The sequence below is a fragment of the Cupressus sempervirens genome, chromosome 2 (assembly GCF_028749045.1).
Source record: "Cupressus sempervirens isolate cs-2001-9-10 chromosome 2, ASM2874904v1, whole genome shotgun sequence".
Classification (NCBI taxonomy): Eukaryota; Viridiplantae; Streptophyta; class Pinopsida; order Cupressales; family Cupressaceae; genus Cupressus; species Cupressus sempervirens.
In genome coordinates, this window is record NC_143119.1 from 636,769,951 (window position 1) to 636,914,129 (window position 144,179).

Below are 144,179 nucleotides of genomic sequence, written 5' to 3' on the forward strand. Positions count from 1 at the left end.
TTGGTGACCCTTCCACTTCTTGTCACACCAAGTTTCATATTGCAAGTTTTAGTCTTCTATGTTATGTTATTTGTGATGATACTTAGACATTTGTAGCTGGGACAAGACATACTAAGTGGGACAATGCCATGGAGGAGTAGTATTCTTCTTTGATGAAGAATCATACTTGGAATATTTTTCCTCTTCCTAAGGGAAGAAATTTAGTGTGATGCAAATGGTTATGTGGTACTAAGTTTGTTGCTGATGGTTCTTTTGATAAGTACAAGGCACGTCTCGTTGCGAAGGGTTTTTCATAGGGTGAGGGTATTGATTACAATAACACATTTTCCCCTATCATCAAGATGAACTCTATTTTCCTTGTCTTGTCCCTCATAGCCTATTAGGGATGGCCCATTTTTTAGATGGATGTGAAGAGTGTATTCTTGCATGGTGATCTTACTAAGGAGATTTATATGGATTAGCATCAGGGATTTGTGTATGATTCCTCCTTGATTTGTAGACTTCGACACTCATTTTATGGGCTCAAGTAGGCCCCTTGGACTTGGTATGAGAAGATAGACTCCTTTCTTCTTTCTATAGGCTTCACATGCTACCCTTTTGATCCTACTATATACATTTAGTGTCTTGAGGCTGAGGTTTTGCTTTTTGTGCTATATGTTGATGATATTCTCCTTATAGGTCACTCATCCTTTATGTTTCAAGATGTTCTATTTGTATTAGTGGAACAATTTGAGATGACTAATCTTGGTCTATTATACTACTTTCTCGGTCTATAGATTATTCAGTCCTCTGCTAGGATCTTTGTTTGCCAGCAGAAGTATGCTCTTGACATGCTTCAACATTTTGACATACTTGATTACAAGCCCACTCTCACACCTTTTTAGTTGGGTGTTACCTTGTCTACCTCTTACACTTTTCCTTCAATGGATCCTACATTTTATCAATAGTTCATTGGTAGCTTGTTGTACCTAACACATACACATCTTGATCTCTCCTTTGTAGTTGGTCTTGTCTCTCAGTTTTCACATCAGCCTCATGAGATTCATTGGCAAGCTTCCAAGCATATTTTGAGATACATTTAGGGCACACTTATGTATGAAATTCATTACACATTTGGGAATCCTCATATTGTTGGCTTCACTAATTCAGATTGGGCTAGTGATTTTGAGTATCAGAAGTCTACTTCTGGCTTTGTCTTTTGTCTTGGCTCTAGTCTTGTCACCTGGTCATGCAAGAAGTAGCATGCTTGTGCACTTTCATCTATAGAGGTTGAGTATAAAGAAAAAATGAATGATAGTCAAGAGATTTTATGGCTTTGGAAGTTGATGACTAAGTTTGGTTTTCCTCCAGATCATCCCACTATTCTATGGTGTGATAATCAGAGTGCTATTCATATTTCCTACAACCCAGTGGAGCATCAATGCACTAAACACATTCAAATTCATATGCATTTTATCTATTAGAAGATTCAAGATGGTGTTCTCTCTTTGGATTATATTCCCACTAACATGTAGGTTGTTGACATCTTCACCAAACCTTTTGCATCGCCACACTATCTTCAGTTGCAGTCTATTCTTGGGGTTATAGAAGTTGTCCTTGGGGGGTCTTGTTGAGGCCTTCCTTCCTTCATGTTGTTTTTAGCATGTTTGTTCTATCTCATTTTGGAATAGGGTTTTCCCATTGGGTTTTCTCTATTTCTCTAATTTATAGAGATTTCCTTATTTTGGGTACCTGATCGGGCCTTTTTTCTGAGACCCACTTTCCTATTTTCATAGCTATGCTAGGTTAGCTTACCTCTTGAGCTTTTCTTAAGGGGGGTATTAGAGTAATTATTTATTTACACTTATTAATTAGATTACCTTGATTTACTTAATTAAGTTGTCTATTACTCTAGTTTACCTAAGCTATCTCTTAGGTGCATAAAATTATTATTTTTTATTAATTATAATGTGCAACCTAGCTTATTTTCCCTTTTTAGGGTTTCATTCACATTTAAGGTTGAACTCTTGTATTTTTTGTTTCATTATCTTGAAATATCTTTTTGCTCCAACTCTACTAAGATTTCCAAGCTGATCTTTTTCCCTCTTTGGTTTCTTTTCAGCAACAAGTTATTTTGAATGCAAGTGTTCTTGGCAAATTGTGAAGTTGGGTTTTCTCAACTTCTATTGAATTTTACAAGTGGGAAATGTATACTTCTGAGAGGCTGGGGGGGTTGATTCAAAAGTCCTAAAATTTAACCATTAATACTTTTAACATCAATCATTACATGCATTAACATAATGAGTTCAAACACTTGACACCAGATAGGATCATCCAGAAACCCACCAAATGAGAAGGTAAAATAGGGGTGGGGATGACACTTAAATTTTTTTACTACTACAGTAATAAATGTAACTTGTTAAGGTTGCAAAGTTTGACCATGAACCATGGTCTACTCTATGAAAGGCTTGCCTTGTTAAAGGCTTACAAGAGACTATTAAGTCCCACCTTGTTAAAAGATTTCACACCCTGCTAGAAGTGTACCTATTTAAAAGATTTTTGAACATCCACTTGGAATGTCACCCTGTTAAAGGATTTCTCAATGACTATTAAGTCAACCTTAGTCCAATGGATTTCATATTGTTGATACAGTTGTTAGAAAGTATAGTAGAATGTTTGATCTGACAACTTATAATCTTGTATTGTTGAATAAAGATCTTGACTTAGTCCATCTTGATCCTTTCTAATCTAATATGAAAATGTTGTATCATTGATCCTCTGTTCTGCTAACTAAATCTACAATTCTATCCTTCTTCTAAGTCACCTTGAATGCCCTTCTAAACAATTACCCCTTTTCCTCCTATACTTCACTCACATCAATCTTAGTAATCTCTCTCTCTCTCTCTCTCTCTCTCTCTCTCTCTCTCTCTCTCTCTAAATTATGAGGCTTTGTCTTCCTTATAAAGATTTTTGAGACTTAGGGTTAGGTATGAATCTATGGTTGAGATTCATCCTTTTTGTCATTTAACAATTCCAATTTTTTGATTGGTTGCATGTTGATTGCATAGGAAAGAAAATATATTTGATCTTATCTTTTTAAGCTTTGAGATCTATCCATAAGTCGGCATAAAAATGGTTTAGATAGTTGTTTGTGCCATCACAAACAACTAGGTCCATTCTGTGTTACTCAACACTTGATAATGCTAATGCTCGACACTTATTATATTTTTGGCTAGCTTAAAACTTGAACTTTCTTGGCATCTATTGTTCACTTGGTACTTGAATTTTCTTGGCACTATCTATTTGCTTAGCACATGAGTGACTCAACACTCATTACAACTCAACATCTATACATATTGTACTCAGCATATATTACTAGCTTGACATGAACTTAGTAAATATCTTAAGTGTGTTGACACTCAATTGTAAAAACTAATCTGAGATCAACAATCTCCCTCTTTGACATGATTGTCAAAAACACTGAACTATACATAAAAAATCTAATCTCCTCGAGTATAATGTATTTATAGTTTGGCATATATCAAAACTTCAAAATGTTTCAAAATTCTATAATAGACTATATACCTCAAAATTTTGTATCTCCCCCTAAGTTGATTTGCCTTTTCTGTATCCAAAATCTCTTCTCTTTTGAGTGGATTTACCTATTGTTGATACTCTTTTTCTTCAAAAATATTGATACTCTTTATTTATCTGATATACTCTATTTCTTCTCTTTTTTTTTGCTTGTTCCCCCTTTGTTTTCTCTCCCTTTCTCATATTTGTCTCCCCTTTTCATATTTTTTTCCCTTGCATATTTTCTCCTCCTTTTTTCACTTATGTCAAAGGGTCTAAACGCTAATTGTGTATTTAGCTAGAAAAGTCTTGTTGACTTCCATTACAATCTTTAGAGTAGCATCCCAGTTTTCTATTGCAACATCTAAGGATTTGATTTGGATGGTTTTCTCTACTACAAGGTGAACTAGGCCATCTAAAGTTGAAAGATTGGGATCTTTCTTTAACACTATTTCAGCATAGGCTAGTCTTTTTTGGAGTATTTGCATGTGGGGGTAAGGGAAGCTTGAATATTGAGTAGCTTGGCTCTTGTGTTAACCTCTTCTACTATTAATATAGCTAGTTCCTTTTGTGTGTGAAGAATTGTATGGAAATGCTTCTCACTTTGAGTTGGGTTTTGTGACAATTGCATGCCTGATATCTTCAGGTTTCTTTCTAGATTCAGAATCCTCTAGCTCATTTCTTGTGTGAAGAGTTTGGGATCACACAATTTAGTGTATAGTAAGAATATATTCTCAAGTACCTTCTTCACTATTTCAATCTTGGTAGCCAGTTCCAATTGTAAGAGTGTTATCTCACTTGATATCTTCTCATTAACTTTAACTTGAAACTTATTTTTAGACCAATCCATGAGTTTTGCATTAGTGTCCTAGTTTTCATTTGTCACCTATTCTACAATTTCTCTAGTATAGGCTTTGATTCATTGAGTGTTTGCAAGCTGAAGGCATCTAAAAAGATGTCTTTGATCTCATGAAGTGCTTTCTTTTTCTTATGCTCTTTCCTGAGTATTTCTTGTTTCTTCTTTCTCTCTAATGCCTCTTGCATTATGTTGATCTATTATAAGGTCATGGTTGCATAGTCATACTTTGGTATCACTATTTCTTCATCTAAATTTGTCTTACCATAATGAAGTACCTTTGTAACCTTTGATGAGCTCAAGCCTAGTTCTAAAATTTGAAGTGGTATTGCATCAGTGCTCAGCTTTTGAAGGACTCTAGTATGAGTTCTAGTAGTTGGTAAATTTACCAATGTTTGTATGGCTTCTTCGTCCCTCTCCTTTGGGATGTCCTTTTATTCATCTAACCTACCTTGATCAATCACTATTATCTATCCTGCACCTTGAGTTTGTGTGTCAGACATAGATATCTTTGTCTATCCTACTTGATCATTTGTAGGCTCTATAGTCTGAGTTTGTTGTTTTGCCATGACAAATTTTATTGTAGTGTCAACCTTTGTAGATGTTTCAACTGATGTTTGCACTTGAGGTTGTCTACTAGTAGTTGTAGGGGTGGCACAAGGTGGTTCTTGTGTATTCACATTATCCCTAGTTATGTTAGCTATTGCTTTCTATAGTTCATCCAAATTGACCAATACTAGATTGTTACACAATTTATCTTGTAGTGTGGATTGGTCAAGGATCTTCTTTAGATCCTCTATAGTTAATGGATTGATGTTCTGAGTTGAGCTATCAAGAACATCTTTCACTATTATTGTGTCTACAGGTGCATTTCTATCATGTGGAGGGCTTACTGCTAGCAATTGTGTGTCTTTCACACTTTGTTTTGTTTGTTGCTCATCAACTATTATCATTTCATCCTTCTTCTATTGTGCCTCCTCCATAGTAGTTTCTTCCTTTTCTTTGTCACTTTCTTCTTCCTTGTCATCATCCTCTTCTTCTTCATTATTTCTTCCCTCAAAAGGATCCTCCTCTCCTAGTTTGATAGTTGTTAATCCATAAATCAACTTCCACATTTGAGTGGGCTTATTGACAACATCCTCAATGTTGTTTTGAAAAATGCAAAATGCTCTATATTTGGGTACAAATTTTTTACCATGTTTCTTATTTGCTTTAGTAATTTTCCCCTTTGTTAGCTCTAGAATCACTTGAGCTAATGTTGTTTCTCTTATCTATTTTTCAACATTTAGGCAATGATGTCATTTACTCTCAACTATTGCATAAAATTCCTTAGGCATTATATTGTCCAATTCAAGAGGAGTGTTCTTGAATTTTTCCATCATGGCATACACTAATTCTTCTAAAAAATTCTAGTCTTCTCTACCAAGTTTATCAAATTAAATATTTTTCAATCCTGTTAAGTCTTCATTATCCCTAACATTGTCACAAATGTTCTCAAGATCATACTTGGGTGCATGACGTACAACTCTAAACTGGCTTATGTCCTTTGACTCAATCCTCTCATCATCAGTTTCTAGTTGTATAATATATTTTCTTCTTGGTTTCTTCTACATAGGACCCTTTTGTTTAGTAGACTTTTTCTTCTCCTTTACTTGCTCCTTGGCTTTCTAAGTGATCGCCCTTGTACTAGCTCTTATTACTAGAGTTGTAGGGTTTGTAGGGCTTGGTTTTGTAGTTTTCTTTCCTTTAGGCTATGCTACAAGCTATATCTTAGCCTTCCTCTTCTTTGGTTCTATTTTGGCTAGTGCTTCCTCAACTTGCTCTTCCTCAACATCTTCTTCTTTTGTATCTTCACCCATACCTTGGGTTAAAGCAAGTGGTTCTTGACCTTGTTCTTCTTCTTCCTCTTCATCTTCTTCATCATCATCTTCATCTCCAGTACCTTCTCCAAATTTAGCTTTTAGCTTCCTCACCATTTTGTGTTTCTTTTTCAAGGTTGAGGCATTTTTCAACTCCATTTCAACCTTAAACTTTTTAACATCATAATTACCAAAAAAATTTGCAGTCTTATCAATTTGTTTTGTAAGTAGTGCAGTGATAGTAGCTGATGCCTCATCAATATTTATCTCATAATCTAGAGGCCTTAGCCATCTAACTCTAGGTATTGCAACCTAAATGTATGTGTAGTCAATTTCTACCAAAAACCAAATATAATTGTAATGTTTCTCTACTAATGAAATAGGAATTCTCAACCTCTGTTTCATGGACTTCTTGAATTCTTCAAAGTAACTAGTCATTACTAACTCAAAATTGTCACCCATTTGTTCAATGTACTCATTTATTTGTACAACAATTGACCTATTGGTCTTCCATCCTAACTTTCCAAAAGATGGGAACTCATTTTGCACATAGATGAATATAAATACTAATATGGAACCAAATTTACATTGAGCACTTTTAGATTTCCTTATTGCTCCTAGGTTTTCCATTATTTGTTGCATCTAAAGTTCTGCAAGATCATAGGTGTGATCTTTCTTCACAATCTTGTAGCCTACATCTACTTCTATACATGGAACACTCTTCAATCTTCTTGATTGATAGAATTTGTAAGAAATAACCCTAATGGAAAAGTCAAGAAGAGAGTTTGTGATGGTGTTGATGGTCATTCTACATTTGTTCCATTTTGCCCTTATTTTTTTCTCAATCACTTCTTTTGAGTTGCTCCTTAGGGTTTTAGGACGATCTAGGGTTGGGTAACATGTAACCCTATGCAAAATTTTCTTTTTTATTTTGATGGGTCCACCCTCTAGCCATAGGAATCCATCATGTATTCTACTTAGAACAATTTTTATCCACTGTCTTAAAAATAGTGGGGAATTCTAGGGCATGGGTTAACTCCTTTCTCTCCACAATCTTAAATTCTTCTTTTAGTACCCCATTTTCACACAATTTATCATAGGCCTAATGTATTTTAATGTCTCCAATTCCTCCGACCTTGCAATTATAGTATTTTCTCACATCTTGTACCATTACAACCTTGGGCAGAATCATTGACAATGCACTTGAAGGGTCCTATTTATAGGCAATCTCTGGTATGGCCTTTAAATTGGGTTTTTCAACCTCATTACTAATCAACTAAACCTCAAAGGTCTCTTTATCCCTCACATTTCTTGAACTAGAAGCCATATTGTGAACTAGGGTTTTAACAAATTGAAAACTACTTAACTTAGCACTTGAAGAATACCTCTAAGATCAACGAAATGATGCTTGATTTCTATTGTGATCCTTGCAAATGCTTTAAATATGTTTTTAGATCACTTGTTCATTCTGCTTGCTCTTGCTCTAGATTCGTAATGATGAAAAATGGGCAAAAATCATCCTTATGCCCTTCAAAATATTACATTTAATGCATAGTGCATATACAGCTGTAAACTCGGCTCCAATACAATTTCGGTTTAACTCAGCATCTATAGGAATTTCTCTTTGCTTGATAGCTATTAACATTACATTTACTCAGTAGCTAATACTTACTCAGCTCCAACTAGCTTTTGTTGATAACTCGGCACTAACTAGCATTTACTCAGCATTTGAAGAGGACTTGTCACACTCATTATTAATGTGAAAACTTGAAGACTTAATCTTGGGTTTTCCTCATTTTCTTGCATCTTTTATTCATGCAAATTTATCCTTTTGAGCACTAACTTATCTTAGAACTGATGTATGCCAAAGTATTTAAATATTAGTTCCACATACATCTCTTAGCTTATTTTGATGAGGTGTAATCACTTGACCTATTAGGTGAAGTGATCCCTCCATTTGATGTGTTGCTTCCATCTCTCTGCTTCCATGTTTTGTTTATCTCTCCTCTAATGTGTTCAACATCCACTTTGCCTTTTCCTTTGTTGAACTTAGAATTAGGTGCCTTTGACCTTGTTGGACAATGCTTGCTGATATGTCCAGTCTTCAAATACCTAAAGCATGTGGTTTGACTCAACCATCTATTGTAGTTACCATTGAAGTGTGTTATTATGTAGTTCTCAAGGATGTGTCCATACTCTTGACAGTAGTGACAACTTTGCCTAGTATTGTAGTCCCAATTACAGAAGTGTCCATGACTTCTTGCCTTTGCTAATTTGTTTGGTGACCACATGGGCTTGGATCTGCACTCAAAGGCTCTATGTCCATACTTCTAATAGTTGTATCAATGACCTTCAAATCTTGGTCCTTGCATGGTTCTTGTCTTGCATTCATGTGCCTAATGACCTTGTTTATTGCATTTGTGACAATGACACATTCACAATATGTCCTCTTACCACAAAAATGACAAGTGGGTTTGGAGTTATTACCTTTGTCATTCCTTTCTTTAGTAGTCTTGGATGATTCTCCTTCTTTAGTGTTGGTATAGCCTAGTCCTAATGTGTCATTATTAGATCTAGGGATTTTAGTAGTTGCTCAAAGTACTTGATGGCTTCATTTGGCTTGTCGAAGCTTTTAGTTATCTCTCTTTCTCTTCTTAGATCATTTTGTAGTTGTTCATTCTACAACTTCAATGTGGTGATCTCCATGTCTTTGACATTGAACTCATGATGATCATTCATCATCTAGCTTAAGGTATCCAATTACATGTTGGAGATTTTGGCAAGCTTTATTGACTTCTCTTGTAGTCTATTGACTAGGTTTCTCTTGTATTCTTCTATCATGACTTTGTCTTCAATGGTTATCTCTTTTTGTTCTATCACTTCACATAGAATCATGGCTTCTGATTCTTGCTCAATCTTGAGATTTTTGATCTCTTCTACCTGAGCTTTGTTCTTCTCCATTAGATCTACTATTAGTACATCAAACTCATTAGAGTATTCATTTGCAAAGAACTTGGTGGTGTCAATCTCTTTGTATTGTGTGTCATTTTCTACAATGGCAATGTCTTTCCTTCTCTTTGAGGATTTTCTCAATTCTTCTCTAACTTCTTCCACTGAATGTAGAATGAGCTAGATCTCAATTCCTTGGTTCTCTATAATCTTTCCTAGTTTGTAGACCTCCATATTAAGATCTTTTCTCTAAGTTGTAATGCTTCTCCTAATGAGAACTTATCTCTGATACTAATTGTTGGAATTTACAAGTCAGAAATGTATACTTTTGAGGTGGGGAGGGTGAATCAGAAGTCCAAAACATTAACCATTAAAAAATTTAACATCAATCATTAGATGCATTAACATTGTGAAATAACATGTAATGTAAATGAATTCAAGCACGTCACACTAGATATGATCACCAACAAACCCTCTAAATGAGAAGGTAAAACTGGGGTGGGAATGAAACCCACAACATTTTACTACGGCAACAATAAATGTAACTTGTTGAGGTTACAAAGTTTGACCATGAACCATGGTCTACCTTGTGAAAGGCCTACCCTGTTAAAGGCTTACAAGAGACTGTTACGTCCCACTTTGTTAAAGGATTTCACACCCTGCTATAAGTGTACCTGTTTAAGGGATTTTTGAACATCCACTTGGAATGTCACCCTATTAAAGGATTCCTCAATGACTGTTAATTCAACCTTAGTCCAAAGGATTCCATCCTACTAATACAATTGTTAGAAAGTATAGTAGAATGTTTGATCTGACAACTTACAATTTTTTATTGCTGCATTCAGATCTCAACTCAGTCCATCTTGATCCTTTCTAATCTGATATGCAAATTTTGTATCACTTATCCTCTTTTCTGCTAACTGATTTTACAATTCTCTCCTTCTTCTAAGTCACCTTGAATGCCCTTTTAGATAATTACCCCTTTTCCTCCTTCTATACTTCACTCGCATCAATCTTTGTAATCTCTCTCTCTCTCTCTCTCTCTCTCTCTCTCTCTCTCTCTCTCTCTCTCTCTCTCTCTCTCTCTCTCTCTCTCTCAATTATGGGGCTTCATCTTCCTTATAAATATTTTTGTGACATAGGGTTAGGTATGAATCTATGGCTAAGATTCATCTTTTTTGCCACTTAACCATTCCAATTTTCTTATTGGTTGCATGTTGATTGCATAGGAAATCAAATATATTCGATCTTATCTTTTTAAGCTTCAATATCTATCAATAATTTGGCATAAAAATGATATACATAGTTGTATGTGTGATCACAAAAAACTAGATCTATTCTATGTTACTTGACATTTGATACTACTAATACCCGACACCTAGTATATTTCTGGTTGGCATGATACTTGAACTTTCTTAGCATCTATTGTTCACTCAGCATTTGAATTTTCTCAACACTTTCTATTTTCTAAGCACTTGAGTGACTCGGCACTCATTGCAACTCGAAATCTATACATATTGTACTCAGCATATATTACTAGCTTGACATGAACTTAGTAAATATCTTAAGTATGTTGACACTCAATTGTCAAAACCAATTTGAGATCAACAACTTCTACATTTTGGTTGCATTTGTAAAATCTATATTCAAAAGAAAAGTAGACCTTGGTTCATATTTTTAAATTTTTTGTTTAGATGTTAAGCTGTGTGATTCTTCCTAATTATAAGATCATGGACCCTACCATGTCACTAAAAAGAAAATTATGCTCAATATTAGGACCATGTAGGGTCAAAACATAGACAAATCTAATTGAATTTTTTGGTGTACTAAACTTGGTTACATTTTTGCCCACTTCTCTAATTGAGATATCAGGTTTCTAAAATGATAAAATTATAAATAAGTTTTATATTTCAATAGGGTATGCTTGCTTTGTCTTTACTTGTAGATTTTATATATATAATAAAATTAGACCTTGGTTCATATTAGCACATGTTATCTAGGTGTTTAGTTTATGTGATTCCTGATCATCAAAAGATCAAGTAGCCTACAACATAATTGAATATTTTCATATAATTATGTCTCACATTTATTTTTATCTTTTCCAATTGAGATGGTATCAAGTCTCTCTTCTAATTTAGGAAGAAGCAAGAATGGTCTATGTTTTTGGTTTCCATACATCGAAAATGATTCAAATGGATCTCAAACTAAATTTTTTTGATTGGTTATCTTTTAGGATGTGCTTGTTATTGGAAAGACAAATCTAATTGGAAGTTTTTGTTTAATTATTTTTGTTGTAATTATGACTGATACATCTCATCTAGAATATGAAATTGCTTCCATGACATTTAATTTTTGGCACAACCTTCAAACTATTCTGACAAAAAGGTAACTTATGGAAGACATCTTAACTCAAGTGATTGTGGTGTAAGGAACTTTTTCGAAAATACAATTAAAATCCTTCTTGATGTTATGTGCTACTGAGCATTTTTATAATTTGATAAGATATTAAGTTATTATTTATCTTTATAATATTTAATTTATTGAGAGTATCTTTGATGTAGTTTATAAAAACACATCTTTGGTTTAACTTATATTTTGACTAACTTAGCAACATGCATAGGGAATATTATACGTCATTTGGAAATGAAGCTACAATTGAAGCTGAAAAGGAGAGGAGGTTGACAATTTTTTGTCCAACATTTGAGTTATTAGTATCACTAGGAAGTGAACCATAGTTTTAATGTTCTTTCTTTCTTGTCTGTGAGAGAGAATTTTTTGTTAATAATATACAATATATGTATGCACCCTGAAATGGCTGCCTAGACTATGGGCCCCCATTTTGCAATTTATTAATTTACTAAATCAATGCATCACAATATTTTACTAAATCAATTCCAATCATTTTCCTTGATCAAATTGCAATTAATTTAATTATTTCAATATTTCCTAAGGTTTGATCATTTCATCAATAATCTTATTTAATTAAAAGAAAATCTTTCTTTTAATTGAATAACCTTATCTTATTTAATTAAAATAAAACATCCTTTTAAATAAATAAAATAATCTTATTTAATTAAAAGAAAATATGTCTTTTAATTAAATAGTTTTATCTGATTTAATTAAAATCTCTCTTTTTATTAAATAATCTTATCATATTTAATTAAAAGAAAATAACCTTTTGAATAAATAAATCACCACTTAAAGCTCTCTTTTTGATGAAAAAATAAAATTAATCAAATTAATCAAATAAAATCTTATAAAGATTTTTTTTTTTACACGTCTCTAAGTGGTGGGTTTTTTCCTCTTACTTTCTTTTTTAGGGATTTATCCCACATTGCTCTTGTGAGATGTCTCCCACACTTTCCTTTATGAGGAGGCCTCTCCTTCTCATTTGGTAGATGTTAGTTGCTATAGTATTGTTATGTTGCAGGTTTAGAGAGTGACTTTGGAGAAGGAGTTTGACCATTAGGGTTTGAGGCTTAGGGTTTGGACATTGGAGCTTTATTGAAACTTCTCTCTTCTTGTCTTCTTCTCTCATGCATCTATAGATTCCATCATCGTGCTTCATCCTTCCATTTTCATATTAGCTTAGAGTCGTATTTTCTTTCATAGATTGGATTTCCTTTCTTGCATTTCTTTGCATTGTTATCATTTAGATTACCTTGAATCTTCATTTGCATGCATAGTTGATGATCATGGAGACTAGCACTCTTTCTTTTCCCTCTTTGAATCTCTCATTTTGTGGTGTACTTGCATGGGCACAAACTAGGTCAAACTGTGGGCCTCCATTATAAACCCTTGCACTCCATGAATAAAGAGCTATGAATCATTATTTGAGTTCTCATTCTTGAACAATCTTGGATATAATGAGTCATAGAAGTGTTTCAACATATTAGCACACAATGTACAATATACTTTTTTATTTTTGTGTACTTTGGACATTGAGTGGCCTTGAAAAGGATATGTGTATTATTTGTATTTTCATATAATTTTTTGATAAAGAGCTTCTTTGAAATGAAATAAAATTTATCCTCGTAGTTTATCTTTTGAGTAAAGTATCCACATAATTATGGAAAATTGTCCAAAGAAGATCTTGTTGATTTAAAGTGAACCAGATATGGTGAGAAGTTGAGAACGTTATATTTTGTTTATTTTTCTTGTCTTTACTATTTAAACATTGTGACTCTTTTATGGTTGGAGTATTTTGTGGCTGAGAAAAGATATAAGAAATGAGAATTTTAAATGTCTACTAAGGTTTCATGTAGGAGTTTGGCTTTTTTATTTTCCACTAGTGTGATCAACATATGAGTTATATAATTCAAACTCTTGATGGGTTCTCATTAGGCACACATGTTTCTGCACTCGACAAGTAACACACCATGCTAGTTACTTAGCATGTCTATGCTAAGATACACTTTGACTCAGGAGGTTTGTCAAGATAATTCATTTGTTGAAGAAAATCAAACCTCTTTTTTTATGATTATTCTTTCAATTTGTCTTACACAATTTTGATTACAATGAGTTGTTGGGTGATTGCAAGGAATCATTAAATGTGTCCTAACAAGTAACTTATCTAGAGGGATTTCCTTAGGACCCTTTGAAGATTATGTCTACACCTTAATCTTGTTGAAGGTTCTCTCACATGAAATATAGATTTTTCTAATTGATTAAATGTTACAAATTACAATGTGTAATATATACTCACTCTTTTTCTCCATGTTCTAAGTTTGAACCTAGAATTCAATTACAGATTAGAAAATGTGAACTAAAAAGTAGTAAAATAGATAGGGAGCCTATCAAAAACTGATCCACATGTGGATTATAGATCATAATATTTTAAGGGAAGTATCTCTAATACACAATATTTTTAGGTAGGGGAGATTTACAATAAATAAAGGGATGTTACTAGAAATGGTATTGGAGTCAAGAGAAAGGTAATGCATATTTGTAAGAAGACACAACTATGAAGGAATTATTGCATTCAATTGATTTTAAACTAGTAACTATTCTTATTTTTTCAAGAATTCAAATTCATTCGAATGGATCGTTGCAATAGATTGATGTAAATATTTAAAAATCCTTGAAACTTTGAAGTCTCCCTATTTCCCATGCAATTGAACCTAGAAAATTGTTATTGTCCAAAGATCAAATTGTGTGAGGAATGAGAGATTACCAATTGAAGGGGAAATGGAATCCTCTAATTATATCTTTCAGCTCAAGCAATTATACCTATTGCTTGTTGGATATTGGTAACACTAGTCCAATTGAAGAAGTGAACATTAGGGACCCATTTTTGTATGGAATGGAGATGATCCAATATGATGGAAATATTAAAATACATAAGGATTTTCTCATTAGTGATTATGAAAGTAAAAAATTCTATGGAAAGAAGTAGAATAAAAAATAACCTTTACAGGGTTTGTATATTAATTAGCTGGGTGCTATGCTGTTCACCAAGGATTTAAGGGGAAAACTATAAAACATATGAGCATCTTCTCTTATCTAATTACTATCCAATATTGAACAAATCCAATTTGAGGAGTCCTTTTATATGCACCAATCCCCCATGAATTTGTGTACATCATTGTAGATCTAGGATTTTCAATTTTACAAGGCCCACTAGGGCAAGCAAGCTAGTTGGAGTTATTGCATTTCTTCTTTTAAAATTGAAGGAGGATAAGTTTGTAAAATAGTATTTTAAAACCTTCCACATACCCTTGACCAACATCAAAAGTGTAGTTACAATAATTGAAGTTGAGAAGATACAATTTTTTGCACAATTTGTCTTCTCGGAGAGATCGATAAGGGTCTGTTTGGTTTGTGGAAGATGACACAAAATAGCCTTTCCAAAATTTGGATTTTTTTTTTTTTCATTTCTAAAAAATTTGACAAAAAAAGGAATTAGAATGCCAAACTTCTAATTTTGTCTCAAAAACACATTTTTTGACTTCCTACTAGCAAGTAGGAATTAAAAATCAAAACCTGGCTATGTAATATCTTTGAGAGTAGGTTGTGTAATTTTGGGTTGCTTAACTAGCCTAATTTTTATGTATGACTTCTCATGATTTCCAACATCCCCACTTTCAATGTAGTGGTTGTGTTTCTTCTTCGGTCCATTGGACAAAGTGTTAAGCTTAAATGGCCACAAAAAGTTGTTCTTTTTTTGCAAGTAGGGGCCAACAATAACAATCTTGTGGATAAGATCTTCAATATAGATTATGTAATATTTACCTAAAACCTATTCACAAGAAACAAGGTAGAATTAATAAGTACTGGGAAAGCATACTGACTAACACAAAAAGGTGTCATGAACACAAGTAGCTTTTTAATGATAGAGTTATTAGTCAAATGAATCCACTGCTTATCAACCTTTCCATAACCTCTCTTGTAAATTAGCTCTCTTATGGTTTTTAAATTTGGATATCTAGAAGGAATTAAGAAAGAGAATTAAATAATAGTAGACACAAGAATCTATAAAATAAGAAAAAACTGATCTACATAATGGTTATAATTGACCAAGAAAATACCCAAAGGTCACATATGGCTCAACTTGATGCAACATGTTTATTGTTGCTTTGTTTTCTTTTAGAAACATGCCATTGAAGATCTAAAATGAATTACCATAGAAAGTTAATGTCATTGGGATATTGTGTATACATCCAAAAGAGATCACTAACTACTATTTTAGAAACAAAAAGTACAAAAGAGATAGGTCAAGCTAAAAAATGACTAACCTACCTCAAGTGAAAAAGCCACAAAATTTTTCTTGTCTTTAGATGCATATCATTGATATTGAATAAGAAAAGTAAGAAATGCAATAAAAAAATTTAAAAAAAAAACTTAAAAACTTATATTAGAACTTGGGGAAGACTAATAATTTTGTATTCCTCTTTATTTAAAATAGAAGAGATGTAAATATATTATAATAAAATCTGGAAAAAAAAGCATTTTCTCTTTTTTATAAACAAATAGACTACAGAGCTAATAGTCTACCAAATGTATCACTCTATAAAGACCAATAAAGTACAAGATATATAAATAATACAAACTAGCTACTTACCCATAGATATGAATAATGAATAATAGCTTAGCTTCTAGCTCAACATAAAAGCCTCCTTTCATTTTTGCCTCTCTCTTCAACCTGTTAACCTCTCAATCCTAATTTTTCACAAAGTACACAAGAAACTTACTAAGGTACATTCCTCAACCCTAAATGGTATGATGACATATTAATCAAAAGCCCAACAATTTATTAGAGGATCTACATGCTCCTTGGTGACTCATATATTGATATAAAACTTTCTAGAAAGAAAATAATGTATACAATTAACACTAGATGGAATGGTGAAAAATTACTCACAAATCAAGAAATTTATTAACTACTCTATATTGGAATTACAATAAGAAAGGTAAAATCTAAGGAGGGGGGAGGGGAGTGAATCAACTCTTTAAACTTTGACCCATAAAAATATTCACCACACATCCATCTCACATATTCAATAAGTAAACTACAATACCATAAAAAAAAAATACATATAAACCATGCAAATAAGTAAGCATTCACAAATATGTGTCACAAGATATGATTACCCAAAAACCCTACAATGAGAAGGTAAAACTAGGGTGGGGATGACACCAACAAATCTTCATTACTATAGTAATAAAGTGTATCCAATGAAGGTTATAATGTTTGATCATGAAATATGATCTACCTTTTGAAAGGTCCACCCTATTAAAATCTTACAAAGGCTATTAGGTCTCACCCTATTAAAGGATTTCAACACCCTATTAGAAGTGTTCCTAATTAAAGGATTTCAACTCACAATTAAGTAACCACCTTGTTAGAAGATTTCAATAAAACCTATTAGGACTACTATGTTAAGAGATTTAACTAATTCACCTATTAGAAGGTATTGGCAATGATCCTACAATTATCACTCTGATGCTTGATGATAGATCACCTCTATTCTATTATGTACTTGATCCTTCTTGATTAGATGTCTCTCTTTTGTTCACTACTTCCTTCCTCTATTCTCCTTTAACTGATTCTGCAATTCAATTCATATCATATTGCCTTAGTCACCATGAATGTCCTAGTTTGTGCATGCAAAACTCTAATTTTTCATTCATTCATTCCCTTACTTGCACTTACGAAGTTTAGGGTTTTTCCTCCTTAAGAAGACCTAGGTGACTTAGGGTTAGGTATGAATTAATGGTTTTGATTCATCTATATTGCCACTTAAACCTTCCATTTACCTAATTGGGTGCATGTAATACATGGGGATTCCCACTTAAGATTCATCCTTATCAACAAAATATTGTAATTCAATCCTTAAGTCAGATCAAAAATTATTTACATAGTATTTTGTGCTATTACAAACAACTATGACAAAACTATGGTACTCAACATCTGAAGTCCCTAGTGCACAACACATACTATGACTTCAATGATTTCACTTAGCATTTACTGCTTGCTCAATTCTTGAATCACTCGGCACATGTTTTCTACTCGAAAGTTGAGTGACTTGGCACATGAGTGACTTGGAACTTAATGTTTAATTAGTATGCGCTAATTTACATGTTTTACTCAATATATGTTACTTATTTAGCATGAACTAGGTAAATGACTTAAGTGCATAGACACTCACTTGTCAAAACCAATATGAGACTATCAATCTCCCCTTTTGACATAAGTGTTAAAAATACTTGGTCATATATTAATATTCTTATTCTTATGAGCATAACATAGATGACTATTTGGATTTTATACAAAATTCCAAAATATCAAAATTTTGCAATATCACTTATACCTCAAAATAAAATAACTTCCCTTGAGTTGTTTGATATGTTTTGTACTGTACTCTTTATCAAAATCTTTCTTTTGCTAAGTAGATGTGTCTCAACTATTACTCTTTACTGAACTAATACTCTTTACTCTTTCTCTTACTTCCCATTCTTGCTCCTCCTTTCTTTCTCCCCCTTAGCTCTTACTCCTCATTTTTGACATTGATGTCAATGGGTTATGCACTAATAGTGTATTTGTCCAAAAAGGATTTGTGGACCTCAAGTATAATTTTAAGAGCTACATCCCAATTATTACATTCTACCTCCAAAGACTTAATTTGGATGACCAACTTAGTAGAAAGGTGTACTAAGCCATCTAATGTAGAAAGATAGGGGTCTTTCTTCATAAGTGTTTTTGTATAGCCTAGCTCCATGTGTAGAATCTCCATGTGAGGATTCAATGTAGTCTAGATGCTAATCAATTTAGCCCTTATGTTGGCTTCATCTACATGCAATGCTACTAACTAAGTTTGGGATTGTAAAAGAGTGCTAAAGTGTTTCTCACTTTGAGTTGGAGTCATGGGAAATTTTTCATCAAATGACTGCATTTGACTCTCCAAGCTTAGGATGTGATTCCTTCTCTCCTATGTGAATAGTGTAGGCTTATACAATTTGGTGTATAGAGAGGAAATGTTCTCTAGTAGCTTCTTCATACTATTTATCTTAGTTTCCAATGCAACTTGTGTTAGTGCAATTTCACTAGATATCTTCTCATTCACTTTACTTTAAAACTTCTTCTCAAACCATTCTAATAATTTGACATTAGTATGTAGGTTTGTATTAATTACTCTTCCCACAATGTTGGTCAATTGTTCATTCATAGGTTTTGTTTCATTTAGAGTAGGCGGACTAAATACATCAAAGAAAGTGTCTTTGATCTCAATCAAAGCTTTTCTTCTTACCCGGTCCGGCTATAGATAGTAGGGGGCTTCTGCATGCATGCAGAATCAATGCGGCTTCGCCCACCGCCCATAGTACAATTTGAGGGCCTTCGCTACCGATGCACCATGAAAGTGTCTTTGATCTCAATCAAAGCTTTCTTTTTCCTATGCTCCCTCTTGAGCTATTCTTGATGTTTCTTTCTTGCTAGGGAATCTTGTATTATACTTGTCTACTCAATTGTTATTGCTACATAATCAAACATGAGAAATACAATTTCTTCATCTAGGGTAACATATTTTTATGTAATTACCTCTTCTATCTTAGATGAAATAGGACTTGGCACTAAGAATCACAATGGCATAGCATCTATGCTTGGCCTCTAAATAGTTTGATTGGAAGGAGTTTTTGATTTTGGTAATGTCACCAATGCTTGAATTGCTTCTAGGTTGTTTGACTTGGGTGTCAACTTTATCTCTTTAGACTTGTCCTTTTCCACCTCCTTGATTTTAGTAGCACCTTGATCTTGTGCTAGAGGTGTAGGCACATCTACTTAACCTATTTTTCTTTGTATTCCATCATTTACTTGTGTTTCCACCTTGTCTACTCTAATTATCTCAACCGTCTCTTTTTTAGATTCTTGCACATTATCTAAGATTAGAGTACCTTCCATGTGTGTATTGATAGTGCATCATATTGTATCCCTCCTTTGATATAAAATTAAGGGTTGTAAATTTTTTACACTTTTGACTTGAGGAGTGATTGTAGGCATTTCTTGTCTTTTCACTTCCTCCATTTTAGTCATAGTCTCTAACTTTTGAATTTCATCTGCACTTACCAATATAGGGTTGTTACACAATTTGGCCTCTAGTGTAGATTGGATAAGTGTCCTTTTCAAGTCCTCCACTATTAAGGGATTGATGTTCTAATTAGTAGGTTTAGAAACATCCTTTATTGTGGTAGTTTCAGTACTTTCACTTATCACCTATGGAGGGCTGACACTTAGTATTTGTGTATCCTATATACTCTATTATATTTTTTTCTCTTCCTCAACTAGTACTCTATCATCAATATTGATATTAGTGTCTCCCTCAGTTGTTTCTTCTTCATTGTTATCCTTGTTATCATCTTCTACCTCAATAGATTCTTATTCACCTTCTTTGGTTGTGGCTAGTCCATATGTTAGTCTCCACATTTGTTTGGACTTCTTTACAACATCCTCTATGTTGTTCTATAATATTTTAAATGCCTTATATTTAGGTACAAATCTCACAACATATTTCTTTATGGCTTTATACATTTTCTCCTTGATAAGTTCTAGCATAAATTGAGCGAGGTTGTCTCCCTAATTTTCTTCTCTATGTCTAAACAATAGTGTCATTTCTGCTCAACTCTATCATATAACTTCTATCATATAAACTCTTAGGTATGGAGTTAGAAATTTCTAGAGAAGATTTCTTAAAAGTAGCCATCATGGCATATATTTCCTCCTCTACTTGATTCTTCTCTATCTTTCCAAGATTGTCAAATTCAATATGAGAGAAACTTGACAAATCAATATTATTTCTAATGTTCTCACATAAATTATCTAGGTCTAAGGAGGGACTATGACTCACCACTTTGAATTGGCTATTGTCATTAGATTTGGTCTTCTCCTCATCAAATTCATCCTGAGCAACATATTTCCTTCTTGGTCTCTTTTGTGGTCCACCTTATTTCTCTTTAGGCTTGGCTACCTCTTTAGCCTTCTGTGTAGTGATTCTTGTGCTAGCCCTTGTGGTAGGTGCTTTTGGTTTGGTCTGGCTAAGTTTTGCAACCTTCTTTGGTCTTGTTACTACTTGTATCTTTACCTTCATTTTCTTCTTGTTAGTAGGAATAGGTGCTTCCCCATCTTCTTCTCACTTGGCACCTTCTATAGTTCATGTTTCCTCCTCTTTTTGATCCTCTCTCTAACCTTGTGTTAGTTCCAATGGTGCTTGAGCATGTGTGTCTTCTTCTTCTTCTTCTTCCTCTTCTTCCTCTTCCTTAGGTCCTTCACCAAATTTTTATTCTAGTTTCTTCTTCCTAATTACAGAGGAAGTATTTGACTCCATGGTGATTTTTCATTTGGCCAATTCATAGTTTCCAAATGCATTGGCTTCTTTGTCCATTTCTTTTGCAAGTAATGTTGTGATTGATATAGAGGCCTCATCAACATTTATCTCATAACCTAATGGCTTTATCCATCTCACTCTATGGATTTTTTCTTCTACATATGTATGATTAGTGTCAAATACAAAGCAAACATCATCATAATGTTTCTCTACTAGTGAGACTAGAATCCTTAATCTCTTCTTCATAGATTGCTTAAAATTGTCAAAATAACTAGTCATTACTAACTCAAAGTTATCACCCAATTTTTCAATGAATTCTCCTATCTGTGCTCCAATTGATCTATTTGTCTTCCATGCAATCTTTCCAAATGTAGGAAATGTATTATACACATAGAAGAAAATACATACCAAAATAGATCCAAATTTGCACTGAGAACTCTTTGTTTTTCTTATTGCTCCTAGATTTTCAATCAATTGTTGCAACTGCAACTTAGTGTAATCACTTAAAAATGGTCATCTAGACTATTAGCCCCCTTTTCAGAATTTTGGCTAAATTAATTTAATCATTTACCTAGACCAAATTGCTAATAATCAATTTATTTGATTATAACCTATAGTTTGACTATCCTATCCTAAGTTCATTATTTGATTAAAAGAACATGTCCCCTTTTAATTAAATAAAAGACCCCATTCTTCTAACCCACTTAAAGTGCACACATAAAGTCCTCTTTCTATTTTACAATTAAAAGAAAAGGCTTTGTGACTTTTGTCTTATATGACAAGTCAACTTATATTCTATTGATTGACTTGTGTGTGCACATGGATCACTCCTCTTTTTGAATTCCATCGTTGATCATCCACCATCTTCATCTTGATCTCCACCATCTATACATATTTAAAAGGGAGAGAGCTTTCCCCCTCAAAGGATCCATCCTCATTTTGAATATTGTTATGCTGTAGGTTTTCTAATAGGTTTCTTTGGAGCTTTGTGAAGAACTTCTATTTTTTGTCTACATTCTCTCATCCATGGCATCATGGCATTCTAGCTTAGCTTAGCTTTCATTTTTACATGTAGCTTAATCTCACATAACTTAATAATGGTATTGTAACACTCTCATACATGTTTTAGCATAGCTCCACTTTGCATCTCATTCTAGCTTAATTTTCATTTGCATTGCATTCTTGAGGAACTCCTTAGGACATTTGCATTCTTGCATCTTGTCTTTGGAACCTTCCATTGCATGGTTTACTAGCAAGAAGAGTATCTCTAAAGCTCATCTGAGAGCCCTTGAACTTGAAATACACTCTCTTGCACTCTGTGGATAGGGAGCTCTAAGCCGGCATCCAAGTATTCCAAACTCATGGAAACGTTTGGATAGAAGGGTTTAGAGTGTGACACAAATCAAGTGTACATTTTTGGCGCCCACCGTGGGGCTTGAATCAAGTTTCTAGCTCCATTTGCTTTTATTTTTCATCTCTAGTTCTTTTGCAGCAGCATATTGGATCTAATTAAGTGCTTTTGTAGGATTATCACTTTGATTTTAAGGCCAACCCATAAGTAGATTGGTTTGAAGGCCAAAAATCTAGTTGGTTTAAAGATTTGATTGTATCTTTTAAAATGCTTGAATTTTGATTCTTAATTGTTTTCTGTAGGTTGGGTATGTATCCAAAATGTTTTAGTTCGATTTGCAAAGCATTTTGATGTGATTTGCAAAAGTTATGATATTTTCTTTTTTTTTCTTAAAAAGTCATTTCTGGTCGCACATCAGCATTTTTTTAGAAAAACTTATATTTCTAGAAAGGGTTTTCAATTCTAAGGGGTGTTCTTTTTTTGTGTTTTGAATTTTGAGGTCGTATTAAGGATCAAAAACTTGATTTGATAAATTTGGCCTATTTTGACAAAATCGATCTCTAGAGCGCAAATGAAGAGATTTTTTTAAATTTCTTGCATTTTTGGAAAGCTCTCTAATTTTTAATAGGGGTCTCTTCTTTTCATTTTTATTTTTGGATATGAAATCATAGCAAACAAGTCCAATCTTGCTGACTATGTCAAAATCAAAGAGTAAAAATGAGAGAATTTGTGATTAACTTGCACTTTCTTTGCATGCACTTGGTTGGAAGATAAATTGGATTTTTGAAGCAACTCACCACTTTTTATTGCAGATTTTTATGTTATTTCACACTAACTTTTGGTGCTAACAAGTTGTGATTTTAGGTTGCCATCCTTATGAAAAAAAATTAAAACATTGCATAAAAAGAATGCATGTCAAAGCTTCAAATGCGAAAGGGCTACTAATATTGTTTGTAGGGCTGCCCAAAGCATAAAAACCCAAAATTTCTTGCTTTTTTTTTTTCATGTGTGGCATTGACTAATTGTTCATTTTTCATAGGCATTTGGGCTGCCCAAAGCATAAAAACTCAAAACTAGCTAGAGGATGATCAAAAGTATCTCTAAGGTTCATCTGAGAGCCTTCTTATGCTTGAATACTAGCTCCTTGCACTCCGTGGATAGGGAGCTCTAAGCCATCATATAAGCATTTCAACTCATGGAATCGTTTGAATAGAAGGGTTTACAGTGGGACACTTTCGAGTGTACATTTTTGGCGCCCACCGTGGGGCTTGAATCAAGTTTCTAGCTCCATTTTATTTCTTTTCTTATCTCTAGTTTTTTTATAGCAGAATATTGGATCTAATCAAGTGCTTTTGTAAAATTATCACTTTGATTTTAAGGCCAACCCATAAGTAGATTGGTTTGAAGGCCAAAAATCTAGTTGGTTTAAAGATTTGATCATATCTTTTAAACCACTTTGATTTTGATTCTAAAATTTTATCTGTAGGTTGGGTATGTATCCAAAATATTTCAGTCCGATTTTTAGAGTATTTTGATGTGATTTGAAAAAGTTATGATATTTTCTTTTTTTTTCATAAAAAGTTATTTCTGGTCATAAATTAGTGTATTTTTTAGAAAAACTTACATTTTCAAAAAGGTTTTTCAATTCTAATGGGGGTTCTTTCTTTGTATTTTGAATTTTAAGGTCGTATTAAAGATTAAAAACTCAATTTGATAAATTTTGGCCTATTTTTACAAAATCAATCTCTAGAGCGCAAATAAAGAGATTTTTCTAAATTTCTTGCATTTTTGGAAAGCTCTCTGATTTTTAACAGGGGTCTCTTCTTTTCATTTTTATTTTTGGATGTGAAATCATAGCAAACAAGTCCAATCTTGTTGACTAGGTCAAAATCAAAGAGTAAAAATGAGAGCATTTGTGATTAACTTGCACTTCTTTTGCATGCACTTGGTTGGAAGATAAATTGAATTTTTGAGGCAACTCACCAATTTTTATTGCAGATTTTTATGTTATTTCACACTAACTTTTGGTGCTAACAAGTTGTGATTACAGGTTACCATTCTTATGAAAAAAATTGAAACATTGCATAAAAAGAACGCATGTCAAAGCTTCAAATGCGCAAGGGCTACTAACATTGTTTGCAGGGCTACCCAAATCATAAAAACCCAAAATTTCTTGTTTTTTTGTTTTTATGTGTGGCATTGACTAATTGTTCATTTTCCATAGGCACATAAAACTTGTGATTGAAGTCTTTTGATAATAGGAGAGTATGCTCTTCACCCTTGTGGTGAATCAGAAATCTTGACTTGCCATTTGGTTTTAAAAGCAAGGGGTAACTGAATCTTCTTGGCGTGTTTGGGAGAAAATGATTGGAATAGGAGAGTATGCTCTTCACCCTTGTGGTGAACCAGAAATCTTGACTTTCAAAAGTTGATCCACTTTGTGTAGTTAGAATCTTTTAGAGGGCTTGCTCTCGGACAACCTGAGAGGAATGACCCAAGTGGGGACAAGCAGATTATCCAGCTCTTCCAACCCACTATAAACTCAAGTCTATCAAGGACACAAAAATTTGGTAGACGTAGTGTTTATCTTTGCCTAGTGTGATCGCTTATGGGATTTTGACCATAGGGAGATCACTAGGCAAGAATTTTTAAGGTACTCTTGTGGTCGCGAGATCGGTTACTCATCGCAAGGTGAGATGTCCCATAATTGGGAGCAAGAGGAACACTATGAACGGAAGCCCTATCTAAACACCCTAAGTTAGTAACTAGCTTTTTTAGCCATTCAACTTCTTGGTGCAAGGATTGATCCTAGTGGACTACCCGGATCACCCCAAGATTTACATTCACCATATGTGTTCCCTTGGTTATGCTTATAGCATTTCCATGACAAAGCCAATATCTCTTGAGGGCAACCACTTGGTGTGAGGCAAAGGAGCATCAAGCGTGGGCCAAGTTGTTGAGTAATGAACCATGTCCTTTAGGTAGATATTGCTTGATGTGTTCTCGAATGTGCTAGACTTGTGGAAATGTTTGGAACATACACATGATAATAGTTATATGACTTTCTTTTGAGACATCACATATGCTTGTATCATGCAAGGTTGCTTTGTCCCTTGCTTGATTGTTTCAAGACTACTCCATGTGTCACTATCTTGCTTGGAAAGAAATTTCTTTTGAACATCAAACTTTATATGCTATCAACTATTGTCAAACTTTGTCAACCAAGTCAAAACATCAAATGCAAACATTTCCTTGTGTTGCTTGCTAAGGGGAGTCTCGTCATTTGATTTTTATTTTCTATGTCTCTAGTTCTTGAACATGCTTAAAGTGACTCTTTGGTCTTGGTGCTCTTGGTCTTTTTGTCTTCATGGTCTATGCATGCTTGCTAGTTATCCTTTTGCTAAAATGGTTACCTTGATTTCTTGACTGCACTCTTAGGTTGGGAAAGTTGTTCACTTGTCACCCCACTTGCTCTATCTACTTAGCTATTGGCTTCTTTCCTAGCTCTTGACTTGAGTCACTAGTGTCATAAGTAACTTCGACACTTTCTTGACAAGTCACTTTACTCTATCATTACTATATTGGCAAGTGAATAATCTACCTCTCTAGTTTGGACATCAAGTTATCTTGTGTCACCTTATTAGCTTCCTCCAGTCTCCTTCATGCTTTCTTATCTATCTATCACTATGGAATTCAAAGCTTGTGCTACCAAACTTCAACCAAATCTAGATGATCATGATATCCTCCATGTCACTAAAGAGTTTCAAGATCTATATGCACAATACAAAGAACTAGAAGAGACAAATGATCTTTCTTACCTTCATCTCTCTAAGTGCATGATAGAAATGAAGTCTAAACTTGAGAAAAGGTTAGAGGAGAAGGTTTCATCATTACATGAATCTTCCTTAAGGTCTTTACATGCATGTGAGTTACCTTCTTTGAGGTCATCCTCTTCTTCTAGGTCTAGATGCTCTACTTCAAGACATCAATTGTCTTTGCCTACTAGATCTAAAGGCCTTTTTAGAGAGCTAGAAAATGATACATCCTTGGAGCATACGTCAAAATTTCATGATAAACCTATCTTTGACCAAGACAATGATGAAGACATGTATGCACTCTATTCACTTGGGAAGCAACCAAAGGACTCTAGACATACTTTTGAGAGAAATTTTACTCCCTTAGGGAATTCTTATGATGACATTTTGAGAACACTTCTTGGCACCAAGCTCATCATGTTTCCTAAGTCTAGCTCCTATGGAAATCCATTCTTGGATACCTATTGTGCCTATCATCAATCTAATGACCATGCTACTTCTAATTGTATAGAGATGAAACATAAAATCCAAGATCTCATTGATGATGAGATTGTTGATCTTGGAACCTCTAGTGACTCATGTGCTGAGGATACTTCTCTTGAGCAAGATTACATTGATGAACCTATGTCTAGTAGTGGCTCCATTACATCTTCCACTTCTTCCAACACTCATGCATCTCCCAACACTTCAAAGCTTTCCAACATGCCTCTATCAAAAAAGGAACCTAATGCTTTCCACTTTGACTATGTGTATCCTCAAGGGCTACCTCTAAAAGAAACTCAAGCTAACCTTCACTTGGTTGCAAACCTTTTCCATGCTACTAATCCTAAATATCCTCAACCTTCATGCACTACTATGCCTAATCCATGCACTACTCCATTCACTACTCCATTCACTCTTCATTCTCCCTTGTCCTTAGAAGTGGTTCCATGTCAAGAGGACTCTCAAAAAGAAAAAGCTATAAATGTCAAGAAAGATCAAGATCAAGCACCCTTTCATCTCTTTCAATATTTTTCCCCTCCATATCCTATATCTTGTCCACCTCCTAAGTATGATGAAGATACCACTTCCATTATGTCCCTTGAGCTTACTGAAAATTATGAGAAAAGTTCTCTTCATATGCTATCCAAAGCTACTTGTCAAGATCAAAGCATCCCCTCATGTTCTACTTCTCCACATCCACTTCAAAATTGTGCTCCAGCTTCAAGTGCTACTATTAAAAATGGTGTTCCTATCAAAGGTACTCATGAGTCTATTGATGGCTTTGACCATGTTGCTCATTATAAATATGTTGATATCTCTTCCCACTATCCCTTTGCATCTTCTAAATCTATCCTTGGTCCTTATCCATCTAAGCTAAAGCATTCAAACCTTCCATCCATATTGGGGCCTTATGTTCCTCCATCTCCTACATTCACTCCTAGCTCATTCGCTAGCTCTCCTATAATACCTCAAGATCAACAAAGACACTCATCCTTGATGAATTTTCACCCATCTATACATCTAAACTAGTCATATCATCCTTATTCATCCACAAATCCCAAGTCCTTTGGAAGTGAGAATAAACATAAGAATCCATTGAAAAAGAAAGATCACTATGTCCCATCTAATCGACATGTGAATGCTAAGAAGGAGAATTCACAAAAGAGACTACAAAGGTCCACTATTAATAAAGCTAAATCAAAGAAAATATGGGTTCCTAAACCCATTATTGAAGAAATGTGTTTTGAAGTATCCGAAGGAAAATCTAAAGCTATATGGATTCCCAAGTCTCTTTTAAAAGACTTGAATATTGAAAATACTTCAAAGTTGACATTCAAGCTTCCAAAGGCTTCCATTCCATCTTCTTCCAAAAATCTTCCTAAAAATATTCCAAAGCCTTCCACTTGACTTTCTTCCAAATCTCTTCTACCACCTCATACATCTAAACCTCAAGCTACTTCATCCATCATTCCTCCATCATTCTAATACCCTTCAAGGTGTGTGTCAATGTTGATCTTGTACAATATTTCAACTACCCTCATGAAATCCTCTAAAGCTTACACTAACTTTCTATACATGAACTATTATCCTCCATATACTCTTCCTACTACCATTTCTCTTTCATCACCCTATCAACATCTTTGAGCATACCTTTCTATGGTCTTGGCTTATCATGGCTTATCTTTCCTATAGGAGCACTATCTAAATTCAAAAAGCTTGAGCTCTTTCTAAAAATTCAAAAAATAAAAAATAAAAATAAAATGAAAAAAATAAAAATGTGCCTTGGTGAAAACTACTTCTTGTGGCACCTTGGTAGCAAAAGTAAAGAGAAATAAATTTATCCTATGGTGAAAACTACTTCTTGTGGCACCTTAGATAAGTACCATGATGAAAACCTAGCAAACAGGAATCATGCGTAATTCTTCCATCATCCATCTATCCCCTCTTCTCTCTTTGATCTTGACATTGTTGAGCTATCTTTTCATATTGGCTATCTTATCCACGAGATTTTCTATTATGCTCTTCCATTTACTCATAGCCTCTATCTGGAGCTTTAGTCTTATTTCTCTATCCCATTACTATCTTATCTAGTTGACCCCTTGGTCTTGATCATAATAAATGAAACATGGTTCTCATAGGCCTCTTGACATGTCTACTCTCTTGGATTGCATGCTTTCATGCTATCTTCCTCATTGGCTTCCACTACTTATCCTACATGCTATCTTTCTCATTACTTCCATCGCTTATCCAAAATATGCTTCATATGACTATTTCACCTCTTTCCCTAGCTTGGGTACTCTTGAGAAGTCAGTTCTTAAGGATCACTTTCACTTGCTTCATACTCTTTTTTCATCCATCTTTGCTTATCAACTAGCTCATTGCTCCATCATATCCTATACCTTGCTAGACATTGGGGGAAAATGATGTGATCTTGCTTGAGAACTAATAATCTCTAAAACCTTCTAAAAAATCCAAAAAATCATATATGATGCTGAAAAAATCTTAAAAAATTGAAAAAAGTCTTGAAAAAATATGTCAAGTGGTGAAAACCTGAAAACAGGCGCTACTTGAAACCCTTGCACCTATGTCTATCAGTCACAATCACCTACTTCGCTACACATTTCTTGACTTGGAATTGTTTCTTGTCTTTTTCTCGGGGGCATAGTTACTTAGCCTATTGAGGTATTCTTGTGCATTAGGGTTTCTTTGACAACTCACAAAATAGTGTTTCTCAACACTTCCCCCACCTTGACATCAAGTGTTTTTCAACACTTTTCAGATAGTTTACCTATGGTCTCCGATGTCGCAATATTTCTCACTATCATAATCAAGTCTTGAAGAAATGGCCAAGTGACTTGCACACACGCACTTTAACACTTAAACGACTGAGCTATGCTGATCTTTATCTACTTTGTGTGCTGTCTATGATGATTTCTTTGCCATGTGTTCCCTCCCTAATAGTCTTTCAAGGATGTCATTGACTAGAAGACTAGGGGCATGGGACATATTTTCTTGATTTCTGCTTGTGGGTATACTTTTGTTTTTCTATAGTGTTGTAACCATTTATGCTGGTCCTATTCAACACGTTGACTTACAAATGTATCATCCTTGACTGTTTCACAAGACCCCACTTAGGGTTTATCCTAGCGCTTATACCTTGATACAGGTTTAATCTTGTTAAATTAAACTTAGGGAATCTAATCACATTGTTATCTTGACTTACATGTCTATGATGCTTAGATTGGATTTCCACATACCTATCTGATATTGATCATATTTATATCCTCATAGTTATACTAGTGATGGTTGTATGATCTCATGATGTCCCTAATAAATGTTTAATGATGAAATTAAGAGTCTAAATGTTATGCGCTTCTTACTGGTAAACCACTTTGCATATTAGCTTGCATTTTAGGTTCATTTTCTAGCTTAGTCTTGCATTCTTGCATATGGGGAGAGCTCGCTCTCCATCTTTTTGTGGACATATCAGCTAACTCCTTTCATATATTTCTTTATTTTCTTCTTGTTCATGTCTTTTCGCCTTCTTAATCTTTCACTTCATCTCTTTTCTATCTTATCATCACATTATATAAAGTTTTGACCTCTTAAATAATTTCAACATCCTAGATTCATTTTTGGGATCGAAATCCAAATTTGAGTTCATCTTGATGGTCAAAATTATCTTTTAAAATTCTACTTTCTTCTGAGTAGTTAGCTGACCTTTTGAGGTCTAATCTCTGAATCATCATTGGGGCATCTTCATTTCTTCATGTCTTCATCATTTCTATGCTTCATATCTACTTCTATTCACTTTTTCACATCTAAATCCTCTTTCTACTCAATTTGACCTAATTTTTATGATTTATCTTTTGCGGTCAACTTTGGTCAAAATGGGGCATTTTATCAGTTTCTTATAGTCATTCTTGGGTTCTAATCATCTATCTGTCATCTTGGACATTGCTCTATTCTAATTTTCCCATGTCTAGCTACTTTCTACTTCCTCTTGCCTCATTTCGATTTCGATCCCAAGGGGGCAGAAATACTCTATTGCTGATTGTTACAACTATCTATTTCTTAGGAGCATTTGTTTGACCTTATCACTTTCTCTCGATCTATTCACTTTTCTAGATGTTAGAATTCTTTTCAGATCCTAACATCATCTTCCTAATGTTCAGTACTACCGCTATCAGGTTGTGCATTCAGGACTTGCTATGTATTTCTGCATTTCATTCTTTGGAATCAAATATCTATATCTATCATCACTTACTTGGCTTCGATTTTCTTTGACATAATGTGTTCCTAGATCGATCACGCATTAGTCAAAGAGGGGCAAATGTAATCACCTAAAAATGGTCATCTAGACTATTAGCCCCCTTCTCAGCATTTTGGCTAAATTAATTTAATCATTTACCTAGACCAAATTGCTAATAATCAATTTATTTGATTATAACCTATAGTTTGACTATGCTATCCTAAGTTCATTATTTGATTAAAAGAACATGTCCCCTTTTAATTAAATAAAAGACCCCATTCTTCTAACCCACTTAAAGTGCACACATAAGGTCCTCTTTCTATTTTACAATTAAAAGAAAAGGCTTTGTGACTTTTGTCTTATATGACAAGTCAACTTATATTCTATTGGTTGACTTGTGTGTGCACATGGATCACTCCTCTTTTCGAATTCCACCGTTGATCATCCACCATCTTCATCTTGATCTCCACCGTTCGTACATCTTTAAAAGGGAGAGAGCTTTCCCCCTCAAAGGATCCATCCTCATTTTGAATATTGTTATGCTGCAAGTTTTCTAACAGGTTTCTTTGGAGCTTTTTGGAGAACTTCTATTTCTTGTCTACATTCTCTCATCCATGGCATCATGGCATTCTAGCTTAGCTTAGCTTTCATTTTTAAATGTAGCTTAATCTCACATAGCTTAGTAATGGTATTGTAACACTCTCATAAATGTTTTAGCATAGCTCCACTTTGCATCTCATTCTAGCTTAATTTTCATTTGCATTGCATTCTTGAGGAACTCCTTGGGACATTTGCATTCTTGCATCTTGTCTTTGTAACCTTCCATTGCATGGTTTACTAGCAAGAAGAGTATCTCTAAAGCTCATCTGAGAGCCCTTGAACTTGAAATACACTCTCTTGCACTCCGTGGATAGGGAGCTCTAAGCCGACATCCAAGCATTCCAAACTCATGGAAACATTTGGATAGAGGGTTTAGAGTGTGACACAAATCAAGTGTACACTTAGCAAGATCAAAAGTATGATCTTTCTTCACAATTTTGTAGCCCATGTTCACTACAATGCAAGGTACACTATTTAATCTACTTGATTGATACAACTTGTGTGCTATTACCATCACTGCAAAAGCTATTAGGGATCTATGATTGTGTCAATTGTCATTCCCCTTTTGTTCCATATATTTGTTGTGTTCTTTTCAATGACTTTCTTTGACTCATGTCTCATAGTCCTTGGCCAATCTAGGGTTGGATACCCTATTACTGTATGAACAATTTTATTTGTGATTTTAATTGGCCCATCCTCTAACCATACTGAGCTGTCATGAATTCTTCTTAAGAAAATCCTAATCCACTCAATTTTGAAGACATTTGGAAAATCTATGGCACAAGTTAACCCTTTCTTCTTGATAATATTGTATTCTTCCTTCAATACTTCATTTTCACATAGTCTTCAATATTCTTCTCTAATTTCTATGTCACCTATTCTTCCAATCTTGCAAGTATAACAATTCCTAACATCTTGTATCATTAAGACTCATGGTATTATCATAGACAACACATCGAAGGGATCCTATTTATATGCTATATTTGGAATAGCCTTGAAAATTAGTTGTTTAATCTCATTACTAATTAACTCAATATTTAAAAACTATTTTCTCTCTACTCATTTCTCTTTTGAAGAACTAGATGCCATCACATAAATCTAGGCTTTGCAAAATTTGAAACTATGTAGCTCGGCACACAATAAATACCTTACAAACCCTAATGAAATGATGTCAAATAAATATTCAAATCTCTTGCAAATGCTTCATAAAAAATTCTTTGGATCACCTTTAGCTCTTCATCTTCTCCCTTGGATTTAGATGATGTTAAATGAGAAAAAATTGACCGAATAGCTTTTAAAACACTGCAATGAATTCTAAGTGCTTACACAATTGGAAGCTTAGCATCAACTAATGTTTGGCTCAATTAGCATCCACATGTCTTTCCATTCACTTGCCAACCATTATGAGCTCGGTCTTAACTAACCAATTTTGTTAGTTTAACATCCACTAATATTTTACTTGGCAACCATAAGAAACTCTTCATGCTTGGTAGTATCAAGAAAAAGCTGACAAAACTTTAAAGATTTTTGTTTTATTTCTAATAACACTTAGCATTTTATTCATGCATATGTAATATTTTCAGAATTAGATACGTGGAACTGATGTATATATAACTTTTAAATATTAGTCCCACATACCTCTTGATTTCTTAGTTTGATGAGGTGTGGTCACTTGACCCATTGGGTGAAGTGATCCCATCTGCACTTGATGTACTACAATCCCCCTTTCTCTCCCATGTCTTGTTCATCTGATCTCTAACATTTTTAATGTCTACCTTCATTTTCCTTTGTTGAACTCACAACTTATCACCTTTGACCTTGTTGGATAATATTGATTGATGTGACCATTTTTCAAACAACTAAAACATGTGGTTTGACTCAACCACCTTTTCTAGTCAATCCTAAAGTGTGTTCTAATATAGTTCTTAGGAACATGCCCATACTCTTGATAGTAGTGACAACTATACCTTTTGTTATAATCCCAGATATAAAAGTTTTCATTGTTCTTTACCTTTCTCTTCTTGTTTGATGACCAAATGAGTTTATATCTACACTAAAAAGCTCCATGTCCATACTTCTAATAATTATAAAAATATCCTTTGAATCTCTGAGTGTATATGGTCGCAGTTCTACATTCATGTGCTTCATGACCTTATTTGTTGCACTTATGGTAGTGACTCATGTTCTTTTGCTTAAAATTTTGATTTATAGTCTTGCTCTTGCACACATTAACAGTGTGTCCTTTCTTACCACAATTATGAAAAGTATGTTTTGAGTTCTTACCTATGTTAGTTCTTTCTTCAACACTTTTGGATGATTCTCCTTCTTCAATACTTGTGTATTATAGTCCAGATGTATCATTGTTAGATATAGGAGATCCCATTAATTGTTAAAAGTACTTGATAGCTTCATTTGGTTTATTGAAACTCTCAACAAATTCCTTTTCTCATTTTAGGTCATTGTGTTAGATTTCTCTAGAATAACTACAAGGGGGAGGTGAATTAGTTATTCAAGGTCTTGATGTACCAATAAAACTTTTTACTTAGCTTAGTGAACCCATTAAACATTCATGCATCCAAAATAATCACTCAAACTTGTAGGTTATTGATAAATCAACATGTAGCAATAAAACATGAGACATCAAAATACATAACACAATGATTTAACATGGAAACCCAATTTGGGCAAAAAACACCAATAACATGCTACTCCTTTTTCACTCTTTTGAAGTGATGCCTATGAAAGGCCAACCCTATTAAAGGTTACAACACACACTGTTAAATGTGACTCGATTAAGGAATTTCAATCACCCTATTACAAGTGAGACTGGTTAAAGGACTTTAGGCCATTCACTTGGAATGACACCCTATTAAAGGATTTTCTAATGACTATTAAGTCAACCTTAGTCCAAAGAATTTTACCCTAACTGATACAATTGTTAGAGAGTAATAGTAGAGATTTGATGTGATACAACTTACAACTTATCTTGCAAATCTTAGATCACAATTCAATCTATTGGGACTAAAAATTTCATGCTTCATTTTTAGTCACATTTCAGAAATTTTGAGAAAATCAAGTCTATAAGTGCTTTGTGAAGCCTATGTACCCCTCTATTGAGTTAATGCATAAATGGTGTTAAATGTTTCTAACACCCTTCATTTAGCCCATTCACATATTCTGTAATGATAAATTGATATTATGAGCTGTTTGGCGAAGTCCTGTTTTGAGCCAATGTCTAATTTGCATTTTACCCTGTGTCAAACAGCGACAGGAGGCTGTGTTTGTGATTGAATATCTTACACCCAAAAATGTTTTTTGACTCACTGCTTTGGGAGTATTTAGTTTCCATACCTGAGAACCTATGTTTCATATTTTGAGTTGTTTTGAGTCTGTTTGACTAGGTTTTGAATCCCTCAAAGTTGGTAGTTTACTATTTTCACACATTTGCAAATTGTACACATTTCTAGGAAGTCTTGTTTGACGTGTTATAACTTTTGACTAGTTGACCAAAATGCTAAAATTATTTTTGGGTTGCATTGTAGATGTTAGAGACTTGTTATGTTTCAAGTTTTAGCTCTTGACGAATCCATTTGATCAATTTTCAAACGCGATTCCAAATGGAATTTCTATCTTTTTACTAGTGTCAGTATTTGTAGATCAATTAGTAGCCCTGTTCGTGATGTTATATCTCCTAATATCTGATTGGTCAAGTCAAATGGATTGTACCCTTATGTAGTACCCTAAAAATACTCCAAGTGTGTCAATTTTAAGTCTTGACGAATCCATATGCACACTTTTCCAAGTCATTTCCATTTGGAAAAAATGTTTTCTATCAATGCTTTTAATCTGCAAAATCTGAGTAGCCCACTTTGAACGCTTTCCATTTGCATCCTATTATTCTTCATGAGCTCAAATTGCATATCCATAATGTCCTCATGACAAAGAACCAATGTCCCAGTTTTTGTTCCCCCATGTATCCATTTGTCCAGTTTTCAAGGTCAAATCCAAACCCAATTTGTTGTTTTCTGACGTGTTTTCTTGCAGGAAAATCTGAGAAGGCAACTTTGATGGTCAATATCTTTAGACTTTGAATTCTTCATGAGATGAGATTTGATGGGGTAAAAGTATGTGGAACAAAGAATCAGTGTGCCGATTTTTAGAGCCCGATCAGGTGTTCTAGTCAATTTTTAAAACCAGTCAATGGACCTCTTGACACAAAATTGACAGTTTGCAGATCAGTGACAAAATGAGTTTTAAATGTTGTTTCAGTGATGGATTTTGTTTTCAATCAATTTGAGGTGGCCAGTGGATCAATTTGATAATTCAAGTGTTTGAAAGAAAAAAAAATTTAGCCAGACCCACCTCTAGGCCCAACTGAATTCCGTCAAATTGTTAAGGCTTCATGAAGTTTTCAAAGTGACTAAAATGGATTAGAGTGAATGTGATCTTTTGAAGTATGAAATTGAGATCTTCGTAAAAGGATAAGTGATACTTTGAGCATGAAAGAGTTATTGAATGTTATGTAGTTTTCAAAGGTTGAGGATAGCATGCTCATAGATGTTGTTGACCATTCTTCTCAATTGTCACTACCACTTATTATGGAGAGTAACAGGACCATCTCATATGGATCTCAATCCTAGAATTGACAATTCTTCTTTTGAAAAGAGAAAGCACATGTCAACTAATGATTTAGCAACTGAAACATTATACACAAATAAGCTATTAAGTCTGGGACAAATCTTGAAATGCCAAGTGATACTTAAAACAAGAAAGTAAAACTTGGTGATCTTGATGGTGAAATGAAGAAGATCATGCAATGAAAGAGATCCATGCCTAACAAAGGAAAGCCTTGGTAGCATCAGTGCTAAAGACACAAAGAAGAAGCAGCAGTATAAAACTGCAGGGTAGGCCAAAGTTTTCAAGCTACCACGCATCAACAAGAAAGAACATGTTTTAAAGAAAATATTGCACACAACACTCGAGAAAAAAGCCTCATGCATTCTAAAAGAAAACTCATACAAAGAAAGACCCTCCTAGCACGTTAATAATCAAAGAGTCAATGCCAGTAAAACAAAGGTAGAGAATAGCATTAAAAGAGTTGTCTCATGGCCTAAAAAATTCATAGTGGAAGCCACTCCAAATTAAGAACCATTGGCATATTAAAATGGAGCAGAGTAGTAATGCTATAAAGAGAAAAAGAAAAGGGGCTAGTCGGCATCTACAAGGCAGATCTAAGGGTTATTCACGCATAGTAAATAACAAGTTGCTCACTTTTAGAAGACCCTCATATATGTCAAAAGATTATCACACTTTTAAAAGGGGGGCAGGGGAGAATGTAAATGAAGCAGACATCATATAAAATAAAATTTGGAAGTGAACTCACGCAATATACGAGGAGTTGGTAGTCTTTTAAAACACCACAGACAATGCAATGAAAAAGACAAGCTATGGTGTTAAGCAGAGCAATCGGCTGCTAAGAGGCAACGGATTTAAGGACCCCAATCTCATGCATATAAAAATGAGATCTCATGCCAAGCAAGGCAGGGGAGTGGCATGAAAGGAATAAAGACCATGTAAAGGAATGGAAGTCGTTTGAGCAGTAGTCAGTGCCAATTAGAATAGAAGCCACCATAAACATCCATTGCAATGGAAAAGCCGATTATCAAAGGAGAGAAAACGCTGGAGCAAAAGGAGAGCTCCATGCCATGTTGAAGCAGCTCCACACATGAACAAAGGTCCCAGTTAGAATGGGTTCCCACACTAGAAATGGGAGCAGCCTAGGCAATACAAACCCACAACGGTTAAAAATAAAGGCCATGCATTTTAAAAGAAGTAACTCATGCCTTAGAAAAGTTGCAACATTAAATCAATTCATGCATGTTGAAGTAGTTCCACACAATCTCAAAGAAAAGAATTTCAAAGCATATAAGCCACAACATTTTCAAACGCAGCCAAGGCAAAAAGGGAACACAGTAAAGCAAAGGGAGGAAAACAATTTTATCCCACATGCCCTTTGGGTAGGATATTAGAAGGTTTAAATACTTTTCCAAATGGTAGGCATTGTGAAGTAAAGAAAGGAGCCTCCTATAAAGGCGCAACTATGTGCATGGTGTGGGTCTGATAACCTCGACAGGAGGAAACCAATGCTAAATTTTAATAAAAAATGTAAGCGTGAGGATGTGGATCAGGGTGACAAGATACTGACACATGGACAATCCTATGGCTATCACTATGTTGCTGAGGGAAGTTGCTCGCTTGATAACCATAGTGAGGTAGCGAGGGGTGCCGAGATTGTGACAAGTGATAGTTAGCTAGATAACTAGATAGTGATGTGGCAAAAAAGTTGGACCAATCACAAGGTGCCACGTGGTGTAGAATCTGAGACAGGCTATTTCATGGTAGGCAAGTTTTAAGAATGCACCAAATCATGCCACATGGTAGATCTGAGGGTTCTCTTTAACTCACTATGCAAAAGTTGCAGGGAAGATAACATGGCAAAGTAGCGAGAAGATGACACATGACAGATGATGTAGACCATGTAGGCCAATCATAGAGTGACATGTGGCACTTGGTCAACAAAAGTTTGACCCCAAATTCAGAGGGTAAGGGAAAATTTCAAAGGAATTAAAAAATAATTTTTAAATTATTTTCTCAGTGGGCAGTGGGTATGCATGTTCAAAACTTTTTTAAATTCAAAAGGTCATTTTTGTAAAGTCTGAACATTAGAGATTTTTAAATTTTGAATTTTTAAAATCTTAAGTTGCAAGTCTGAGTTTTCAACCAGAGGGGACTATTTTTCAAATGAATATTTTAGGCATTTTTGAGAGGCTAGATATGCCTTATCATATACCGTTGGAACCAAGAGAATCCAAATTTTCCAATTTTGGGGTTGGTTTTTGCACAAAATGCCACTGATTCATTGTACATGAAGTTTTTTATCAGATTCCCTAATTACAACTGTATTCAAGTATGGAAGTTCAGAATTGATTCCTAGCATGATGATGACCCGGGTATGGTTAAAAGGTAGTGGAAATGCAGTTAGGGTCAAATTTGTTCAGATTCATTCAATAAAAGCTCGAATTTTACCTAGCATTTCAGTAAGTAATATGATATTTTGAAGACTCATCAAGGTTTCATCATTTCAATTGAGATATTTAATAGATCAATAACAATAATGATAAAAAACTAGATCAAATCAAGATGGAAGAGAGAAGAAAGAGGTTTTTCAGTTGCTAAGAGAGGGAATCTTGAAGGGACACATGTCGATTGAAGATTCAATCTAAGAATTTCTTCAACCTATATCTTTCTTATTCTTTCTCATTGTAAGGGTTCCAATTTTTGGAGAAAATTGGCGTATTACTGTGATACCAAGGTTTTGGATCCAGTTCTTGATGCATTCCCATGACTATAACCACATTCTTCAGAAAATTTCTCTTGTATGAATAGTAGTAGGATGGTTAATATAGCATGTTCTAATATGTTAGGTTTCTCTGTGTTTTCATTTCATGCATATGGTTGTATTGTTTCAAAGAGATTAATACAAAGAACAACAGGGTTTTATCAGTTTCATCTTGAAACTTGTCTCCTTTCTTAGTAAGCTTCAATGTTTTACGGTCTTTGAACAAAGAGCCTAGGTCATAGTTGTAGTCCCTTAAGGATGTATGATGTTTTATTGTTGCTTATAACTCAAGGGGTTGTGTAAATGCTTCAGTAAAAAAATAGGGTTGCAAGATTGTTGAGAAGGATATCAGGTAAGAATGAGGTTTGGATTGAGCACAAATGTTTATTTACAAGGTAAATAGATAGATAGTATATCTAAATATATACAAAAGTATTAGATATCCATATGCATGCATTTGATTCATGGATTTGGCCAATAGATAAGGCATTGATTGGTTATAGGATCATTAGGTCTTACTGATGCATATCTAAAGGTTTGTTGAAATCAACATCAATAATCAAAAGTATTTTCACCTTTCATGTTGAAGGACTCAAATGTAATGCCCTCACTCAGCTTCTGAGATTCATAAGATCTACATTTAGCTACTATAGGTCAATGTCTTTTCATAAGCCATTAGGAGATATAAGGGGTTTGAATCTGCTTAATAGATTTAGGGATATGTTTTGCATTGGTACGATATCATTTGAATCTGAGGTCTACCCACCTAGGTCTTGCAGAGCCTGAAGTAGAAGAAGGGTCATGCCTTATAGTTGGCCTGTTGTGAGAAATAGCATGTTGAAAATGGGAGTTAGCTGCCCCTAGATATGTGTTTTGTTCTCGTTAGGGTAATTGGAAACTAGTAATGTTTTCAAACACCAACACAATCCTCAATTTTTCTTGGCTTTCAATCTCTACAGTTCTGACAACTTGTTCACTCTTCAAGCTTTTGTCTCCTTAATCCTTTTTCTTGTTATCACAATGCAATCACTTTTGTGGTTACTTGATGAAGAAAAGTCTCTATCTCTATTCTTCCTTGGTCTTCTCTGACCTTCTCAATGTCTCCTCATTGATACCACACTATCTTACTCTTTTCTCCATGACCTGACATTCCTTAAATAGGAAATTAGAATAATTTTTTCACTTTTTTTATATTGTCCAATTTAGGGTTAGGATGGATTAGGTAGGATATAATGTATCTACCCCTTATCTTGTCTCTTCTAGAAACTTCTCCTAGAATCATTTTTAAATCACCTAAAATCAATTAACCTCAAATTCTTTACCACCAACTCATCATCCTTATCTTCCACCTAGTTCACAAAATTCAAGATAACAAACTTATCAACTCAAATTTGGTGAATCTTTGACTTTTATAATAATGCAGTAGCTCAACATTATTAACCTTCTGATGCTCGACACATACTACATTGCTTGACATCTATTATGAGTTTACTCAGCATCAACTATGATTTATTGATGCTTGGCACCTATTGTATTTTTCTCTGCACTAACTGTGTTACTTGGCACACACTAGAATTTTATTTTACTCAAGACCAACTAATTTTTTTCTCAACATGAACTAACTTTTCTTGGCACCTACTATCAACTTTGGTCAAGCTTTACAGATAACCTTTGTATTACTTGTTCTTCTAAAGTTTCTTAGTGTAGCCAACCTTTGTATCTCTAAGCATATTATCAATACATCATTTCACCTTTGTCTTAACTGATCCTTGTACTTCATTACATAACCATAACTCAACCTTTCCTCTAGGTGCTATTGTTACATCTTATTGATTAAATCCTCATCATCAATCACCTAAGTGATAGTACTTGGATCTTATAAGCAATTGTCTTACCAAAAAATAACAGGTTTGACATCAGTAACAAAACACTGATTGAAACATATGTTCTACTTCAACAATCTCCCTTTTTCAACAATGATCTTTTCAATCAGATTTCAAAAATCTCCCTCTTTGGTATTGATGGAAAACCAAACTAATCAACCAAGTCACCTATATGATAAAATATTTTATTTGACCAAACTAACTATGTTAAAATAGTAAGACAATGCCAAAAAGAAATCTTGTGTTCAAAATTGTTCCTTTCATCAACAACTTCCAACTTCTTATGACTCCCTCTAAATTTATTTTCTTATAGCTCCCTCTTTCAAGGTAGATTAGGGTAATCATCTCAATTATCTCCTTTTCTGATACACTTTATCTTTTCTCCCTCTTTGATCTATCATCCTGATTGATTTCTATTATGTTTTCTTGTGTTGTTTTCTCTCTAAGCTTTTGATCTATTTTTCTATTTCTCTATTTCTCTATAGCTTCCTCTCCTTTCTTTTCTTAGTTTTGATCAATTTTTTCTATTTCTCCCTCTTTGAAAACAATGCCAAAGACATAAAAATTTAATATCTTTAACATGTAGATATAGAATTTATAGTAGCTCCAATTTCTCCCTTTGTTACCTTGCTTATGACTGATTTGGAATTTCAGCACTTTGATTACTTTAGGCAATACCTAAAGTAAGATCCTCTACATCAATTTGTGTCTTTTAGCAATCAAACTATTTGATGCAGGGTAGTCTTGCTATTACTTAAACAACCTTTGATAGGGGTATCACCCATAACTTACCTCTAAGGTATTCATATGTATCCTTAGGTAATGGTTTCATGAAGATGTCAACAATTTTTTCCTTTGAATTGACATACTCCATCTTCATCTCTTTGTCTTCAACTAGCTCTCTTACATAAAGATACTTGATTGCAATGTGCTTTCTCTTGGCATGCATCACTAGATTCTTTGATATATTTATGGCACTAGTATTATCACAATAAAGTATCATAGGTTATGTTATCTCTTCCTTCATATCCTTGAGTAGATGCTTAATCCATACAATATTGGTGTAGTTTATAGTAGTTGAAATATATTCAGCTTTAATTGTGGATTGAAAGGTACAACTTTGATTCTTACTAGTTCGTGTAACTAGTCTCTTGCCTAAGAAAAGTGCTCCTCCACTGGTGCTTTTCCTGTCATCTATATTTCCTCCCCAATCAGCATTAGTGTAGGCTCTTAAATTAAACTTTTCATTCTTCTTGTAGTATAGGCCAAAATCTTCTATTCCTTTTAAGTACCTCATTATTCTTTTCACTATCATTAGATGATTTTCTCTTGGATTTGTAGAATATCTTGCAACTATTCCAATAGACAATGCAATATCATGTCTGCTATGTACAACATATTGTAACTTACCAATCATTGACCTGTATAGTGTTTGATTCACTTCAGTTGACTCATCATTCTTTGATAGCTTATGTCCTATTATCATGGGTGTACTTATTGGTTTTGAATCTTATAGTCCAAATGTTTTTAGTATCTCCTTGATGTACTTTGACTAGGTAACAAATATGCCATACCTCAATTGATAAACTTTTAATCCAACAAAGAATTTGATTTCACCAAACATTGATATTTTAAATTCCTATTTCATCTGATTACCAAAATCCTTGCATAGAGCATCTTTCCCTCCAAATATTATATCATCAAAAAAGATATTAGATAACAATATGTCTTTACCTTTTTTTGTCTTGATGTACAAATTTCTATTATCATCAGTTCTCTCAAATCTAATCTTCACAAGATACCTATGAATTCTTTCATACTATGCTATTGGAACTTATTTCAAACCATAAAGTTCTTTGTGTACTTTACATACCATATCCTTGTTGTTGTCATCAAAAAATCCATCTAGTTGTTCTATGTAGACTTCTTCTTCTAGTATGCCATTTAGAAATGCAGACTTAATATCCATCTTGTAGACTTTGAATACTTTGTAGGGAGCATATGTAAGTAGAGTTCTTACTCCTTCCATTCTTATAATAGTGGCAAATGTTTCCCCATAGTCTATTCCTTCTTCTCGGGCATATCCTTTGCAAACTAGTTTGGCTTTGTTTCTTTTGATTTCACCATTTTCATCTAGCTTATACCTAAACACCCACTTGGTACTAATCACATTATTTTCATCTAGTCTTGGAACTAAACTCCAATTTTTGTTCTTCTCTATCTTCTCAATTTCTTCTTCCATGGCTTTGCACCAATCATTATCTTCTAGTGCATCTCTCACTAAATTGGGTTCTTTCTAGCTCAGCAAGCACAATTCATTCCTTAGTCTATTCCTTATCATTGGTCTAGGATCCTTGTTTCCAATGATTTGTTTAGTAGGGTGATGTCTTTTGAAATACTTGGGTAGTCATAGTTCAGCCCTTGTTTCTTCATTTAATCTTTCAGCTTCAGATTGACTATGCATATTTCTATCAAGTATCTCAGCATCTCTATCATGTGTGGTAACTATAGAATTAGAATGTGTAGCTTCTTAATTCTATAACTCAACATCTAAATGTAGCTCAGTTCCTAAATTTAGTTTAGCATTCACTAGCTATGACTTGGTAGTTATTGAAACTTCTTGTTGGTTCTCAACTTGATTGGTAGCTTCTTCTTTATCAGGCATTCCTTTATAGAAGTATACAAATGATTTACATTCTTTTGGTCTTTTGATGGGTTCAACATCATGAACTTCTTTGTATTCTTCAAAATTTACATTTGTACTTTCCACAATTTTGTTAGTGTTAGTATTTAAACACTTATATGCTTTACTTCTTGTGGAGTAGCCAAGGAATATACCTTCATCACTTTTTGCATCAAACTTACCATTTCTATCATCTTTAAGAATATAGCATTTACTCTCAAATACCTTAAAATGTTTCACATTGGTTGAGTGACCATACCATAATTCAAAAGGTGTTGAGTTAGTACCTTTCTTGATTTGTACTTGGTTCAAGGTATAGATAGCTGTACTTACAACTTCTCTCCAGTACTTTAGCGAAACATTCTTCTCCATCATAAGTGTCCTGGCATAGTCCATTATTGATCTATTTCTTCTCTCATCAATTCCATTCTATGGAGGGGTCTTTGGTGTAGAAGTCTATCTTTTGAATACTTTATCATTACAGAACATCTCAAATTCTCTTGATGTGAACACTCCTCCTTTTTCTGATCTTAGACATTTCAGACTTTTACCTATTTCTTTCTCAACTCATGCCCAAAAACACTTAAACATTTGAAAGGCATTAGACTTTTTCTTTAAAAACATGACTGTCATCATCCTAGAGTAATCATCTACAAAAAACATTATATTATTGTCTCCCTTGTAACTTTATACTTCTATAGGTCCACACAAGTCAGTATGAACAATCTCTAATATCTCTTTAGAAGTATAAGTTTTTCTTTTGAAACTTGACTTAGTCATTTTTCCTAGCTAACATTGTTTGCATATCACATTATTAGGCTTTTTCAGCTTGGGAAAACCTCTAACTTTCTTCATGTTGCTAGTACTAATCAAGTTATCAAAGTTGACATGACATAGCATTTTATGCCATAGCCACACATCATCAAATTTCACAATAAGACAAGTAGAATCCTCTATATCAAGGTAAAATAGATTGCTTCTAGTTTGATCTCCTTTTCCTATCAAATTTCCATTTGTGTCATATATCTTGGTAGTTTTGTTTCCAAATTCAACTTTGCAAACTACATTGCTTAGTTGTGACACACTCAACATATTGCAATTCAAACCTTCAACATAGTATGCATTATCACATGAGATTTTTTTTGTGAGCTTAATGGAACCTTTTCCTTTTATTAGACATGGAGCATCATTACAAAATCTAGCACTATTTCCATCATACTAGGTTAAGGTAATAAATTCACTTTTGTCTCGTATCATGTGATGTGAGCATCCACTGTCAATAATCCATTTGTCATTTTTGTTTACACAGGTCACAGTTGGAATTGCCTCATCTTCATCAAACTTTTCCTTCATTGCAACATAGACTACTTCATCATCATGTTCATCATAATCATCTTCTTCAACAATGTAGCAATTTTTGTCTTTGTCTTTGTACTCTTTTCTATCTTCATTTCTTTTGCCTTTGTATTTATCATTTTCTTTGTAGTTTCTCTTTTTTGGACACCTAGCAACAATATGTCCAACTTCATTACAATTAAAAAAAATGATGGGTAGCTTACCTTTGAATATTCCTTTTCCTCTATGGAATCTTCTTGCCAACAGTGCTTTCAGTTGATTGACATCTTCTTATCCTTGAAACTAGATTCAAGACTTTTTGGCTTGTAGTTGTCAAAGTTGGATAACTCAAAAGTAGCGAGTGTACCTACTAGACCTTCAAGGGTTAAATTGTTTCCTAGAATACATCTCAATTCTTGGATTGTACATACTCTAATAGCATACATAGCCAGTAATGTTCTTAAGACTTTTCTTAGAACAATATCATCATCTATCTGACTAGTAGCACCTTTTATTGCACTAAAAACTTTTATTCTAGCAACACATTGAGCAATGTTCTCACCTTCCTCCATTCTCATGTCATCAAATTTACCTCTGAGGCTATATAACTTGGCTCTTTGTACATTTTTATCTCCCCATAGATGTTTTATAGAGCATCCCACATCTTGAATGCAGTGTTACATCCCTTGATGTCACCAAATTTTGCATAGCTAAGGGCAGAGGCAATTCCCAACATTGCTTGATTGTGCTATTTCTTCTTCTTTATATATTTAGTAGTAGGAACTCCAACTGGATCAACATGTTCCATTGTAATTGAGGATTTTACATGATCTCCTATTCCTCCAAGATGTAATTGTATTAGACTTTTCCATGCAGGGAAGTTGTCTCTGTTAAGCTTGGGTACTTCTCTCTTGAACATCTTGATCTTTATGCTTCTAGTACATTCAAACTAATTCAATTAGTAGATGGCTTTGATACCAATTGTTAAAATTCTTTAAAATAATTGAGAGGGGGGTGAATCAGATATTTAGGGTCTAGATCTACCAATAATTATTTTTTCTTAGCTTAGTGAATCCATTAAAAATTCATGCATCCAAGCTAATCACTCAAACTTGTAGGTTACTGATAAATCAAAATGCAACAATAAATCATGAAACATCAACACATATAACACAATGATTTAATGTGGAAACTCAATTTGGGAAAAACCACTAGTAACATGCTACTCCTTTTTCACTCTTCTGAAGTGATGCCCTATGAAAGGCCAACCTTGTTAAAGGTTGCAACACACACTATTAAATGTGACCTGATTAAGGGATTTCAATCACCCTGTTAGAAGTGAGCCTGGTTAAAGGAATTTAGGCCATTCACTTGGAATTCCACCGTGTTAAAGGATCTTCTAATGATTGTTAAGTCAACCTTAGTCCAAAGGATTTTACCCCAACTGATATAATTGTTAGAGAGTAATAGTAGAGCTTTGATTTGATACAACTTACAACTTATCTTGTAAATCTTATCACAATTCGGTCCTCAATTCTACTTGGCTTTCAATCTATGTAGTTCTAATGTTTAGCTTGTTCACTCTTCAAGCTTTTGTCTCCTTAAGCCTTTTGCTTGTTGTGCCAATGCAGTCACTTCTGTGGTCACTTGACAAAGCAGATTCTCTATCTCTGTTCTTCCTTGGTCTTCTCTGACCTTCTCAATGTCTCCTCCTTGACACCACACTCTCTTACTCTTTTCTTCATGACCAAACATTCCTTAAATATTAAATTAGGATATGTTTCCCTCTCTATTTTCTATTGTCCAATTTAGACTTTGGATGGATTAGGTAGGATACAATGTATCTACCCCTTATCTTGTCTCTTCCAAAAAATTCTCCTAGAATCCTTTTGAAATTGCCTAAAATTGGTCAACCTCAAATTTTGTACCACCAGCTCATCATCCTTATCTTCCACCTGGTTCACAAAATTCAAGATAACAAACTTATCAGCTTAGATTTGGAAAATCTTTGAATTTTCTAATAATGCAACAACTCGACATTATTAACCTTTTGATGCTTGACACATACTATGTTGCTTGGCATCTATTGTGAGTTCACTTGGCATCAACTATGATTTATTGATACTCAACACCTATTGTATTTTTTTCAGCACTAACTATGTTACTCGACACACACTAGAATTTGATTTTACTTGACACCAACTGATTTTTTTCTTGACATTAGCTAACTTTTCTCAACACCTATCAACTTTGGTCAAGCTTTGCAGATAACCTTTGTATTACTTGTTCTTCTAAAGTTTCTAAGTGTACCCAACCTTTGTATCTCTAAGTATATTATCAATACATCATTTCACAATTGTCTTACCTGATCCTTGTACTTCATTACTTAACCCTAAATCAACCTTTCCCCTAGGTGCTATTGTTACATTTTAGTGATTAAATCCTCATCATCAATCAACTAAGTGATAGTATTTGGATCTTATAAGAAATTGTCTTACCGAAAAATAGTAGGTTTGACATCAGTGACAAAACAATGATTGAGACATATGTTTTGCTTCAATAATCTCCCTTTTTCAACAATGATCTTTTCAATTAGATTTCAACACATTTCTCAACTACTCATTTTGCAACTTCAGTGTTCTTATCTCAATGTCCTTTGCATTTAGTTCATGGTTTGCATTCATCATTTGACCCAAAGTTTCTAATTGCATGTTAGCAATCTTAGTTACCTCTGATGATTTCTATTCTAGTCTACTGGTCAAAATTCTTTTGTCCTCTTCAATCATGATTTTTTCTTCCACAAGCTTTTTTTTTTTTGTTTGGTCAACTTGCATAGTAATACGGCTTGTGATTCTTGCTCTATCTTAAGATTTCTAATCTCTTCAGCTAGGGTTCAGTTCTTTTCCATTAGATCTACAACTATTGTATCAAATTCAATAGAATTTCCATTTGCAAATAGCTTAGTGGTGTCCATATATTGGTATTGCATGTCATTCTCCTCAATAGCAATTTCCTTCCTTCTTCTCAATGAATTCTTTAGATCTTCTCTTGCTTCATTCCTAATGTAGAATGAGTTGTATTTCAATCCTCTAGTTCTCAATAATTTTTCCCAAATTGTAGACTTCCATTTTTAAGATCTTTCCTCAAAGTTGCAAAGATTCAATTTTAGAGAACTTAACTCTGATACTAGTTGTTCGAATTACAATAGGAAAGGTAAACTCTAGGGGGTGAATCAAAGCTTTAAACCTTGACCCATATGAATATTTACCACACATCCATATCACACATTCAATAAGTAAATTGAAATACTATGCAAATAATATACATCTAAAGCATGTAAACAAGTATGCGTTCACACATATATGACACAAGATATGATTACCTAGAAACCCTCCAATGAGAAGGTAAAAATGGGGTGGGTATGACACCCACAAATCTTCACTATTGTAGTAATAAAGTGTATCCAATGAAAGTTAAAATGTTTGATCATGAAACATGATCTATCCCATGAAAGGTTGTCCTATTAAAAAATTAGAAAGACTGTTAGGTCTCACCTTGTTAAAGGATTTCAACATCCTATTAGAAGTGTGCCTAGTTAAAGGACTTTAGCTCACAATTAAGTAAGCACCTTCTTAGAGGATTTCAATACAGCCTATTAAGAATACTCTGTTAAGAGGTTTAACTGATTCACCTATTAGAATGTCTTAGTAATGGTCCTATGATTAGTACTTTGATTCTTGATGAAAAATAACCTCTATTCTATTGTGTACTTGATCCTTCTTGATCAAATGTATCTATGTTGTTCACTACTTCCTTCCTTTGTTCTCCTTTAACTTATTATACAATTCAATTTAGATCATAATTCCTTGGTCACCATGAATGTCCTTGTTTTCACATGCAAAACTCTCCTTTTTTATTTAGTCATTCCCTTACTTGCACTTATTAAGTTTAGGGTTTTCCCTCCTTAAGAAGACCTAGGTGACTTAGGGTTAGGTATGAATTAGTGACTATGATTCATCCATATTGCTGCTTAAACCTTTCCTTTACCTGATTGTGTGCATGTAATACATAGGGATTCCCACTTAACATTTTTCCTTATCAGCAAAATATCACAGTTCAATCCGTAAGTTAGCTCAAAAATGGTTTACATAGTAGTTTGTGCCATTACAAACAACTATGCCAAAACTATGTTACTCAAAATTTGAAGTACCTAGTGCTCGACACATAGTGTGACTTCAATGCTATCACTCAACATCTGAATGACTTGGCATGTACTATTTTCTCGATTCCTAAATCACTTGACACATACTATTTTCTTGACACTTGAGTGACTTAACACTCACCGTTTACTCAGCATGCTCTAATTTACATGTTGTGCTCAGCATATGTTACTTGTTTGGCATGAACTAAGTAAATGACTTAAGTGTATAGACACTCACTTGTTAAAACCAATTTGAGGTTAATACTTTGTATACTCCTTTAAATATTCCTTACCCCTCTTAAATATTAGTTTGTGGTTGTAGCATTTTTTACTTTTGTAACATCTAACTACCACTTCTTTTCATTCTCCCATTCTTCATTTATTTTCCTCTTCTTGACAACTAACTCAAGCACAAGATTTTCCTCCTCCAAACTCATATTTGAAATGAAAATTTTTACTTTTTTTAAATAATTTGGCTAGCCATCACAATTGGGATGGCATGTTCTGATGGCTAGCCATCACTTGCATAACATAGTTGTCATAAAACTGTTGCAATTACAATAGCTAGTTGTAATGAATCATCATCACTTCCACAACATAGTTGTCAAATGGATGTGATGATAGAGTGGAAGCTTAAGACATCATAATTATGATAGACTACTATCGCAATTGTGACAACATCAACATGAACTCTTTACACTTCCTTCTTCCAAGTTATGATAGCTTTATCTATTATAATTGTGATAGTACAAGTCTGACAAGAGACAATTCTTGGTTTTGTCACTTGGATGATGGATTGGCCTACCATCACAACTTGAGCCCAAATTTTAGTAAGTGAGATGGTGATCAAATACATTTTATTTGATGGATCTAATCATAAACCCTAAGATCTACAATGTTGTTCAAGCAAAAATAGACCAAAATTGCATATTTAAGAAGGTACAAGGGAAAATTTTATATGTGTGCAGAGAATATATGTGTGTGTGAAAGAGTTTTAGAGAGTTTGAGTTGTTGCTGATGTTATTGACTGGTGAATCTAAGCAGAAGGCCAAATTGAGTTGAGAAGAAGTGAAGAGTGATTTCTTGAAGGATTTCCAAGTGAATCAGAGATTGAGATGACAATGGAGGATAGATAGTGAATTAGTTTATGAAAATAATAGATATCTATACATGCAAAGTGAGTTGTACTTAACAGATCAAAACCATGTTGTTACTTTCTAACCATTACAGATAATATTTGAAATCCTTTAATCAAGGTTGACCTAATAGTCATATATACATTCTTTAATAGGGTGACATTCTAATGGAATTTTTAAAAGTATTTTAACAAGGCCACTCCTAACAAGGTCATATTTAATAGTGTGTTTTGTGACCTTTAGTGGGGTTAACTCCTAACAAAGGTCACTTCATACGATTAAAAAATTAGTGACGTTTTGCTGGTGATTTTTACCAAATTGGATTTCCATGTTAAATCCTAGTGTCAAACTTGTGTGAATGTTATTATAATGTTTTACTCATTAATGTTTACATTTTGAAAGGATTGATAGGGTTACTATTATAGCAGCTTTGAAGATTACCCATAAAGAACCCTACAAGCCTTGGACCTTTGAGGAAGTGACATAGATATTTGAAGGAAAAAAAATGCTTTAATTCCCTCATCACACAGAGCTGGCTTTTGAAACTAGCAAAAAGAGGCTTACAAATCTCTATGTCTTTAACTATTGAGCATTTCATTAAGGAGATTGCATATATAGTTTTCATATTTAATGAGGTATGAGGAAACAAATGTGCTTTTCGTTGGGATGAGTGGATGCATTTCTTCATACAAAAAATTGTGGGAGGTGAGAGTTTCATTAATTGGGTAGAGATAATAGTCAAAAGATTGCACCAAGAGATGTTGAGATTAGCCCATTTTACTTCTTTCTTCATGTCATCCTACCTATTCTATATTTTTTCTATTTCAAAAGACTTGGAACAACTTCCCATGAGCCATGGATTGAAGATCCAAATATTTATGAGTGTTACAAATATTTGCAAGCTAAGAAATCCTCTAAAGAATATAGAAGGGTCAATGATGAATTTTATTGATCTCAGATTGGTTTTGAAAATTGAGTGTTGACACAATTAAGTCATTTACTTCATGTTGAATAAGTATTATATTCCAAGCACAACATATATATTATAGAGCACGTCAGGTCCATAGTGAGTGCCAAGCCACTCAGGTGCCAAGTCACTCAAGTGCCAAGCAAACAATGTATGCCAAGTTATTTAGGAGCTGAGTAAAAAGTGCATGCCGAGTGATAAAGATGCTAAGTCAAATAAAAGAGATCAGTGTATGCTAAGCATCATATACTTAAGATGCTGAGTGACACATTTTTTACATAACTATTTGTAAATGCACAAATAACTATGTAAATGATTTTTTGAGCTAATTAAAGATGAATTACAATATTTTGGAGATAAGGACAAATCTTAAGTTGGATTCCCAATGCAATTACATGTAGATAATTAGATAAAGGGAAGGATTAAGCAAAAAAATGGATGAATCATAGTCGTTAATGCATACCTGACCCTAAGTCACCAAAATCTTCTTAAGGAGAACAAGCCCTGAGCTCTCTAGCATATGTAAGGTGTATGAAGGAGCGAAGAGAGTAGTTTGCATGCTAAAATAGAGAATTCATGGTGGCTAAGGAGTTATGATTTGAGATTTCATTATAGAATTAGTTAAAGGAGAATAGAGGAAGGGAAGAGCATACAAAAAAGAGACATTTGATCAAGAAGGATCAAGAATACATCAGTTTAGAGGTGATATGCTATCAATCAATCATGTGCTGACCACAATATCATTGTTGAATCATTTTATTATGTAAATCAGTCAAATCTCTTAATAGAGTAGTCCTAACAGGCTATATTGAAATCTTCTAGCAAGGTGCTTACTTAATTGTGAGTTGTAGTCCTTTAGCAAGGCACACTTCTAATAGGGTGTTGAAATCCTTTAATAGGGTGAGACCTAATAGTCTTTGTAAACCTTTAATAGGGTAGACCTTTCACAGGGTAGATCATGTTTCATGATCAAAAAATCATAACCTTCATTGGATACACTTTACTATTGTAGTAGTGAAGATTTGTGGGTTTCATCCCCACCCCAATTTTACCCTCTCATTGCAGGGTTCCTAGGTAATCATCTTTGGTTTTTTATGTGTGTGAATGTTTACTTGCATACATGTTTTAGATGTACATGCTTTACATGATATTTTAGTTTACTTAGTAAATGTATGAGATGGATGTGTGGTAAAAAAATTTATGGGTCCAAGTTTAAACTACTAATTCACCCCCCAACTATCATATGTTTACCCTTGCTATTGTAATTCTAACAATTGGTATTAGATCCATGTTCTTGAAAAGAGAAGATTTGAAACTTTGAGGAAAGATCTTGGAAATGGAAGTCTATAAGTTGGGAAAGATTATTGAGAATCAAGGAATTGAAATACAACTCATTCTATATCAATTCGATGAAGCAAGAGAAGAACTAAAGACATATTTGAAGAGAAGGAAAGAAATTTCTATTGTAAAGAATGACACACAATATAGTGAGATGGACACTACTAAGCTATTTGCTAATGGAAAATCCAATGAATTTGATGCAGCAGTTGTAGATCTAATGAAAAAGAATAGAGCCCAAGAAGAAGAAATCATAAATCTCAAATTAGAGCAAGAATCACAAGCCATACTACTATGTGAGGTGACTGAATAGAATAAGAAAGCCATGGAAGAAAAAGCAATGATTGAAGAAGATAAAAGAATTTTTGCCAACAGACTGGAAGAGAAATCATCAGAGCTAACCAAGATTTTCAACATGCAATTGGATACTCTAAGTCAAATGATGAATGCCAACTATGAATTGAATTTCAAGGACATTGAGATAACAAAATTAAAGTTATAGAATGAACAACTATAAAATGACCTAAAGAGGGAAAATGAATTTGCTAAAAGTTTCAACAAACAAAATGAAGCCATCAAATACTTCAAGCAATTACTAAGATCCCTTAGATCCAATAATGGTACATCTAGACTGGGATGCACAAAAACTAAAGAAGGAGAGTCATCCAAAAATGTTGAAGAAAGGAACAACAAAGATAAGAATTCCAAACATACTTGTCATTATTGTGGCAAAAAAGGACATGTTGCTAATATGTGTAGGAGCAAGACTATAAATCAGAATGTCAACCAAAAGAGCATGGTTCATTGTTGTAAGTGCAATAAACAAGGTCATTACGCATATGAATGTAGAACCAAGACAATGCACACAAAAATATTTGAAGGATATTGGTACAACTATTAGAAGTATGGAAGTAGAGCTTTTGAATGAAGATTAAAAATCATGTGGTCATCAAACAAGCAAGCAAAGGTAAGAAATAATGACAACTCTTATAACTAGGATTATAATACAAGATATAGTTGTCATTATTGTCAAGAATATGGACATGTTTCTAAAAATTGTATTAAGACACACTTTAGAGTTGACTACAAGAGGTGGTTGAGTCAAACCATATGTTCTAGCTATTTGAATATAGGTCACATCAGTAGATATTACCTAACAAGGTCAAGGGCACCAAGTTGTTGTTGACATATAAGTCAAGTTTGTTATTAGTGAAAACACTTATTTAGATTTTGTATGGCTACCGAGCTCATTGAATAGTTTATAGTGTTTTCCATGTAATTCAATAGCCACCAAGCTCTACAATTGTTACCAAGTCTTCTGGACTAATTTTAGTGGTTACCAAGTGAATTCAGTTAACGTGAAATCTAGAAATTCAACCTGAGCACTTTAGTGGTTACTAAGCATTGCAGTTTCTACTATGTTATTAGTTCACATAATGCAAAGTTAGTGTTTACCACGTGCAGTCATGGTAAACAAGTAATCCAGTTTATGCCAACTTACACAGTATCTATTGAGTCACAAGTGCACACCGAGTTCAAGACTACTTTGAGATGATCAGTATGGATCGAGATTCTACTTCTACCAAGTGCATGACGATGTTGAGTAATGACAGTGCATGTTGAATATCAAAACTTCACCAAGTTAGTCTTCAAAACCCAAGTGTCTTCATTTGAGACAACTTTGTAATATTGGTGTTAGCTTGAACGATGGCTGAGTTTGTAATTATGTAAATTGGATTGGTATATATGTAATGTATTATATCATATCAAAGGGTGTGGAATACATGAAGAAAAGTGTGTAATAATGTGAATGTAAATAGGAAACAAATAAAGAGTGTATTGTAAGGCCACATCAATAAAGGAGCAGCAAAGACATATCCATCACAGAAAGGTGATCAATACTTCAGGGAATCTCTATCATCAATTCAGTTGTAAGTCAGAGCTCTAATATTTCATCCTAATAGGTGAACCAGTCCAAATCCTTTAACAAGGTAGACTTAACACTCTTTTCTAAAATCTCTTTACCGAGTGTATACTTCATTGTGTGTTTGTAAAACCTTTAACAAGGTGGACCTAGTAGTCCTAATTGCTCCTAACAAGGTAGATCATCAAAAGTGATCAATGTAAGCTTTAATCGGCCAACTTTATGCTATAGTATTCAAGTTTTGTGGGTATCATCCCCACCCCAATTTTACTTTCTATTTGGAAGGTTTTTGGGTCACCAAATCATTGTGTTCAATTGCTATGAATGTTTTATGTTTTCAGTTTCTCATGCATACAATTTGATCAAATACGATGAACTAAATGATAATTTGTAGATTGCTATTAAGTGCTAAAATTGACAAAGTTTTAAAGGTTAATGATTCACCCCTTCCCTCGATGTAACCTAGCATAGTCTTGAATATTTCCAACAATTGGTATCAGAGCATTGTGGTTATTAGGAGAAAGTTTGATAGCTTGAGCAAAGATCAAAGGATAATGGTGATATTTAGGCTTGATAAAGCTATTGGCAATGAAAAGCTAGATCTAGAAATGACCATTGCTCAACTCAAGAAAGAAAAGGAGCATCTTTCCCAATCTCTAAAAAGAAGGAAGGAACATGCAAACTACATGAATGATCATCAACACATTGAAGAAAGAATTGAAGACTTTTCCCTTCAAGCAATCCAGATGAAGCGAATGATGCAATCAAAGAACTCCTAGGAAAAAATGGTTCCCTGCAAGAAAAAGTAAGGAAATTGAAAAGAGAACAAGAAATTTAGTCAATAAGATTATGTGAAATCTTGGAATAGAGAAACAAGATAAAAGAATAAATGGATGGAAGGAATAATGAAATTCAAAATCAATCCCTTTAGAAAATAGACCTTATTGATCAACTCTCCAATGCAATTGAAGAAATCATGAGCTTAAGATCTAAAAATGAGAAGATAAGAAATAATCTAAATTCTAAGACACAAATCAATGAAAGATTGAGGAATGATCTAAATTCTGAAAAGAAACTCAATGAAAGGATAATGAGATCCTAAGTAGACATAGATCAATTGAATTAGTTGAATGAGTAGAATCTCTATAGGAGAAAAGGTAAAGCAGGAATTGGATACAAAGAAGAAGTTGAATCCTCCAAACAAGGTGCCCAAAAGAATCAAAAACCTACTTGCAGTCATTGTGGTAAGTTATGTCATACATCAAACAAATGTTGGAGTAATGGAAAAGAAAAATTCAATGGAAAATGCTACAATTGTAGTTAGCATGGTCATAGGGCTAATGAATGCAAAGAGAAACCAAAATTTGAGGGCAAGTGTCATAAATGCAAGAAACAAGGTCACAAAGCATCAAAATGTAGAACCATGTCATTCAATCCAACAAAGAAAATTGTGAGAGAAATATTTGGTTGTGATTACAACACTTGGTGTAGATGTCATTACTATGGTGAATTTGGATGCATTGTCATGAATTCTATTAAACATCACATCAGAAGAAAAGATACCACCATAAGATGTTTCACTTGTACTGAACTTGGTCATCTAGCTAAGAATTGAATGAATATAGGTAGAATTGAAGATAAAAAGAAAGAAAAAGTATATAACATCAAAAATTAGATGAGACAACAATGGATTCCTAAATCCATAGAGGATGCTAGTCCAAGCAATGATGGTCATGTCACTCAAGAAGTGGGTGACTCCACCATTTCTAACTAATTTTTCAAGGAAGAACTAGAACTACATTATCAAGATCACATCCAAATAGTTCCAATTAAAAGTAAGAAAAGATCTAAGTCAGTATTCAAGATACAAAAAGGATTACTAAGGAAGATCAATATTAGTTAATGCCGAGTTATCTACTCTATCAAGCAAAGCAAGGAGCAACAAGGATATCTTTGGTTATTGAGTCATGAAGTCTTCACTAAGAAATCCAAATAGATAGTGGATGATAGCCTATCAAGCACGATGTCAACTTAGCTACCTTTGTACCAAGCATTAATGGTGAAGTTTTAACAAAAAACATGAAATTGAATTCATTTTTATCGTGAAATCTAAGTGCTATAGCAAAAAAGTGAATTACAAAGTGATTAGGTGACTTCAAGCAAATTTTATAGCAAGGTTATCAAGGTTCTCATAGCTTATTGAGTAACCATAGCATCAAGTAGTAGTAGCAAAGCAAGGAAAGGGTTTGAGATGTTGGTTTGAGTAGAGTGGAAAGTTCTAGACTTCAAACTTGTGCCTGCGATTGCAGAAACCCTCAACCCAAGCAGAGCTCAATTGTAGATTCCTCCAAAGGTACTCCTAATCAATGATATTCGTACTCATTTCAAATGTTATTTTCAATAAATTGGAACCGTAGAAATGGATGATTCCCTAGGTGAATTATGTGTTAATAGAATTCTCAAACTTGAGCATAAACATTTGGAAGACAAAGGTTTAACCCACATTCCCCACATGCCTTAAGGTTTTCAAATCAGGTGGATTAGATACATCCTAAGCCAGGTGCATAATGGTTAGTTATGGCTTGAGAAACTAGTTGTGATCACAAAGAAAATGATTCATCACATTACTAGCCTTCCCATGCTTGCCAAGGCTAGAACTACAAAAACCCTAGGTCAGATGGAACTAGAAAAGAAAACCCTAGCTGAGTCAGATGATAGAGGCATGAAAATCAGTAGTGTAATTGAGGAAAAGTTAAAATTCAGGATACATGTGATAGCTCACAAGATATATAATTCAAGCCATCTCAATAGTGTATCATGTGAAGTTGTTGACTTAGCTTACAAAGTTGTGAAGAACAATTTGTCTTATGACTTGGCAGATCTATTGTTGAAGCAATTCAACAAAAACATGAAAAGTATCTGGACTTCCAAGAACAACCCCTACAAATTTAGCTCTCTATTGACTTATTTGTTTTTCTATGTTCAAAAGTTCTTCCCCTCCAAAAGAATGGTAGTATGGAGAAAAGATGTGTCAGTATTGTATCAAATTAATGAATACATTTCTAAAATGGGAGAGAACTATGTTAGTATTATGGACAAATACTTTGATGTTTTCAAGGAGAAAATGAATAGTAGGTTCAAGATACCTAGGAAGCTAGTTTAAGATTACAAAGATGATGTTTGTTTCATGGTAGACAGTAATAGAGTCTACCTTCAAACAGTAAAACCCAGAGTTGTATGGGTAAAACCTCTTCCTTATGAGGTAAATATTGATGAAACAAAGGACATTATTGAAGCCCTAGTCAAGTAGCTTATTGATCCCAAGGCACCATACTTTGGAACATATGATGATGCTAAGGCAAGGATAGAGCTCGAAATAAAGCTCCCTCAGGTAGTTAACAAAGGAAAGAGGAGGATAGCCAAACTAAAAAGGTAAAGATATAGAAGAAGAAAAGGATGAAGAGGAGTCTAAAGAGGAAGAAGAGCCTATGAAGAAGAAAGGCAAGGTGATCATCACCAAGCCACCTAAGCCATCACCTAAGTCATCCACTATAGTTTTTACAAGGATAACAAGGAAGAAGAAAAATAACGAAGGTGGTGATATTATATTTAGTTGACCTCCACCTACATTTTTGGATAGACTTAAGGCATTGAGAAAATGAACTAGTGTAACCAACTTCAAGGCTCTCAAATATTAGATTAGAACTGAGGTAGAGCAGAAATAGATTGAAGACTTGGTCATGGACAAAATGGGCCAATGGAAATATTACTCTGATCAAATGGAATCATAGATTATGGGTGTTGTAGTAGAGAAAATCAAGGTAATATGAGATAAAACCAAACAAATTTTCAAAGATATTTATGCTCAAACCTTAAGACAGTTGGTAGCTACCTTGATAGATGCTAAGGTGAACAAGTCATTGAAGGATAATGAAAACAAGATGACACTAAAATTCAATACTTGTTTAGTTTTGATGAAGGCCATAGAATATGTTGTGAAGAATAAAACAAACACTTGAAGAAATGTGTATCATCTTCATAAGCCAAATGAGCAACCTTTGGAAATAAAAGATGATGATGATGATAGTGACAAGGATACAAAAGATGATGAAGAATCAACACAATTTGTCATAGCTATTTATCAAGAACTCATGAAGGATGATGAAGAAGATAAAGAGAAAGAAGCTACCAAAGAAGAAAAGGAAGATGATTTGGGGATTGACCTAGTTAAGATAGTTGCAGCAGTCATTGCCTCACTTCCTCACTCTCAAGCTAAACCAACAGCCACATCAAGCTCGAAGATAGCTTCTACAAGGTTGATTGTGACAACAATAGATATATCAAATGTCCAATCACTCTTTGCTCCCTCATAACTCAATACATCATTGATAGAAGTGACTACCACTTCATCTACTGAGATGCAACATCCTTCTTTCTTCAACTATCGAGTTAATATCATCAACCATGGTTGCAGTGTCTTCTACAACTTTGTATTCTTCAGCAGTAAGTACTACAATTTTGGATTCTACAATTTTGTCTACTTCAGTTATGGATACTTTAGTTATGACTTCTTCAGTTTTGGATTCTTCAAGCATACCTATTGGTATTCCATCAGTTGGTACTATATCAATTTTCACTGCAAGTACTAGTATTTCAACTATTACTTCCATCCTGGATACAAAGGCATTAAGTACAAGGATAGTTGAACCTAAGGCTCAACTAAGTACTACATTTTTTAGTAAAGGAGAGGAAATAGAGGATGACATAGATTTAGATGAGGAGATAGAAATTCCCAAATGGGATATTCATAATCTATCTATAGACCAAATGCATGAGTTTGGTGAAATTCTTTAGAAAAAGGCAAGGCAACAAAAACTAAGAGAAGAAAGAGACAAAGAATACAAAATTATAGATGATGCAAAGAATATTTTGTTAGAGGAAATAGGTATTGAGGTTGATACTTCTCAACCTATTTTGTTGCAATTAGAAGAGGCAGTCCAAAAGTTTAATGAGGACACTAGTGGTCAAGATAAGTTAATTGATAAAGCATAAAAGAAATTTGATAATAAAGTGCTTGAGCACATTGCTTAGCAAATTTCTATCCATCAAGTTGAGCTTTCCTCAATTTTGATCAATCTTGAAACCTCTTGCACCAATGTGAAATCACTTTTTGGAAAGTTGTATGATGTTACCAAGTTCATAAAGGAGATAAAGAGAAAACTGACAAAGATTGATTAGGATCTGAAGGCTAGTGCACAATAGTTGCAACTTGACTCTAGTTCAAGCTCTTCACATCACATGAAGATCAGATTTTTGTTAGACATGTAGGTAGTGTTGTTGAGAGAAGAAGCAAGGATTTGGTCTACATTGATAGATATTTAGAATATGATGCTTCCTATTATGGATTCAATGAAGAAACATATTGTTTATTCAAAAACCTTGATCCATGACAACAACTTCTCCATTGTAGATCACATGATACAGTTATCTACAGAAGTGCAAGTTCCTCTACATAGATGCAAGATTTTGCAAGATAACTATGATAAAGAATTGGCACTTATTATTAAGGTACATTCTAATTTTCTTTCTCATTTTGGTGTCTCCATGTAGATAATGTTTTGTATAAATCTTTTGGCATTATTTTCAAAAAGGGGTAGAGACACTTGGTATACTATGTATAGAGAGACACTATGTATATTATATGGGGGAGGATCATGCAAAGGGAGAGAGTGTACATAGTAGAGGAAAATTTGCATGTATAGTATACTATATATACTTACAAAGATAAAATTCTCAAAAATAGTATACCCTATTGAGCTAGTATCACATAGTGATGCATATAAGTTTTGGCTGATAAGTATTTTTGTCACTAATGCCAAAGGGGGAGATTGTTGACATATCAGTCAAGTTTTTTATTAGTGATAACAATTTTATATATATATATATATATATATATATATATATATATATATATATATATATATATATATATATATATATATATATATATATATATATATATATATATATATATATATATATATATATATATATATATATATATATATATATATATTTATTTATATTTATATTTTTTTTTTTGTGACAAAAATTCTGACAGGATTAAATTTGATGGCCATCATGGGTTGAAACTAAGAAACTCTTTCATTTCCTCTAAACATGGCCAAACTATGGCAAATTATATATCAAAATTTATGGAAATGTAAACTCAGATTCAATGGCGAGGTGTGTTTTTATCTAGGAGATCATTTCTGCAAGCTCCCCCTAAAACCCTCCTTCAAATGAAACATCCAAAAAATTTGTTTGTCCAATAATTTCACATGCCCAAAATCTACCAATGTCCCATCATAACACAAAACCCAAAACCCTCAGATCTACAATAAATAACCTACAAAATCAATATAGCTTTCCCTTTCTTTTATCCTCTCATGCATTCCCATGGATTCAACCTAGGGTTACAATAATAGAACCATAGCTTTGATACCTCTTGTAAGGAAACTTGCAAGACAAAAATATAACTGTATCCACATAACCCATAAAGATCTAAAATGAATATACAATTAAAATCCACACGCAAGAGAATAAACAACATACCCACAAAAATGTGAAACAAGATATACCTTGGGAAACCCTGATTGAGGAAAAAACCTAGCCTCTAAAAGCATCCATCACCATGTATTATTTGGCAAAATTACCATTACAATACAACCATGAAATCCTTCAAAGCCATAGCCACAACTGAGAAATCCATGTGAATAAGCATGAATCCACACATCCCATGCCATGCTTCCAACCTTCACAAATGCTCCCTTTGCTAACTTGTCAAGCCTTGTCTTGCTTGACTCTTTCCTTTTTTTCCTTTTGTCTTCTCTTCTCACACAAAAACTACCCTTGTGGCTGCTTATATAGTAGCAAGTCTCACAAAACCACCAAGTGGTGTTACATAAACCATGTGCTACCTAACTCTTTGACCTCACATTTAATAGTGGAATTTCAATTCTTTTCTCCAATATTAAATAATTACATGAAATATTATCACAATGTTACAATACAACTCATCAAGTATATCCCATGGAAATCTTTACATGTTACACATCCATCTAGGTGAAACATTACATAATAAAATAATATAATATAATATAACAATATTAGGCAGTGTGTACAACACCCATTATCATAACATCATGTCAATCCAAGGTCTCCATGATCTAGATCCAACGAGACTAATCTTGTGATGATCTCATGCCCATAACTGCTATAGAAAATAGAAATACAATCCTACATAAGAGGATTCATAAATTTGCTCTCAATTTTCTTATTTCAGAAAGTGAGAAGTGAGGAATAAAATTCCTTTTTGGATACTTTTTCCCTTTTTGAGTGAGTAATGGATTAGGGTAAATAACTAGGTCACCTAGTTAAACCCTAAATCAACCCAAACAAAAATAGGTTATTCCAAGTAATTGAAATTAATTTATAGAAAAGCTACCAAGAATTAGATTAAATTAAATAAAGCTCAAAATTCCCTTAAGGTAGAATTCTTTAACAACTTTTGCGACAAATGTGAATCTCTAAATGCATAGACATGCTTACAAGTCTAATCACCTAATGAAAATGGGTCAAGCTTTATTAAATCATTAGAGGGTTTAATTTAAATAATTAAATAGGATGTGGTGACCATACAAGGATGACATTGGTTAAATATGAATAACTAAATCACTAACTCCATGTGCCACTTCCAAGAACATAAGTCCTGCACACTAAAACACACAATCAAGTGCAATTGCATATAATAACATAGCCAAAGAAATAACTGCATTAAATGACCTACTTTAACCATTTATTTAATTATACTAAAATAATCTATTTACATCATTCAGTTTCCTATAAAGCATCACAAGAAAGAATGAAGTAAATAACCATAACATCAAATCCAACATATAAATGTAATTAGAGGATATGTCCAAATACGAAATAACGAGATATCATCATAAAATATTCTATCATCTCAAAAATGGCATCATCATACATATATGATGAACTAAACAACATAGTAATCTAATATTTATGATACTAGAAATCAAAGTATAACACTTGACCATCAGGTCATTGCAAATTTTAAAATAGCATGAGTAACAAGTATCTCTCAAATTAAAATATAACATGGTATAGAATGCAAACACGGGAGGCACTACAAATCTCTAAGTAGATTCAAGAATCACAAGGTTAGATCTTTTTAATGGGAAAGCAATATCTGGGGGAATTGCATTTAAAATGAAACCTTTTAATTCTCTTCATTGGGTCTACTGGTAGTTAAAATTCATTGGAGAGACTTATTAATTTTTTCTATAAAATCCCACATGGGTACATGTGTCTCTTTCTTCATTTGGATCACCTACATTAAAAAAGAATTAGGATAATCTATAGATTTGAATCTTGCTTTGAAGATTGTTCTCATAGTATCCTAAGAGGTTATTGACGTATTAAGTAAGTAGTGAAACAAGTCAGTTGTTGAATCAATCAAGGTTTGGAAAAATAGTATCACCACTACATCCTATGTAGGGACTGCCAAGGCTCCACATGCTATGTTAAATAACATTTAAATGTTCCTAAGGAGGTTTCTCTCCATCTCCACTAAATTTGGGAAAAAATTCTCTTTCTACTTTAGGTAATCTTCCCAAATTTCCTCCTAGCCTCGAAGGGCCTACAAAAGCACCTCAAGGCTGATTTAGGGCCATTCTTGGTAATACAGTATTAAGGGGGCATATATTTGTGGAAGAAGGGATTAGAATCCTAGGAATGCAAAAAGATTGGAAGGAAGTTGATTGAGGGGTGGCTTTTGTTTATGATGATGGACTACTGGTGGTTTTAGTTTTCTTTGTCCTTAAAGAAAGATCTAGCTTGAAGTCAATTTCTACTAGGTATTCGAGTGAAAGCACAAACCTGTGTCACCCTTTTGTAAAGGAAAAGGCTAACAAAAGTATAGTTATTCACCTTCAATGACATAAAATTGGTATTATTATTTTGGATTTTAAAATGAAGTAAACTAACAAAATTTGTAGAAATGGATGAAGGTTAGGATTATAATTTTTAATAATTATTTGGAATAAGAATTGATATATTTTCCTAATTTTTAAAGACAAATTTTTACCTGGTAAAATTTTTTGATAATTGAGGGTCTAGTTCCCACCACAAAACTATAAGGAAATAAATTTATTTCCTTTTGATCTCAGACTATGTTATAGGTAACATATATAGCTAGAACAATCAAAAATAAAATTCAACTTTAGACCTATATTTTCTCTTTTATAATGATTCAAATTTCAGCTCACCTAAAATCAATAGTTGTCATCTCCCACCACATTTTTCAAAACAAATCTATTCTAACCAAGAGAAAAAATATACATTCTAAAAGAGAACTCTCTCCTCTTGAACGTCATATAATTTTAATATTTTTTTGATATGATTTAATATTTTTTCTTTCTCAAAATTGACATATTTTTTAGTGTTAAAATATGTGCTTGTAGAATTTTTTAATTACAATATACTATATCTAATTAAAACACTATAAACTCTATATGAGAATATTCTGGACTCCTAGCTCTATAAAATGGTTTTTATATGTTATTAAAAAAAATCATAAAAAATAGTAAGAGTTATTGAAACGCCACTTTTCTGAAATAATTTTATTTCTTTAGTAATTGGATACAAACTAGTATAAAACATGCATTCAATAGCCATCTCCAATTGGAAAAGTATGAAACCATATATAACTTAGCTAGAATAAATTTATTTAGATCATATGTTTTAACAAAATTGATTTTTTAGATAGAAATACTCAAATTAAGTTGTTCTGATAAGTCAGCCTAAAAGGTGAGACAACTTTATACTTTTACCCATTCAATATCTTTATCTATTAAGCCTAGGAACTTCTTACTCTGAGTATACCTTCTTTTAGCCAAGTTGACCAACTTTTTACCACCTTAGATTACTCTATGGATCTATGCCACCAATTATGTTCATAACTACTACTATTTGAGCCTTAGGAATTCCTCTGATCCTCTCAGCTATCTCATCTTCTCTTTCCAGAACCTATTGAATTTGGAGGTGTTGTTGATTGCTTACTCTATTTGCCCAAGTGCAAGCATTAAGATTTAAGATACGATCTTCCTGTGTGTTCTCAAAAACCTAAATTAGGTTGCAAGAATGACAGTTCATTATGATTAGGGAGGACCATTTTTAAAACATTATATGGCTTAATTGATAACCATAAATTCTAGTTTCCTCCTGGTAGAGTCACCAAACAATTTTGGCAAATATATTTTCCCTTGACAAATCTGAGTTTATTGCTTTCACACCAAAGGAAAGAAGATTATTTGAAATGCCAACTATTGAGTTTCTGTAATAGGAAACTCTCTGGTAATTTTTCTTTTAGGTACAACTACTTTTGTAAAAGATATTCAACAAATTCTCATTACGAGAGACTATGTATCTCATAGGTATTTTTAACCAGAAAATAAAAAGGTAAAACACTCAATTCATCAAAATCAAAAGAATGTGTGATCTAAAAAATCATTCAAACCTTGTAACAATAATAAACTACATGATTTTAATTATTATTAAATCTAAACTATAAATTCATTTATCCTTCCCTCTATTTCTTCATATCAAAATAAGAGTTTATCTATGATAAAATGTGAGCATCTTCATATACAATTTATGTCCACAAGAAAAAAAATCACACACATGAATGGACAATAGTATCCAACATTAAGAAAACAAAAAGTTTATACATATCTTTTACCATATATTTCTTACTTTAATTAAAGCATAGATATCAAATAAAAAAGTTTCCTTTGGCATCTACTGAGAGTTGACCTTAGACTAATATCAAGTGCTTACATATATAGCCATGCACGGCTAAAATTAACCATAGTCAAAATTACTTCACTAGGAGTGAATATTTTTAAGTTAACCTAACTACTTAAACTTCTAAAGCATAACACAAAAGAAAAATAAACTATGGTTCCCAATGCCTATCAAGAATCTCCACATTTCCCAAAGTCCTAGGAATTCTCCACTGAAGTAGAAGCCATTCAGGTAGTTTTTCCAGTTCTCATAGGCAAAAGTAAAAGAAGAGATGATCTATTGATGTGGCAAATTGAGATACAGGATCCTTTGTTTCCATACTTCCTTGTATTTGCAAATTTTCATGGCCTTTGTCTCATGCATTTCCAAATGTTTCTAATTCATTGTTAGTATAGCTTTCACATGAGAAACCTTTGAAAAGTCCTATATTGTCAGTGATTTCACCTCCTTGAGCTCCTAGAACCTTTTCAAAAAATATTTGGCAATTTCTTTGCCAAATCTAACCAAGTTCTCCTCCACATTAGTGCACTATTTGTCAATCCACTTCAAAACCCCCTAAATGATGTCATCCATGATTTTGAGTCCATTGAGAAATTTCTTGATCTCAGAAAGGCCTTGTGTGATAGCTTCATTTCTCCATTCAATGTAATCCTTAATCACATATATATTTTTATCATTAAGTCCCAGTACTGGTCATTCTATAAGGGATTTTTGTAAACCTTATTCTTGGAATTTTCCATCCACAAGACATCTTTGACCCAATTTATTTTTTCTTTCTCATGGGACTCGATGCTTGATTCTATTTTTTTTATCACATTGGTGGTTTGTTTTTGAGCTTCACTCAGAATGCCAACCTATTTGATTGCCTCTACCTTGATAAACTCAACCCTATTCTCAAATAATTTGGTGAATTGCTTGCTTCTCTACAAATGATCTAGGAATTTTTAATTAATTATGGACTTGATGTCTATATTAGTAAGCATTTCATTGAGTGGTATTGGTTTAGGGTGTTGAATAACATTGATATATTCAGCCATTATTTTCATTATTTCTTTCATGTCATGTTTGTCTTTGGCACCTTTCAAAACTCATTCGAAAATCTTCTTGTTGGATACCTCAAAAATATTCTTATCAACTACCCTACTTGCTTTCCCAAGGTATTCTTTTGATATTTAATAGTCTTGAGTAGTCATTCACTATTTTCTTTATCCTTGATAGGTTTGGAAATCTCTACCAACTAGTGCCTTATATTCTTAGTGAACTTGAGCCTAGATTTATTCTTTGACTTTTTTCTCTTGGGTGTCTTTCCTAGGCATTTACTTACTAGGTCATCAATAGAAAAGTAAAAAGGTGATATACTATGTTTCTTGATTATAGAATTTTCTAATCATTTCACTACTATGGGAGTCATCTTTAGTGTTGTGAAGATGATGTTTTTGGAAAGGGAATCCATTGGAGTGTCATCTACTCCACTCAAGGCTTGTTTATTTTCAGCCATACAGGGAATGTTGTAGTCAGGAATCTGATTCATTTCTTGTTTTATTTTTGAAGGATCCAAATCTAGCAATGTCTCACAATCCTTCTTAGGATTACTCTCCTTTGGTTTCTTCTTAGTGTTTGACCAAGTTATCCTTTTGATAGGCTTCATTCTAAGTTGAACTTGAACCTTAGGTTGAGTTGGTTCAACTTCAACGTTTTTATCACCTGCAATAGAATCATTAACAACATGGTTAGTTAGAGTAATCAATATTTTTGAAGACTTATTTTTCTTACTGTGCATATATTGTTTTGATGACTGGGTAACAATTTTATGGGTCTTATTTTTCAAAAACCATTCCTCTATTATTTTGATCACATCAATAGTTCTAGATTGCAAACCATCTTCTTATCTTTTACTCAAATCTAGCTTAGGAATTGGGAAACACTCAATCTATTTTAGATACATGGGTCCAATACATCTTCCTGCTCACCATCTTTGACTCTATTTATGTTTAGGCCAATTTTGAAGGTTACAACTTCCTTTAGAGTCACTCTTGACCACAAACTCTTTTTGACTTCAAATTCATTCAGGAAATTGACCCAATAATATTCCATATGAGGAATGTTCCTAAATGTGGGTTTGACATCCTAATTTCTCTCTCAAACCCTACATAATTAAAATATTTCCTTGGGATGTAGGGCTTTAGATTCAGGTTCTAGAGCTCATTTTTTATTTCCATGGCATCTTTGAGACTTTTACATCTAAAATGACCCAGTTCTATAGGGAATAAAACCCCTATTTCTTTTTTAGTGCTATTCTATGTTTTTTGAACAATAATAAACTTCTTGCATACCTCCAATAGTGTGATGTTGTCTAGGAAATATTAGTGTAACTTAAGAGGATCACCATCAAAATCTTTGAGTCTGATATAGGTAAATTTTGGGAGTTGGATAAAATGATAGTCATAAGTATCAATTACCTTAATAGCTTCCTCAAATACCTGACTATTTTCTCTCCCCTTCAGCTCAAAGATTGATCTCCCTAAAATTTTGTTGGAATTAAAATAGGAAAGGTAAACTTCTAGGGGAGGGTGAATCAATAGTTTAAACTTGGACCCATAAAAACTTTCACCACACCTCCATCTCATACATTTACTAAGTAAACTAAAATATCATGTAAAGCATGTACATCTAAAACATGTAAGAAAGTAGACATTCACACACTTATAACACCAGCTATGATTACCTAGAAACCCTCCAATGAGAAGATGAAAATGGGGTGGGGATGACACCCACAAATCTTCACTACTAAAGTAATAAAGTGTATCCAGTGAAGGTTACAATGTTTTGACCATGAAACATGATCTACCCTATGAAAGTTCTACCCTATTAAAGGCTTACAAAGACTATTAGGTCTCACCTTGTTAGAAGTGTTCCTTTCTAAAGGACTTCAACTCACAATTAAGTAAGCACCTTGTTAGAGGATTACAATACAACTTGTTAGGACTACTCTATTAAGAGATTTGACTGATTCACCTACTAGAATGATTGAAAAATGATCTTTTGGTTAGCACTTGATTTCTTTATAATAGATCACCTCTAAAATAATGTATTCTTGATCCCTTTTTATCAAATGTATCTCTTTTGTATGCTCATTCATTGCTCTATTCTCCTTTACTTGATTCTACAATGCAATCTCAAATAATAACTCCTTAGCCACCATGAATGCTCTATTTTAGCATGAAAACTACTCTCTTTGCTCCTTCATACACCTTACACATGCTATAGAGTTTAGGGTTTGTTCTCCTTAAGAAGACTTTGGTGACTTAGGGTTAGGTATGAATCAATGGCTATAATTCATCCACTTTGCTGCTTAATCCTTCCTTTTTCTAATTAGCTATATGCAATTGCAATGAAAATCCAACTTAAAATTCATCCTTATCTCTGAAATATCATAATTCATCTTTAAGTCAACTCAAAAAATGGTTTACATTTTTGTGTGTTCCTTTACAAACAATTATGTCAAAAATGTGTCACTCAACAATTGAAGTCTCTGATGCTCAGCATACACTGATCTCTATACTGTGACTTAGCATCTGTATCACTCGACATGCACAATTTACTTAGCTCCTAAATCACTTGGCATACACTATCTACTTGGAACTTGAGTGACTTGGCACATGAGTGGCTCAACACTCACTATGGACTTGACATGCTCTATAATATATATGTTGTGCTTGGCATATACTACTTGTTGAGCATGAACTAAGTAAATGACTTAAGTATGTAGGCACTCAATTGTCAAAACCAATATGAGATCAATAATCTCCCCCTTTGACATGAGTGTCAAAAATACTTGATTTTACATTAATATCCTTAATCTTATGAGCATAACATATCTCTAACTTGGCTTATGTACAAAACTTCAAAATTTCAATATTTTGTAACAACTTGTATACCTCAAAATTTTAACTTGCCTTGAGTTGATAGGTCTATTTTGTATCCAAAAATCTATACTTCTATTGAGTAAATATTTCTCAACTGATACTCTTTGACTTCATGTTGTTTTGTGCTTTCTCTGACTTAGCTTAATCTATCTTTTCTCTATCCCTTTTAATTTTACTCTCCCTCTTGTTTATTTTATCTCTATTCCACCCCCTTTGCTTACTCTCCCATTTCTCACTCTCCTTATATCTCCCCCAAAATTCTATCTTTTTGCTCTCCCCCTTTATCTTATTCTCCCCCTTTTTGACACTTATGTTAATGGGATATACACTAATAGTGTGTTTGTCTAGAAAATATTTATGGATATCTAGGATAATCTTGAGAGTGGCATCCCAATTCTCACATTCTACATCCAAAGACTTGATTTGGATGGCCAACTTAGCAACAAGGTGGACTAGGTCATATAATGTTGAAAGATGTGGGTCTTTCATCATGAGAGTTTTAGCATAACCTAGTTCCTTGTGCAAAATTTCCATATGAGGGGTTGATGTTGTTTGGATGCTAATCATCGGTAGTTTTGGACCTGATGAACTAATTTGACTTTCCAAGCTCAAAATGTGACTTCTAGTCTCTTGTGTGAAGAGTGTTGGATTTGCAAAATTTTGTGTACAATGAGAAGATATTCTCAAGTACCTTCTTTAAACTTTCTACTTTAGTTGTCAATGAAACTTGTGTCAATGCTATGTTAGCTGATATCTTTTCATTTACTTTTCTCTAAAACTTCTTTTCTAACCATTCTAACAATTTGGCATTTGTATCTAGGTTTGTAACACTAATTCTTTCCACTATGTTTTCTAGCTATTCAATTAGTGGCTTGGTCTCATCCAGAGTTGGTAGGATGAATACATCTAAAAATATATATTTGATATCCTACAATTACTACTTCTGTATGTGCTCCCTTTTAAGGATTTCTTGATGATTCTTCCTTGCTAGGGCTTCCTGAAGTATGACCATCTGTTATATAGTCATTGTATTGTAATCACACTTTGGTAGAACAATTTCTTCATCAAGGCTCACATATCCATATTGAATTACTTCTTTAGCCTTTGATGAGATTGGACTTGGCACCAAGATCTACAATGGAGTTGCATCTATGCTCAACTTCTAAAGAGTTTGACTTAAAGGTGTGCTAGATATTGATAAGGTTACCAAGGCTTGAATGGATACTTGCTCTTTCACCTTTGGAGTCAACTCAATCTCTTTGGGATTTTCCTTATGTTCCACAATGCCTTATGATGCACCTTGTACTTGTGTTGTGGATGTAGATAAGTCTATCTGACCTATTTGACTTTGTTCTTTAGTAGTGGCTTGTGTTTCCATTGTATCATTTTCAATTATATCAACCTTTTCTTATGTGGCTTCTGGTATGTTTTCCAAAGGTTATACATGAGTGACTTGAGGGGTAATAGAAGGTGATTCTTGTGTTGTCACCTCTTCCCTTGTTTTTTTACTCACTATTTCCTGTAGTTCATCCACACTAACCAATAAAAGATTATCACAAAGCTTTTCCTGTAGTGTGGATTGATCAAGTATCTTCTTGAGATCTTCCTTTCTAAGGGGATTGATTTTCTGAGATGTGACATTAGAAACATCTTTCACTATTATTTTTTTAGTATTCTCACCTATTACATGTTGGGGGATAACATTAGGCAATGGTGTGTCTTCCACACTCTGTTCTTCTTATTGCTCTACTTCAGTTGTTGCCTTATCATTTATGTACATTTTAGTTCCCCCCTCAATAGTGTCATCATTTTTATCATATTCTTCATCATCCTTGACCTCTATGAGTTCTTTCTCACCTTCCTTGACTATAGTCAACACATATATAATCTTCCACATTTGTGTGGACTTCTTACAACATCTTCAATATTGTTTTGCAAAATGCTAAAGACTTTGTATTTAGGTATAAACCTAACTACATATTTTTTTCAAAGACTTATTGATTTGTTCCTTATTGAGTTTAGGCATCACTTGTGCAAGAGATTTCTCTCTAATCTATCTCTCCAAGTTTAGACAATAATGCCATTTCTACTAAACTCTATCATATAAGCAGGCATTAAGTTGGTAATTTCTAGTGGGGTAGTCTTGAATTTTGTCATCATGGAATATATAGCCTCCCCAACTTCATTCTTCTCCACTTTACCAAGATTATTGAAGTCTATATGACATTTTCACAAAGGTTCTCAAGATCTAATAGAGGATTATGACTCACCACTTTGAATTGGTTGTTGTCATCTGATTCAACTTGTGCAACATATTTTCTCCTAGGTTTTTTCTATACTTTTCCTCCCTGCTTTGTAGGTTTTTTGTTTTCTTTATCCTTTTGTATAGTCACATGTGCACTAACCCTTGTAGTAAGTGCATTTGGTTTGGGTTGACTTATCTTTGCTATCTTATTGGCTTTTATCACTGGTTGGGCCTTATCCTTCCTCTTCTTTTTTCTGTTGGAGTAGGTGCTTCCTCAACTTCTTCTCCCTCAACACCTTCAACAATTTTAGTCTCCTCTTCCTTTCGGTATTCTCTTATTCCCTAAGTTAGTGCAAGTGGTGTTTGTGTTTGCAAATCTTCTTCCTCTTTATCCTCTTCTTCCTCTTCTTCATGGTTGGCACCCTCTCCAAATTTTTCTTTTAGCTTCTTCACTAGCTTATCTTTCTTCTTAATAACAAAAGTAATCTTAAGTTCCATTGTGGTTTTGGACTTTTCCATTTCGTAGTTTCAAAATGCTTTTAAATTTTTATATATCTCTTCTGCAAGTAAAGTTTTTATAGCTATAGAGGCCTCATCTACTTTTATTTCATATCCAAGTGGCCTCAACCATCTTACCCTTGGTGTTGAAGCTTGTGAAAAAATATAGACAACATCTACTAGAAAATAGAAATCACCATAATTATTTTCTACTAGAGATACTAGTATTCTAAATCTCTTCTTCATTGACTGCTTGAAGTCTTCAAAGTAGCTTGTCATCACAGATTCAAAATTCTCACCCAATTGTTCTATATACTCACCTATCTGTACTGCTATTGATTTGTTGGTTTTCCATGCAACTATGCCAAATGTAGGAAAAGTGTTTTTCACATAGAAGAATATGCATATCAGAATAGAACCAATTTTACATTGTGCACTCTTTGTCTTCCTTATTGATCCAAGGTTCTTAACTAGTTGTTGTAGTTGTAGTTTTGATAGATCATATGTGTGATCTTTCTTGACAATTTTATATCCCACATCCACTACTATATAGAGCATAGTGTTCAATTTTCTAGATTGATAAATTTGTGTAAAATAACCCTTACAAAAAACTCTATCAATGGATGAATAATTGTGTCAATAGTCATGCCTCTCTTGTTTCATACAACTCCAGTATTCTTCTTAGTCACATCTTTTGAATCACTCCTTAGTGTCTTAGGCCGATTTAGGGTTGGATACCTTGTAAGCTTATGGATTATCCTCTTGGTTATTTTGATAGGTCCATTAGATAGCCATAATGAATTACCATGAATCCTGCTAAGCATTATCCTAATCCATTCAGTCTTGAACACATTCAGAAAATCTAGGGCTTATGTTAACCCTTTCTTCTCTATGATTTTGAATTCTTCCTTTAGTACACCATTATCACAGAGTCTTTCACAAGCTTGTCTAAACTCCATATCACCAGTGCTACCAATTTTATAGTTATAGCATTTCCTAACATCTTGCACCATTAAAAAATTTGGTGGTACCATGGATAATGCATTGGAGGGGTCTTTCTTGTAAGCAATCTCAAGAATAGCCTTGAATATAGCTTTCTTGACCAAATTACTCACTAATTAAATAGTCAAAACCTCCTTACCCTCTAGAATGTTTGAACTAGATGTCATTGTGTGAAACTAGGGTTTACAAAAATATAAACAATGTAACTCGACACTTGAAAATACCTTGCAAGATCTAATGAATCAGTGGTGAATCATTGCACAAACCTTCTACAATTTCTTTGGATGATTTTTTTTATCACCTCTTGCTCTCCTTTCTCTTTCTCAATTTTGAAATGATGAAAAAATGAGTTGAAATCGATCAAATACCATTTGAAACCCTGAAATTAATGTTGAGTGCTTACATAGCTATAAGTTTGACATCAACCAATTTTAGTCTCACTCAACATCCATTATGAGCTCGAAATCAACTAGACAGTCTATTAGCTTGGCATCTTCTAGAATTTTACTTGGCACACATAGGAAATGTTTCATGCTCGGCAATAATATGAAAAAAACTTAAAGATTTTTCTTGAACATCTTGCATCTTTTTTCATTCTTATCTAATCTTTTCAGTACTAAATCCTTTGAAACTAATGAATAATATAACTTTTAAATACTAGCCCCACATACCTCTTGATTTCCTAGTGTGATGAGGTGTGATCACTTGACCCTTTGGGTGAAGTGATCCCTTCTTGATTTAATGTGCTACAATCATCCTTTTTCATCCATGTCTTGTTCATCTCATCTCTAATGTTTTCAACATATGCCTTGCCTTTTCCTTTATCAAACTCACAATTGTTGGAAATATTCAAGACTATGCTAGGTTACTGAGAGGGGAGGGGTGAATCAAAAACCTTTAAAACTTTGTCAATTTCAACACTTAATAGAAATCTACCAATTATCATTTAGTTCATCATATCTAATAAAATTACATGCATGAGAAACTAGAAAACATAAAACATTCATAACACTTGAACACAATGATTTGGTGACCCAGAAACCTTCCAAATAGAAAGTAAAACTAGGGTGGGGATGATACCCACAAAAATTTAATATTATAGAATAAAGTTGGCTAGTTAAGGCTTACATTGATCACTTTTGATGATTTTCCCTGTTAGGAGCAATTAGGACTACTAGGTCCACCTTGTTAAAGGTTTTACAAACACACAATGAAGTATGCTCTTGGTAAAGAGATTTTAGAAAAGACTATTAAGCCTACCTTGTTAAAGGATTTGGATTGGTTCACCTATTAGGATGAAACAGTAGATCTTTGACTTACAACTAAATTGCTAATAGAGATTCATTGAAGTACTGATCACCTTTTTGTGATGGATATGTCTCTACTACTCCTTTACTAATATGGCCTTGCAATACACTCTTTATCTACAACCTATTCACATTCACATTCTTACACACTTTTCTTCATGTATTCCACACCCTTGGATATGATACAATGCATTACACATATACCAATCCAATTTACATAATTACAAAGTTAGCCATCATGCAAGTTGACACCAATATTACAAAGTTGGCCCAAATGAAGACACTCGAGTTCTGAAGACTGACTTGGTGAAGTTTTGATACTCAGTGTCCACTATCATTACTTGGCATCATCATGCACTCAGTACAAGTAGAAGCTCAGTCCATATTGATCACCTCAAAGTAGTCTTGAACTCGATCTACACTGGTGACTCGGTATATAATATGTAACTCAACATAAGTTGGATACTACACTCGATAAACATTGACTTTGCATTAGGTGAACTACTAGCATGGTATAAACTGCAATGCTTGGTAACCACTGAAGTGCTCTTGTTGAATTGCTAGACTTCATGTTAGCTAAATTCACTTGGTAACTATTAAAATTAGTCTAGAAGACTCGGTAACCACTGTAGAGTTTTGTGGCTACTGAATTACATGGAAAACATTGTAGACTATTCAATGAACTTAGTAGCCATACAATATATATATATATATATATATATATATATATATATATATATATATATATATATTGCATGGAAAATGGTAAAAAGAATATATTAGTAAAATGGCCATAACTTTCTCTTAGGATATCAAATTTTAGACTTCTTATAGGTATTGGAAAGATAATTTAGAGAACTACAACTTGGTGTAGGTTTGGTTCTATGATTTTGATATTTTATTAGGTTTTAAGAGCCCAAAAGTCAGATGTTATCTATTTTAAGCAAAAATTAGCTCATAACTTGGACATATGGAGTTGGATTTTGGACTTCAAGTAGTCAACATCAAGATCTTGGAGAGCTCTATACATTGGTTCAGATTTGGTGCAGGTTTGGCATGATTTATTTGGTGATATATTAATCTAAATAGTTTATGGTATATATTGACTATGGTAGCATTATGAGTTTATGACATTGTGTGTTTGGAGATTTAAGATTTGATGTCAGTGTATACCCAGTTCATATTTTAGATTGGTCTCGTGATGATAAAGTTATCAGTATTTTCTTTGAATATGTATGATGACTAGTTGGGTCTACAAGTTGTGTAGTGTTGTAAGTGGTCCATACTTATAGGTTGCATTTATAGCTTAATTATGGGTTGTCTTTTCCCATTGATCTTTCATTATTGGTGCATATTCAAATTGGTGGCTTGGATTTGGGTTGTCTATGCCCTAGGTCACATTATTTACTAATTTTTTCTTCATGTAGAAGGAATGAGATGTTTTTGCCAAGTACAGTCATGGTGGAAGATTGTGGTTGACTATTTTATGTTGTCAGGTTGGACATATTGAGAGTTAGATACTCAGTTCATGGATGTGATCATGGTGCCATGGATTTTGGCATGACATGATTAGATATACAAGTACATTCTTTATTTTCATTGGTTTAGATTCCTGATTTGGTTATGGTGGTATATCTTCTTGGTTGAGGATCATGGTTATTTGATTTCTTTTGAGGCTCTCATGATGTGCACTTTGAGTTCTTTGATGCCTTGGTTTATTCTCATGGATAGAGGATCATTTTTCATCATGGTGTCATGGATAGCTTGGATAGATAGTTTAGTGGGATCTTGCGGTGGTAATGGGGTGATAGTGCAAGATTAGTTCCTGGATTGGTTTCTATCTTCTTAGGTTTGGAGATCTTGGTTTCACTTGGTACTAACACTTTAGTTGTGTGAGTGTAGGCTTAGAAGATATTTATGTAGAAGATGGATTTTATGATGCCATATGTGACTTGGTACCATAGTTGAGTGGGATATTTTTTGCATTTATATATTTATTTAGTTCTTGTAAATCTTGGAGATTTGTCTTAGATCCTATTTTTATAGAACCATCTTTGACATTTGCATGGTGCATTTTTTTATCTTCATGGTGTGTGAAGATGGTTAGATATTGAGGACTCATGGGGTTCTTGGTTATCACCGTGGTGTGTGGAGATGGTTCTTCATGGTATGTTGAGATGGTTTTCTTCATGGTGTGTGGAGCTAGTTTCATCTTGAGGACTAATGAGGTTTTTGGTAAAGGTGTGGTTTATGCTTTCATTTGACATGTTATCCTTGGTGTTAGGATGATTTTAGTATTATTTCATGGTATACTCTTGATATGCATTTAGAGTTTTGAAATTTTATAGTATGTTCATATGGAGCATGGTATCTCTTTTTTGGTTGAGATGGTTTAGATCATGATGTCATGTTTATGTTCCTGAGGCCATGGTTGGAACTTTGACAATGATGTTGGTTTAGTGTCTTGGTATTGAGTACATTGATCATAACCTAGATACTTCATGATATTTCTATGTTGCATTTGGAGTTGACTTGGATTGATTAGTTACATGTGCTCATGGATACATAGAGATAGTGGTGATGTTGATTTCTCTTGGATTAGAGAAGTATTTTTTGGGAAAGTTGATGGTTTTAGCAAGAATTCTGAGGGGCAGTCACATTATATGGACTTGAGAGGATATTTTTCTTAGATGAGCCTTGGTTGGAGACTTTTATATCTTGATGAGCATTCTCATTCCCCACTCTTGGTCTACTCAATAGTTTTCTACTTAAGAGGTATAGCATGTTATTTCTCTCAGGTGCATTATGTTTATGCTTGTCTTTCATGCATATGGATCTTGAGCTATAGTACATGAGTTAGTTCTAGAGGGTTCATTTTAGAGATGGTTTAGCATTTTTTATCTTTATTTTCATATGTTGTTATGCTAATTGAATTTGGGAGATGGTTTTATATTAGGTATATTCCTTGGATCAGGATAGTTTATGAGTTTGATCTTCTTGTGAGAGGCTTACATCCATGATTAGTTATATGATATGGTTTGGGTGTTGTTGAGGCTTCTTGATTTGGAGTTTTATGGAGGAGATCATGCTTGCATAGTTTACATAAAGAGGTGTGTGTAGAAGGACATGATAAAGGTTATTATTTGCATGGTTTCTCTTTGGTCTTGGTTATCTTCTTGGATATTCATTTTTGCTTGCATTGGATTTGAGATTGGTTGGAGATTGTGAGCATTGGTTTGTGCTCATGTATGTCATGTGAGAGATGAAAAGGTTATTCCTTTATCTCTTTCCTCTATTGGTAGTGGAGAGCTTCAAAGACTATTGGAGACTTGTTATGAGATTTTTTCTTGCAATTTATTGGTTAATGTATTGTGGATGACCTTGATACTACATGGATTCACTTCTTTGAGATGTTGTGAGTCGATTGGTTATAGATTTGACATTAGTGGGAGCTTCTTTGTATATATGTGGTAGGTATTGCTCTTGGGGCTTGTGATTGCAGGTTATAGGTTGGATATGTTGATGTGAGATTAACTTGGTATACCTTTGGAGGTATGGATAGTTGGATGAGTTTGGCACTCGCTGTGAGTGCTAGTTTAGCTATGGATATTTTGACAACTATGGATACATGTGATTACCTTTGGATCAAGTTTTTTGTGCTTGGAATTTTAGTTAGTACAAGATTTTATGATCTTCTAATGCAACAGATTGAATGGATTTCTCTTTAGATGGCTTCTATGTATGTTTAGTGGTAGTGGCATAATAGGAGGTAGCTTCATTCATGTTTGAGAAGCAAGATAATTTAATTTTGTTGTAGGTACCAAGATGGAGCACATGGTGTACTTTGATCCACTATGGTGGATGCGTTGGGAGGGATTGTCCCCTTGTTCATTTATATGGCTACAAATTGATCCTATGCAATGTATACAACAAGTGGGAGATTATTGAGATAATAGGTGTTGCATACATTGCATAATATTGTTATATTTTATTATTTTATTTTATTATGTAATATTGCACCTAGATGGACATGCAATAATTTAAGATTCCCATGGGATATACTTGACAGGTTGTATTGTAACCTTATGATAATATTTCATGTAATTATTTAATATTGGGGAAAATAATTAAAATTCTAATATTAAATATGGGGTAAAGGGGTTAGGTAGCACATGGTTTTAGCACACAATTTATGTAATACCACTTGGTGGTTTTGTGAGACTTGCTACTATATAAGAAACCACAAGGGTAGTTGTTGTGTGAGAAGAGAATACAAAAGGAAAAAGGGAAAGAATCGAGTGGGACAAAGCTTGATAAGTTAGCCAAGAGAGTATTTGTGAAGGTTGGAAGCATGGTATGGGATGTGTGGATTCATGCTTGTTCACATAGATTGCTCAATTGTGGCTATGGCTTTGAAGGATTTCATGGTTGTATTGTAATGGTGTTTTTGCTAAATAATACAAGATGATGAATGCTTTTGAGGTTGGGTTTTTCCCTCAATGAGGATTTCCCAAGGTATATCTTGTGTCACATTTTTGTGGGTATGTTATCTATTCTCTTGTATGTGAATTTTAATTGCATATTTATTTGAGATCTTTCTGTGTTATGTGAAAATGGTTATATTCTTTCTTGCAAGTTTCCCTACATGTGATTGTCAGCAACTTCTATGAGATTTTTATTTTATTAGCCCATTTCTATTTGGGTTGATTTTCTGTTTAACTAGGTGACCTGGTTATTTACCCTAATCCATTATTCACTCAAAAAGTGAATAAGTATCCAAAAAGGAATTTTATTCCTCCCTTCCCACATTTTGAAATAAGAAAATTGAGAACAAATTTCCAAATCCTCTTCTATATGATTGTGTTTATGTTAATTGGAGGAACTATGGGCATGGGATTGTCACAAGATTGATCTCACTTGATCTAGCTTAGGGAGACCTTGGATTGTCATGATTTTTAGCAACTTCTGTGGAATTTTTTGTTATTCAGATTCTTATTTTTTCCATTTTGGCTTTCAGGTAGGGCTCTCTTGTTTTCTTGTTTCAGCTCAATTTTTGCTTCCATTTCTAGTAATTGTATGTTAAGAGGTTGAGAATTAGTGTTCCCCTCTATTTATAATTGCTAGCTCTACTCGATTGGTTAGGTATGAGCATTTTCTTGATTTTTGAGATGGGGGTTTAGGGTTTTGCACCGTTATGCAATTAATTTTTGCATATGGTGTTTGAACCTAATTTTTATTGGATTTCTATGACTCATTCATCCCTGGTTTGAATGGGTTTTATTTTTTCTTATTTTTTTCAATGTTGGAATTTTGAGATTTTTTCCTTGATTTGTGTACTACCTAATTTTCTCAAGTTTTCTTGGCATGATGTTGATCATGAATTTGGATTATCTATAGGATGCCAATCTTACCACTGTTGTACTTTTATATTGCATTGGGATGTCTCCTACATCCTTACTCCTAAGCTTATATTCAGTTGAGTATTATTTTTCTTGTGTTCTCATCCAACCCTTATTTTATGATCTTCATGTTGTTAGTGCACCCATAGATAAGCACATGTGCATACATTTTTTGGGTGCTTGTGAGGACTGATCCCCTAGTTGTTATAAGTGGAGTTATGTTTATTGGGGTTGGGTTGGGAATATGCATTGTCTATAGGAACTCATCATGTGATGAGCATAGTATGTATGATAGCACCATGGAGGGGCTTCTCTCATAACCTTGGTGGCTACTTCCTAGGTTGGCATAAAAATTTCTAAAAAAGTGATAGTTAAAAAAATTACTAGGTAATGAATCTAAGATAATAAAAATGTGAGCACCCAAGGTTGACCCAAGGACACTTAAAATGTGAGGACCCAGAGTTGACCCAAGGACAGGGTGTGATGTACTTCCTGGGGGATATTTGATTCCACATGATACTTAGATCGGTCTACATGATGTGAAGCTACTTACCCTCCATCGAGTCCCTACATAGTTGACCCATAGAGTGTCTGACCATGACCTATTATACTTGTGCATTATCTCATGATCTTGGTTTCAATCATCTTTACTATTTGGTGTGAGTGGTAGCCATTGATATTTTCTTTAGGTGTGTTTCTATTTGGATCATTATCTCCATTAGCATAGGAGAGTGGGCCTATGGGATCCACATGGTTGGGAGTTGTAGCAACCAATACCACTAATGGAAACTTGTATATAGAGATGGTCTATTTTTAGTCGTGACCGATGCTTGATGTTTCACTTGGTATATTTGAGTTACCAGAGTATGTTTCCTTGTGATTTATGTTTTAATTGGAATTCTTGGACATCATGTTTAGATGATGTTAGTTCATTGTTGCATTCCTCTAATACAATGTTTTAGCATATGGTTAGATGATGTGACTCACTATCAATTGGAGTATCTATGCTTGTTGGATTGGCATGTTATATCTTCTTGTTCTTATGTTGATATTACGTTGTAGTAGTAACACCCTCATAAGATAGCTCTGACCACCTGGTTTCTAGTTTGGGATGTTATGCTTAGGGGATGGCTAGGGCCCTTGAGGTCTCATGATGCTATTACAGTTGGAAGGATTTGAGTATGAGTTTAGTTGCTTATGTACATTATGATGTTGCTTTTTGCATGTCCCTTCATATGTTGTTACGAATCTGATAGTTAGATTGTTTTTTCTTCCTATTATTATGTTGAAATTTTTTTTAGTGCTCCCCTCAAGATTCATGATAAGGACTTAACTGCCTCCCATGTACAATATGTTGAGTGGTTGTATCAAACATTGACAGATTGATCTTTTGGTGCAATGACAATCCCACTCTAACAAGTGGTATTAGAGCTTGGTCATAGGTTCAAATCCTCAAACCCTCAGGTAATGCTAAGGGGGAGATTATTGAAAATTTGTTCAATTCTCCCCTTGGAATTCATGTAAAGGGCTTAAATACCTCCTATATACTATGAGTTGAGTGGTTGTATTAGTCATTGATGGATCAGTCTTTTGGTGCAACAAAAACCCCACTCTAATAGTTTATTGTCATGTTATTCTTGTGTTTGAGTGTCCATGCCTCAAGTTTGTGGATTTGGTACTCCCTAGTGGAGGTTCTAACTCTTTTCTTTCCCTCTAAATGTTCATCAAAATGTTTCCTTGCATTCTTGGGTGACAGTGTTTCAACATTGGGTGATATTGATAAAATATCATGTTGGTGTTTTAAAACTACAAGTTACAAAAAACCATTACTAGGATTCAGAAAATCAATGAATGCCTAAGGATTTGCTACTTCCTATATTCAATAAAATTTATTTCAGATCTGGACCAACTTCAACAAAGTATAATAGACTTTATATACTTTAGGCTCTGCACAACCAAGGAAAGTGCACCTAGGATTTATATAGCTTATTCTTGATTCCTCTCTTTAATATTCACTCATCAATATTATCCATCTTATAACTATCCCTTTTTAGTAGAAAAAAGGTCAATAATCTTCTTGATTTTGCAATAAATCTCTTGTGTTACAACAACTAACTAAAGACCAGCAATCACAAAAGGGATAGACCAGCAATATAGCTCCTTAGTACAAAAATTAAGCAATTGATTGCAACAATTTGATCACAACTTATTATTAGTGCCTTATTCATTGCTATATAGAGGCACACCTATAAATAGTTGACCTATTTAATTGACTTGCAATTAAATTCATCAATTGTTAGCCCTACACTCCATTCTTATGATATCCCTCTCATATGCCTAGAAAACCTATCAATTTATGGAAGCATTGACTCAATTCCTTGAATTAAAGTAACAATAAATTGACATACAACCTATCCCTGCTTCACTAAATTCTATGATCTTTTCTCATTCAATCCCAAAATAAAAAGTATATACAAATGGATATAGAACTCAGAGACACAGATACTCAAAACTCCCTCTTTGTATTAACATTCTTTGAAAATAATACATCACTGGTGTAAGACTTAGAATATGACTCAAAATATGAAAATTTATATCATTCACTATTCATTATATATGCAGTGTGCAAATTTGAAACAACATACAATTGACACAAAAATTGGACTAATTGAATGTACAATAAATACAAAAAATTATAGATCTCTACTCCACATCTCAGAAATCCTTATATAAGAAGGATTGCAACAAGCTTCAGATGGGAGGGAAAATGTCAAAATTTGATTAAAACTCTCTTTACATATAGGACAAGAATCTAAACATAAATATTGGACTTAACCAAAATTTGAGAAGCTGTTAGTTTTGGTATTTAGGATCAATTCTGAAGTTTGTAATAGGAGCACACCCACAATAGGTGAACTACAAAGATAAAGTGTCTCTAACAAGTAGTCATCCTCCCTCTTGATATTCTTCAAAAATTTTGCATGCTTAATCACTATCTCCAAATGAAAATGCTTTGATCTCTACTACAACCTCCCAAATAGCAATATCTATATCAATGTCTGGCTAGATGGCATATCAAATAGTGTTCAATTCATCTAAGTATTTATTCCATTTAGCATCATTGATTACCTTTATTTTCCTAGAAACTTTGCCAATGTCTAATTTGATACTGAATAAAAGGTCAATCATATCATAGACAAAAGTAACATTTGTCTTATTATTATAGTAAGTAAGAAACCATGGACGCCTCACAATATCCTCAAAAGAGGAAGACCACTCTTTCCAATCCTTTACACTTCCATCAAAATCTAAAATGCTAGGAATAAACTTGGGAGTTCCCATGGAAGTTGTCCTCATTTTTTTTGGATCAATTGCAGTTTGCCTAAGAAAAACTCATTTAATTCCTTTACCCTATTTATCATCTTCCTGATAGGAATGATTACTCCCTTGGGAAACTCTTTCTTTTGAGTTAGCCAAGGGACCAAGCTATCAAAAAAATGTATGTATGTCCCCCATGTTGTGAATAAAGGGGATAACAAAGCCAATGCCTCTGAGCATTGAAACTCAACTCCTTACAAAGAAATATAACTATTGTGTAAATTTTTCAAAGAACCTATATTGTGCATCATTAGGTTCTAAATTTTCCTAATCTCTACCTCCTTTGCACCATCTAATTCATCAATATCTATCTATTGTATTTCTCCCATGTTTTTTGTATCAAATTTTTTTTGGGCTTCTTAGTCTTTTACCTTTGTGATAGGCCTTGCCACATTTCTTAGGATTCTCATCTTGTCATCCAAAGTGGCAGGTCTTTGATCCAAAACATAAGTTCTCTTCAATTCTTCCTCATAATTCCTTCTAGCATCAATGGACACATTGTATGTTTGATCTTTCAACATATCCATCTTGCTCTTCCCCATGAACGATATTGTGTTAATCAAGTTATGAATCTGGTCACTAGATATGATAGTGATATTCTAGAATATAACATTTCCTTGGGGGAATCCCTTATCTCCATCAAGATTTTCTTGTTTCCCTTGGGGACCATACTCCATACTACCATTTTTCTTCTATCAATGTTAAAACTAGATTCCTGTAATTCACCACAATATTTGTCTCTTCAAAAGAGACTAGCTTCTCTTGCCTCCTAATCTATTTGAGCATAAAGGATGAACTGATCTCCCAACTAGGGAAAAAGAGCATGCCACTCCTTTTTACCAATTATCTAGCTTCTTCTATAGTGAGGATCTCATTATTTGGGTCATATTCCTGTAACTTCTACACTAGCTCCATAGTTTTCTCAATAGAGTCTCTTGGTTGTAACTATAACATGAGTATTGGAATTCTTTAGAATAACTAAGAGAGGGAGGGTTAAATAAGTTATCCAAGGTCTAGATGTATAATTAGAACTTTTCACAACTCAGTAAACCCATATCCATAAAACATTTTCATCATGAATGCATCCATTAGATCATGTAATCATTTAAACTTGTAGTTTATTTTCAAATCAACTTTGCAGAAATGTAAGCATGATACATAACAAATTCAATAACACATTTGACACAATGATTTAACATGGAAACCAAACTTGGGGAAAACCACTAGTAACATGCTACTCATTCTCACTCTTCTTAAGTGATGCCCTATGAAATTCCAACCTTGTTAAAGGTTATAATGCACATTGTTAAATGTAACCTAGTTAAAGGATTTCAATCACCCTATTAGGAGTGAGCCTTGTTAGAGGACTTTAGATCACTCACTTTGAATTTCACCTAGTTAAAGGATTTATTACTAATAGTTAGGTCAACCTTAATCCAAAGGATTTACCCTAGACTAGTACAATGATTAGAGAGTAACATTAAGGCTTGATCTAATAACAACTTACAACACACTTTCATATTACAAATCTTTGTTTTAGTTCTCCATTCTACTTGGCTTTCACACACTTTAGCTCTGACAAACTATTCACCCGTCAAGCATCCATAACCTTAACCCTTCTTTCTTTTCTTTCTAATGAAGTCTCTTCTCTTAGGTCACTAAATGAAGCAATATCCTAGACTCCTTGTCTTCATTAGTTTCTCACACATGAAAGCCTTTGCTTCTAACTAGCCATCTCTACAAATAGAAAATTAAGATCTTTTTTCATTCAACCTCCATCATCCATTTTAGGGTTAGGTTGGATTCGGTAGGATTCAATGAATCTACATATCATTTCATTTTATTCCCTTCTAGAAACTTCTTTAATTCTCTTTGAATTTCCCTCAAAATGGTCCATAATGAATTTTGCACCAATAGCTCATCAAGCTTATCTTCTACAAAGTTCACACAATCTAAGAAATCAAACTTGTTGGCTCAAATTCATGATCTTTCTCATAATGCTAACACTCAAGATCAACTTTTTTCTGATGCTCGACACACACTACATTTCTAGGTATCCACTATCAAAAAAATTAGCATGAACTAAAGTTGATTGGTGCTCAACATCAACTAAACTTTACTCAACTTACATTGTATCACTCGAATTACATTGAAATTGACTTTTCTAGGATCCAACTATTTTTTTGCTCAGGTTACACTAACTTTTCTCAACACCTATTGTACAGATTGTTAATCTTCACAAAAATAATTCATTTAACTTGTTCTTCTAAACTTAATAGGTTGTATCCATCCTTTTCAACCTTAAGTAGATTTTCAATGCATTATAATATCATTGTCCTAACTTATCCTTGTACTCATTTTTCATATCGTAAATCAACCTTTCATCTAGGTGCTATTGTTACCTCATTTGATCAAATCCTCTTAATTAATCAAAAAAATGATAGTACTCAAATCATCTAAGCAATTGTCTTACTAGCAAGTAGTAGGTTTCACATTAGTGACAAAAAAATGATTAAAACACATTGTCATATTTGTATCAATTATTTTTCTACAATCTTCATCTTTGGAATTGATGGCAAGCCAAACTTAATCAGTATAACCAACAAAATACCAAAAGGAAAATAATTCCTTGTATTGAAATCTCTCCCTCTATCAACAATTTTCATCTTTAGAATAGGAAACAAAATTTTTTTCTGATCAATAGACAATCAATCAAATCATCCTTATTATATCTCCTTCTTTACCAATAATATCTCCCTCAACAGTCAAGATTTCTCCCTCAGGGGGATTTCTCTCTCCTTTGAATTTCACCTCAATAGAATTTATCCCTTGACAGGATTTCTCTCTCCTTTGAATTTCTCCTCAATAGGATTTCTCCCTCTTTGACAAAATTCTAAAGACTTGTCATCTTAATATGTAGATATGAACTTTTTTTCTTTCTCCCTCTATCACCTAGCTTGTGACTGATTTGTAGCTTCAACTCTTTGATTACTTTAGGTAGCTCCTAAAGTAGGATCCATTGCATCAATGTACAACATATTTCAATAAACTTGTTTGATGCAGGGAACTCCTCATGCTTCTTAGATAGCCTTTGATAGGGGTATCACCCCTAGTTTACCTCTTAGATGCTCATGTGCATCTTTAGGTAATGCTTTTATGAAGATGTCAGCTATTTTCTCTTTTGTGTTAACATATTCCATCTCCACCTCTTTATCTTGAACTAAATCTCTCAAGTAATGATACTTGATTTCAATGTTCTTATTCTTTGTGTGTATCATAGGATTCTTTGATATATTTATAGGACTTGTATTACCATAATAAAGTGTCACAGATCCAGTGATTTCCTCCTTCATGCCTTTGAGTAGTCATTTGATCCATACAATGTTTGTACAATTTACTAGAGTAGCAACATATTCACTGTCAACATTAGAATGAGATAAACAATTATTTTTCTTGGTAGTCCATGTAACTAGCCTTTTTCCTAGGAAAAATACTCCTCCACTGGTGCTCTTTTTGTCATCAATATTTCTAGCCCAATCAGCATCAATGTAGGCTCTCGATTCAAATTTCTCATTTTTCTTATACTATAGACCATAGTCTTCTATTCCTTTTAGATATCTTATTATTCTCTTAATATCCATCAAATGATTCTCCCTAGGACTAGTAGAGAATCATGTAACTATCCCAATAAATAATGCAATATCAGGTCTACTATGTACTACATATTGTAATTTTCCAATCATAGACCTATACAATATTTGATTCACCTCAACTGAATCAGCATTCTTTGGCAACTTATGTCCTATCACCATAGGTATGCTTACTAGCTTTGAATCTTTCAATCCAAAAGTTTTTAGTATCTCCTTTACATATTTTGACTGACTGATGTATGTATCATATTTCATTTGATATACTTACAAACCCACAAAGAACTTGATCTCTCCAAACATAGACTATTGGAAATATTCAAGACTATGCTAAGTTACTGAGAGGGGAGGGGTGAATCAATAACTTTGAAACTTTTATCAAATTCTAATCTTAATTGTAATAATCCAATAACCATTTAATTCAATAAATTTGATCTAATCATATGCATAAGAAACTGAAAACATTCATGAACACAATAATTTGGTGACCCAGAAACCTTCCAAATAGAAAGTAAAATTGAGATGGGGATGATACCCACAAAAATTCAATACTACAGCATAAAGTTAGCCTGTTAAGGCTTACAATGATCACTTCTAATGATCTTCCTTGTTAAGAGCAATTAGGACTGCTAGCTCCACCTTGTTAGAGGATTTGAAAACATACAATAAAGTATGCACTCGATAAAGAGATTTGAAAAATATTGTTAAGACTATCTTGTTAAAGTATTTGAACTGATTCACCTGCTAAAATGAAACAACTAATCTCTAACTTACAACTAATTTGTTGATAGAGATTCTTTAAGGTACTGATCACCTTTATGTGATAGATATGACTTTTTTTCTCCTTTGCTGATATGGCTTTACAACATACTTTGTTGTTGATTCACATTCACATGCATATATTCATCTATTCATTCCTTTTGTTAGCTTCATTCATAGGGTACAAAACTTTACACACACACACACACACACACACACACACACATATCAATCCAATTTTACAAAACTACAAAGTCGGCCAATAGACAAGTTAACACCAATAATAGAAAGTTGGCTCAAATGAAGACACTCAAGTTCTAAAGACTAACTTGGTGAAATTTTGATCCACAATGTCCACTGTCATTACTCGATGTTATCATGCATTTGGTAGAAGTAGAAGCTCAATCCATACCAATCATCTCAAAGTAATCTTGAACTTCATCTACACTGGTGACTCGATAGATACTATGTAACTTGGTAGAAACTGAATTACACATTTACCATACCTAAACTCGATAAACACTGATCATCACATAGCTCAATTAATACTATCTTCACTTCACATGAACTGCTAAGTTAGTTTGAACTATAAAGCTTGGAATTGGGATGTTCAATAGGAACTATAAGGCTTAGTGGCTACTGAATTACATGGAAAACATTGTAGATTGTTCAATAAGCTCGGTAGCCATACATAATCTGAATAAGTGTTGTCACTAATAAAAAACTTGACTTAATGTCAACAATCTTCCCCTTTGGCATTAGTGACAAAAACACTTATCATAAAACTATTTTTGAGATTTTTCAAAATTTGTCTTTGTAAGTATATACAATATACTTTCCTTTTCTTTTGCATGATTCTCCCCCATATAATATACATATTGTTTTTCATATATAAACCTTGTCTCTCCCCCTTTTTTACAATAATGCCAAAGATTTATTCAAGACTTATTTACATAGAGACACCAATATAAGGAAAAAACTCAGAATGTACCTTAAGTATGAGTGTTAAAGTCTTATCCCAATTTTCTTGCAAAACTTTGCATGTACGTAGAGCAACTTGGACTTCTGCAAATAGTTTTATCATGTGATCTGCAATTTTGAATTTTTTGTCACAAATCAATGTTTTTGCATTGTATCCATGATGGGAAGGATCATATTCTAGATGTCTATCAGTGAAGACCATATCCTTTCTTCTTCTCTCAACAATTATGCCTGCATATCTGACAAGAATCTAATTTTCATATGATGTGTAGATCTTGAATTGGGGTCACATTTTATTTATTTTGTGAACTTGGTAACATTACATAATTTTCCAAAAAGTGATGTTACATTTGTGCAAGAGTTTTCAAGATTAGTCAAAATTGAGGAAAGCTCCACTTGCTGAATGGAAATTTGTTGAGCAATGTGCTCAAGCGCTTTGTTTTGAAATTTCTTGTCTTCTTTCTCAATCAATTTGTCTTGACCACTAGAGTCATCATTAAACTTCTCGACTACTTCTTCTAATTGAGACAAAATGTGTTGAGAAGTATCAACTTCAACACCTATTACCTTAGTCAAAATATTCTTAGCACTTTCAATGATTTTATATTATTTGTCTCTTTCCTCTCTTAATTTCTTCTATTTCAATTTCTTTTGGAGGAGTTTACTAGCTATTTGCATTTGATTTGCAGTGGAATTATTAAAATCCCACTTTGGAATCTCAATCTCCTCATATAGATCAATGTCCTCCTCTACCTCTTTTCCACTCAAAAGTCTTATACTTGGTTGAGCCTTAGGTTCAATTGCCTTTGTACATACTATCTTAGAATTCAGAATGGAAACAATACTAGAGATAGCAAGACTAGCAGTAAAAACTGATATAGTACTAATAGATGGAATACTAATTGGTATGCTTACTAAATCCAAAAATCATATACTTATAGAAGTATCCAAAGCTGTAGAAAATAAAACTGTAGAATCTAAAATTGTAGAATTTGAAACTGTACTTACTACTAAAGAACACAAAATTGTAGAATATGTTGTACTCACTACTAATGAACCTAACTCAGGAGCTAGAGAAAAGGGAGGTTGTAGCTCAATAGATGAAGTGGTAGACACTTCCATTGGTGATGTGTGGAGCTATGAAGGAGCAAAGAGTGATTGGACTTTTGATGTATTTGTTGTGGTCACAATCAAACTTGCTGAAGCTATCTTCAAACTTGATGTTGCTACTAATTTTCTGGGAGAATAAGGAAGTGAGGCAATGAGTGTTGCTGCTATCATCATAGGATTAGTCTCCTCTTCATCTTCTTTGACTTCCTTGATGGCTTCTTTCTCTTTATCTTCTTCAACTTCTTCATTGTAAAACTGTATTGTTTCAAAATTTGTTCCTTTTTCCTCATCATCACTATTGTCATCTTTGAATTCTATTGGAAATTCACTCTATTTATGCAAGTGATGAATATTCTTCCACATGCCTATAGCATTCTTGACTACATGCTCTATATCTTTTAACAAGATTAAACAGGTATTGAATCTAAGAGTCATCTTGTCTTCATTTTTCTTCATAGACTCTTTTACCTCAGCATTGGTAAAGCTTAATAACACCTAGCTCAAGATTTTTTTATAGATATTATTTTCTATCTAGATGGTAGAGTCCCATCTTGGCTTCAATCTCTCTAATAGATCATTGGAAATTTGGGAGGCTATCTGATCAGGGGAATACTTCCATTTGCCTATCTTGGTTAGCACCAATTCTTCAATCTGCTTCTTCTCAGCCTCTTTCCTAGTCTCATACTTTAGTGATTTAAAGTTGGTTATGCCCGCACCTTCTTCCATTTGTTTTAGTTTTTCTTGGAAGGTGAGAGGAGGCTTTCTAAACACAACTTCACTACCTTTCTTCCTAGATCTCCTGGTAAACATTGTAGTGGATGGCTTGGGTGGCTTGGTGATGATCACTTTGCCTTTCTTATTTACTAGCTTTTCTTCCTTTTTTGACTCATCTTCATCTTCATCCTCTACATCATTATCATCTTCTCCTTTACCCTTAGTCAACAAGAGAGGTGTGTTGGATTTGAGTTTTGATATTCTCCTCTTGCCTTTGTTAACCGCCTTGGAAGCTTGATTTCAAGCTCTATCCTTGCCTTAGCCTCATCATATGTTCCAAAGTATGGTGCCTTTGGATAAATAGGTTTGTTTATTAAGGCTTCAATTATGTCTTTTTCTTCATCAATGTTCAGCTCATAGGGAAGAGGTTTTACCCATACAAATCTTGGTTTTACTGCCTAAATGTAGACTTTGTCACTATCTGCCATGAAACAAACATCATCTTTGTAATCTTCAACCAATTTCCTAGGAATCCTAAATTTTTTATTCATTTTCTCCTTGAAGACATCAAAGTAGTTGTCCATTATGATGACAAAATTTTTACCCATTTTTGCAATATATTCATTAATCTGATACAAAATTGGAACCTCCTTTCTCCATATGACTGTACCTTTAGAAGGGAAAAAGTTTTGAACATAGAAGAATAAGCATGTCAACAGTGAACCAAATTTACAAGGATTGTTCTTCGATGTCTTTATACTTTCCATGTTTTTGTTAAATTGTTTCAAGAACAAGTCTACAAGATCAAATGACAGATTGTTCTTCATGACTTTGAATGCCAAGTCTACTGCTTCACATGACACACTATTTACATGACTAGAATTATAGATCTTGTGTTCTATCACATGTATGCCAAATTTTAGTTCTATATTTGTTACACAACTAATTTTCATGCCTCTGCTATCCCACTTGGCTAGGATTTTCTTCTGTAACTCCACCTGACCTAGGGTTTTAGTAGCTTTGGCTTTGGAAAGCATGGGAAGACTAGTGATACAATGAATCATCTTCTTAGTGATCAAAACTAGTTGCTCAAGCCATAACTAACCATTGTGAACTTGGCTTAGGATGTATCTAATCCATTTGATTTGTAAACTCTAGGGTAGGTGGGGAATGTGGGTTAAACCCTTAACTTCCAAATGCTTATGCTTAGGTTTAAGAACACCATTTACACATAATTCACCTAGGGCATCATCCATCTCTAGGGTTCCAATTTCTTGAATTTCACACTTAAAATGAGTACAAATATTTTTAATGAGTAGTACTTTAGGAGGGATTTGCAATTGTGCTCCATTTGGATTGAGGGATTCTGTAATTACTGGTACAAGTTTGAAATTTGATGGTTTCCATTTGACTCCTCAAACCAACATTTCTGACCCTTTCTTTGCCTTGTTGGTACTGCTTGATGCTACCATGGCTACTCAGTAGGTGATGGATAACTTTGAAAATTTTTATTGAAAATTTTGCTCAAAATCACTTGATTACACTAACAATTTAAAAATAAATAAAAATTTGATGATAAATGAATTCTATCTTTTGCCCTTTTGATAACATTCCCCAATTAATGCTCCATACAAAATTATCATTATGTATGAAAGTATGAGTTAGTATGTGATAGCCTATCATCCACTATCTATTCAGATCACTCGGTGAATGCTTCATAACTCGATAACCAAACATGTGTGACTAGTTACTCCTAACCTTGCTTGATAGAGTTTGTGACCCAACCTTACTTGGTAGACAAAGTAACTTAGGGATAACTGATATTGATCTTCTTTGATGTCTTTGTATCTTGAATATTGATTTGGATCTTTGCTTCTTTTCAATTTTGGAATTGTTTGGATGTGATCATGATAACACAGTTCATATTCCAACTTAAGAACTTAGTTGGAAATGGTGGAATCACCCACTTCTTGAGTCACATGACCATCATTGCCTGGACTTGCTTCTTCAATGGATTTAGGAATCCATTTCTGTCTCATTTTCTATATGATGTTGTCTTCCTTAGCTTTCTTTTTATCTTCAATTCTACTTACATATTCATGCAATTCCTAGCTAGATGACCAAGTTCTATACAAGTGAAACATCTTATGGTGGTATCTCTTTTCCTTGTGTAATGTTTAACATAGTTCATACCAATGTGTCCATAGTCTCCACACTAATGATATCTACACCAGGTGTTGTAGTCCCACCCAAATATTTCTTTCACAATTTTCCCTACTGGATTGAACATCTTGTTTCTTGCATTTGTGACACTTGCCTTCAAATTTTGGTTTCTCTTTACATTCATTAGCCTTGTGACCATGCTAATTACAATTGTAACATTTACCGTTGAATTTTTCTTTACCATTACTCCAACATTTGTTTGATGTATGACCTATCTTACCATAGTGATTGCAAGTAGGTCTTTGATTTATTTAAGCACCTTGTTGGGAAGATTCACCTTCTTCTTTCTATCTAATTCCTACTTTAATTTTTTGTCTGTAGAGATTCTGATCATTTAGTTGATTCAATTGATTCATGTCTACTTGGGATTTCATCATTCGTTCATTGATTTGTCTTTTTGAATTTAGATCATTCCTTAGTCTTTCATTGATTTTTCTTTGACTCATGATTTCTTCATTTTCATTGGAGATTTGATCTATAAGAACTTCATGTTGAATGGATTGGTTTTGGATCTCATCATTTCTTCCATCCATTTCTTCTTTCATCTTATTCCTTTGTTCCAAGATTTCACATAGCCTTATTGACTGAATTTCTTGTTCTCTTCTGAGCTTTCTTATTTCTTCTTGCAAGGAATGATTTTTCTCTAAGATTTCTTTGATTGCATAATTTGCTTCATCTGAACTATCTGAAGAGAAAAGGTCTTCAATCTTTTCTTCAATGTACTAGTGATCATTCATTTGATTTGCAAGTTCATTTCTTCTTTTCAAGGATTGGGAAAGTTGCTCCTTGGATTTCTTAAGTTGTACAATGGCCATTTCTAGGTCTAGCTTTTCATTGTCAATTTCCTTATCAAGTTTAAATATCTCCATTATCCTTGATCTTTGCTCGAGTTATTAAGCTTTATCCTAAGAACCACAAGTGATCTGATACCAATTGTTGGAAATATTCAAGACTATGCTAAGTTACTGAGAGGGGAGGGGTAAATTAGTAACTTTGAAACTTTTATCAAATTCTGATCTTAATTGTAATAATCCAATAACCATTTAATTCAATAAATCTGATCTAACTACATGCATAAGAAACTGAAAACATTCATGAACACAATAATTTGGTGACCCAAAAACCTTCCAAATAGAAAGTAAAATTGGGGTGGGGATGATACCCACAAAACTTCAATACTATAGCTTAAAGTTGGCCTATTAAGGCTTACAATGATCACTTATGATGATCTACCCTGTTAAGATCAATTAGGATTGCTTGGTCTAGCTTGTTAGAGGATTTGCAAACATACAATGAAGTATGCACTCGGTAACGAGATTTGAAAAAGACTATTAAGTCTACCTTGTTAGAGGATTTCAACTAATTCACCTATTAGAATGAAATAATTGATCTATGACTTACAAATAATTTTTTGATAGAGATTCTTTGAAGTATTGATCACCTTTATGTGATAGATATGACTTTGTTGCTCCTTTGCTGATATGGCCTTACAATATACTTTGTTTTTTGATACGAATTCACATGCATCTATTGATCTATTCATTCCTTCTCTTCTCTTCATTCATATGATACAAAACTTTACACACATGCATGGGTGCACACACACACACATACACACACACATATCAATCCATTTTTACAAAACTAAAAAGTCAACCAATATACAAGTTAACACCAATAATACAAAGTTGACTCAAATGAAGACACTTGGGTTCTGAAGGGTAACTTGGTGAAATTCTGATACATGGCATCCACTATCATTACTCGGCATCATCATGCATTTGGTAGAAGTAGAAGCTTGGTCCATACTAATCATCTCAGAGTGGTCTCAAACTTGGTCTACATTGGTGATTCGGTAGATACTATGTAACTTGGTAGAAACTGAATTACACATTTAGCATACCTGAACTCGATAAATATTGATCATCACATAGCTTGGTTAATACTATCTTCACTTCACATAAACTACTAACTCAGTTTGAACTGCAAAGCTTGGTAACCATTGGGATGTTTGGTAGGAACTGTAAGTCTTGGTGGCTACTAAATTACATGGCAAACATTATAGATTGTTCAATAAGTTCGATAGCCATACATAATCTGAATAAGTGTTGTCACTAATAACCAACTTGACTAAATGTCAACATAGACATCTCAAATTCTTTCTTCATTTCATTTTCAAAAGCTTTACATAAAGTATCTTGACCTCCAAATATGATATCATCAACAAAAAATTCAGATAATAAAATACCTTTTCCTTTCTCTTCCTTCAAGTATCAATTGTTGTTATTGTTAGTACTCTCAAATCCAATCTTCACAAGATAATTATGAAGCCTTTCATACCATTCTCTTGGTGTTTGCTTCAAACCATATAAGCCTTTGTGTAGTATACATACCATATTTTTGTTGTCAACATCCACAAATCCTTCTTGTTGTTCTATATAAACCTCTTCCTCCAATATACCATTTAGAAATGTCAACTTCAAATCCATTTGTTAAACTTTGAAACCTTTGTATGTAGGGTAAGGAAGTAGAGTTCTTACTCCTTCCAATCTTGTAATAGGAGAGAATGTTTCTCCATAGTCTATCTCTTCTTCTTGTGCATAACCTTACAAATTAATCTTGCCTTGTTCCTCTTTACTTCACCATTTTCATCTAACTTATTTCTATACATGCACTTAATGCCAATCACTTTTTTAATTTTTGGTCTAGGAACTAGAGTCCATGTCTTATTTTTCTCCATTTGTTCGATCTCTTCATTCATGGCTTTACTCTAGTCCACATCTTCTAAGGCACATTTCATTGTTTTAGGTTCTTGCATACTCAACAAATATCTATCATTTCTCAAGTTGTTCCATGTCATTAGACAAGCATCTTTATCTCCAATGATTTGTGCAGTAGGGTGATGTCTCTCAACATACTTAGACAATCTTGGCTCTACTCTATTTCCCTCATTTGGTCTCTCAAGTTCTTAATCACTATGTGCATCTTTGTTAGGTAGTTCAACATATCTTTCATATATACTAATCTTAGAATTAAAATGTGCCTCAACTTCATTCTATAACTTAGCACCTAAATGTAGTTTAGTTCCTGAATGAAACTCGACATTCATATTATGTTACTCAGTAGTCATTGATACTTGTTGTTAGTTTGCAACTTGATTTACAACATCTTCTTTAGCAGACATAGCTTCATAAAAGTATACAAATGACTTCTATTCTTCTGGTCCCTTCATGGGTTCAGCCTCATGTACTCCTATATATTCATCAAATTTCAGATTTGCACTTTCCACAACTTTGTTAGTGTTACTATTTAAACACTTATAAGCTTTAATTCTTGTGGATTAACCAAGGAATATACCTTCTTCACTTTTTGCATCTAATTTTCCATTCCTAAATTTTTTTAGAATATAATATTTTCTTCCAAATACCTTAAAATATTTTACACTAGGTGAGTATCCATACCATAGCTCAAAAGGTGTTGAATGAGTACCTTTCTTGACTTGTACATGGTTCAAGGCATAGAAAATTATACCTACAACTTCTCTCTAGTATTTCAAAGAAATATTTTTCTCCATGATGAGTGTCCTAACACGGCCCATTATAGATCTATTCCTCCTTTCAACAATTCTATTTTGTGGAGGGGTCCTAGGAGTAGATGTTTGTCTTTTGATTCCTCTGTCATTAAAACACATCTCAAACTCATTTGATATAAATTCTCCTCCTCTATCAGATCTCAAACATTTCAGACTTTTACCTATTTCCTTCTCAACTCTAAGTACCACTTAAATATTTAGAAAGCATCAAATTTTTGTTTCAGAAAGATAATTGTCATCATTCTAAAATAATCATCAACAAATAACATAATGTACTTATCTCCTTTGTAGCTTTGCACATCAGTTGGTCCACACGAGTCAGTATGAACAATCTCTACTATTCCTTTAGAGGTATGAGTCTTACTCTTAAAACTTTCCTTTTTCATTTTTCCTAACTGATATTGTTTGCAAATTATTTTGTTAGGTTTCTTCAACTTAGGCAAACCTCTGACTTGTAGGAGTTGATGAAATCCAACTCCACAACTCACCAAGATCACCTGCATGCAAATAACCTGTTGAAGGGAAACAAAAGAAGGAAGAGGTTGAGCTTGGAAAAACCCTAAACAGAGTTGAGAGAGAATATTGTAAAACAAAGAAAATTTATTTACAATGAAAATGAGTTGAGAAAATACAATGAGAGAGCCTAAATATAAAGGCCTCATGGAAGGTTGTAGAACAAGATGGAAAGTGGTAGAAGATAAGGTTGAAAACTAAGAATATATCCACAAAAGGTGGAATATCCTCGATCAAGGTGAGAGGATAAGCATGACTAGATAGAAACAAAATTCCATGTTGTCAACAACTCATCAACTACAACTATTAAATAAATGCATTAACTTAAGTAAACTTAAGTAAAATAATAAATAATTAATAAATAATTATTTACTCTAACACCCCCCCTTAAGTGAAACTTAGGGGAATGTCTTAAGCTCACAAAAACTAAGATTAAATGTAGAATGGGTTCCAAAAATGAGACCATGTTAGGTACCCATGTACAATGCAAAGAGATGAAACCTCTAAAAATGGAAAAAGAGAGAAAACCACATGGGAAAAACCCTCCCCTTAAAAGAGGTAAGAATCTAGTGAAGGACTGAAGAAGCCTCCAACTAGTGGTATGTCCCATAATATAGGAACAAGGAGATCATGAAGAGCATCACTGAAGTATGAAGAAGCCACAAAATCTACCATCAAAAAGAAATTTTTGATCTGAAGAACCTACATGGAAGAAGAAGGCACAAACCAAGAGTGTCTATATGGTAGATGATCCATCAAACCAAAATGCATAGGTAGCTAGCCACTATAATTGCCTAGTATATAGGATCAACCACTAAATACATAGCTCACACTATCAAACCATTAAACCATGAAAGCATTAGAACACCAAAATAACAACCTCCTTAATGTAGATGGGGTGAGATGGTAGGCAATTGAGAAGGTGGGCCAATATCCTCTATAGATAGAACCAAGAATGACAAGAGAGGGGAAGAGGTACAAACACCTATAAAGACACAGTCACACTGACACTGCATGGGGCAAAAAAGGAAGAAGGCACAAAAATGACAAACAACTATCCCTCCATGGTGCTTTATAAAAATAGTGCAAGTACAACTATCTGAAAACAATGTTCATGAACCCAAAATGCAAGAGTGGCACTTTATCTCAGTGTGTTTACATAAAAGTTCTTACAAATGATGGCTACAATGATCAAAAAAGGAAAAAAGCTTATACAAAAGATAGTACATCACAAAACAAAAGATCCCATGCCATGAAAATGATCCTCAGACTTAGAACACCCAAGATATCCACCATAGAGAAAAAAGCCAAAAACATGATAAAAAGAGCATGGGGTAGAATCTGAAGGAAATGATAGTATTTCTAAAAAGATGACAAAACCAACTTTACAAAAAAATAACATTTTCAAAAAATGGACATGGGACTCAAAAGAGAAGCTTGCTGGAGTCAAAAATAGAACTTCAGACTTCAATTGCAAAAATGAGAAACAAAACTACATCAAAACCTAAAAATTCCTACACCAATGTCTCTATCTCAAAACCAACTTTTTGGTGCTTCTTTTGGATCAAAAAAATACCTCTGTATGCTCAAGTTATGGCCAAAAAATTGCAAGTAGGTCAAAATGACACTGGAGAGCTTGGCAGGGGTACTGATGCAGGATGACATCATGTTGACATCAAAAAACTACTAGAAAAAATTTGATGGCCTCCAAGCTGTCGCAACAAAAAAAAATAAAAATGTGGCAATGTGCTAACTATACAACTAACATGGCAGGGGCCACATGGAAAATGCCAACATGGCACCCCTAGCCATGTGGCAGCTATAGGAATGAACACGTGTATAGAAGAGGGTCCACATGGCTACTAGTGCAAGCAAGGCCATGGATTGGTGGCAAACAATGGCAGAGTAGAGGAGAAGTTGTAGACATTAGCAGAGCAGAGGTCAGAGCGGAGGAGGTGGGAGGCACCACCAGAAATGGTAGCATGTGGGTCACGACCAGGGCTGAGCATCATGTGGGCAGTGCAGCCAAGCCTTAGCAAGGCAAAAGTGGTGCACAGGTGGCCTCATGGTGGCACGCGAGCACTGCTACGATGGTGCAGCTCAAATTTTTTTTAATTTTTTTCAAAAAGAGCATCGTGTGTTGGTGTAGCTAAGCCTTGGTGAGGCACAGGTCGTGCATAAGTGGCCCCGTGGTGGCACATGAGCACTACTGTGGTGGTGCGGCTCAAAAAAAAAAAAAAATTCAAAAATCATTGGTACGATCGTATAGTAGGCCCTGCAACCATAAAAATTTTGCCTCCCAGAGCTCTTGTTACCAAAATTAGAAAAATTTATATGAATCCTAACTATAAATGACATTCTAGATCCAATTTCAGTGTCTGTTTAGGCCCAAAGTGCTCCAAAAAATGCTCTTCCCTTAGATTGAAGAAAAATGCACAAACAAACTAGGGTTTGTGTCTTTGAATCATGGCTTCAAAAATCCTTTAGCCAAGAAGTAGTTGGGAGGCTCTAATACCATGTAGGAGTTGGTAAAATCCAACTCCATAGCTCACCAAGATCACCTGCATGCAAATAACCTGTCGAAGTGAAACCAAAGAAGGAAGAGGTGGAGCTTGGAAAAAACCTAAACAAACTTGAGAGAGAATATTACAGAATAAAGAAAATGTATTTACAATGAAAATGAGTTGAGAAAATACAATGAGAGATCTTGAATATAAAGGCCTCATGGAAGCTTGTAGAACAAGCTGGAAAGTGGTAGAAAATAAGGTTGACAACTACGCATACATCCAAAAATGGTGGAATATCCTCGATCAGGATGAGAGGATAAGTATGACTAGATAGGAACAAACTCCCATGTTGTCAACAACTCATCAACTACAACTATTAAATAAATGTATTAACCTAAGTAAACTTGAGTAAAAGAATAAATAATTAATAAATAATTATTTACTCTAACATGACTCTTCTCATATTAATGTACTAACCAAGTTATCAAAATTAACATAACATCTTGTGCCATAGCCACACATCATAAAATTCTACAATAGAACAAGTAGCATCCTCTATATCAAAGTATAATATGTTACCTCTTGTTTGATCACCTTTTCCAATTAGTTTTCCATTAGTATGATATATCTTAGCAATCTTGTTCTCAAAATAAACCTTACAACCTAAATTACTTAGTTGTGACACACTCACCAAATTATAGTTAAGTCCTTTAACATAATAAGCATTATCACATAAAAATCTTTTCTATGAGTTTGATAGAACCTTTTCCTTTTATTAGACAAGGTTCATCATTACCAAACCTTATACTATTTTGATCATAATAATTCAATGTAATTAGCTTACTTTAATCTCTAGTCATGTGATGTAAACACCTACTATCAATGATCCATCTATCATTCTTGTTCACAAAAGACACTAGTGCAGTTGTCTCATCCTCATTAGGTTCATCCTTTATTGCAGAATACACCACTTCATCATCATGATCATCAGATCTATCTTTTTTTTCTTCTTTAGTAATGTAGCAAGAATTCTTGCCTTTGTCTTTGTAATCTTAAATATCTTCATCTCTTCTACTTTTATACTTGTCTCCACCTCTGTAGTTCTTCTTCTATGGAGATCTAATAGCAATATGACCAACCTCATTGCAATTGAAACAGATGATAGGTAGCTTACCTTTGAAATTGCCTTTACCTCTATGAAATCTCCTTGCTAGTTGTGCTTCAAGTTTTTCTACATCCTCCTCATTTGTATCACTATTATTGGACACGTATTTTACCTTTTTCTTATTTTTCTCATTAGGTTCCTTCAATGACAACTTGGCTTTGAAAGTAGATTCAACATTGTCAGGTTTGAAATTATCAAAATTAGATAGCTCAAAAGTGGTGAACCTACCTACCAGACATTAAAGAGTTAGATTAGAACTTGGTATACATCTGAGTTCTTGTATTGTAGAAACTCTAATAGCATAAATGGGCATTAGTGTTGTCAAAACTTTACTTAACATAGTATCATATTCTATCGTACCAGTAGATCCCCTTATTGCATTAACAACATCCTTTATTGTCAACTTCTTGCATTCTCATATCATTGAACTTACCTCAAAGAATTTTAGATTTAGCTCTAAGAACATTTGTATTACCTCCATAGATGATATTGTAGAGCATCCCACATTTTCTTTGCATTATCATAACCCTTGATATCATCAAACTTTGCATAACTTAGGGAAGAGACAATCTCCAACATTGTTTGGTTGTGTTCTTTCTTCTTTTTTAAATCTTCAACAGTTAGGACTCCAACAAGATTGACATGCTCAATAGGAATGGTGGATTGTGAATGATCTCTAAGACCTCCTAGGTGTAGCTTCATCATAATTTTCCATGCAGGAAAGTTATCTCTATTGAGCTTGGGTACCTCTCTTTTTGACATCCCGAGCTTGTGGCTTCTAGTTTGGTCCTCTTAAGTAGATGGCTTTGATACCAATTATTGGAATTCTTTAGAATAATTGAGGGGGGTAAATTTTTTATCCAAGGTCCTAATTTACAATTAAAACTTTTAACAACTTAGTGAACCCATATCCATAAAACATTTTCATCATGCATGCATCCATTAGATCATACAATCATGTCAAATCAACATTGAAAAAATGTAACCATGAAGCATAATAGATTCAATAACACACTTGACAGAATAATTTAATGTGGAAACCCAATTTGGGAAAAACCACCAATAACATGCTACTCATTACTCATTCTCACTCTTATGAAGTGATTCCCTATGAAAGAAAAACCTTATTAAAGGTTATAATGCGCAGTGTTAAATGTGACCTGGTTAAAGGATTTCAATCACCTTGTTAGGAGTGACCCTTGTTAGAGGAATTTAGATCATTCAGTTGGAATGTCACCCAATTAAAGGATTTACAAATGATTTTTAGGTAAACCTTAATTCAAAGGATTTATCCTAGATTGGTACCATGATTAGAAAGTAATAGTAAGGCTTGATCTAATAATAACTTACAACACACTTTTAAATTACAAATCTTTGTTTCAGTCCTTTGGCTTTCACACACTTCAGCTCTAACAGCGTGTTCACCCTTCAAGCATCCATACCCTTAAGCCTTCCTTATTTTCTTGCTAATGTAGTCTCTTCTCTTACGTCACTAAATGAAGCAATACCCTTGACTCCTTGTCTTCCTTAGGTTCTCACACATGACATTCTTTGCTTTTGACCAACCATCTCTCTAAATAGAAAATTAAGATATTTTGTTGTTCAACCTACATTGTCCATTTTAGGCTTAGGTTGGATTAGGTGGTTTAATGAATCTACCCATCATTTCATTTTATTCCCTTCTAGAAACTTCTCCTTCAATCCTCTTTGAATTTTCTTCAAAAATGTTCATCTTGAATTTTGTGCCACCAACTCATCAAGCTTTTCTCCCCCACAATTCACACAATCCAAGAAATCAAACTCGTTGGCTCAAATTCATCAAATTCATGATCTTTCTCATAATGCTAACATTCAACATTAAATTTCTTTGATATTTAGCATAGCCTATGTTGCTAGGCATCTATTATCAAAACACTCAGGATGAACTAAAGTTTACTAGTACCTGACATTAATTAAACTTTACTTGGCCTATGCTAAATCACTTGGTTTACACTAAAATTAACTTTTCTCGGCTCCAATTGATGTTTTGCTTGATTTACACTAAATTTTCTCAGCACCTACTATGTAGATTGTTAAGCTTGGCATACATAATTTCATTTAACTTGTTCTTCTTATCTTAATAGGTTGTATCCATCCTTTTCAACCTTAAGTAGATTATCAATGCACTATAATATTGATGTCTTAATTCATCCTTGTACTCCTTGTTTATATAATAACTCAAACTTTCCTCTAGGTGCTATTGTTACCTCATTTGATCAAATCATCTTCATCAATCAATCAAATGATAATACTCATATCATCTAAGTATTTGTATTACCAACAAGTTGCAGGTTTGACATTAGTAACAAAAGAATGGTTGATACACATTATCATATTTGTATCAATTGGTTTTCAACAGTGAGCTTATTCTGCTTGACCTTATATAAGAATGGCATGAATTCATCTGAGTTTATGAATTCATCCTCCATAAACTCCTAAACCTAGATTATTCTTTCATCCAGTATCTAGATATGCAACTAAATTTAATTAGGGATTTTTTCATTTTCCCCAGCCTATTTCAACAGAAAATTATGCCTAATTGTATCAAAAAAATTGGGACCCTCTAGGAAAAATTTGTAATGCCTTCACTCTAACCTTGTCAAGAATTTAAATCATCTTTTTTCTTTTTCTTACTTGAGCCCATGAAGAGCTCTCAAACTCATCCTCCTACTAAGGGGATTGAAGCTCTACTCTGTCTCTTATTTTTCCAGGTAGTTGTGCCTTTATCTAGTCAAAATTATAAAGGAACTTATTATATCTATCCAAGCACCTTTCTTTATGGTACAAACCTTGGAAAGATGGATCTTCTACCTTCATGGCTTCTTCTACTCTCATTATCTCTCTCCATTTGCAAGTTCTATCTCAAAAAACCTCAGTATCCGAGAAATTCATTATACAATCATCCTCCCAATGTGGCTTGCTGTTAGGAAGAGTATATTTTCTCATTCATTTGAGAGCATAACTTGCCAAGTCACTTGGATCATAGGTCCTAGCATAGGCTATAAGAAGCATAAATTCTACAATGCAAGCATCTATTTCTTCTATTGCATTTTTTCCCATCACAAGATCCCCTACCTTTGTATTCCTAGCTATAAAAGAGCCTTTTTTAACAACAAGGCCTAGATATTCTTTTTTCATCATAGATAATTGCCTAAAAAATTCCAATTGACCTAATTTCTTTGGGACATACTTGGGTAACACATGAGGGGACTGAGGACATCAAAAAACCCTAATTAAAGAAAAAATTCCAAAGAGAAAGAGACTAGTTCAATCATGGTTCATTATCCTATCCCCATTTGGGCAAGCAGATGGTCTTATCAACATTATTACTCCCTTGGGTACTCTTTTAGTTATATCTGCTGACATGTTTGAAATACCAAAAAAATCATTATAAAAAGGAAATAACATTAGAATAAGGATAAAACCTTTTCCATAGTTGAGTCCACAGTTGCACGAGTAGATTCTCTCCTTTCTCCTAAATGGCTTCAATAAAGTATGAACTAATATGCCCTATATTCTTATAAAGAATAGTGTGCATCAATAACAAGTAATGAAAAAACTTAAAATTTCCCAATTCTCCCTCCTAAGAAGCCACAATCTCAATATGCATCATGTTAATAATATATTGCATAAATTCATATCCAACATTATGTTTTGAATCCTAGATATCTAGAGTCATGATGTGTATGTATCTAGGGGCATTCATGGTGCTATGTACTCCCACCACTTTTTCAATCTTGAATATGGTATATCTAAAGTATTTGTAGAAGAATTCTAGTGGCATACGATCTCCTAGCTTCTTTGGTAGTTCACCCTTTTCCTTATTTTCCTTGGGGATATGTCTTCTCATGAATCTTATAGTAAAGAAGATCTTCTAGCTCTTGAAAGTTTCATTCATTGTCTCCTTCTCAATTGGTCTAGTCATTAGTCCTCCTAGGTCAAAGACTTCATTGAAGGTCTCCCTATCTAGTTTACACAGGATACTCATATCCATTTTATGGAATCCTTTAGTTGTTGGATTGTATGTTTCGATTAATGCCTTCATTAAATCAACATCTATTATTACTTCTGGCATTATAAGTTTTTCCCATGTTCCTGATCCAAGGGTTGCAGATTGGCAACTTTTCAAACTTGTTGCTGTAGAAATACAAGAAAAGTTCATTTTCATTTGTATTAGGTACAATGGAATCTCTACAAAAAGAGTATGCATCCTTGAATATATGAGAATTCGTGGTTTGAGCATGGGAAGACCCTAGAAGGAAATACAACCATTCTTTTCTGTATAAACTTGTCAACTATGGTTTGGCCTATTTAGTGGCTTGTAAAGATTCTTCTACATCAACCTAGGCTATTATTTTACCTTCTTCTTGTGCCATGATTCTACAATCAATTCCTCAAATAATCTCTATCAATATACACTCAGAAAAATTTGAATGTATCTGCAAACTATAGAACCTTTTGGCAGTCAAACTTCTATCTCTAGATTTTGCAAATATTGTAGCGTAGAAAACCATTATGTCAACTATTAAATAGAGAATGAGCAATAGAGAATAATTTATGTTTCTTTATGTCGACATATATGAGAACTCTCAAATTTTGTAAAAGTGCCAAAATTGACTTATACTGCCAGCCTTTCAAATCATTTGATGTACTTTTTGATAGGACATTGCCCTTTAATCATGATGATACTTTTAATAGTCACTTTCTTGCTTTACAACTCATGCCTGTAACCCAATAAGTGCTTTAAATTTTTATTTTGTGGTCAATTTATGCCTTATCTTTCAAAAGTAGTAACCAAGCAATCATGGCTTCAAAATTTCATCATTGTTTCATAGTCTACTTGATGCTTGGATAATTAACTGTGTGACTGGGCATCTTAAGGAATTTAACCTTATATAGAATTTATAATCATGTGGTCACTCCATCTTATTGACATTAGCACTTACTATTTGCAACCATGTGATTATCTTTAATAGTCACAAAGTTTTAGCTTCACATGCATTTATTTCTCTAACATTTTCTTGTTGCGACCATGTGATCACTTCCTTTTAACAATTTATTAAAGACTTTGTAGGGTCACAGTTCTTGCTACTTTATAACAATCTTACCCTGTGATCAGGTGAGAAAAGGATTCTTTATGTGCTCTTACCCCAATCACTACTTTATGGTTTATCCTAACCAATGTTTGCTTAACATCGTGACAATGTGGCTAGACATGCTTTTCTTTCAATCTGACAATATCCCCTGGCTACAATCTCAATACTTCATATTTACTTTTACTGTGTGCCTAGGAGAACAAGCACCTTTTTGTGCTTTGTAACTATCTTCACCAAGTTATAGATTATCTTTCTTGCTATGACTTAACTTCTATGACTACATGACTGAAGATCACCCTAAACACTTTTACCCTTGTCTCTCTTTCATAGCTAAAATTATTATCTATTTTCTTATCCTTGGGACCATGTGAACGAAGATTTTCTTTACGTATTTTTTATATTTTCACCTAATTGCAATCATCTTAGACTCTATAGCTATTAACTCGTTGACTGTGTGAACATAAGAGTTTGTATAGTCATAACTAAGATTCATTATACCCTTTTCACTTAGGTGACTGCTTGACTGAGGTTGTATTGACTCTTTCACTTAGTCATGGTATAAAAAGCACTTGAGTGCTTAACTACCACAACTCAATGAGCAAAGGAAACCTTGCCACTTGATTGGGTCACACCATAAAATATTATAGGCTAAAGATATGCCTCAACCATGCAATCAGCATGGTCACATGGTCATGCATTTTAGAATTTTAAGAGTTTGCATTAGAATGCAAACACATGCTAAAACTAGATAAAACTACTTGACATTTTCAAAAAATGAAAAAGGGCACAAATTAAGAAACCAAGGGTTTATTAAGACAACTAATTTTTTGAATTTTAAGGAAACCCTAACTACTAGGGATAGCAAAAATCCTATTCCTTAGAAAAAATGCATGATAAGGATCAAGAGGAAAAAACATATCAACATATTGCACGCCTTAAGGAGTTATCTCAAATGATACTAGAAAGCATCACATGACTATTATAAGTTCTATCTTACGATACTAGAAGAGTATCACATGACTGTAGAAAACTCAATTGTATAGTCCTTGAAATTATCGCATGATAACATGGTGACAAATGTCATATGATACTTGACAAGTATTGTATGGATGTATTAAAGTATCACCTAGCTATAGTGAGAAATATTGCATGGCTATAGTGGGTTGGTGAGAAACCTTGCTCAGGTGACCAGTGGGAACTTTTTGACTTGACCAGTACTATTTGAGAAGTGACTTGGCTACCCTTTACAGATTTCTCAAACTCTGGTCTTTGAAATTTTGAATTTGGGACCTTTTAGATTTAAATGTGTTCATGACCTTGGTAGCATTGTTGGTTTGAGTTTTAGTGTTTCTTGGAGATTCATTGGAATCTTGGATTGGTTGGTTAAGTCTTCCATTATGATCTTATGTTAGGTTGCATGTTGATGTTGTTTAATTCCATGATTTAACAAAAATAAAATCAGCTTTCATTTATCCTTGTTCCAAAGATCTTCAGGTAAGGTATAACATCCGGTATCAGAGCCCATGTTGTAACATTGGAATCTCTATGTTATGCTTCCATTACTATATTTTTTTCTATGTGTATATTGTTATCTTATTTTATCTTATGCTGGTGACTCTTATGATTGTCACGTATGATTATGACCTTTACCTTGTTACTTCCTTAGTAATGCCTCCTACATGTAGACCTAGTAGTCAGGGTAATAACAATGAGGAAGAACACCATAAAGAGGAATGTAAGGATGGTAAGAAAGAGAAGGATAACAATGACCAATGTGGCATTAGGGAATTGATGGATTTTCTACAAGATATTATACCTTAGTTGGGACCTCGTGCAGAGGATCACCAACATGACCATACCAAGTAGGAGGGATCTCCCCATGGAGATTCCCATATGTTAGATCATAGAGAAGAAGAGAAATGTGAGTGTGAACATTCTTGAATACCACTTTGTGGTAGAGGGCACCATCAAAGAGGTCAAGATCATTATGGTGAGGACTCCATATGCATGAACATGATAAAATCCATTTAGTAGTCTAAACCACCGTAATATGACAATAAGGGAGGTGGCCTTAGAGCTGAGACTTGATTACTTGATATGGAACATTGCCTTTTCCATGTATCTATATGTAACCAACTTGAGAGACTATTGTGTTGTCATGTATTTGAGAGACCACACATCTATTTGGTGGAACATTGAGGTGCAAAAGCTCTAGATTGGTATAGTAGATCTCACCTAGGAGATGTTTGAGGAGAGATTCAAATACAGGTTCCTATCCCCTCAGTTCAAGGAGGCTTAAATTGATGAGTTCCATAAGATTAAATAATGGAACATATCGGTGGATTAGTACAAGATTTGATTCTTTGAGCTTAGGAAATACTCATGCTATAATCATGATGAGATACTCTTTATTCAACATTTTGTCTAAGGTCTTAAGGACTCCATCATTGGAGAGGTTTGGATGCATCAACCTAGGACACTTATCCTTGCTGCAAAAAAGGAAAGGATTAAAAAGAGAAATGTGGCTAAGGGGTCTGGTGGAAAATCAGGTTCTCAAAGAAATAGTGCAAAAACTTAAGGGTAGGATGTGCATTTTCTTCAGTCCTCTAGAAAGGGCCAAACCCATTCAGCACCCTCGCAGGGTTGTCATGGCCACTAGAAGCCACATAACTGTTAGTAGTGGTATAAGGGTGGACTAATTTTAGGTGCCTTAGGAAAGAAAGGGTATGACTAGAGTGGAGGCCAATAGTCTCAATAGAATCTCCAATCTCAGAGTAGTCAACGAAACTCGAGCAAGGGACATGCACCATAATCTAGTGCTTCTCAGGGTGGACATGGATAGGGCTCAAGTATGAGAGGATCATGTTTCTCATGTGATTAGCTTGGCCATAGAGTAGTGGAATTTCCTTCAAAGACTTTTTTAGGACCTAGTAGAGGTGCAACCAAGTTGGAGCCTACCATGGGAGATGCAGGTGGAACCCATCAAATTTTTATGGCAATTGATAACTGTCAAGATGAGCACCAAGGTATCATAGTTGAGGTTATACATACGTTACATGGTAAATAATCTTCAATATTATTTAATTTCTTTAGATTATTTTATTTTTCCATCTCTTTTTCACTGATGTGGGCTAGTCATAGCATGTCAGGTCAATAGGTGGCAAGCTGAGTTAGCCATAGGATCCAAAGTGGTTATAGACTCCTTGGTCAGTGGTTTTGAATTGGATGTAGGTATGTTTAGCACTATAGTGGATCTTCACATCATAACTCAAGGATCATATGATATTATTTTGGGCATGTATTGATAAGCCACCCATTAGGAAAATATATATTTCTAGTGTAAGTTAGTACAATGTGTCGATGACACAGGTGGCAGGTGAAGCTTTAGGGTTCCAAAGACTAGTCTCACTTCAAATGATCTTAGCTAACTAGCTAAAGTAGAGTGTGCAGAAGGGATGGTAGATGTTTGTAGTCTCTAACAGAAATCTTAAGTAGGCTAAGAGACATGCAATGACAATTGATAATCACCTACTCCTTCATGAGTAGGCACATACATTTCCTAATGAGATACCAAGTATGCCATTGTAGCATGACATTGATTTTTAGATCAATCTCATACTAGGACCAAAGCCTATTTCATTAGCTCCTTATTGCATGACTATTCAAGAGTGGAGTGAGCTTAGATTAAAGTTGAAGAAATTGTTGGCCAAGGTCCATATTCATCCTAGTGTATCCCTATTGGGTGCACTTGTCATCTTTGTGAAGAAGAAATATGGATCATTGCATTTATGCATTGACTACTAACAGTTGAATAAGGTGATGGTGAAGAACTGATATCCTTTTTAGAGGGTAGATGACTTGTTTGATCAGATGAAGGGAGCATGAGTGTTCTCAAAGAGTCATCTTAAGCTAGGATACAATCAACTTCATATTCCTGAACCTGACATTCATCAAATAACATTTTGTACATGTTATGGGCATTATCCTTGTGGGGTGCACCAATCATCTTTGTGAAGAAGAAATATGGATCATTGCATTTATGCATTGACTACTGACAGTTGAATAAGGTGATGGTGAAGAATTGATATCTTTTTTAGAAGGTAGATGACTTTTTTGATCAAATGAAGGGAGCATGAATCTTCTTAAAGATTGATCTTAAGCCAAGATACAATCATCTTAGTATTCATGAGCCTAACATTTGTCAAACAACATTTTGTACATGTTATGTGCATTATGAGTTCATAGTTATACCCTTCGGGTTGACCAATGCACCAACAATGTTCATGATTCTAATGAATGGAGTATTTTTCATGTACTTCTATTAGTGTGTCATTGTATTCTTAGATGACATATTGATCTATTATAAGATTGTAAGGTAACATGAGGTCCATTGATGCCAAGTGTTAGTGCTTGTGAGATCATTAGTTGTATGACAACTTGGGTAAATATGGATTCCTCTAGTAAAAGGTGAAGTATTTAGGGCATATCATCATTGGTGATGTCATTTTGGTGGATCAAGAGAAAATCTAAGCTATCATGGATTGCTCAATACCCACTAATGTTTTTGAGATTCAAAGTTTCATGGGATTAAAAGGTTACTATCATTGATTTGTGAAGGATTTTTCATACATGGCTCATCCCATCACTTCTCTTTAGTAGAAAGGGAAGAAGTATGTTTGGTCAAAAAAGTATGAGGAAACATTTGATGTCCTAAAGGAGTGTTTTCCCAATGTGCCAATCCTTGCAAAGCCTAATCCTATAGGAAATTTTATGATTTCTATTGATGCTTCATTGGAAGGTGTGGATCCAGTGTTGATGCAGGATGGTTGTGTGACTGCATACAAGTCTAGAAAACTCAAGGACAATGAGCTTAACTACCCCACTCATGATTTTGAACTTGTGGTCATGGTGCATGCTCTTGTGTACTAGAGGTATTTCCTTTTGTGACACAGGTTTGAGCTACATAGCAATCATCATAGCTTGTAGTATATGTTTACTTAGCCAAACTTGAATGCACAACATTGCCACTTGATGGAGCTCCTATGTGAGTATGACTTTGATGTTCATACATTAAGGGAAAATAAAATGTCATCATGGATGCCTTGAGTAGGAGGTGACATGAGATAAAAAGTTTGTCATTGGGAGTAGACTTGTGAGACCACATTTTGGAGGCTTCATGTGATGACACATGGTATTAGGGGGTAAGGGCAGAGATTGAGTCCATATGTACCCTTAAGGGGAGTTTTTCAAGTTATTTCTAGAGTTTGATGGATTGTTGCAATACTTGGGGTGTATTTATGTACTAGTATCCAGTGATCTTTGTACCTTGACTTTTACAAAAGTGCATCATACACCATATTTTGCATATATCAGCATCAAGAAGATGTATGCCAATCTTAGACAGTTGTACTTTTGGGTAGGGATGAGGTATGATGTTTTTTATTTTGTTACTCAATGTCTCAAGTGCTAGAGAGTGAAGGCAGAGCATCAACATTTGGTGGGTCTTTTGCAATTGCATACCATTCCAGAGTGGAAATGGGATACCATATCTATTGACTTTATCACAAGGTTTCCTATGTCATCATGATGACATGATTATATCATGGTGATAGTGTATGAGTTCTCCAAGGTAGCACATTTTACACCCATGAGGACATCCTACACAGCTTCTTCTGTAGCACATGTTTTCTTGGAAGATATCATTCGATTGCATGGAATCCCTTGTTGGATTATATCATATAGATGTCTATTATTTACTTCAACACTTTGGATGTCTCTCCAACATGATTTGGGTGCGTAGCTCAATTTTAGTTCAGCTTACACCCAAAGATTGATGGTTAGATAGAGAAAGTGAACTAGGTTCGAGAAGACATGCTCTACATGTATGTGATGGATAGGAAAGTAAAGTGGGAGGATTATTTATACCTTGTTGAGTTTTTATATGACAATGGGTATCATAGTTCTCTTGGCATGTCACCTTTTCAGGCCTTGTATAGTAGACCATGTCATAACCCTTTGAGTTGGGATCACTTAGAGGACCGAGTACATCTAGGTTATTTGAATTAGAGAAATTTTTCTTACTATACAAGATAGGTAGAAAAGTTATGAAGATGCCCATAGGTTGGATCATCACTTTCTAATTGGTGGCAAGGTGTTTATGAGAGTGCACTTGAGGAAGAATACCATCTATTATGGAAAAGTCTCTAAGTTGGTGCCAAGTTTTTTCAAACTATATGAGATCCTTGAGAGGATCGATCTTGTTGCTTATCGACTAGCATTACCACCTGGACTATCATGCATCCATGATGTTTTCCATATTTCTATTTTGAGGCAATATATTCCTAATGTGACCCATGTTCTTGATTGGGATTCTTTGAAAGTGGAGGATGGGAAAATTTCTTTGTAGCCCATTCATATCCTTCAACATCGGAGACTGAATTTGAGAGGTCAGGACATAGAGTAGTTATGGGTCTAGTGGGACCCCAACAATGAGACTTTAGCTACTTGGGAAGATGTTATTGAATACCTACCACTAGTTGACTTTCAAGTCAGATTGTCAAATTCTTTTAGGCTAGTTTTATGACTATATTTTATAATTAGCAGTACTTGGTTACTAGATTGGATTAGATGTTATTTCATATTTAATTTATATATGTGATGAGTTACTTAGTGATTTCATGTTTTCAGGATTATTTGTATGATGATACATGTATGTTCATATAGTGATTTTAGTTATCTCATGATGATATTATAATGTATGATTTATATGTAGTTCTATGACTACTTACCCCATACTTGCATGTGTATGGTGTATGTGTTCAAATGTGTTTATGACCTTGGTAGCATTATTGTTTTTGGTTTTAGTATTGCTTAGAGATTCTTTGGAAGCCTTGATTAGTTGGTTAAGTCTTTCATTGTGATCTTATGATTAGTTGCATGTTGATATTTTATTTCCATGCTTTAAAAAATATTTTCTTTTATTTATCCTCATTCCAAGGATCTCCAAGTGGGGCATCAAAAGAATCCCTATGGAGTTAGAAGATGACTTGATACTAACAAGTAAATGGAAGAAAGATGTATAAATCCATAACTCTCATGCCTCTACTTCCTTAGCCAACAATCCACTGATTCAAAAGATGATGAATGATTTGATAGTTGTCAAAAGACAACTACCTAAGGCTACCACCACTTATCAAGATATCACATGTAGAAATCCAAAGAAAAATACCTATAACTCTAGAAATCAATTTAAACTTCCTCCCACCTAGAAAAGGCTTCAAAATAAATCACCTCCTAGTAAAGACAACGTGTGTAGATTTCATCTTACTAATTATCATGAGGGGGCTACATGTCTAGAGAATGTAAGACACAAATAGTTGGAAGCAGAAATGGAAGCTACAAAAAATTTGATTATTGAAGAAGAGTCCTCCAAAGCACCTAGTGACTCTATAAATTACTATCTGGAATATGAATACGATTCTGATAGAGGTGGTGACATTTTGGTGACTTTGGAAGAACTATCATATTTAGTCTTAACCAGAGGACAAGGCAGCCTAGGAAATCTCATCAAAAACATAAAAGCACTATAGTGGCTCCATGAGTGAAATATGTGAAGGCTTGGATTGGGGAAGGATATAAAGTTACATAGCCCCAAGTTCCTCAAGATCAAATTTGAAAAGGTCTAATACTAATTCACTCTTTGAAATTGTTGAATTCTATAATCATTCTAGAATTCAAATTTCTCCTATTAATTATTTAAATATGAATCCTCAAGAACTTGATAAGTTAATAGATTATGTTTTTGAACCTTTCCTAGGGTTAGCCACCAAAAACACTAATAAATTCTCTTCCCATGAGGAGCTTAAAGAAAAACAACCAAATTATCATGAAGAGTGAATTCAACCTATATATAAATTTAAGTCCTACTAGCCTTCTCAGAGAAAAACATGAAACTTTTTTATTTGTCTCTATTCATCCATGGTTTCAAATTGAGAAATTGCATTATAGAATTTGAAGCCTTTGATAACATAATGCCATCATATGTAGTCAAAGCCCTTGACCTTCCCTTGACAAATGTTTCTGGTAAGTGTTACGTAATGGATTCCAAGCAAGTCCCACTAATAGGCCAAATAAAAGATGCACAAGTATTTGTAGTAGCCTTCCCTAACAAGAGATTAAAGCTCACCATATTAGTAGCAGACATCCCCACTAGTTTTGACATTCTTCTGAGAAGAACCTTCTATAGAGATTTAGGAGGAAAAGTCAAAATGGACTACTCAATAAGATTTCGAATAGGTGTAGTGTTTATCTCTCCTTCTAGTCATAAGTTTTCCTCTTCTTTCAATCTTATATTTGAAAACACAAATAAAATGATAGAGTATGAGGCCTTTCTTTTTGGATTAGAGGAGGTGACAAAAATGGACATTAAATTACTTAAGGTAAGAGGAGATGTTGAGATGATTGTGAAACACATCAGGAAATTGTTCACAGTTAAGAATGAAAGATTAAGACACTATAGAAATCAAGTATGGGATGAATTAGATTGGTTTGATGTATTTTCAATTGAATCCATGCCCAGAGAATTCAATACCAGGGTAAATACTCTAGCAATGTTAACATCCTTATCAATTCCCCACCTAGAGCTTGTAAGTGATAGTTATACCATCAAAATAATACATAGACCAAGTGTACCTGAAAAAAATAATTTATGAATTGTGTTCAAAGATGATTCCCACATCAATGCTTTCTTGCAAAGCCTAGATAAATTTATGAGTAACTATTTTGAAGGTTCACAATCAAAGTGTCATGAATTCTTCCCAGATAACATTGACAATAGTCTGGAAGAAATATTGTGGCTCGAAGGCAATGTTGTACCCAAAGGATTAGTGGAGCTTGAGAAATATTTTGATAGAAAAGATTATTTCATAGGTGAAACCACTATGTCTAATGAAGAATTCTCTAGCAAGTGTGAGAAAGTTAATATCAGGGATGAAAGGATCCCAAATTGGTGAACCTGGGAGTTTTTGCGATGGAGGAGAGAAGGCACATTTTACCAAGCTTCTTAATGAGCATGAAGATTTTTTTTTCTTGTCTTATGAATACTTGAAAACCTTTAGATAAGGAAATTTTAAGCACCATATACCTCTAAAACTTGGAAGATCTCCTTTCAGACAGAAATTAAGAACCTACAATCCAAACGTATATGATTCCATCCTTAGAGAAATCGACAAGATGGTTAAGGCTCACATTATTTTCCCCATTCACCATTCTATGTGGGTGGTTAATATCATACCAGTGAAAAGAAAATGGAGAGATCAATATTTGTGTGGATTTTAGAAATCTCAACAAGGCTAGTTTGAAAGATAATTTTTCCTTACCCGTGATGGATAAAATACTCCAAATAGTCATGGGTTCAAAGATGATGTCTTTCCTTGAAAATTTCTCCGAATATAATTAGATAGGATTTTCTAAGAAAGATTAGCACAAAACATCATTCACTATGGCTTGGGGCACTTTTGCCTATCATAGGATACCATTCGAGATAATAAATGTCGGAGCCACCTTTCAACATGCAACAAATTCAAAATTTGGACATTTAATGAACAAAAAAAAAACATATATGTAGATAATATGATAGTCTTCTCCAACAACTCAAGAAACATTTAAAAGACTTAAAAAGAAGTGCTACAAAGTTTTTGGGAACATGGAGTCTCATTGAATCACAAGAAGTCTATATTTTGCATCATAGAGGGAAAATTTCTTGGTCATATAGTTTCAAAATAAGGGATCAAAATTGATCCAAGGAGAGTAAAGGAAATACAATAGCTATGTCTTCTAGTGAATCATTATGGCATCATATCATTCTTGGGGAAAATAAATATCCTTAGGAAATTTGTCCCATATTTCACCGAAACCATGAGACCTATGGAAAATATTTAGAGTGAAAAGAAAAGTTTTAGATGGGATGAGAAAGTGGTTAAATCATTTGAGGTTGTCCAAGAAGCCATAGCTAAAGCTCACATTTCGATCCACCCTAATTTTAAATGAGATTTTGTAATGTATTGCTATACTTCCAAACACACTATGTTAGGAGTTTTACTAAAAAAAATGAAAGAGATGAAGAGATCCCAATATCATTCATGGTAGTTCCTCTTAAGAAACATGAGCTTCATTATTTTGTTGCAAAAAGGATAGAATTTTTTGTAGTCAAATATGTGAAACAATTCCATTATTACATCCTTCATTCTCATTCCATAGTATATGTCCCAAGTATAGCTTCCAAAAGTATCCTTACACAACAAGAAGTAGGTGTAAAATATAGAGCTACCTAGGTGGCTAAGGTGTGAGAGTTCAACCTTGATATCAAATCCACTAGGTTATTTAGAGGTTAGGGTCTGTATAAGCTGATAGTAGAAAATAAAGAAGAAGAACCATATCATGCTTGTCTATTTGTAGATTTAAAAGATGAATGTTTCATAGACATTTCTTACTTCCTAACATATGGGCGATGTCCCAAAAATTAAACGGAAGGGACCAAAGAAGCTTATAATTAAAAGTATCCAAATATGTGATTGTGGATGATATTCTATACAAGAAAGGATTGGATGGAATGTTCTTAGATATGTACATATAGATGAGTAGGAGAAATTACTTCAAACTTTTCAAAGTGAGGCATGTGGCGGACATTTTTTTCTTCTACAATGACCTCTTTCAAAATCTTAAGAAATGGATACTATTGGTCTAGTATGTTCAAAGCCACTTAAAAATGGGTAAATAATTGTGAGAAGTGGAAATTTTTCATTGGTAAACCTCATATATCTGCTCTCCCTTTAAAGCCAGTGATCATGGAAGAACCATTTCATCAATGGGGACTAGATTTTATCGAGCCTCTTAACCCCCATTCAAGTACTAGCATACTCACATATTGACTACCACTAATTATTTCACCAAATGGGTGGAGGGAATACCAGTAAAATAAACTACGTCATAGGTGGTATAGTAAATTTTTGACTAAAAACATCATAATTCATTCTAGAGTCTCTATCAAGATTATAACTAATAATTATTAGAATTGCATGTCCCAAGAGGTCCAATTATTTTTTTATGATAACGAAATCCATTTGTCACATTCATTAGATTACTTTCTACAAGGCAATGGGTAGGTGAAGTCTATGAATACGAATCTAATCAATATCATGATTTTTTTTTGATTTAATTCCTTTAGGTTGAAATATGTCAATGGAGATGAAATACCCATATCTTAGAATAGATAGGATTTAAACCTATAATAGCTTTAAGCTTTTGGTCTACTTCCCTTGTACATATCTATTTTGTTTCCATGGTGTTAGCTTTATTTTGGTTCTTGTCATATTGGAGTCACCTTTCTTTTGAGTTAGTTCAAATCTAGTCTATGAAACCAATGATCCTAGGTTCATCCTCGATCCTTTATAGTCCTAGTCCCTAGTCAAAGCCAATTGTTGAACTTGTAATAATCCCTTACTCTTTTGATTCACCTTTAAAACTTTATTCATACCTAATTCAAAGTTGAACTTGAACCTTCAATTTATCCCAAGTTCAAGTTATACATGAGAAATTTGAAAGAATTTTTTATTTAATCTTTAGTTGGTGGTCCTCCAAACTTAGGTGTTGAACTAAACCTTGAACCTCTTGGTTTCAAGTTCAAGTTTAACATGTGATTTTATTAATTGATCATACTATGATGATTTTTCTCTGCAAGTGTTTATTCCCTGATAAGACATCAACCCTGAATCATTGTGAGTACTTCCCAAATCTAGCATTTCATGCATGATAAAATTGTTGGATATTAAAATATGAGGATAAAGATAGTTGATGATTGCATGGAAGAGTATGAGTCTTCATTATATGAAGTGTGATAGTAAGATGACATCATTGAAAACTAGGGATGCATGTCAATTTGAAAGGAGGATTTAATATCTTGTCAAATAAATCTTTGCATGAATGTATTGATTATTCCACACTCTTGTATCTAATTATTTTTGGTCTCAAATTGGTTTTGACAATTGAGTGTCAACACACTTAACCAATTTCTAAGTTGATGCTGAGTGGAATTTAGGTGCCAAGTCACTATTGATGTTGAGTCACTATAGGTGTCGAGCAAAGAATAGATGTCAAGCAAGATAGAGTTACTATAGATGTTGAGCAAGATAAAAATACTATATGTGTCAAGCATCAGCAATCAATAAGTGTCAAGTAAGAAAAAATCAACATATGAGTTTGTGCCTTTACAAACTCAAATGTAAACCATTTTGGAGTTAACTTAAGATGAATCTCGAAGGATCTAAAAGATAAGATCGAATCTTCTACATTTCCTATGTAATTAGCATGTAGCCAATTAGAAAAATGGAGAAAGCATGCAACCAATAGGAAAAGTGTAAAGATTTGAGCAAGAAAGATGGATGAATATTGATTGTAGATTCATACCTAACCCTAAGTCTTTGAAACCTTTAAAAGGAGGAAAAACCCCATAATTCATGGATGAGTGAGAGTTGTATGGGAGATTGCTAGTGAAGTTTAGAGGGGTATAAGAACTTAAAGAAGGAAGAGCAGCATTACAAAATTTAGTTGATTAGAATAGAGTATCAATGCTTCAAGCAAAGACATATCGTATCAGGAAGGATCAGATCAGATTGAGTAGAACAAGGGTCTAAAATCAACAATTGAAGATTGTAAGTCTTTAGATCAAGTCATTCTAATATACTGTCAAACCATTGTATTGGGAGAATGGAAATCCTATGATGATAGGTTGGTTTAGCAGCCATATTGTAGATCCTTAATAGGGTTGTAAATCCTTTAATAGGGTAACATTCCAAGTGAGTGTTTGTAAATCCTTTAGACAAGTCACTTTTAATAGGGTAGGCCTTTTATATGGCAAACCATTGGAAGTGGTAAAACTTTGTACCCTTAATCAGTTACATATTTCTATAGTGATAATTTTTGGGTGTCATCCCTACCCCAATTTTACCTTCTCATTTTGGAGGGTTTTTGGGTGACCAAAATCTTGAGTTATCTATTTTCATGCATGTCTTTACTTTCAATTAGATGATTTATATGCATTTGTATAATCTTAGTTAAAAGTTTTAGAGGTTAAATATTGTTACTTCTAATTCCCCCCCCCCCCCCCCCCCTCTCAGAAGTAAATCTTCCCACTTGTAAATTCCAACAATTGGTATTAGAGCTCAATTGTCATAAGGAAGAGCCTCACAACTTGGAGAAAAAGATCTCAAAATAGAAGTCTATAAACTAGGGAAGATCATAGAGAACTAGGTGGTTGATATACAACTCATTCTACACAATTTGGAAGAAGCTAGAGAAGAATTGAGAAAATCCTTAAAGAGAAGAAGAGAGATTGCCATAGGTGAGAATGATACACAATACGAGAAAATTGACACCTCAAAATTGTTTGCAAATGGAGATTCCAAAGATTTTGATGCAGCAATAGAAAATCTAATGGAGAAGAATAGAGCTCAAGTAGAAGAGATCAAAACTCTCAGGAATGAACAAGACTCTCAAGCCATGATGCTTTACGAAGTGACTGAATAGAAGAAAAGAGTCATTGAAGATAAGGCTATGCTAGAAGAAGAAAAAAGAAACCTTGCCAATAGATTGGAAGAAAAGTCAATTGAACTTGCAAGAATTTTCAACATGCAGCTAGATACCCTAAGCCAGATGATGAATGCACATCATGAGTTGAATGTGAAGGACATTGAGATCTCCACACTAAAGATGTAAAATGAATAATTGCAAAATGACTTGAAAAGAGAGAAGGATATTGCAGAGAACTTCAATAAAACCAATGAGGCTATCGAGTACTTTGAATAGCTATTGAAATCACCAAAAGCTAGCAATGATACTTTAGGACTAAGATTCATTGGCACTGAAAAAGGAGAGTCATCAAATACTGTAGAAGAAAGAAGTGACAAAGGTAAGAACACTAAACCCACTTGTCATTTTTGTGGTAAAAAGGGACATACCTTTAATGTGTGCAGAAGCAAGAATGCCCATCAGCATGACAAACCTAAGAATATGGGTTACTATCAAGCACATGATTGTAGGACTAGAACCATCAGGACACCAAGATTTGAAGGACATTGCTACAATTGCAAGAAATATGGACATAGAGCTTTTGAGTGTAGATCAAAGCCTATGTATCAACTAGCAAGGTCAAATAATCATGGAAATCACTACAATTAGGACTACAACACTAGGCTAAGCTATCACTACTATCAAGAATATGGACACATCCCACAAAATTCCAATAGAACACATTTTAGTGGAAACTACAGCAGATGGCTCAACCAAACTACATGCTTTAGTTGTTTGAAGATTGGACACATCAGTAAGAACTACCCAACAAGGTCAAAGGCACCCAACTCAAAGTTCAACAAAGGAAAATAGAAGGTAGATGTTGAACATATCATAGGGGAAATGAATAAAACATGGAATAAGAAATATGGAAGTAGCACATCTAATGAAGGGATCACTTCACCCAAAAGGTCAAGTGGTCACACTTCATCCAACTAAGCAAAAGAAGGTATGTGGGACTAATATACAAAGCTTTATCATACATTAGTTCCAAAACAAGTAAGTATTGAAAAAGGATAGATCAACATGAATAGAGATGCAAAGTTAAAACTTTAAGTTTTCACAAGTGTTGCTGAGTTTCCTTTAGATACCGAGTAATATCCTAGTGCATGCTGAGTTATTTCCCAAAGTCAGTAGAAGCTAAGTGGTTAGTTATAGCCAAGTTGGTAGTGGAAGTTGAGTGAAGGGAAATTTTAGTGGAAGCCAAGTAAGGGAAACTCCAATGTATGTTGAGTGGTGAAAAGGAAATGGAAGCTAAGTAATGCAAAAATGCTTAAGAAGCTGAGTCGATAGTTGTAAATGCACTAAGCATTAAATGCTATGAAATAAGGGTATATGATTGCATTTTGAATCATTTTTCCTCATCACAAAAAAAGAGAAAATATGAAGAAAAGTGTAGAATGATTTCTAAGAAAAGAATCCAACATTTGAGCAGATTTCAACAGAGATTTAGCTTAGTTTCATCAATTTCAAGGTATTTGTACTTGTGTCGAGTTACACAATTTCAAATTTTTTTGTGTTTAAACCCTAGATAGAAGAAATGGCCTCTAGTTATAAGAAACCTTAGGAGAAAGAGTTGTTTGAGGTCCAATTAGTGCCAAATGAAGTTAAGCAACCAATTTTTTGGCATATCCTAGAAGTTGCACACAAATATACCCAGTAAGAGCCCTATCCATAATTCCTCCTAAAGTAGTAATGGTCCAAGATGTTAGGAGATGTTATAACTAAAAGATAGGAGCCATTAGAGACATGGAGATAAGAGAATCTTATGATAGGTTTTGTGAAAATGGAGTCTTAATGGAAGAGTCTTAGATTGTTGAAAAGAAGGGTTTAACTCATGCCCTAGAATTCCCTACTATCTTCAAAACTAAATGGATTAGAATTGTGCTAAGTAGGATTCATGATGGAAGTTTATGGTTGGAAGCTAGCCCAATTAAGATATCAAAAAGGATTGTTCACAGGGTAATAGGGTATCCAACCCTAGATTGGACCAAGACCCTCAAAAGTGATTCCAAAGAAGCAATTGAGAAGAATACAGGAGCCAAATGGAACAAGAGAGGCATGACCATAGATAACATTTAGGATCCTATTGTTGATTTTGTTGTTAGAGTCATTTCTCACAAGTTCTATCAATCTAGTAGACTCAACAGTGTACCATGAATTACAGTAGATGTTGGCTACAAACTAGTTAAAAAGGATCATACCTATGATCTAGCTAAACTACAACTGCATCAAATCAATGAAAACTTAGGAGCTATAAGGAGAACCAAGGAAGCCCAATGTAAATTTCGTGCAATTTTGATTTGTATTTTTTTCTATGTATAGAATGAATTTTCATCCTTTGGAAAAGTTAGCTAGAAAACAAATAGGTTTATAGTAGCTTAGGTAAATGAATAAATTGAACAAATGGGAGCTAATTTTGAAACACTTATGACCAACTATTTTGAAGATTTCAAGAAATCCATGAAATAGAGGCTGAGGATACCTATTTCATTAGTTGAGTAGCATGTAAACAATGTATGTTTTCTTGTGGATATTGACTATACCTATATTCAAGTAGCCACACCAAGGGTTATATGGCTAAGACATCTTGGTTATGAAATAAACATTAATGAGGTATCTACAGCTATAACAATATTGTTAGCAGAGGAAGTGGATAAGAGTGCACCTAATTTTGGCACATATGATGTGGTGAGATCAAATTTAGATATGGAGCTAAAGAAAACTTCTACACTTAAGAAAAATGACAAATTGTTGAAAAAGCTTAAAGCTAAATTTGGAGAAGGGGTAGCTAAGGTAGAGGAAGAAGAAGATGAAGGGGTAGATGATGATGAAGATGAACAAGGGCAAGGGCCACTAGCATTAACCCAAGGAATGGGTCCAGATGTTGAGGAAGAAGAAGGTGCCAAGCAGGAAGCACCTAAGGTAGAATCCAAGAAGAGGAAATCACAAAAATAACCTGTTGCACAATCAAAAGGCAAGAAGAAAGTAGCCAAGCCAAGCCTAGAAAATCCTACCACAAGGATAGATACAAGGGCTACAACAAAGGTAGCCAAGGAATAGGAGAAGCAAAAAGCAACCCAACAAGGAGGGCTAGTAGAGAAGAAACAAAGAAGAAAAATATGTGGCACCCCCAGAGTCAAATGAAGAAAGGACAGAATCTAACAATGAACAATTCAGAGTCGTAAGTCACACCACCAAATTTGACCTTGAAAATGTTTGTGATAACATTAGGGATAATGCAGATTTAATTGGATTAAAAACCATTGAGTTTAATAAACTGATAAGAGAGGAGTAGAACATAGTGGAAGAATCTATCTACACTATGATGGCCAAGTTCAAGACTACTCCACTTGAACTTGATAATACTATGCCTGAGGAGCTATACTCCATTGCTGAAAATAAATGGCATTATTGTCATATCTTACTACCCTGTACTTTCTTATCCTGATGATGGATCATGTAGTGTGATCCGAAACGTTGATGAAATAAACAAACACAATCTAATCCAGAAAACTCAGTACTTTACAAATGGATTGTGGAAATCTGTTACTGTTAATAAATAAGAGAGTCAACTTTGGCTTATGTAATGCTTGACGTTACAAAAGGTCAAATAAGAAAGGCTAGCAAGAAACATGGGAGAAAGTTTGCACCCAAATACAGAGCCTTTAGCATTCTACAAAACAAGATTGAGGATGTTCTAAAGAAGTCCACTCTCATGTGGAAAGTTATATATGGCCTTCAAATAGTCAAGGAAGGACAAGAAGATCCCTTTGAGAGAAGAAATGATGATGAAGAAGGAGAGGAAAATGAAAAGGAGGAAGAAGGAGAGAAAGAGAAGGAAGAAGTTGCAGTGGAGAAAGAAACACAAAAAGGTGATGAGGCAACAGTTAAGAAGTAGCAATAGGAATAGAGTGTCCAAGACACACAATTGCCACCACCTAGTCCTCCACATGCTACACCTACATCTATAGAAACAATAATTGTGAAGGATATTGTTCACACTTCAAGTCAGACCATTAATCCATTGACTGTAGAGGATCTCAGAAAGATCCTTCACCAAACAACTTTGTAATCATAGTTGTGTACAAATCCAATTTTGGTGATGTAGAGGAACTACAAAAGGTAGTAGCTGAGATTACCAAGGAGGAGGTGAATACACAAGAACCACCTTCACAACCTCCTACAGCTACAAGTGGAAAACCACAAGAGAAACAAGCACAAGATGCATCTACTAAGGTTGATTCCATAGTGACAATAACTTCAACTATTGAGGAGCTAGCAAAGGAGCAAATAGGACAAAGGGATGCCTCTGCTCCTACAACACAAAGTCAAGATGCACCTCCTCTAATCACTATAATTGATCAAAATAGAGTTGAAGAGAACAAGGAAGAGGAGAAAACCCCTAAGGAACAAGAAGAAATCTAAGCATTAGTCAATTTTCCTACTACATGGACTCCTACTAAGCACACAAGCACTGATGCAGTACCATTGCAAATATCAACACTAGGCTCGAGCTCTACCAAGATAGCAAGGGTACTTCACTATGGAGACCTTGCACTTGATGAAGAGATAGTCATACTAAGTTATGACTACAAAAAAATGAACATAGCATAGATTAATGAAGTGCAAGAGGCACTAGAGAAGAAGAAAAAGCAAGAAATACTCAAGATTGATTATAGAAAAAGTCAAGCATTAATGTAAATTAAGGACATCTTTCTTGATGCTTTCAACCTACCAATACCTGATGAAACAAAGCCCATCATGGAGCAACTATCCAACATAGTAGACTAGGTACAAAATGAAGACCTAGATACTAATTTAAATTACCTCAATGGTCTAAGAAGAAATTTCAAATGAAGGTCAATGAGAAAATATCTAGTGAGATAGCATTGTCTAAAGTTGAACTGGCTAAGAAATTTGAGAAGGTGACAATAGTACTTGAGAACATATTCTCATTGTACTCCAAACTGTGTGATTCCTCATATTTCACACAAGAGACTAGCGAAAGGATATTGAGCTTGAAAAGGAAGCTCAAGATATCTAGCACACAACTACCCAAGGATCCAGCTCAAAGTGAGAAGCATTTTGCCACAATGCTTCACACCCAAAGAGAATTAGTTGTATTTATAGCTGATGAGGCTAACACCAAGGCCAAATTAATACAGATCCAGTCTGCAATCACCCCACACATGGAAGATTTGCATAAAGAAATGGCCTATGCAGAGAATGTTTTAAAGAAAGATCCAAATCTTTCTACATTGGAAGGCCTTGTACAACTTGTAAAAGAGACAGCCATCTAGCTCAAAGCACTAGAAATTTCATTGGATAATTGGGATGCTTCTCTAAAAATCATTATAGAGGTAAATAAAACTTTTTTTGCTAAGTATTCAATTCATTCATAGGACCCTTTGACATAAGTGTCAAAAGGGGGGAGATATAATAAAGATATGGGATAATAAGATATGGAGGATATATAACAAATTGAGGAAGATATACTCAAAGGAAGAGATACTCAAATTTTGAGTTTTGTGGAGTGATAAGGAGATATAGCCAAAAGGATACAAAAACTACAAGGAAGATGTGTGAAAGGGGGAGCAAAAATAGAGTAGATAGAAATAGAGTGGACATGGAAAGGAATGACAAAGAAAAGATAAAGAGTATCAAAAACATCAGCATGAGACAAATCCAGCTCAAGAAATTGTGGATACAGAAATGGAATATCAGCTTAGGGGGAGTTAAAGCTTTTAAGGTATATAGTCTTCTAAAAATTTTGAACAATCTTTTGAAGTTTTGTACATATATTAGACAAGTTGCATATTATACTCATAGAGATCAAATTCATAATTCTTAGTTAAGTATTTTTGACACTTATGTCAAAGGGGGAGATTGTTGGTCTCAGATTGGTTTTCACAATTGAGTGTCAACACACTTAACCAATTTCTAAGTTGATGCTAAGTGAATTTCAGGTGATAAGTCACTATAGGTGCCAAGCAAAGAATAGATACTGAGCAAGATAAGAGTTACTATAGATTTTGAGAAAGATTAAAATCCTATATGTGTCGAGCATCAACAATCAATAAGTGTCAAGTAACATAGAATCAACATATGAGTTTGTGCCTTTACAAACTTGGATGTAAACCATTTTTTAGTTGACTTAAGATGAATCTCAAAGGATCTAAAAGATAAGATCAAATCTTCTACATTCCCTATGTAATCAGCATGTGGCCAATCAAAAAAATTCAGAGAGTATGCAACAAATAGGAAAAGTGTAAATATTTGAGTGGGAAAGATGGATGAATATTGATCATAGATTCATACCTAACCTTAAGTCTTTGAAGCCTTTAAAAGGAGGATGAACCCCCACAATTCATGGATGAGTGAGAGTTGTATGGGAGAATGCTAGCAAAGTTCAGAGGGGTATAAGGACTCAGAGAAGGAAGAGCAGTATTGTAGAATTTAGTTGGTTAGAATAGAGTATCAACACTTTGAACAGAGACATATCAGATCAGGAAGGATTAGATCAAATTGAGCAGAACAAGGGTCTAAAATCAGCAATTAAAGATTGTAAGTAATCATATCAAGTCATTCTACTATACTTTCTAACCATTGTATTAGGAGAATGGAAATCCTATGATGATAGGTTGGTTTAGCAACCATATTGTAGATCCTTAACAGGTTTGTAAATCCTTTAGCAGGGTAACATTCCAAGTGAGTTTGTAAATCCTTTAGATAGGTCACTTTTAATAGAGTGTAAAGCCTTTAATAGGGCAGACATTTCATAGGGTAGACCATTGGAAGTGGTCAAACTTTGTAACCTTAATCAGTTACATATTGCTATAGTGATAATTTGTGGGTGTCATCCTCACCCCAGTTTTACCTTCTCATTTTGGAGGGTTTTTGGGTGACCAAAATATTTAGTTATATATTTTCATGCATGCCTTTACTTTCATGTTTATTAGATGAGTTAGATGCATGTGAATAATCTCAGTTAAAAGTTTTAGAGGTTAAATATTGTTACTTTTGATTCATGCCCCCCCCCACCCCTGCACCCACCCTCAAAAGTAAATCTTCCCACTTGTAAATTCTAATAGTTTATAATATTTCTCAAGCTCTTATGATAAATATCAGTCTCTTCACTATTGTTTCTTAATAGACTATCCTAGAGATTAGAGATGATGAAATTGGTAAGGATTTGTAGGAGTATTTTAACATAGGAAATTGGTGAGTTCATGTGCTCCCTTCTATGATTTCCCATTTCTAGCTTCTCTTTAATAAATTTGAGTTAATGTATGTTGTGGGTTACTTTCATTTTTAGCTTAACATGTCTCTTTTTTGACCGAAACTCCCTAAACCCAAAAAAGAGACCTCTTTGTTGAATTCTGTTATCAAACATCATTATACATCCTTGGTGAATGTGAACTTGATGGGGTTAATAAAGAGAACCCAAAATGTCCAAAGTGGAACCATTGCTGAAAAGCTAACCAACAATAGATTATTACAAGTTGTGCATTTTCCTCCCACACTATCATGTTGTGAATTAGTGATAGAATGTGCAAATAGATATGACCCCCAAAATATGTGCATCAAAAATATTTCAAGAGAAATCTTGGCAAGGATTGATAGGGTTATTGTTATGGAAGCTTTGAAAATTCTCCATAAGAAGCCTACAAGCCTTGGACCTTTGAGGAAGTGACATAGATATATGAAGGAAAAAATAAATACCATAACTCCCTCATCTCATAGAGTTGTCTTTTGAAACTAGCAAAAAGAGGGTCACAATTGCCTAAGCTTTAACTATTGAGCATTTCATAAGGGAGATTGAAGATATAGTTTTCCTCTTTAATAGTGTAAAAGGAAATGAACATGTTTTTCATTGGGAGGACTAGATGTGGTTGTGATTTATGACAACATATGTTTGAAGTTTAGCTATGATCATTTGTGAAGTAAAATTGTCTAAGTATTGGCTAGTGTTACAGTAGCATGGCAAGATTTGTTGATAATAAAATATTCCCTTACAATATTCTCTTGCACACCTAACCATAGATGCATGACATCATCTTGATGATGCATACCAGTGTGCATGTTTGTATCAGTAACCTAGTTCAATTTATGAAGTAAATACTGATGCAATTATTTCATAGTGTAGAATAGAGCATGTCAGCAGATTGAGTGAAACGACTTGAATAATTATTTCAATTATTAAATCTTGGTGAGCCAACTCTAAAGATGACATGTGAGCCAAATAAGGAAGAATTTATTAATATGTTTTGTATAAGTAAAGAACTTTAATTGTGAAGTTAGTATGGAATGAGAATGATGAAGTACAATGGAATGTTATGCTATCTGATGTAATGTTATGTGATGCAAAGTAATGTGATGCTAGATATGATGCAATTGATATATGCATAATTACCTCTTTTATGAAGAACTAACAATCAAAAGAATTGCAAAATACAACAAGTGATCCAGTTTTGTATGTATATCTATTCTCTTGAAGAACTTAATTGTATAGTTGCATGTTAGGGCAATGGGCTCTTCTTCAACACATTTGTATATGATCTACCAACTCCTAAAAGGGTTGAAGAAACTCCTAATAGGGTTGAGGCTTCTAACAAGGCCTAGTCTCCTAATAGGGACTCGAGACACTATACATTCTTCATAAACTTGTAACAAGGTCAACATCCTTAACCAAATTCTTTATATAGTGAATCATCTTGTGGGTTCCATCCCCACCGAGGTTTTCCCTTGGCTAGGGTTTCCCTAGTTAAAAAAATATGGTGTTATGTGTTCTCTTTATGAATGGTTTTTTATACTATTTAGTATTTTTGGTTCTCTTTCTTATGCATGTGGCAAAGTAATTAATAATATTAAGTTATGGGAAAAAAGATTGAAAATATTGATTCATCCCCCCAAGTATTATCTATTTCTAACAATTGGTTTTAGAGCTTAGTTATTTAGAAGAGGCTTAATAACTTGAATAATATACCTATGGATATGTAGCAATTGAAGAAGAATCTCAAAGAAGATCTTGAATAGATTGATCTCCTTACTGATGAAAGAGATGGCCTAAAAGATAGATACAAAGATGCTAAAGCTTATATTGGTGAAATAAAGGACAAGATAGGTAACCTGAAGAAAAAAGGACCTAGTGGGTAAACCAATGATGATGATATTGAAGATCTAAAGAAAGAAAATGAGATCCTAAAACATGAGTTAAAAATAGTTGAAACCAAGCTAAGTCTTAAGAAAAATGGACGAAAGAATGACTCTGAAAATGCAGATCTAAGATCCCAGTTAAGAAAAGTAACATCTAAATTAGAATCTATCAAGTTGGAGCATGCATAATTAGATAAATACAATAGTATTGTGAAAGGTGAATTGGTGCAAACCAAACAAAAACTTGAGAAATTATATACTTGTAGTGAAAAGATTGAAGAACAAATATCTATACAAAGATCCAATTATGACAAGACTAGACTTTAATTCTACCTTGAAAAATCCACCAAGAAATTCATTGAGGGAAAAGAACCTAATACTCATAAAGTCAAAAGGGATCTACGCATAAGCAAAATAGATGATACATCTAAAGAAAAAGAGAATGTTATTCACTCTAAGAAATCTAAAGAATCTTATCAAGATGAGGATAATAGAAGAAAGGAATCTCATGCCAGGCATAATAAACCTAAACATACTGGAGATAATTGCAAAGGAAACAAAAGAAGATCTCAAAATCATGAAAATGGAGAAAGAAGACAAATTATTTTTTACAGATGCAATAATCTTGGACACATTGCAAGTAATTGCAAAGTACCTAACGACTAGTAGAATGAACAAAGAAGGAATGCACCTATATGTCAGTTATGTAATAACTTTGGACACACAACAAGGTTTTGCAAAATGGATAGAAGAAACCTAAACAAAAATCAAAATTCTAGAAGGAAAAATAGAAGAAATGATGATAGTCTAAAGGAAGAAATGAAGGAACAAACAGAAGAATTCAAGGAAACATTTGTAAAGGCAACAAAACCTCAAAGCTCGCATATAGTTCTAGAAGATGTACACCCTAATCTACCTAATAAAATAGTAAAGTCACTTATTGTTTGTGACTCATCCTACTAGAATTAAGCATTCTCAGTAAAATAGCATGTCAGTTAATAATAACTGATGTTAGAGAGAATATCATAGGTTGCACAATTAACAACATACACTAAAAATTGAGAGGAGTCTATAGTAAAGTGTGCATTGCTTAATATGATACATATAAGGTTATGTAAGAAGAATAACATCTCTAGTATATAGAGATAGTATACTGAACTAGTGGCAGATATGCTATTAATGTGAAGTATAGATTATGAAAGATTTAAAGGATGCAAATTGATTTATGAACATTATTTTCTTGTGTGAAATCTCAAGTGCAAGATTAAAGAAAGATTTGAAGTGTTTAATGTCAACAATAGACCTAGATATAAATTCAAGTAATACCCATTCGTTTCTCTTCTTAATGACCCTATTGGAGCATTTTCATAAGTACTAAAAAATGTTCTTCATATCAAGGATATAAGAGGTTATATTCACTATAAAATTGAAAGCATAGGAGATAAAAAGATTCATAAGGAATTGGAGAAAATGTGCAACAATGAGTTATCACTAAAACTAGAATATGCATACTTAGAACAACTTAACTTAGTTAAGCACATGTTCTACATGGACTTTGATAACCATGAATGGAAAAGAATAATTTTGAGTAGAGTTCATGATGACCTTCTATGGTTGGGAGATTCTATTATATGCATTGACAATGATCTAATTCACAAGTTCACAGGTTTAAGAAATGAAGGATGAAATCCCGTCAGCATAAAGAATGTGCATAAATTAGTTAAAACCAATCTCAACACAAGTTTTGATGGCAAAAACATGAAGATCAATACCATTCAAGATGATGGAGTGAGACTTATAAGTAAAATTTTGGGGTATAAGTTCAACCATGGATCTAGGATAGATTCAATCAATTTCAAATTTTTTCATGCAGCTTATATGGCACTAAAGTGTGAAAAGGTTAATCTATGTAACATTATCCGAACACAGTTGTTGGATAACATATCAAAAATCAAGAAGTCTAGCAGCACAGTCTTTAGGTTTAAATCCCTACTGACACATATATTCTTCTACACTACAAAGAAGTTTCCTAGTATTTCAATTTGGGATGGAAGTGAGTGTGCAATGCAAACCATAAATTGTGCATATAGAACTAAATCAGAAATAGTCAAAGATAATGATATTGATAGAATGATGAAATATTTCCAAGCTGAAATGAAGCAAAGGTATATGATACTTCCTTCACTGATAGAGAAATATAAGGATGAACTATGTTTCATGGTAGAAATAGATTTCACATGTATGGAGGTAGTAGTTCCTCACGTAAAGTTCATTGAACCTATGGGTTATGAAATGAATGAGGAACTAATTGAAGAATGTGCATAGATAATCCTACACCTTGAAGTTGATTCTAAATGTCCCAGATGGGGTACATATACTGAGAAGATGAGAGAATTCAAAACAAGTTAGATAATCAAGGACTCCAAGAAGAAGGTAGAAAAAGTGATTGATTCTATTTTGAAGGAATCAAGAATGTCAAGAAAGGAATTTGAAGAGGTGAAAGGGATAGCGTTGAAAATGAAAGCCAGTGGTCAATTTGAACTATTGACCCCCAAACCTATTACAGTGGCTAGACCTAGTAAAGAGGTCACAGTTGTATAGACAAGTGTGCAAGCACTTATAGTACCATATGCAGTAGTTTCACAGCAACAACCTCTAAGGAATCCAAAGAAAACTGAGGAAGCACCAACACCAAGGAAGTATACAAGGCTTGAGAAGGCCAAAACCCCTCCTAAGAAGAGATTCAAGAAAACTACAAGTGGACCAAGCATGAGGAGAAGAACCTTGCAAATTAGTTCTTCTGAATCTAAAGAAGAGACTGGTGATAGACCAATAGAGCTAGTAGATCACGAAGTGAAGACTTCAGCAGGAAGAAAAGCATGGAAACCAAAGGTAGAAAATCTTAACATGCAAATTATTAATGAAAATTGCAATTGAAAAAGTACTATGACTTGTATAATAATCTGGATAGAAGACAACTAGAGAATGTTGTAGATATAAATATGATCCTAAAAGATACAAGATTTGATAGCATAAGAGGTCAAATACCTGAAGACTTGTACAATAGAATTTTAAATAGAAAAAGTAGAATAATTGAGGAAGATAAGAAAATAAGGATAAATATGGTGAAAAAGTTATGTATTTTAAATAATGAGGAAGAAATAATAGGAATTCTGAAAGGAATAACACCATTATTGAGGAATAAGAAGAGATCCATTCTCCTTATCAGAGGAAATTATGAAGAAGTGAATATGGAAACTCAGAAGGCTATAGTTACATACATGTCTACTATGCCTAAGGAGACTAAGAAAAGTGTGCAGACAAAGGAGACAAGTCCTACTGTAGTATCAGTCAGTCCACCTCATGGTTTTGAGAAACCAATTGAAAGATCAATTCGAAGTGATTCACCACATATTACCATTGGTAGTGAATCTATGCAAGGAAATATAACCGATGTGGCAGTGGATAGAATTGAGGACCCATTTAAAGATTCTGGCTCTAGCATTGTTGGCAATATTGTTGATTACAGTAGCTCATCTGATGAAGAAAAATAATAGGAGCATGAGAAAGAAGATGTACATTCTGAAAAGAAATTTGAATCTAGCATTGAAGTAGCTACCACAAGTGCATCTATAGCTACATAAGTAGTATTACCATCTTCACCACCTACACAAGTAGCAGTGGTCATAATAGTAGCATTATAGTTAGATAAAGAAGATGAGGCACAAAATCTTATATCTTCTTTAAGTAATTTTTTTCAAAAGAAGAAATTAGTCAAGTCTATTGAGAAGACTTTAACTTTAGTTTTGGATAGATTGGAGAAGATAGTAAGTTTTGTTGACACACCTACAGACATTCAATAGAGGGTAGCAATTTTGTTTAAAAACTTTGATAATGAGTTTACAACACTTACCAATTTTGCTACCATTCAAGCACAAACTAAGCATGATGGTAAACTTCTTAATAATATGTATGCAAACATAAGAAATGATATAAAAATATTAAATTTATGCATTAAGGTATGTAGGTAGAGTACAGAAGAAGGGGAAAAAAATTATTCTAAGTGCAACTTGGCATAGCTTCACCTTCATAGCTTTGATGAGCAAATCAAAGAGAAGATAACTAAACTTTAGATGCTCATTGATAACTTTTTGAAAAAAAATCAAAAATTAGAAACCCTTGAGCATGTAATACAAGCAATTCATGATAGCATCTGGGATTTACAAGTAGAAAAAGAAAAAGATCTAAAAATATTTACTCTTTTAAGAGATCATTTATCCCCATAGATTACACTACTAGAAAATTAGTTGGAAGAATGCTTGGTAGCAAAGACCTCATATGACAAGCTTGTGGCTACAAATTTGAATCCAATAGAGTTATCCACATATGCTCTATGTGTGCTAATTAGTGTGTCTAATGCACTAAAAGATAGTTGGAAGAGACACCTTGTGTAGTTGAAGACTGACTTAAGTGATTGTTTCTACAAGTTTTGATGCAGCTTCCAAATTTTGATTGGATTTTCTTTTTATTGGCACCTTTTTCATTGATGTCAAAGGGAGAGAAATAAGGAAAATTGTAATTGCAAGTTATATAGTTTTATTTTGTAGTAGTAAGCTTTGCTTCAAGAAAACTTTGTAATCAGAGTTATAACAATGTAATCTTTCTCAAAAAATGAATACAATGTTTTTACTATGTTATGGTTATTTACTTTGATTGGTATGACAACATGTTTGGGACTTAGCCAATTTTCCCAAAATGTTTCCATTAATGCCAAAGGGGAAGATTGTTGGCAATATGACGAATCAGTCAAATAAGGTAAGATATGTGGTTATCATTTATGGAAACATATGTTTTGCAGTTTAGTTATGATCATTTGTGAAGGAAAATTGTCTAAGTGTTAGCTAGTGTTACAACAACATGACAAGATTTGTTGATAGCAAAATATTCCCTTGGAATATTCTCTTGTACAGTTAACCATAGATGCATGACATCATCCTGATGATGCATACCAATGTGCATGCCTATACAAGAAACCTAGTCCAAGTTATGAAGGAAATACTCGTGTGGTTATTTCACAGTGCAAAACAGAGCATGTCACCAAATTGAGTGAAATGACTTGAATAAATATTTCAATTATTAAATCTTGGTGAGCCAACTCCAAAGATGATATGTGAGCTAACTAAGGAATAATTTATTAATATGTTTGGTATAAGTAAAGAACTTTAATTGTGAAGTTAGTATGGAATGTTATGCTATGTGATGTAATGTTATGTGATGTGAAGTAATGTGATGCAAGATATGATGCAATCAATATATGTGCAGTTACCTCTTGTATGGAGAACTGACAATTAGAAAAATTGTGAAATATAGCAAGTGGTTCAGTTTTGTATGTATATATATTCTCTTGAAGAACTCAATTGTATAGTTGCATGTTAGGGTAGTGGGCTCTTCTTGCACACATTTTTATATGATCTACCAACTCCTAATAGGGTTGGAGCAATTCCTAAAAAGGTTAACATCCTTGACTAGATTCTTTATTTAGTGAATCATCTTGTGGGTTCCATCCCCATTGGGGTTTTCCCTTGGCTAGGGTTTCCCTAGTTAACAAAATATGGTGTTATGAGTTCTCTTTATGTGTGATTATTTATACTATTTAGCATTATTGGTTCTCTTTCTTATGCATGTGGAAAAGTAATTAATAATACTTAGTTGTAGGGAAAAAGATTGAAAATACTAATTCACTACCCCACCTCAGTATTATCTATTTTTAACATTTCTTTATATATTAAATTTTAGGAGGTGATAAATTCATTGATTTGATAGAGCTAATAGCTAAAAGATTGCAAAACAGAGTTGTTGGCATTAGCCAACTTACCCCTTTCTTCATGTCATCCTACCTGTTCTACATTTTAGTTGTTCCAAAAGATTAGGAAGGGATTCCTCGTGAGCCATGGACTGAAGACATGAAAATCTATGAGTATTACAAATATTTTGAAGACTAGAAACCCTCTCATGAATACAAAAGGGTAAATGATGTATTTTTAGGGAGATTGGTCTTTGAGCTAAAAGGGAGAGAAAATAGTAGGTTCTCTACAGAAGCTATTCTACTAATTGATACCTATGGTTATAATTTTTTCCAATTCCCAAAATTTACCTATATCAGAGTAACCTTTATATTGCCTCTTAAGTTATCTTTATATTGCCTAGACAACATGGTACTATTGGAGGTATGTAGGCAACTAATTTTTGTTGAACAACTATTGAAAAAAAACTAAAAAGGTATCAAGGGTCTTGTTCCCTATAGAACTAGGTCATTATAGATATAAAAGTTTCAAAGATGCTATGGCAGTATAAAATGAGCTCCAAAACCTCAATTTGAACCCTTACATCCCAAGGAAATATTTTGGTTATGCAGGGCTTTCTAGAGAAAATCTAGATGTTACACCCACATTTAGCCACATTCCTCATATGGAAGATTATTGGGCCAATTGTCTAGATGAATTCAAAGTTGGAAAGAGGTTGTGGTCAAGAATGACTCTAAAGCAAGTTGTAACCTTCAAAATCTACCTAGACATAAATGGAGTCGTAGATGATGAGCATGAAGATGTATTAGACCCATTGTATCTAGAATAGATTGAATGTTTCCTAATTCCTAAGGTAGATTGGAGTAAAAGAGAAGAAAATGATCTTTAATCTAGAATTGTTAATGTGGTCAAAAGAGTAGAGGAATGACTTTTTAAAAAGAAGACCCATTAAACTATCACTCAGTCATCAAAACAACATGTGTAGTCAAATAAAAAGAAGTCTTCAAAAAGACTAATTAATCTCATTGACCATGTTGTTAATGATTCTTTTAATCAAGAAATTGATGTTGAACCAACTCCACCTAAGATTCAAGTTAAACTTAGAATGGAGCATAGCAAAAGGATAACTTGCTCAAGCACTAAGAAGAAAAAAAATAGAATAATCCTATGAAGGACTGTGAGACATCAGTAGATTTGGATCCTCTAGAAATAAAACAAGAAATGGAATAGGTTCCTGACTTTTAAATTCCCAATATGGCTGAAAAGAGAAAGGCCATGAGTGAAGTAGGACATTCCTATGCATTCACTCACCTTAGCCAATAGCTTTGTAACACCAGAGAAGACTCACATAGAACCCAAATTGTTGGAAACTTTTGTTACCAAGAAGCATAGTATAGTGCCTCTATCTTTTCTCATTGATGACTTAGTAAGTAAATGTCTAGGCTAGACACCTAAGAGAAAAAGTGAAAGACAAAATGCAGACTTGAGTTTGATGAGAATATATGGCACTAGATGGAAAGGATTGAAAAAATAGTCCAAGATAAAGAAGATAGTGAAATGTCTACTCAAGACAATCAAATATCAAAGGTGGACCTTGGGAAAGGAAGTAGGGTAGCTGATATGAAGATTTTTGAAGTATCCAACAAGAATATTATCGAACAATTTTGCAAATATTCCAAGGATAAACATGAAATGAAATAAATGATGAAAATCATAGCTCAATATATCAATGCTATTCAACAACCTAAATTTGTAACACTCAATGAAATGCCTTCTACTATAGACATCAAGTCTTCAATAATCAAATATTCCTCGATCATACATAGAGAAGCAAGGAAGTCAAAAAATCATTTGAGGAATGGGTTGAGTTTGTCAAGGTAGAGGAAATCAAATAGGTTGACATTCTAAGTGAAGCTAAAAAAGAAACCACCAATATGATCAAAAAAATAGGATCAAACATTAAGTCCCATAAGAAAGAGAAAATTAATTGTGTCAAAGAGGTCTTGTGGATAGAAGTAGTGTAGAAATATGGTTTGTGAAAATTCATTACAGAACAACCAGTACTGGGACTTGATGATAAACTCTCTATGTGGTTAAAGATTGCATTGAATGGAGTAATGAAGCTATCACCCAATGTGTTTCTAAGATCAAGGAAATTCTCAATGGACATGAAATCTTGGATGAAATTATTCAGGGGGATATGAAATGGATCAAAAAATAGTGCAGTAATGTGGAGGAGAACTCAACTAGGTCTAGTGAAGAAATTTCCAAGATTTGCAGAAAAGGTTCCAAGAATTGATGGAGGTGAGAGCACTGACAATAGAGGACTTTTAAAATATTTCTCATGTGTGAAATATACTAATAATCAATTAGAAACATTTGGAAATGCATGAGACAAAGGTTGGGTAGATCCGCAAAGAAAAGGAAGTATGGAAAGAAAGGATCATGTATCTTAGTTTGCCCCATCAACAGATCATCTTTGCTTTCACTTCCACCTATGAAAATTGCAAAATTGCTTGATTGGATTTTTCTTTAATAGAGAAATCCTAGGACTTTGGGACACCTAGAGATGCTCATCTCCATAGTTTAATTTTATTTTGAGTTATGCTTTTAACAGTTTAAGTAGTTACGTTAACTAAAAAGTACTCACTCCTGGTGGAATAATCTTGACTATGGTTAATTTCAGCCCTGTGTGGCTATATATGTAAGCACTTGATACTAGTATAAGGTCGAATCTCTATAGATACCAAAGGAAACTATTTTTGTTTGATATCTACACTTTAATTAAAGTAATGACTCTATGATGAAAGATATATAAAATTTTGTCAATTTTATAATCATAGTTTTCAAATGTTGGATATTGTTGTCCATTCATGTGATGAATTGAGTGTTTTACCTCTATAATTTCTAGTTAAAAATACTTGTGAGAGACATTCTCTCTCATAATGAGAAGTTGTTGAATATCTTTCATAAAAGTAGTTGCACCTAAAAGTAAAATTAGCAGAGAGTTTCCTATCACAGAAACTCAACAATTGGCATTTTAAATATTCTTCTTTCCTTTGGTGTGAAATAAATAAACTCATATTTGTCAAGGGAAAAACTATTTTCTAGAAAATGTAATATTAATATACCATTAAAGACAAATCATACTTAACTGAGTAGGATGAGGCTAGGATTAGTGAAAATTGGCCAATGTACATTCTCCAAGTAACTACCATTTGGGAAGTAGGAATGCTTAGACATATAGAGATAGATAAAGATAATGCCTTCTAATTTACCATGTTAAATAAACAGTTGAAGCACATATGTATCAATGTCAAATAACATCAACTATTGAAACAAAATGTTAGCAATACAATATTTTTTTTAATATTTGAATGGTACAACCCTTCCCCTTAATGATAAACATAGAATTATCATCTATGCATTACCTTAAAAACATAATTCAATTTTATTAACCCTTCTATTAACTATATCATTTTTCATTAAACAACATTAAATAATGATGATGTCATTCATCCTTATTTATATAACACATAATAATCTATCTAGGTTATTATATGAGCACCATCAATTATCACCAACAATAGTCAAATATCATCAAATACCACTAACTAATATTAGTTTCAATTTAATTACATTAACAACCAAAGTATATATTTTACAACCATAAGTAATTAACTACATCATGTCAGTAATTAAAATCGTAGAATTCGACTTGATCCTAACATATGTTTCTAGCTACTATACTAATATTTAATATTTAATATATTTCCTTTTCCTAGAAACAAAAAGATCCATAATTATCTTAACTTCTTTCCATGATGGCTTTGGAGAGGTACTACATTGATCAATATATTTATGATAAAATAAAGGGGTATTAAAGTACCCCAAAAATCATCCAATGGTTCTCTAGATCTACCTAAACATTTTCGAGGAAACTTGTAGGAAGAATGGTGTTAGGAGAATAAACATTTACTAAGCACATTGAGCCTTTTGGATAATAAAATTAAACTATCAAACTTTTAGTAGAGTTAGATAGAAGAGAAAACTTTCTAGTTCTTCCACCCTTGTGAGATTCTAAGTCATGACTGTTGTGGGTTTATGAGAATGGCCCTACTATCTATCCCTTAGAAGAGGTATGTTATGCCATTATGTATTATATCACTCTTGAGGGTAGGCTTCAAACTTTTTTACTATTACCATTTCCCTATCTTGAACTATTTTAGAAACTATGACCTCATTTTGTTCCCCTACTTTATTCTGCATTTTATAAAAGATGTCATCCTTAGGGTTAGGAAGAATATGAAGGAAGGGAATCCCTTTCTTTTTTTTTGTCCACTAGGATTTTGAGTTTAAACTAGACATTTTTCACAAATCCCTCTTCCCTCCCCGACCTATCAATGTCCAGGTTGTTTTACCTGACCCAACTATCTCCACCTAGACCCCTTAAGTCTCTATTGAGGTTGTGTCCACTACAAAAACTAAATACTCTAAGGCATCCCCACCTAAAAAATGCTTTCACAAATTAAAATGGAGAAGGATATTCATATTGTGGATTCTAGAGTGGATATAGAAGGATGGAGAAGGAGGTCCCTTACGAATAAGAAGAAATCAATGCCAAAGGATCCCAAGGCCAAGAATGAACACCATGATAGTGTTGGAATTCTTTAGAATAAATAGGGGGGGTGAATCAGTTATCTAAGGTCTAGATGTACAATTAAAACTTTTTACAGTCTAGTGAACCCATATTCATAAAACATTTTCATCATGCATACATCCATTAGATTATGCAATCAATTAAACTTGTAAGTTACTATCAAATCAATTTGAAGAAATGGAAACATGAAACATAAAAAATTCAATAACACATTTGACACAATGATTTAATGTAGAAACCCGATTTGGGAAAAACTACCAGTAACATGCTACTCATTCTCACTCTTCTAAAGTGATGTCTTGCTAAAGGTTACAATGAACACTGTTAAATGTGACCTAGTTAAAGGATTTCAATCATCCTATTAGGTGTGAGCCTTGTTAGAGGACTTTAGATCATTCACTTGGAATGTCACCCAGTTAAAGGATTTACAAATGACTACTAGGTCAACCTTAATCCAAAGGGTTTACTCTAGACTGATATAATGATTATAGAGTAGTAGTAAGGTGTGATCTAATAAGAACTTACAATTCCATTTGTAGATTATTGATCTCTATTTTAGTCCTCAACTATTGAGCACTAGAATTTTAATAGTGTTGAGTTGTTGCATTATTGAAAAAGTCAAAGATTCACAAGATTTGAGCTGACAAATTTGTTACCTTGAAATTTGTGAACCAGTTGGAGCATAAGGATGATGAGTTGGTGGCACAAAATTCTATGTAAACTATTTTTGAGTGAATTTAAGAGGATTTTTCATGATCTTTCTAGAAGGAACAAGATATGGGTTAGATTCAATGAATCCTACCTAATCCATTTGAACCAAAATTAAAGGAGGGAAGAATCGAGTGGGAAAAGAAATTCTAGACTTCTATTTAAGGAGTCACAAGTCAAGAAGCAAGAGTTGCTAGGATGCCAAAAATTGTGAGTGGTTGAAGGGTGCCAAGGATAAGACATCAAGGAGAAGGAAGAATAGAGCAGAGAGACTTAGCTTCGATAAGTGGTCAGAAAGAGAGGATTGCACTAGTACATCGAGCATGGAGACTTAAGGAGACAAAGCTTGAAAGAGGAGGACAAGCTATCAGAGCTAAAGAGATTGAAAGCTAGGAAAATTAGGAAGAGTTGAACAAAGACCTAAAATCTACAAGATAAGTTGTGAACTGTAATCAAGTCAAAACCCCTTGTTGTTACTCTCTAGCAATTGTATCAGTTAGGATAAAAATCCTTTGGACTTAGGTTGGTTTAACAACCATTTGTAAATCCTTTAACAGGGTGACATTCCAAGTGAATGTTCTAAAGTCCTCTAACCAGGCCCACTTCTACTAGGGTGGTTAAATCCTTTAACTAGGTTACATTTAATAGTGTGTTGTAGCCTTTAAAAAGGTAGGCCTTTCATAGAGCATCATTTCAGAAGAGTGAGAGTTGAGTAGCATGTTACTGGTAGTTTTTCCCAAATTGGGTTTCCATGTAAATCATTGTGTTATGTTTTGATTCTTCATGTGATATGTTTGCATGTTTATTTACAGTAGCTTTCTAAGTAGGAAAGTTTAAAGCTTAGATGAATGAATTGATTGATGGGAACACTTTACTTGATGAAAATTTTTGAATTGGACATTTGGACCTTGAATAACTGATTCACCACCACCCCCCCACCCTCTCAGTTATTCTAAAAGATTTCTAACAATCGGTATTAGATCCATCTGTTGAATTAGTTTAAAGGTATTAGAAGTAGGAAGATCAAGATGTCCAAGAGAGAAGTTCCCGAGCTCAACAAACATAACTTCGCAGCAAGGCAAAGTCTAATGAAACTACACCTAGGATCAATAGGTGACAATGCAAAAGCCTCAATTGGAGTGGAACATGTAGATCTAGTTGGACCCCTTACTACAAATGATTTGAACAATAGGAAGGAGCACAATTAGGCAATGTTGGAGATTGCCTCTGCACTCAGCTATGCTGAATTTGAAGGCATCAAGGGATGTGACTCTAAATTCAAGATGTGAAAAGCTTTGTTAGATACCTATGGAGAAGATCAAAATATTCAAAGAGCAAAAAGAGAAAGCCTCAGAGGAAAGTTTGATGACATGAGAATGGAGGAAGGTGAGAATGGTGCTCAATATGCCTCTAGAATGAAAGAAGTGGTAAGTACAATAAGAAGTCTAGGTGGCCATTCGGAAGAAGATACTGTCAATAGAAAATACTTAAGAACCTTGCTTCCCATCTATTCTATTAGAGTTTTAGCCATCCAAGAGTTAAGGTGTGTACCAAGAAATACACTAACCTTTGAAGGTATAGTGGGAAGACTCACTGCATTTGAATTGTCCAACTTTGATAACTATAGACCTAAGAACCTTGAATCATCTTTCAAGGCCAAGCTAACATTGAAAGACATTGAGGAGGTGAAATAAAAGAAGAAGAGTAGAAGAGGAAAACATGCATCTAGTGATAGCAGCATAGATGAAGAAGATGTGGAACAATTGGAAGCACTATTACCCAGAAGATTTCACAAAGGCAAAAGGTAGATTCAAAGGTAAGCTACCTATCATTTGTTTTAATTGCAATGAAGTAGGACATATTGTTGCAAGGTGTACATAGTAGAAGAATTAAAAATAAGGAAACAAGTACATGAACAAAAGAGAAGATGATAGTAGAGATTACAAGGACAAAGGCAAAAGATGCTACATTGTTGAAGAGGATTATGATGAGAATGATGATGAAGTAGTGTATGTAGCCATGAAGGATGAATCAAATGAAGATGAGGAAACAACAATAGTAACCTATGTGAACAAGAATGACAAGTGGATCATAGACAGTGGATGCTCACATCACATGATAGGAGACAAAAGTAAGTTTGTTACCTTTATGTAGTATGATGGAAATAGTGTTAGATTTGGTAATGATGCTCCATGTCAATTCAAAAGAAAAGGTTCTATTAAACTTATAGAGAAAATCTCATGTGATAATGCATACTATGTTGAAGGATTGAACTACAATTTGTTGAGTGTATCATAGTTAGCCAATATAGGTTGCAAAGTAGAATTTGGAAACAAAACTACCAAAATCTATGATATTGATGGAAATCTAATAGGAAAAGGTGAACAAACTAGGAGTAATCTATTTTACCTAGATATGGAAGATGCAACCTATCTTATTGTTAGACTTGATGATATTTGGTTATGGTATAAAAGACTTTGTCATGTTAACTTTGACAACCTAATTAGCATCAACAAAAAGAAGAAAGTCAGAGGTTTTCCTAAGATGAAGAAGCATGAAAACATAATGTGCAAACAATGCCAACTAGAAAAGATGACTAAGTCTAGTTTCAAAAGCAAAACATACACTTCCAAAGAAGTATTAGAACTAGTCCATATAGACTTATGTGGTCCAATAGAAGTGCAAAGCTACCAAGGAGATGGATACATAATGCTATTTATGGATGACTACTCTAGGATGATGACTACAATGTTCTTAAAGCAAAAAATTGATGCATTTCAAATGTTTAAATGGTATTTGGCCAGGGTTGAGAAGGAAATAGGAAAGCGTTTGAAGTGCTTGAGATTAGACAGAGGAGGAGAGTTTATATCAAAATAATTTGAGATACTTTGCAATGATAAAGGAATCAAGAGACAAACATTAGCACCAAGAACTCCACCTCAAAATGGCATTGCAGAGAGAAGGAATAGATCAGTGATAGACTATGTCAGAACATTGATGATGGAGAAAAATGTTGCTCTAAAGTACTGGAGAGGCTGTAAGTACTGTAGTCTACACCCTGAATTGAATTCAAGGAAAGAAAAGAAAAAATAAAACACCTTTTGAATTGTGGTATGGTCACTCGCCTAATGTAGAAAATTTCAAAGTATTTGGTTGTAAATGTTATACTCTTAAAGATACTAGAAATGACAATTTTGATGCAAAGAGAAATGAAGGCATATTCCTTGGATACTCCACTAGAAGCAAAGCATATAAGTGTTTGAATACTAACTCTAACAAGATTGTGGAGAGTGCAAATGTAAATTTTGATGAGCATGCAGAAGTCCAAGTTGATGAATTCAAGAAACCACAAGATTATAGATCTTTTGTATAATTCTATGAGGGATTGTCTATTGGAGATGAAGTTGCCAATCAAGTTGGGAATCAACAACAAATTTCAGTATCATCCAAGTTGCAGAATGAATAAAATGCACATTCTGATTATGAAAATAGTACACATGGAAGAGATGGTGAAATACTTGAAAATGATGCGCAAAGTGATCTTGAAGCTAAAGAACCAAACATGTGAGAAGACATCACCCTGCAGAACAAATCATTGGTGACAAGGATGCTAGACCAATGACAAGGAATAGACTAAGAAATGAATCATGTCTGCTAAGAAAGATTGAGCCCAAAATAGTAAAAGATGTACTACAAGATGACAATTGGCATAAAGCTATGGAAGAGAAGATAGATCAGATTGAGAAGAACAAAACTTAGACCCTAGTTCCTAGACTAGTTGATAAGAATGTAACTGGTACCAAATGGGTCTTTAGGAGAAAACTTGATGAGAATGGTGAGATCACAAGAAATAAGGCAAGATTAGTTTCCAAAGGTTATGCACAAGAAGGAGGACTAGATTATGGGGAGACATTTTCCCTTGTTGCAAGAATGCAAGGAGTAAGAACACTACTTGCATATGCTGCCTATAAAGGTTTCAAAGTCTATCATATGGATGTAAAGTCTACTTTTTTGAATGGTATACTAGAAGAGGAAGTCTACATAGAACAACCAAAGGGATTTTTTGCTAACAACAACAAGGATATGGTTTGCAAATTGCATGAAGCATTCTATGATTTGAAGCAAGCACCTAGAGCATGGTATGAGAGACTACATAAATATCTTATGAAGATAGGATTTGAGAGAATAGATGACAACAACAACCTGTACATCAAGGCAAAACAAAGTAAAGACATTTTGATATTTGAAATCTTTGTGGATGATATAATATTTAACAATGTGTTGTAGCCTTTAACAGGGTAGGCCTTTCATAGGGCATCACTTCAAAATAGTGAGAATTGAGTAGCATGCTAGTGGTTTTTCCCAAATTGGGTTTCCATGTAAATCATTGTATTATGTGTTGATTCTTCATGTGATATGTTTGCATGTTGATTTACAATAACCTGCTAAGTAGGAAAGTTTAAAGCTTGGATGAATGAATTGATAGATGGGCACACTTTACTTGATGAAAAAGTTTGAATTGGACATTTGGACCTTGAATAACTGATTCACCCCCCCCCCCCCCCCCACCAAGTTATTCTAAAGGATTTCTAACAACTGACACTCTACATTAATTGGCTTCTGATACTCGACACATACTGTGTTTCTCAACATCCACTGTCAAAAACATGGCATAGACTAAAGTTTACTAGTGCTTGGAATCAACTAAAAATTACTTGGCTTACACTACTATTGACTTTGCTTAGCTCCAACTAATTTTCTTCTCGGCTTGCACTAACTTTTCTCAACACCTACTATGCAGAATGTTAATCTTGATAGACAAACTTCATTTAACTTGT